The following is a 144179-nucleotide window of genomic DNA, read 5'->3' on the forward strand; positions in this document are numbered from 1 at the left end:
AACGCTGTGTGCAAAAATCCCAGTGGGATGCAAGTCAAATAACAACAACAACCACAAGACAACTAAGATTAAAGCCATCAGTCTAACTCCGTGCTACAATAAACAAAAACATGGCCAAAACAAAAAAAACTTTTCGAAATCACCAAAATAAAAGCCATAAATCCAATGTAACAGTGATCATAGGGACTGTGACCGAATTTTTAAGAATAAACTACATAAATAAATTATAACACCAAAATCTAGAGCCATATTTTAGGCCACTGAATAGCAGTGGCAGCTAGGGTTGTACAACTCCTCTAGAGCAGTTTTGAGTGAAGATATCATAGGTAGTGATTCAAGTTGCAGTTTATTGGCAATAGCATTCCAGACCCTGGGGGCATCAATAGCAAAGGCCCTTCCTCCAGTTTTTGTACGGCAATAGGGAATGTGAAGCTGGTAAATGAGCGAAGACCTGAGGTCAAATTTGTTCTTTGAAACAGAGAGGAGATCCAGTAGGTAGTCTGCGGAATTTTTTTTCAGAGAGGAGCAAGCACCCACGAACTACCAACATAATTACACGCAGAGATGGCAAGGTAACAATCCAGCGAGAGAGTGGCACACCAATCCGAGGCAACCACAGCGCACAAAGACAGGTAATTATTGGAATTTCAAAATGTGGAAGCCAAGAGCGGAATCATACCAGCACCCCATGCCATGACAAATTCAAGGTTAAACACAATCTGCCCATTCCCCCTTCGATACCCCCACCCGGCTATACCAGGAGGGAGTAGAGAAACAGGAAAGGAAACAAAAAGGACTCAACTCAGATACAAAATGTGGCACAAACACGTGGTGAATCACCCACATGAATTGAGAATGAGCTGCCAGTGAGAGCACTGCCCACTGAATTACTGAAAAATAGTTTTTCATCCAAAGGCCGATGCCTGCATTCCTCAGGGCGTGTCCCTGTAGCACGTTCCTCTGCCCCATCCATCGTACAATCATGCAAATCCGCGAGACAATGGGCGACTTTTCCAATTACCTGGCGATTAGGTTTTACTCCCCCTCCCTGCGGTTTATCATCTCCTGTCGGATGTAGATCGGAGTGCTGAAATGGGGGAAGGGAAGATTCACAATGGATCGGGAATTATGTTGAAACCCAGCACACCCAAAAGCACAAAAGGGGGGAGGACCCAACGGGGCACGGAATCGAATCGACTCCTCGAGTTAAATGTACGGATCAATGAGTGGTGGCCCACTTTACTCCAGTGACCCGGGTGCTGCTGCGGGGTCCACTTTCTGCCCCGCCTCCTTCCCCCCCCCCCCTTCTCTCTCCCCCCTACTGCCGAGGCCTATATAACCTCGTGCCACGGCAGATCTCTCGCCTACTTCAGCAGTTTTTTCTTGCTGTGGTTGTCCCACCTGATGGGAGGGACTTGATCACATCAGCCGCGTCACAGGAAGTAAGATGTGGGGATGGCTGTCATTTTTAAAGGGGTCTGAGTAATTGACCATACACAAGGAATCGGTTATAATCAACTTGGTAATCGAATCGTTCCAGCTTTAGTACTCGCGCATATAATACACTAGCTGTACTACCCAGCTTCTCCTGGGACTTGGATCCACCACGCCCGGCCGCCTTTGTCTCCCCAGTGGCGATGTTTACACACCACAGGAGTTACTCGTTTTGAGGCTGAGTCGACGTAGGGGAGGCCCAGGACCGGTTAAAATAATCGTCACTGGTAGTGGCCGTGAGCGGGAATCGAACTCGGGTTGCCGGATTCGTAGCGCAGCGCGCTAACCACTACACAACAATGCGTTACGCTTCCACATGTGCGGGTCACGTGATAGATTTGACGTCACAGCTCACTTTCCGTACAAAAAATAAATGCATTATTGAGCTCCCCCCCCCCACACACAAAAAGTGTATTTTCATAACTTTTGCATGGTGTAGAGTCTGGAAAGTACCCACATGGTAAATTTCAAGTGTGTTGCATGTCGGGAAGTACGCTAAACATTTTGAACAGACACATATTTACAACTTTTATATATGGAGATAACACAAAATAATCATTACCACATTTGCGTTCGTTTGAGCATTCAGTGTCTCAAACCGACGCTGGTGAACTGCCAGATATTTGCAGGCAAGGATGCTCTCTGTTAGTTACAGGTCCTAGTTCTATGCAAAACTGTGGAATACTTCACAAAAAGTCATCATGAGCTTTGCAGAGCTGAAAACCATTCTGACGTTTGCTCGTGTTGAACCAATGCTGCTGAAATAAAAATCACGGCCAGAAAGGCCGTAGGCTTTCACGACCAATATTATTCATAATAAACGTTTTTGGGTTAGATCGCATTACTCATAAATGTGTCGTTTCCCTCCACTACCCGACACGGCCAATCAGTAAAAAATGTGTCACATTGACAAAAGAGAAATAGATCACTCCTTCAGCCCACCGGTGTGTTGAAGAGTGAATCCACAACATTTACAATTTTTGAGTACGACGTTTCGCTGGTAATTACATCCAGCATCATCGGGCAATTTGCCAGAAAGGTGAAGCCCTCACTTCCTCCCGGTCTTAAAAAACCGGGAGCACCGTCACCATCGCAGCATGACACATGTGTGCCCGTTGAAACGTGCAGCCGTCGATCGCAATAGAACCGATAATAATTATTGTTGGTACAACTTTCTTACTCATGAAAGCTCTGCGAAGTTTCAATATAATAACTGGCTTACATCGTGGATATGAGTAACAAAATTAACACGCAAACGATGATTCCCCTCCTTCACATATCTGTCTTTCCACTTAAAAAATACAAGTATTTGTACACATCCCATTAGCCACACGGCTTTCCTTCTGGGAGTGCACCATTTCAGCAGTATTGGTTGTACATAAACCAAACTCTGGTCCGTTTTTTATATTCATCAGCACGCTCCAGCTCACTTGAAGCAATGCTGGTGAACTGCCAGCTGTTATAGGTTAGGGCCCGCTCTGTGAGATATGGGTTCTCGAAGGTTGTTGTATATGTAGGTTATGAAAATTTGATGAAAATAATGAAAATTTGATTAAATTTGAAATTTAAATAATTTATCTGAATTAATTGGTGTAATTATGTGCATAAACTATGCTAATTCGAGAGATAATCGAAATTAATTTATGCGAGTGGGCATGGTTATGATGCAGGTCGTTATGATAATTAGGTCCAGCTTCGGTGACAAAGGTTGGTTATTAATTGGAACAACGCAATTAATCGTATGCAGTTGTGCAGGTATTGCGAGCGTGAATGAGAGAGAGTAGACTCGACTTGTTATTTAATTCCGTATTTTCAATAAGGATACAATTATCTTCGATTTAACGCTTATTGATTATGTGCTGGATTAGTGATTAGTGTGCTTATGATAGGTAACCGAGATTCAGATCTCATTCGCAGAACAATTCTATGCAGAATCACGGAAAGAATCACACACAACTCTTCTGCTTTAATCAATTTTATTTTCTAGCTAAACTTAAATTTTTGGATAATATGAGAACTCTCAACTTCGGAATTTCAACACAGCATTAACATGGTACACATCACAATTGCGTTGTTTCACTTAGATAATGGCACCTGTGGTTAATTCCCGACGCGTAACGCAATGTTGTTGTTGAGAGAGAGTGATTAAAACATGCAAACTATTCTATATTTAAATTGTTACACAACACGGCATTCGGTCATTGATCATATGCGACCCTTAATGCAGATTCTTGTCACGTTGTTAACAGTAGGACGATTGATTATTATGCAATGCTGTTCATATGGAAAGACACTCAAACCATTATTATTCCTAAAGGCACAAATATGCGTTCATAGATTCGTCTTGTTCATTCATGGATACCAGCAAGATTATGCAATAGAAAAAAAACGAACCACTCAAATACCATGAACTGTGATATGGTTGCTGAGGTGAATGAGAACATGTGGGGGCACCGCGCTACAGACACGCGCGAAACTTTCCGCAATACGCTTTTATGCTTCGTTGCAATAACGAGCAACAATTATTCTTCAAACATTGAGGGCCTTGTGGCTCTATGGCCACAAATCCTTTCATGACTCCGACCACTTCCCACCCTCCCTTTTGCCCACAGCCAGATGAAAGCGACAATATTTATTTTTCAATTATTATTAACGTGGTTGAGATGACTTACACATATACCCAGCTGGAATCTGTTTTTTTACATTTATTGCCATAAACTTCACCTTAATCAGCACTAACTTGACGATTGCCTCTCTTTTGCATTGACTCCGTGACATCACGACCGTTTCCAAGGTCGGCCAACATCAAAGCGAGCAGCTCCCATAGGAAAGTGGGCCAAGTGGCACAGTTTAAGGGGCCTGCGTGGCCCACTTGGGGCAGGCGTCGCCCACTGAGGCTGCCGTGGGCATCCAGGCTGGGCCTAGATACCTGGTTGACAAACTGGATTGTTACATTGGCTTCTCTCTTGTGCATGTGTGCGCCCACTCTCAGGTGTCTGCAGGACACCTTCATGGAAGTGGACGCGAGCACCGTCCCACCCATGGACATGACTGATCGCAAACGGTTTGGGGCGCGTCCGCGCGTCACCAATGATACCACTCATCTCCCCTTCCGTTCTGCCCCTGCCACTCGCTCCCCCCTCTTGCTTCATCACTGTTGCCGCTCCGGCCCTGGCTACGATCTCCAAAAACCATGGTCGCCTACCATCATCGTTTCCGTCGACAAACTGCTGGATGGATTCCACAGGAGGCGTTTGTGCAGCGAGCGGGAGTCCACCTGGGATTACTGGCGATCTCTGCACACGTCCCACCAACCCTTTCCTCAATTGTTGATTGTTTTAACCCCAGTCAGGGGGGAAGAGGACAAGATAAGAAATAATTGTACTTGAAACTTGCGTCCTCAAACACACTAACACCTAGTACCCTGGTTGTTATTTCCCCCCACCCTTATAAACGTGACATAACAGGATGTTGCCATGATGTAATGGTTGGTACACAATATAGAAGTCGCCGGTTCGATTTATCGTGGCCATTTTAATCAATGTGGACTTTTCTTAAATCCCTCCGGCTTCTGTCCACACAACCGGTACGAATGAGTGGATAAACAATTGGGAGAACTCAAACATCCCCAAGAAGTGCCTCATCGTGGATCAAACCATCAAGAAGCTCGCTGGCCCCCCACCACCGCAAGCAGTGGGGGGCCACCGTACACCGAATCCAACCTGGCCATGGCACGAGCAATTGCCTCCACAAATGGAAAACAAAAGCATCACCAAAATGCCATGGCGGGGCACCGCAACGGTGAAAAACGCACAAACGCATCAGGAAGCTCTCTTCACCTGCTGGAGGCCTGCATTACCATTAAGAGGCTATGGTCTTGGATTATTCTTCGTGTTATTTAGGGTCCCTGACTCTGTTCACGACCATTAAAGACCACGATGGTGGGCAGGCCCATGTAACGCTGCATGGCCGGGTGTCAGAGCCATTTCCTCATGTTTACTGTGGGGTGTGATGGGGATGTCCTCTGGCCCCGACACTATTTCAAGTATTCTTGATCGCAGTCTTACGAGATATAATTCCCGGTTGTGGCCAAAATCAGTGATGAATTATATTCTAATCGACAGTATGCCTCCCCTAAGTCGACTTAACCTTAAATTAGTATCAGGTGTGGTTGGTAAACATCACCACTGGAGAGACAAAGGTGGCTGAGTGTGTTTCTGGAAACAAATCCCCACCATGACAAGTTTGCCTCTGAATGCCAGTTTCTTGGCCCAAGCCACTGTATAAAGTCCAGCAAATATGCATCCGACACAAGATCCTAACCTTTTATATAGTCATATTCATAGCCAGTGTAATGTCATCATTTTTTTTACTCAAAATTATTCACCTCAATTTTGGTTCACACGACGAACAAATAATGCTACTCAGCTGATTCGGCGTGAGACCTCTGCTGACTGCATAAGTACGGAAACTTCTCCACTTTCTCTACGACTGCCCCATCACTCATACAAAGATCCCCCTAGACTGACGGTGATGTCACGTCGACCCACGCGGCACAGCAATCTCACGCGGCACAGCAGCCTCACGCAGCAGCCTCACGCGACACAGCAGCCTCACTCGGCACAGCAGCCTCACACAGCAGCCTCACGCAGCAGCCTCACGCGACACAGCAGCCTCACACAGCAGCCTCACACGCGGCGCAGCAGCCTAACGCACAAGCCGCACGTGGCACAGTAGCCTCATGCAGAAGCTGCACGTGGCACAGCAGGCATGAAGGAAGCTGTGGAACAACTCGAGGAGCTGCATGGTCTCGTCTGGCAACCCTGGTCAGCTGGTTCAGAACTGGAGGAGAAGCAGCTGTTGTGAATCCCTGCAACAGCTGTCCCTGTGAGCTGCCCCTCACTACAGAGAGCTCCATGGAGAGCATGGCGATGATCACACCCACTCACCCACCCACCCAATCACCCACCGACCCACTCACCCTGTAACTCACTTACTCACCCTCATAACTTACCCAATCATTTACCCAGTCATCCACCCATCCACTCAATCACACACTCACTCACCCACCCATCCACTCACTCACCAACCTACTCATCCACCAACCCCACACCCACTCACCCACTTATTAACACAGGCATTCATTCACTAACTCACCCACCCACCAACTCACCCACAAACTCACTAACCAACCCAACCACCCACTCATTCACTTAACAAACCACATACTCACTCAAGAACCAACCCACTCACCACCCACTCACCTACTACCAACGCAACCTCTCACTCACTCACCCACCCATTCACTCACTGACGTATCCACTCACTAACTCACTCATCCCAACCACTCCTTCACGCACCCACCAACCGATTAACCACCCACTCACTCACCCTCTCACTTGCCAACACACTCACCCAATCAATCACCCACCCATCCACTCACTCACTCACTAACCTACCCACGCACCGTTTCACCCACTCACTCACCCATCAACTCACTCAACAACCCATCCACTCACTCAAAAACCCATCCATGAACTCAACCATCCACCGAGCCACCAGCACAGACTCACCCAGTCACCGACTCCATCACCCACAGACTAACACACAAATTAACTCAAACACCCACTAACTCACCCACTGAATCACCAATCCACTCAACCACTCACTCAATCTCTAACCCATCCACTCACTCGTGCACTCACCCACCCACTCACCAATCCACTCACTCATTCATTCACCCCACTCAATCAACAACCCATCCACTCTGTCTCACTATTGCATCTTCACTATCGCATCCACTAAGTCGCCTGTCACTAACGAACCCACGCACGTAGTCACCCAGTGAACAACCCACCCACTCACCCATTACCCAGGCTACCACTCCACTACTCCCCCACCCACCTAGTCACTCCTGACCCACCCACAAACCCACTCACCTACCCGCCAACCCACTCACCTACCTGCCAACCCACTCACCTACCCGCCAACCCGCTCACCTACCCCCCAACCCACTCACCTACCCCCCAACCCACTCCCTGCCAACCCACTAACCCACCCGCCAACCCCCTCATCCACCCACCCGCCAACCCACTCACCTACCCGCCAACCCACTCACCTACCCGCCAACCCACTCACCTACCCGCCAACCCGCTCACCTACCCCCCAACCCACTCACCTACCCCCCAACCCACTCCCTGCCAACCCACTAACCCACCCGCCAACCCCCTCATCCACCCACCCGCCAACCCACTCCCCTTCCCGCCAACCCACTAACCCATCCACAAACCCACTCACACACCCACCAACCAATTCACCCACCCACTAACCCACCCAACTACTCACTCACATACCCACCCACTCATTCAGCCACACTCACGCATAAACTCACCGACTCAACCTCCCACACTCACCCACCCATCCACTCCGCCAGTGGGGGGGGGGGGGTGTAATGGCACGTGCCCCCCCCCAATGATCCGACCAAAATCCCTAATTTCGATCGGATCATTGGTGTTTATTAGTAATAAATCGGCATTTTGCAACCCCTACTGCCACTGTGTAGCATATTATTACGTGCCAGGAACTCTATGAGATGATAGGATAAGAGTCTGAGTCCATAATTGGCAATAAGTAACGGCAAAGCAGTTATAAGTGACTCACAGAATTGTGCGAAGTTGCGCATAGTACACAACTTCCCGCAAGGCATTCACCTTTAGTGAGCGCGATGCCGATCACACAACACGTTCGAATCCGACCCTCGATCGATGGCTGCGCCATCGCTGGACACCCGTTGAATAAAAAGCAAGGGACAAGTTCTTACTTACTAACAACTCCTATGATTTTTCATTGCTGGAGGGGTTTCCCCCCTACCTGAAAATCCTGGCTCTGCCATTGCACCCGCCCAATCAAAAACCCATCCTGTCATCCAACCACACCCACAAATCACTCACTCATTCACTCACCCCTCCGCTCACCCACTCGATCTCTAACCCACCCACTAGCTTACCCACTTACTCAATCTCTAACCTGCCCGCCCACCCACAAACTCACCCATCCTGACGCACTCATCAAGCAACCCACTCAATCTTGTACCCACGAGCTCACTCACCCACCCACCCACTTATGCACAGACTCACTCACCCACCCACTCACTCACCCTCCCACTCACTCACCCACAGACTCAATCACCAACCCACCCACCCAATAACTCACCAACTGACCCACCCACAAACTCCCTAACCAACCCAAACACTCATTCACTTCAACCAACCATCCACTCAGCCACCCACCTATTCACCCCCACTCACTCACTCACCCCACTAACTCAATAAGCCACCCACTCACTCACCCACCCACTCATTCAGCTACACACCGACACATTAACTCATCCACTCAACATACCACACTCACACACTCATTCTCCAATCCATCCATCCTCTCATTCAGCCACTGACTCACCGATTCACTCACACCCTCAACCTCCCACACTCATCCACTCACCCACCCTCCCACTAAGTCAACCACATACACCTACTCACCACCCACTCACCCATTACCCATGCAACAACTCACCCGCTTGCCCACCCACTCACTCATCCACCCATCCACTCACTCACTCGGTCAACCACCCATTCACTCACCCACCCATTCCATCCATTCACTAACCCACGAACTGACCGACCCCTTCACTCACCAAACCCTCACTCATCCACACACTCACCCACTCAACCCCCCACATTCACCCACCCACTCACCAACCCACCCTCTCATCCAGCCATTCAATTACTCATCCCCACTCACCCCTTCAACATTGCACACTCATCCAATCACCCACCCACTAACTCAAACACCCTCACACTTACCAATGCACTCACCCACTCACTCACTCATCCATCCACTCAATCACCCACGCACCACATCACTGACCCAACCCATCAACTCACGAACCCACCCATTATTCAAAAACTCACCCAGGCACTGACCTACTCACCCACGACGCACTACACACGTAACTACTCACCCATTCTCCCACCAACTGACTCAATTTCTCACCCAGCCACCCGCCCGCTTGACTGACTTACTCAATCACTCTCCCACTCACTCACCCAGTCATCCACCCATCCAGTCACTCACTCAGCCACACAACTCACTCACTTAATCACTCACCCACCCACTAGCGCTCCTACTAACTCATTCACCCACCCCTAACTCACCTAACCACTCACTCCCTTCAAGCTCCCACACTGCTCGCATCAGCCACCGACTTAATCAACCACAAATATCCACACACTCACCCGTCCACTCACCCACTCAATCACACAACCACCCACTCCGTCACACAACCACCCACTCAATCTCTAACCCACCCACTCACTCACCAACCTCCACACCCACCTACTCATCCACCCACGTATTAACAGGCATTCGTTCACTCTCTCACCCACGAACTCACCTTCTCACCCACCCACAAAGTCACGAACCAACCCAACCACCCACTCACTCACTCAACATCCCATCCACTCACTCAACAATCCACTCACTCAAATACCTACCCACGCACTCACAAACTCACCGTATCATCCAACCACTAACTCACCCATCCCCTCACCCACTCATGCACTAACTCACTATCGCATCCACGAACTCTCCTGCCACGAACTCATCCACCCACATACTCACCCAGTCACTCACCCACTACTGAGGCTACAACTCCACTACACCCACTGCCACCCACTCACTCACCCACCCACCAACCCACTCACCTATTCGCCAACCCACTCACCTACCCGCCAACCCACTCACCTACCCGCCAACCCACTCACCTACCCACCAACCCACTCACCTACCCGCCAACCCACTCACCTACCAGCCAACCCACTCACCTACCCGCCAACCCACTCACCTACCCGCCAACCCACTCACCTACCAGCCAACCCACTCACCTACCAGCCAACCCATTCGCCTACCAGCCAACCCACTCACCTACCAGCCAACCCATTCGCCTACCCGCCAACCCACTCAGCAACCACTCGCGCATAAACTCGCGCATAAACTCACCGACTCAACCTCCCCCACTCACCACCTACCCACTCACTAAACCAACTATTCACTCACCCCACTCACTCACCCATCCATACATTCACTCACCCACCCCCTCACTCACCGAACCCTTCACTCATCCACACACTCACCCAATAACTCACCCACTGAACCTCCCACATTCACCCACCCACTAACCAACCCACCCTCTCATCCAACCATTTAATCACCCATCGACTCATCCCTTCAACCTCGCACAGTCATCCAATCACCCACCCACTAACGCAAACACCCATTCACTCACCCATCCCTCCACTCACCTACTCAATCACATAACCACCAACTCAATCTCTAACCCAAACACTCACCAACTCACCCATCTTCTTATTCACTCAATCTTCTACCCATTAACTCTAATCACTCACCCACCCTCCCATTCACCAACTCACTCACCGACACACTCACACACCAACTCAGCCAGCCACGACCCACTACCCACGTAACCACTCACCCACCCAAGCATTAAATCACCCATCCACTCACCTTTTCAACCTCCCACTCATCCAATCACCCACCCACTAACTCAAACACAAACATCCATTCACTCACCCACCCACCTGCTCACTCACCCACCAACCTGCTCACTCACCCACGCACCAAACCACCCACCCACCCAATCCCTCACCCACCCACCTTTTCACCCAGCCACCCTCTCAAACCCGTACCCACTAACACACCCACTGACCCACCCTCACCCACCCACTCATGAACTCACCCATCCAATTATTAACCCACCCACTAACTCACCCACTAATTCACCAACCCGACCACTCGCCAACACAGCCTAAATATAAATTGTTTGTTTTACCAGGCAAGGCCCACTGAGATATATGGATAATTTTCAGAAGCAACTTCGCCACAAATGATAGCTCAACAGAGTGGCTTATCACGTATACATTCATAGCAGCCAACTCCTCTAAATGCATGTTTCTAAATGTGGAATCGAACCCACAACATCCTGTATACCCGGCGAGGTAGTTAACATCTTGCCACCATGACACTCCATTCTCTGACTCTCCCACCCACGAAACCACACACTCAAACACCGACCCACTAACTCAACCATCCATTAATTCAACCACCGAGCCTTGCACACACTCACTCACCCAGCCACGCACTCGCCAAGCCACGCACTCAATCTCTAATCCACACTCACTCACCAAGCCTCTCACCTACTACCCATCGAACGTCGCACTCACTCATCCACGCACCCACCCACAAAACCGCCCATCTACACACCAAATAAAAATGTAGCTTTTTTTTACTTTACTAGGTAAGGCCCATGCTATATACATCTTTTTCAGAAACAAGCAGAGTACAAATGATTGCTCAATGGAATGGCTTTTCACATAGAACGTTATAGCAGTCAAAGTCTATAAATGCATGTTTCTAAATGTGGAGGGGCAACCTGGAGTACCCAGAGAAAATTCCATGCAACCACGGGGGAGAACGTGCAAACTCTAAATATCCAGGCGAGGTTCTTAAAATTTTGCCACCTTGACATTCCAATCTTTAACTCAACCACCCACTCAAACACCCACCCACCCACACACAAACCACTTGTAGAGTAAAATTGGGACGTGACGTCATGTGTGCCGTCTAGTGCGATGACGTCACGGAACGTGGCGTCATGCGTGCTGGGCGGCTCGATGACGTCATGTCTCCTCTAGTATTTAAGGGGGACCCCGTGACGAAAGCGGGGTCACTGTGGGAACGGGTAGAGTGAGAAGGGTGGAGAGGGAACCAGGGGTAGAGAGGGATCGACGAAGAGTCAGGAGTGAAGCCGGTGGTAGCCGTAGGAGGTGCTGCTCTTCCCGGTCGGTGGGGTTGGCAAGTTCCCCCATCCGACTCGAGGGAAAGAGACTGGAGGTAGCCGGGCTGGACTAGGACTTAGTGTAGGACCCCTAACCCCTGGGAAGTTGTCACACCCTTTGTGTTATTATAATATACTTAATAAACCTTTGGCGAAAGCCCTTACCTTCAAGCCGTCTCCGAGTCGTCGTCGGGAACTCCTCAACACACTAACCAAATCAATCTCTAACCGACTGACTCACCCACACACCCACAAACTAATTCACCAACCCACTTACCAGCCCACCCACTCCCTAACTCAACAACCCACTCACTCAACAATCCACTCACCCACCAGGTCACCTATTCACTCCCTCACACACCCACCCATCCACCAACTCAATGTCTAACTCACACACTCACCCACCCAACCAATCACAAACTCACCCAGCCACTCACCCTGCCACAAAATCAATCTCTAACCCACGCACTCAACATTCCACCTACTCGCTAATCCAAACTGACTAAATTCAACTATTTTTTAAGTTACCAGGTAAGACCCACAGAGCTATATAAAATATTTTTCCAAAGTAACCTGGCCACAAATGAGAGCTTCACTAAGTGGCCTATCACATAGTAATGTATAGCAGCCAAATCCGATAAATGAATGTTTCTAAATGTGGAGTCGAAATCCACGTGACCATAGAGCACATGCAAACCCCAAATATGCAAGCATCAGGGTTGGGATGGAACCTACGAACTCCAAAATACCAGGCGACGTAGCTAACATCTCGCCACAGTGGCGTACAATTCTCGAACTCACCCACTCAACTACTAAAGACACCCACCAACCCACTCACAAACCCGCTCACCCTGCCATGCACTCAATTTCTAATCAACGCACTCACGCACACACCCACTCACTCACTCAACCACTCATCCACGCACCCACCTACACATGCACTCACTAACGCACTCACCCACCCACCCAACCACCCAACCTACCCACCCACTCACCTCACCCACCCACTCACTCAGTGACCAACTCACGCTCCAACCCACCCACTCACACTGTGACCCACTCAATCTCCCAACAACTCACCCAGCCCCTCACCTACTTACTTAACCACCCATTCACTCACCGACCGACGCACTCACCGCCCACTCACCCAACTGTAAACTAAAATTTAACTTTTGATTTAAAGCTTTCGTGACTGCAGTAATTCATATTCTTAGTTTTTTCGGTAAAGTCACGTTGATGATGACCGTTTGAGTTATGGTCGAAACGTCGTGAGAATTTTTTATTGTTTTATATATATTTTGTTATTTTGTTGTTTCTCTTCAACGTGACTTTACCGAAAAAACTAAGAATATAAAATTTAACTATTTTAATTTTCATAATAAAGGTTTTTGGGTTAGATCGCGTTTATTTATAAATGTGTCGTAACCCTCCACCACCCGACACGGCCAATCAGCAAAAAAAAGTGTCACGTTGACAAAAGACAAATAATTCACTATTTGTCTTTTGTCAACGTGACACTTTTTTTGCTGATTGGCCGTGTCGGGTGGTGGAGGGTTACGACACATTTATAAATAAACGCGATCTAACCCAAAAACCTTTATTATGAATAATATTGGTCGCGAAAGCCTACATGTTAAACTATTTTAATTTTACCAGGAAAGGCCCACGGAGCTATATAGATTTTTTCATAAGCGACGCGGCCACAAATGACTGCTCAAATAAGTTAGTGAGTGCGTGTGTAGGTGGGTGCGTGGATGAGTGGTTGAGTGAGTGGGTGTGTGCGTGAGTGCGTTGATTAGAAATTGAGTGCATGGTAGGGTGAGCGGGTTTGTGAGTGGGTTGGTGGGTGGCTTTAGTAGTTGAGTGGGTGAGTTCGAGAACAGCCAAAACCTCGAAATGCATGTTTCTAAATATGGAGAGAAAACCCGGAGGACTCGCAGAAAATTCCATGCAACCACAAGGAGAACATGCACACTCCAAATATACAGGCGTCATAATCGAGATCGAACCCACAACCTCCTGTACAAAAGGCGAGGTAGTTAATATCTCACCACCATGGCGCTCCACTTTCTTGACTCAGTCACCCACTCACCCACCCATTCAGCCACCTACCCACTCAAACACCCACCCACTCAAAAACCCGCACCTTGCCACCAACTCAACCACTTACCGACGCATCCACTTACACACCCACCCATCCACCCACTCAATCTCTAACTCGCACACTCACCAGTCCACCCGCTCACCCAGCTACTTACCTACTCACCCACTCACCCTGCCACCCACTCACCCTGCCGCCCACTCAACCTCTAACCGACCTACCGACCCAACCAGCCACCCACCCCCTAAAATATACTACTTTTTATTTCACCAGGTAAGGCCCATTGAGCTATATAGACCCTTTTCAGAATCGGCCTGGCTACAAATGATAGATAAACGAAGTGGCTTATCACATACATTTATTGCAGCCAAATCCTCAAAAGGCATGTTGATTCTAAATGCAGCGGAAAGGACCCGGAGCAAAATCCACACGACCAGGCGGAGAACATGCGAACTCCAAATATACAGGCGGCAGGATCGCAATCGAATCCACAACCTCATGTATACTAGGCGAGCTAGTGAACATTTCACCACCGTAGCGCCCCACTCTTTGACTCACCCAATCACTCACAAGCTAACTTACCCACTCAACCTCCCACATTAACTTACCCACCCAGCAGTCACTCACCCATTCACTGACTCACCTACTTTCTGACCCCATTCAGTCAACAACTCACCGACCCACCCAACCACTCACTCAGTTACCCACTTGCTCACCCACCCACTCACCCTATGACCCACTTAATCTCTAAATCACTCACTCACTAAACTACACACTCACCCACCAACATACTAACTCAAACACTCACCAACGAACTCACTCACCCAACCAAGAACTGACCCACTCACCCACAAACTCGCGAACCAAAAACACACATACCCAACCCATCACTCACCCAACTCCTCACTCACCGACTTACTCAATCACCCATCCAGACACTCACCCACTGACCGACCCACCAACTCATTAACTCACCCAGGACTCACTCACTCTGCCACCCATTCAATTTCTAACCCACTAGCTCAACCACCCACTAACGCAACCACTGACCCACTCGAACTCATCCACTCAAAAAGCCACCCACTAAAATATCTAAACCACACTCATGCAACCACCCACCCACTCACCCTCACACTTACCAATGCGCTTTCCCACTCACTCACCCATCAACTCACTAACCCACCCATTAATTCAGGAACTCACCGAGCCACTGACCTACTCACCCAAGACGCACTACCCACGGAACCACCCACCCACCAACTGACTCAATTTCTCACCCACTCACTCACCCACCCACGAGTGCTCCCACTAACTAATTAATTCATCTACTCACTCACCCACCCCTCACTCACCTAACCATTCACTGCTTCAAGCTCCCATACTCACCAAATCACCCACCGACTAAATCACCCACAAATATCCACTCACTCACCACCCACTCACCCACTACTCACACAACCACTCACCAACTCATTCACTTGCTCACCCACGCATTCACTCACCCCACTCACTCACCAACCATCCACTCACTCACCCACTCACTGAACCACCCCTTCACTTACCCACCCCCTCCATACTTAACCGCAATAACTCACCCACTGAACCTCTCACATCCATCCACTCACTCACCAACCCAACCTTCCACGGTCATCCAATCTCGTACCCACTAACTCAATCACTCACCAACGCACTCACCGTCTCACTCATCCATTCCCTCATCCATCCACTCACTCACCCATTCACCAAATCAATCACGCACAAATTAACTCACCAATTCAACCAGCCACTGAGCTACTCACCCACGAGCCACGTAACCACTCACCCACCCTCCCTCCCACTGAATCTCTAACCCACCCACTCACACATCAACTAACCCACCCATCATCACCTCACTAACCCACCCATCATCTCACCCACTCACCCAGCCACCCACTCAATCTCGTACCCACCAATTCAATCACTCACCCCCCATCCAAGCATTCAATCACCCATTCACTCACCATTTAAATCTCCCACTCATCCAATTACCCTCCCACTCATCCAATCACCCACCCACTCATCCAATCACCCACCCACTAACTCAAACATAAACATCTATTCACTCACCCAATCCTCCGCTCACCTACTCAATCACATAACCACCAACTCAATATCTAACTCAAACACTCACCAACGAACTCTCAACCTCCCACACTCATGCACTCACCCACCTAACCAGTAACTCAACCACACAAATCCACTAATTCACCCCTTTGCTCAGCCAATCAATCACACAACCACCCACTTAATCTATAACCCATCCACTCACTCAACGACCCATCTTCTCACCCACTCAGACAACCACCCACTCAACCACACACTAACTGATCAATCCACTCATTCACCCACCCACCAACTCACCCAACCCCTCACTCACGCAACCCCTCACCTCCACCCACCCAACCTCCCACTCTCACCCTACTACTCAATCACCCACTCAATTTACAAACTCAATCACCGACTCCATCACCCATCCACCCATACTGACCCACCCCCTAACTCACCCGCACACCCACTCAGCCACCCAATAATTCACCCACTCACTCACCCCAATTATCCAACAACCTACCCACTCAACTCACCCACCCCTTCACTCATTCACACAGCCACTTAACTTCCCACGCTCACCCACCCATACAACCATTAAATTACACATCCACTCACCCCCTCAACCTCCCACAATCATCCACTCACCCACCAACTCATCCACACACACACTCACTAAACCACAAACACTCATTCACCTACCCCTCCGTTCAGCCATTCAATCACACGATGATTGATTAAATCACTAACCCACCCACTCGCTCCCCCACTCACTCCCCCACCCACTTATGCACTCCCCAACCCACTCACGCACTCCCCAACCCACTCATCCTCTCACTTACCCACCCATGCACGCACTCACTGACTCACCGAGCCATTTACACAATTAACAATGCACTTACCAAATCACCCATGCATCCACTCACCCACTCAAACTCCCCCACCCACTCACCATCCGTCTCACTCACCCACTCGACCCCCCTCACTCACCCACTCGACCTCCCACACTCACCCACCTACTCACCAACCCACTCTCTCATCCAACCATTCATTCACACCCTCAACCTCCCACATTCGCCCACTCGGCCACCTACCAACTAACTCAACCACATACACCCGCTCACTCAACATTACCCACTCACCCTCTACCCACGCAATCAATCAATGCCTCCTTCACTCACCCAACCTGTCGCTCACCCAACCCCTCAGCCACCTACCTCCGTCTCAAGCCTCAGTGCAGTCCAAGCTCCAGGAGGGCCTCCTCCTCCTCGAACCCGCCGAGGTTGGGTCCCGTGTACGTGCCCTCGTGGCCCCGCACGCTCACGCGCACACGGGGTCGCGCGTTTGTTCTCGCCACGCGAACCTCGGCCGTTATCTCCCACCCGAGTCCCCGCCCACTGGGGCCCCATTAGGGTCCCCGTCGGGGGGAACAATGAGGTGTCCATCCGCTGTGTCTCCTCCCCTCTCGACCCCGCTAGGACCCCCTGCGCCGCTCACGATATCCCCCCAGGAGGACCCTGTCCCTCCTGATTCCATCTCGCGGGGTCGCCTCTCCGCACTCCCGCGCTTCAGCAGGCTCAGTGCTTGCACCACCATGCGGCGATCCTCTAAACCTGCGGAGGTGGACGAGGGTGGGGGGGATCATCATCGTCAGCAGCAAATGCAGCATCATTATTATTATAAGCAGCTACAGCAAGTCGCAGCATCATAATCATCATCTGAATTACCACCACCAGCAGGAGCACTATCATCACCATCTTCAACTTGCCAAGCCATCATCATTACATCATCACCAGATTAATAGATCTCTACCATCACCATGCGTAGAGACATTATCATTATATTCACTATCTCCTGCATATCCTAATCTCAACATAATTATCGTTAACATTATAACCAACATCATATCGATCAACGCACCGGTGTAAATTGTTCTAGTTGTATTCAATACAAATCAGTTAATATTTGCATCACTCGAACGTGCCACACCACTGCTCCACTCCCCACTGCCCTTCTCCATCCTCCCCTTACTCCTTGGCCCCTTAACCATCTGCCAACTGCCCCCTTGCTGCCCGGGCTCGTGGGTACCCTCAGAGGATTTGTATTCAGCTGTAATATCGAGGCTAGAATACATTTCCGCGTGATAAGCCACTTCGTTGAGTTATCATTTGTGATAGCCAGGTCGCTTCAGAGAAACATCTATATAGCTCAGTGAGCTTTACCGGGTAAAATACAAAATTGTTTAGTTTTTTTGTCTGATGGTAAGGTACCACGCAAACCACCACCATCATGACTGCTGTCAGGCTCCGTAGAGCAGGGTGCGTGTTTGTTGTCATCGTCTACAAGAGCTACACGTGGCAAACCGGGGGTGCTGTCGCATGGCTCGGCGATTGCGCATTTGCAGAATTAATCTGGCAAGGGTCACATGATCAGAAAAGGGGCAGTCCAGCAACATGAACCCTTGCACTGTGCCGCTCCCCACACCTGCAACCAACCAGCGTGGTGAAGTATGGTCAAATACACCGCAACGATCCGCTAGGTTGTGGCGGTCCCCATACAGCAGCGGAATCGTGAAAGGGCCATAGCGTGGTCGCACATCCATCGTCCCACGTGATACCACCTGCGGGGCACGCCTCGCAACGCTCAGGTGAGCGTTACCTGCACTCGCTTCCTGCCGGATAGCTTCAACCACCTGCCAGCCATCGTATCCCGAGGGGAGGTCGGGTCGCTTCATTTGCTCGTCGCTCCACAATTGGAAGTTCCTGGCAAAGGTGCGCGAGGTGGATGAGCTGGAGTCCTGTCTGTGAGCGTGTGGGTTTAGCACGCTGCGCTACAATGAATCCGGCGACCCGAGCTCGATTCCCGCTTACAGCCACCATCACCAGTACGTCCTGGATCTCGAGAGGTCGGTTCAGCCTTAAATTAGTATCTGGTACGATGTGTACACATCGCAACTCGGGAGAAAAAGGTAGCTCAGGGTGGTCCCGGCCACCCACACAGAACATTTGTGAAACCCAGAGATTATGCGTGAAAAACGTGCAGATCATTAGAAAAACAGGCAAATATCTTGCGTGATATCAAATATGGATCATGCGTAAAACACATACCGATCATACGCAAGAAACACACACTCAGGCAATGTATGAAAACACACTCATATGCTGCTGTAGGATACGTTGGTTCAGCAGATGTACAGGGTGATGGATTACAATGTAAAGTTTTTTTAAATGGCGATGAAGAATATTGTCCATTCATTTGCAGTCCAGCCGTACACTCATTCATTCACGTGCTATCTTTTCGTCTATGCATCGGTCAATCCGCAAGTCAATTATGCAAGAGGACTCAGTCCCCCCCTGCCCCGCCCCCCTCTGCAAGTAGTAGCAGCTCCCTGCACCACCCAGCTAACCCCACACTGCATGCCGCGTTCTGCGCGATGCCTCAAGTTCAAGGTCGTGTGGGTAACACATTACCGTGGTGATTATTGGAAATGTAACTCTTTATTTTACCAGGTAAGTGAGCCATATAGCTCTTTTTAAGAAGCGATCTGGTCACAAATGTTAGTTTTAACGGAGTGGCTCATGTTGTGGAAATTTATAGCAGTAAAATACTCTAAACCAGGGGTCTCAAACTCGCGGCCCGCAGGCCAATTGTGGCCCGCGGAACGATATTTTGTGGCCCACTATTTTGCCATCAATTATTTATTTATTTATATTTATTATATTTTTTTTACCATAGCTCAGGCTCGTGACAGCTTCCGGTGTTTGTTGACAAGTTAGCCAACGCGAATTAGCAACGTTAGTCACTTGGTTGAAACGTGATTCCGGAGTGACACCAAGTGGAAGGAAAATATATCCTGTCACCCTGTGCAAGGTACAGAGGACTTAGGAAGTGGGCGGACTCAACAAGTGTAATCAGTGACCTAATAAAGACAACAGAGTGTTGCAATAGGAAAGGTAAAATAATTACATGGATAGCAAATAGCATGAGATGGGTGGCAAGAACAGAAGCCAAATGTTGGTTAGAACCTGAATATTATAAAGAAGTTATAGATTATTATTACAAGAGAAACAAAGAAAAGGAAAAAGGACAGATATGTGCAATCGCAAAAGAAAATAATTTACCAAGAACAATTTAATCAAAAAGAGCAAGAAATTAAAAGATATAAAACATGAGACAATGCACTTGATGTTAAGAATTAAGACAGGTGGAGTAACATGGACACCAGAGTTAGCTCAATGGCATCCAGAGAGATTCGTTAGAGCAGAAAGATATGTAGGATGTGAACAAAAAGAAAATCTAGATCACTTTATTTATGAATGTGAAAGGTATAAACACCTGAGAGAGAACACGATTGATGAATTAAATAATGATAAGAAAAACGAAGTGCTCAAAAAAGCATGAACAATGATAAAGTTTTCAAATACCTCTCAGAATATATAGAAAGGGCATACTAAATAAGATCCCAAATACTCAGGTATTGGGATAAAAACATGTAAATATATCACCCCCACCTTCCCTGAGCTTTCCAGGATGTTCAAGCGGACCATGTGCCTTTTTGGGAGCACATATCTGTGTGAAAAAGCTCTTTTGCACCATGAACTTTAATAAGTCAAAGTACAGGTCCAAACTTACTGATGAGCATTTCAAGCCATACTGAGGGTCTCAATTGCTTCCTCCCTCAAGCCAAATGTGGCTCAGCTGTGTAAGAAGAGGAAGCGCTGCCAGGTCTCTGGAAGCATGGAGTAGGTAAGAGAAGCCTATGTTCTGAAGAACCGTTCATGTTCTGAACTGTTATTAATAAAGATTGAGAAGATTGGATTACTTGCACTTTTTTGTAATACTTGATGCGGCCCAGCCTCACCCAGACTCTACCTCCAGCGGCCCCCAGGTAAGTTGAGTTTGAGACTCCTGCTCTGAACGCATGTTTCTAAATATGGAGGGAAAAACTGGAAGACCTGGAGAACAATCCACGCGACCACGGGAGAGAGAGAGACATGCAAACTCCAAATATACAGGCGTCAGGGTCCGGATCTAACTCACGACCAATTGCATACCAGGTGAAGGAGTTAACATCCCACCACCGCGGCACCCTTATGTACCAGGTTACACAGTCACGGACTCAAATGAAGACACAGTCCCTTCATTTAACAGTCTGTTCGATAAATAAGTGCTGTTAGCGAGCACCTATTAAGGCTAGCATGCCACACGAGGAGGTGGGTGGTCAGTTTTACCCAGGATAGCCCTACTGGCTCTTTTCAGGAGGGTTCTACCACATTTCCCAGCAATGATTACTAGGCACAGTATATTCCAACTGGGTAATTTGCGGGCAATTGTATTTAATTCGGTTAATCTGGTCCATGACGCTGGGATCTTCAACGTCCACTGAATCAGACGGCACATGGTGCCTTTGCGGTGAACACGCCTGTAGCATTAAACAGGGCGGCCGCTGGATTCAAACCGCGAACATCTACGACAAGCGGCACACGTACAACTGCTACAGACACACGCCGAGTGTGTAATCACTCAATATGTGAGTGATTACACGCAATATTGTTGTGTGATTAAACACAACGTTGTTGTGTGTGTAATCACACACAAAAATATTGATGAGACGCAACGACGTTGTGTTGAGTGTAATCACAAACAACAACGTTGTGTTGAGTGTAATCACTCAAAACGACATTGTGTTGAATGTAATCACTCACAACGACGTTGTGTTTAGTGTAATCACTAACAACGACGTTGTGTTTAGTGTAATCACTAACAACGACGTTGTGTTTAGTGTAATCACTAACAACGACGTTGTGTTTAGTGTAATCACTAACAACGACGTTGTGTTGAGTGTAATCACTTACAACAACAACGTTGTGTTGAGTGTAATCACAGGCAACAATGTTGATGACACACAGCGTCCAACAGAGGGCGTCGTAGTCGTGCCATGGGGAGGTGGCGAGTGATGAACGCCACTGCGGCGCCGCAAAGAGATCAGAGCCGTGATATTTATTTATTTGTACACTGGAGGAGGAATCCGATGAGCTACGAAGTTCTTTATCACAAACGTCCAGCGTCTTGGCCGTCACGACAGAACGAGGCCGATAAACGTGGAGGTATAAATGAGGGTGATGCTAAGTCGGTGTGCCGTGCCCTAAGTGAGGTTGCCATGGGCGTGTGTGTTGGCCGTGTCAGGAGCGGGTGAGGAGGACGAGGCAAGGGGTGAGGAGGACGAGGTGAAGGGTAAGAAGAACGAGGTCAGGAGGTGAAGGGTGAGGACGAGATGAGGTGTGAGGAGGACGAGATGAGGTGTGAGGAGGACGAGGAGAGGGGTGAGGAGAACGAGTGAAGAGAACGAGGGGTGAGGAGGACGAGGGGTGAGGAGGACGAGGGGTGAGGAGGACGAGGGGTGAGGAGGATGAGGGGTGAGAAGGACGAGTCGAGGGGTGAGAAGGACGAGGTGAGGGGTGAGGAAGACGAGCTGAGGGGTGAGGAGGACGAGCTGAGGGGTAAAGCGGATGAGCTGAGGGGTGAGGAAGACGAGGTGATGGGTGAGGATGAGGTGAGGGGTGTGGACGAGGTGAAAGGTCAAGCGGACGACGTGATGGGTGAGGACGAGGTGAGGAAGACGAGCTGAGGGGTGAGGAGGACGAGGTGAGGAGGACGAGGGGTGAAGAGGACGAGCAGAGGAGGACGAGGTGAGGGGTGAGGAGGACGAGGTGAGGGTGAGGAGGATGAGCTGAGGGGTAAAGATGACGAGGCAAGGGGTGAGGAGGACGAGGCGAGGACGAGGTGAGGGGTGAGGAGGACGAAGTGAGGGGTGAGTACGAGGCGAGGGGTGAGGAGAACGAGGGGTGAGGAGGACGAGGCGAGGGGTGAGGAGGAGGCGAGGGGTGAGAACGAGGGTTGAGGAGGACGAGGCAATGGGTGAGGAGGACGAGGCGATGGGTGAGGAGGACGAGGTGATGGGTGAGGGGACGAGGTGAGGAGAGCGAGGGGTTAGAGAAGAACGAGGTGAGGGTGAGGAGGATGAGCTAAGGGGTAAAGATGACGAGGGCGAGGACGAGGTGAGGGGTGAGGAGGACGAAGTGAGGGCGAGGTGAGGGGTGAGGAATACGAGCTGAGGGATGAGAAGGACGAGGTGAGGGGTGAGGAGGACGAGGGGTGAGGAGGACGAGGCGAGGGGTGAGGAGGAGGCGAGGGGTGAGAACGAGGGTTGAGGAGGACGAGGCAATGGGTGAGGAGGACGAGGTGATGGGTGAGGAGGACGAGGTGATGGGTGAGGACGAGGTGAGGAAAGCGAGGGGTTAGAGAAGGACGAGGTGAGGGTGAGGAGGATGAGCTAAGGGGTAAAGATGACGAGGCAAGGGGTAAAGATGACGAGGCGAGGACGAGGTGAGGGGTGAGGAGGACGAAGTGAGGGCGAGGTGAGGGGTGAGGAATACGAGCTGAGGGATGAGAAGGACGAGGTGAGGGGTGAGGAGGACGAGGCGACCCGAGCTCGAGTCCCGCTTACAGCCACCATCACCACTGCGTCCTGGATCTCGAGAGGTCGGTTCAGCCTTAAATTAGTATCTGGTACGATGTGTACACATCGCAACTCGGGAGAAAAAGGCAGCTGAGGGTGGTCCCGGCCACCCACACAGAACATTTGTGAAACCCAGAGATTATGCGTGAAACATGTGCAGATCATTAGAAAAACAGGCAAATATCTTGTGTGATATAAAATATGGATCATGCGTAAAACACATACCGATCATACGCAAGAAACACACACTCAGGCACACTCATATGCTGCTGTAGGATACGTTGGTTCAGCAGATGTACAGGGTGATGGATTACAATGTTAAGTTTTTTTTTTAAAATGGCGATGAAGAATATTGTCCATTCATTTGCAGTCCAGCCGTACACTCATTCATTCACGTGCTATCTTTTCGTCTATGCATCGGTCAATCCGCAAGTCAATTATGCAAGAGGACTCAGTCCCCCCCTGCCCCGCCCCCCTCTGCAAGTAGTAGCAGCTCCCTGCACCACCCAGCTAACCCCACACTGCATGCCGCGTTCTGCGCGATGAGTTCAAGGTCGTGTGGGTGACATATTACCGTGGTGATTATTTGAAATGTAACTTTTTATTTTACCAGGTAAGTGAGCCATATAGCTCTTTTTAAGAAGCGATCTGGTCACAAATGTTAGTTTTAACGGAGTGGCTCATGTTGTGGAAATTTATAGCAGTAAAATACTCTAAACCAGGGGTCTCAAACTCGCGGCCAGAAGGCCAATTGTGGCCCGCGGAACGATATTTTGTGGCCCACTATTTGGCATCACTTATTTATTTATTTATTTATTTATTATATTTTTTTACCATAGCTCAGGCTCGTGACAGCTTCCGGTGTTTGTTGACAAGTTAGCCAACGCGAATTAGCAACGTTAGTCACTTGGTTGAAACGTGATTCCGGAGTGACACCAAGTGGAAGGAAAATATATCCTGTCACCCTGTGCAAGGTACAGAGGACTTAGGAAGTGGGCGGACTCAACAAGTGTAATCAGTGACCTAATAAAGACAACAGAGTGTTGCAATAGGAAAGGGAAAATAATTACATGGATAGCAAATAGCATGAGATGGGTGGCAAGAACAGAAGCCAAATGTTGGTTAGAACCTGAATATTATAAAGAAGTTATAGATTATTATTACAAGAGAAACAAAGAAAAGGAAAAAGGACAGATATGTGCAATCGCAAAAGAAAATAATTTACCAAGAACAATTTAATCAAAAAGAGCAAGAAATTAAAAGATATAAAACATGAGACAATGCACTTGATGTTAAGAATTAAGACAGGTGGAGTAACATGGACACCAGAGTTAGCTCAATGGCATCCAGAGAGATTCGTTAGAGCAGAAAGATATGTAGGATGTGAACAAAAAGAAAATCTAGATCACTTTATTTATGAATGTGAAAGGTATAAACACCTGAGAGAGAACACGATTGATGAATTAAATAATGATAAGAAAAACGAAGTGCTCAAAAAAGCATGAACAATGATAAAGTTTTCAAATACCTCTCAGAATATATAGAAAGGGCATACTAAATAAGATCCCAAATACTCAGGTATTGGGATAAAAACATGTAAATATATCACCCCCACCTTCCCTGAGCTTTCCAGGATGTTCAAGCGGACCATGTGCCTTTTTGGGAGCACATATCTGTGTGAAAAAGCTCTTTTGCACCATGAACTTTAATAAGTCAAAGTACAGGTCCAAACTTACTGATGAGCATTTCAAGCCATACTGAGGGTCTCAATTGCTTCCTCCCTCAAGCCAAATGTGGCTCAGCTGTGTAAGAAGAGGAAGCGCTGCCAGGTCTCTGGAAGCATGGAGTAGGTAAGAGAAGCCTATGTTCTGAAGAACCGTTCATGTTCTGAACTGTTATTAATAAAGATTGAGAAGATTGGATTACTTGCACTTTTTTGTAATACTTGATGCGGCCCAGCCTCACCCAGACTCTACCTCCAGCGGCCCCCAGGTAAGTTGAGTTTGAGACTCCTGCTCTGAACGCATGTTTCTAAATATGGAGGGAAAAACTGGAAGACCTGGAGAACAATCCACGCGACCACGGGAGAGAGAGAGACATGTAAACTCCAAATATACAGGCGTCAGGGTCCGGATCGAACTCACGACCAATTGCATACCAGGTGAAGGAGTTAACATCCCACCACCGCGGCACCCTTATGTACCAGGTTACACAGTCACGGACTCAAATGAAGACACAGTCCCTTCATTTAACAGTCTGTTCGATAAATAAGTTCTGTTAGCGAGCACCTATTAAGGCTAGCATGCCACACGAGGGGGTGGGTGGTCAGTTTTACCCAGGATAGCCCTACTGGCTCTTTTCAGGAGGGTTCTACCACATTTCCCAGCAATGATTACTAGGCACAGTATATTCCAACTGGGTAATTTGCGGGCAATTGTATTTAATTCGGTTAATCTGGTCCATGACGCTGGGATCTTCAACGTCCACTGAAGCAGACGGCACATGGTGCCTTTGCGGTGAACACGCCTGTAGCATTAAACAGGGCGGCCGCTGGATTCAAACCGCGAACATCTACGACAAGCGGCACACGTACAACTGCTACAGACACACGCCGAGTGTGTAATCACTCAATATGTGAGTGATTACACGCAATATTGTTGTGTGATTAAACACAACGTTGTTGTGTGTGTAATCACACACAAAAATATTGATGAGACGCAACGACGTTGTGTTGAGTGTAATCACAAACAACAACGTTGTGTTGAGTGTAATCACTCAAAACGACATTGTGTTGAGTGTAATCACTCACAACGACGTTGTGTTGAGTGTAATTACACACAACGACGTTGTGTTTAGTGTAATCACTAACAACGACGTTGTGTTCAGTGTAATCACTAACAACGACGTTGTGTTTAGTGTAATCACTAACAACGACGTTGTGTTGAGTGTAATCACTTACAACAACAACGTTGTGTTGAGTGTAATCACAGGCAACAATGTTGATGACACACAGCGTCCAACAGAGGGCGTCGTAGTCGTGCCATGGGGAGGTGGCGAGTGATGAACGCCACTGCGGCGCCGCAAAGAGATCAGAGCCGTGATATTTATTTGTACACTGGAGGAGGAATCCGATGAGCTACGAAGTTCTTTATCACAAACGTCCAGCGTCTTGGCCGTCACGACAGAACGAGGCCGATAAACGTGGAGGTATAAATGAGGGTGATGCTAAGTCGGTGTGACGTGCCTTAAGTGAGGTTGCCATGGGCGTGTGTGTTGGCCGTGTCAGGAGCGGGTGAGGAGGACGAGGCAAGGGGTGAGGAGGACGAGGTGAAGGGTAAGAAGAACGAGGTCAGGAGGTGAGGGGTGAGGACGAGATGAGGTGTGAGGAGGACGAGATGAGGTGTGAGGAGGACGAGGAGAGGGGTGAGGAGAACGAGTGAAGAGAACGAGGGGTGAGGAGGACGAGGGGTGAGGAGGACGAGGGGTGAGGAGGACGAGGGGTGAGGAGGACGAGGGGTGAGGAGGACGAGGGGTGAGGAGGATGAGGGGTGAGAAGGACGAGTCGAGGGGTGAGAAGGACGAGGTGAGGGGTGAGGAAGACGAGCTGAGGGGTGAGGAGGACGAGCTGAGGGGTAAAGCGGATGAGCTGAGGGGTGAGGAAGACGAGGTGATGGGTGAGGATGAGGTGAGGGGTGTGGACGAGGTGAAAGGTCAAGCGGACGACGTGATGGGTGAGGACGAGGTGAGGAAGACGAGCTGAGGGGTGAGGAGGACGAGGTGAGGAGGACGAGGGGTGAAGAGGACGAGCAGAGGAGGACGAGGTGAGGGGTGAGGAGGACGAGGTGAGGGTGAGGAGGATGAGCTGAGGGGTAAAGATGACGAGGCAAGGGGTGAGGAGGACGAGGCGAGGACGAGGTGAGGGGTGAGGAGGACGAAGTGAGGGGTGAGTACGAGGCGAGGGGTGAGGAGAACGAGGGGTGAGGAGGACGAGGCGAGGGGTGAGGAGGAGGCGAGGGGTGAGAACGAGGGTTGAGGAGGACGAGGCAATGGGTGAGGAGGACGAGGCGATGGGTGAGGAGGACGAGGTGATGGGTGAGGGGACGAGGTGAGGAGAGCGAGGGGTTAGAGAAGGACGAGGTGAGGGTGAGGAGGATGAGCTAAGGGGTAAAGATGACGAGGGCGAGGACGAGGTGAGGGGTGAGGAGGACGAAGTGAGGGCGAGGTGAGGGGTGAGGAATACGAGCTGAGGGATGAGAAGGACGAGGTGAGGGGTGAGGAGGACGAGGGGTGAGGAGGACGAGGCGAGGGGTGAGGAGGAGGCGAGGGGTGAGAACGAGGGTTGAGGAGGACGAGGCAATGGGTGAGGAGGACGAGGTGATGGGTGAGGAGGACGAGGTGATGGGTGAGGACGAGGTGAGGAAAGCGAGGGGTTAGAGAAGGACGAGGTGAGGGTGAGGAGGATGAGCTAAGGGGTAAAGATGACGAGGCAAGGGGTAAAGATGACGAGGCGAGGACGAGGTGAGGGGTGAGGAGGACGAAGTGAGGGCGAGGTGAGGGGTGAGGAATACGAGCTGAGGGATGAGAAGGACGAGGTGAGGGGTGAGGAGGACGAGGCGACCCGAGCTCGAGTCCCGCTTACAGCCACCATCACCACTGCGTCCTGGATCTCGAGAGGTCGGTTCAGCCTTAAATTAGTATCTGGTACGATGTGTACACATCGCAACTCGGGAGAAAAAGGCAGCTGAGGGTGGTCCCGGCCACCCACACAGAACATTTGTGAAACCCAGAGATTATGCGTGAAACATGTGCAGATCATTAGAAAAACAGGCAAATATCTTGTGTGATATAAAATATGGATCATGCGTAAAACACATACCGATCATACGCAAGAAACACACACTCAGGCAATGTATGAAAACACACTCATATGCTGCTGTAGGATACGTTGGTTCAGCAGATGTACAGGGTGATGGATTACAATGTTAAGTTTTTTTTAAATGGCGATGAAGAATATTGTCCATTCATTTGCAGTCCAGCCGTACACTCATTCATTCACGTGCTATCTTTTCGTCTATGCATCGGTCAATCCGCAAGTCAATTATGCAAGAGGACTCAGTCCCCCCCTGCCCCGCCCCCCTCTGCAAGTAGTAGCAGCTCCCTGCACCACCCAGCTAACCCCACACTGCATGCCGCGTTCTGCGCGATGCCTCAAGTTCAAGGTCGTGTGGGTGACACATTACCGTGGTGATTATTTGAAATGTAACTTTTTATTTTACCAGGTAAGTGAGCCATATAGCTCTTTTTAAGAAGCGATCTGGTCACAAATGTTAGTTTTAACGGAGTGGCTCATCTTGTGGAAATTTATAGCAGTAAAATACAGGCCAATTGTGGCCCGCGAAACGATATTTTGTGGCCCACTATTTGACACCTATTATTTATTTATTTTTAAATTATTAATTTTTTTTACCATAGCTCAGGCTCGTGACAGCTTCCGGTGTTTGTTGACAAGTTAGCCAACGCGAATTAGCAACGTTAGTCACTTGGTTGAAACGTGATTCCGGAGTGACACCAAGTGGAAGGAAAATATATCCTGTCACCCAGTGCAAGGTACAGAGGACTTAGGAAGTGGGCGGACTCAACAAGTGTAATCAGTGACCTAATAAAGACAACAGAGTGTTGCAATAGGAAAGGGAAAATAATTACATGGATAGCAAATAGCATGAGATGGGTGGCAAGAACAAAAGAACCTGAATATTATAAAGAAGCTATAGATTATTATTACAAGAGAAACAAAGAAAAGGAAAAAGGACAGATATGTGCATTCGCAAAAGAAAATAATTTACCAAGAACAATTTAATCAAAAAGAGCAAGAAATTAAAAGATATAAAACATGAGACAATGCACTTGATGTTAAGAATTAAGACAGGTGGAGTAACATGGACACCAGAGTTAGCTCAATGGCATCCAGAGAGATTCGGTAGAGCAGAAGGATATGTAGAATGTGAACAAAAAGAAGAAAATCTAGATCACTTTATTTATGAATGTGAAAGGTATAAACACCTGAGAGAGAACACGATTGATGAATTTAATAATGATAAGAAAAACGAAGTGCTCAAAAAAAGCATGAACAATGATAAAGTTTTCAAATACCTCTCAGAATATATAGAAAGGGCATACTAAATAAGATCCCAAATACTCAGGTATTGGGATAAAAACATGTAAATATATCACCCCCACCTTCCCTGAGCTTTCCAGGATGTTCAAGCGGACCATGTGCCTTTTTGGGAGCACATATCTGTGTGAAAAGCTCTTTTGCACCATGAACTTTAATAAGTCAAAGTACAGGTCCAAACTTACTGATGAGCATTTCAAGCCATACTGAGGGTCTCAATTGCTTCCTCCCTCAAGCCAAATGTGGCTCAGCTGTGTAAGAAGAGGAAGCGCTGCCAGGTCTCTGGAAGCATGGAGTAGGTAAGAGAAGCCTATGTTCTGAAGAACCGTTCATGTTCTGAACTGTTATTAATAAAGATTGAGAAGATTGGATCAGTTGCACTTTTTTTTGGAATACTTGATGCGGCCCAGCCTCACCCAGACTCTACCTCCAGCGGCCCCCAGGTAAGTTGAGTTTGAGACTCCTGCTCTAAACGCATGTTTCTAAATATGGAGGGAAAAACTGGAAGACCTGGAGAACAATCCACGCGACCACGGGAGAGAGAGAGACATGCAAACTCCAAATATACAGGCGTCAGGGTCCGGATCGAACCCACAACCTCTTGCATACCAGGTGAAGGAGTTAACATCCCACCACCGCGGCACCCTTATGTACCAGGTTACACAGTCACGGACTCAAATGAAGACACAGTCCCTTCATTTAACAGTCTGTTCGATAAATAAGTTCTGTTAGCGAGCACCTATTAAGGCTAGCATGCCACACGAGGGGGTGGGTGGTCAGTTTTACCCAGGATAGCCCTACTGGCTCTTTTCAGGAGGGTTCTACCACATTTCCCAGCAATGATTACTAGGCACAGTATATTCCAACTGGGTAATTTGCGGGCAATTGTATTTAATTCGGTTAATCTGGTCCATGACGCTGGGATCTTCAACGTCCACTGAAGCAGACGGCACATGGTGTCTTTGCGGTGAACACGCCTGTAGCATTAAACAGGGCGGCCGCTGGATTCAAACCGCGAACATCTACGACAAGCGGCACACGTACAACTGCTACAGACACACGCCGAGTGTGTAATCACTCAATATGTGAGTGATTACACGCAACATTGTTGTGTGATTAAACACAACGTTGTTGTGTGTGTAATCACATACAAAAATATTGATGAGACGCAACGACGTTGTGTTGAGTGTAATCACAAACAACAACGTTGTGTTGAGTGTAATCACTCAAAACGACATTGTGTTGAGTGTAATCACTCACAACGACGTTGTGTTGAGTGTAATTACACACAACGACGTTGTATTGAGTGTAATCACTTACAACAACAACAACGAGGTGTTGAGTGTAATCACAAGCAACAATGTTGATGACACACAGCGTCCAACAGAGGGCGTCGTAGTCGTGCCATGGGGAGGCGGCGAGTGATGAACGCCACTGCGGCGCCGCAAAGAGATCAGAGCCGTGATATTTATTTATTTGTACACTGGAGGAGGAATCCGATGAGCTACGAAGTTCTTTATCACAAACGTCCAGCGTCTTGGCCGTCACGATAGAACGAGGCCGATAAACGTGGAGGTATAAATGAGGGTGATGCTAAGTCGGTGTGCCGTGCCCTAAGTGAGGTTGCCATGGGCGTGTGTGTTGGCCGTGTCAGGAGCGGGTGAGGAGGACGAGGCAAGGGGTGAGGAGGACGAGGTGAAGGGTAAGAAGAACGAGGTCAGGAGGTGAGGTGTGAGGAGGACGAGATGAGGTGTGAGGAGGACGAGGAGAGGGGTGAGGAGAACGAGGAATGAAGAGAACGAGGGGTGAGGAGGACGAGGGGTGAGGAGGACGAGGGGTGAGGAGGACGAGGGGTGAGGAGGACGAGGGGTGAGGAGAGTGAGGGGTGAGGAGGACGAGGGGTGAGGAGGACGAGAGTGAGGAGGACGAGGGGTGAGGAGAGTGAGGGGTGAGGAGTAAGAAGAACGAGCTGTGGGGGTGAGGACGAGGTGAGGGGTGAGAACGAGGTGAGGGTTGAGGACAAGTGAGGTGGACGAGGTGAGGGGTGAGAATGAGGCGAGGGGTCAAGAGGACGAGGTGAGGGGTCAAGCGGACGACGTGAGGGGTAAGGAGGACGAGGTGAGGGGTGAGGAGAATGAGGAGCAGGGTGCGGTGGACGAGCGAGGGGTGGGGAGGACGAGGGGCGAGGAGGACGGGGGGTGAGAAGTAAGAAGAACGAGGTGTGGGGTGAGGAGGACGAGGGGTGAGGAGGACGAGGTGAGGGCTGAGGAGAGCGAGGCGTGAGAGCGAGGGGTGAGGAGAGCGAGGGGTGAGGACAGCGAGGGGTGAGGACAGCGAGGGGTGAGGAGGTGAGGAGCAGGGTGCGGTGGACGAGCGAGGGGTGAGGACGGGGGGTGAGAAGAAAAACGAGGTGTGGGGGTGAGGACGAGGGGTGAGGAGAGCGAGGGGTGAGGAGAGCGAGGGGTGAGGAGAGCGAGGGGTGAGGAGAGTGAGGGGTGAGGAGGACGAGGGGTGAGGAGGACGAGGGGTGAGGAGGACGAGTCGAGGGGTGAGGAGGAAGAGGTGAGGGGTAAGAAGAACGCGGTGTGGGTGAGAAGGACGGGGTGAGGGGTGAGGTGGGCGAGGCGTGAGGATGACGAGGCGCGGGGTGCGGTGGACGAGGTGAGGTGAGGGGTGAGGAAGACGAGCCGAGGGGTGAGGAGAACGAGGGGTGAGGAGGACAATGTGTGAGGAGGACGAGGGGTGAGGAGGGTGAGGTGAGGGGTGAGTAGGACGAGTCGAGTGGTGAGGAGGACAAGATGAGAGGTAAGAAGAACGAGGTGTGGGGTGAGGAGGACGAGGCAAATGGTGAGAACAGCAAGGGGAGGGGAGGACGAGGAGTGAGGACGAGCTAAGGGTGAGGAGGACGAGGCGAGGGAGAGGTGAGGGGTGAGAAGGACGAGGTGAGCGGTGAGGACGACGACGGGTGAGGAGGACGAGCTGAGGTGAGAGGACGAGTCGAGGGGTGAGGAGGACGAGGTAAAAGGTGAGGCGGACGAGGGGTGAGGAGAGCGATGGGTGAGGAAGATGAGGCGAGGGGTGAGGAGGACGAGGGGTGAGGAGGACGAGGTGAGGGGTGAGGAAGACGAGCTGAGGGGTGAGGAGGACGAGGGGTGAGGAGGACGAGCTGAGGGGTAAAGCGGATGAGGTGAGGGGTGAGGAAGACGAGGTGATGGGTGAGGATGAGGTGAGGGGTGTGGACGAGGTGAAAGGTCAAGCGGACGACCTGAGGGGTGAGGACGAGTTGAGGAAGACGAGCTGAGGGGTGAGGAGGACGAGGTGAGGAGGACGAGGGGTGAAGAGGACGAGCTGAGGAGGACGAGGTGACGGGTGAGGAGGACGAGGTGAGGGTGAGGAGGATGAGCTGAGGGGTAAAGATGACGAGGCAAGGGGTGAGGACGAGGCGAGGACGAGGTGAGGGGTGAGGAGGACGAAGTGAGGGGTGAGGAGGATGAAGTGAGGGGTGAGTACGAGGCGAGGGGTGAGGAGAACGAGGGGTGAGGAGGACGAGGCGAGGGGTGAGGTGAAGAGGACGAGCTGAGGAAGACGAGGTGAGGGGTGAAGAGGACGAGGTGAGGGGTGAGGAGGACGAGGTGAGGGGTGAGGAGGACGAGGTGAGGGGTGAGGAGGACGAAGTGAGGGGTGAGGAGAACGAGGGGTGAGGAGAACGAGGGGTGAGGAGGACGAGGCGAGCGGTGAGGAGGAGGCGAGGGGTGGGAACGAGGGTTGAGGAGGACGAGGCGATGGGTGAGGAGGACGAGGTGATGGGTGAGGACGAGGTGAGGAGAGCGAGGGGTTAGAGAAGGACGAGGTGAGGGTGAGGAGGATGAGCTAAGGGGTAAAGATGACGAGGCAAGGGGTGAGGACGAGGCGAGGACGAGGCGAGGACGAGGTGAGGGGTGAGGAGGACGAAGTGAGGGCGAGGTGAGGGGTGAGGAATACGAGCTGAGGGATGAGAAGGACGAGTCGAGTGGTGAGGAGGACAAGATGAGGGGTAAGAAGAACGAGGTGTGGGGTGAGGAGGACGAGGCAAATGGTGAGAACAGCAAGGGGAGGGGAGGACGAGGAGTGAGGACGAGCTAAGGGTGAGGAGGACGAGGCGAGGGAGAGGTGAGGGGTGAGAAGGACGAGGTGAGCGGTGAGGACGACGACGGGTGAGGAGGACGAGCTGAGGTGAGAGGACGAGTCGAGGGGTGAGGAGGACGAGGTAAAAGGTGAGGCGGACGAGGGGTGAGGAGAGCGATGGGTGAGGAAGATGAGGCGAGGGGTGAGGAGGACGAGGGGTGAGGAGGACGAGGTGAGGGGTGAGGAAGACGAGCTGAGGGGTGAGGAGGACGAGGGGTGAGGAGGACGAGCTGAGGGGTAAAGCGGATGAGGTGAGGGGTGAGGAAGACGAGGTGATGGGTGAGGATGAGGTGAGGGGTGTGGACGAGGTGAAAGGTCAAGCGGACGACCTGAGGGGTGAGGACGAGGTGAGGAAGACGAGCTGAGGGGTGAGGAGGACGAGGTGAGGAGGACGAGGGGTGAAGAGGACGAGCTGAGGAGGACGAGGTGACGGGTGAGGAGGACGAGGTGAGGGTGAGGAGGATGAGCTGAGGGGTAAAGATGACGAGGCAAGGGGTGAGGACGAGGCGAGGACGAGGTGAGGGGTGAGGAGGACGAAGTGAGGGGTGAGGAGGATGAAGTGAGGGGTGAGTACGAGGCGAGGGGTGAGGAGAACGAGGGGTGAGGAGGACGAGGCGAGGGGTGAGGTGAAGAGGACGAGCTGAGGAAGACGAGGTGAGGGGTGAAGAGGACGAGGTGAGGGGTGAGGAGGACGAGGTGAGGGGTGAGGAGGACGAGGTGAGGGGTGAGGAGGACGAAGTGAGGGGTGAGGAGAACGAGGGGTGAGGAGAACGAGGGGTGAGGAGGACGAGGCGAGCGGTGAGGAGGAGGCGAGGGGTGAGAACGAGGGTTGAGGAGGACGAGGCGATGGGTGAGGAGGACGAGGTGATGGGTGAGGACGAGGTGAGGAGAGCGAGGGGTTAGAGAAGGACGAGGTGAGGGTGAGGAGGATGAGCTAAGGGGTAAAGATGACGAGGCAAGGGGTGAGGACGAGGCGAGGACGAGGCGAGGACGAGGTGAGGGGTGAGGAGGACGAAGTGAGGGCGAGGTGAGGGGTGAGGAATACGAGCTGAGGGATGAGAAGGACGAGGTGAGGGGTGAGGAGGACGAGGTGAGGGGTGAGAACGAGGGGTGAAGGAGAACGGGGTGAGGAGGACGAGGCGAGATGCGAGGACGGGGTGAGGACGAGGTGAAGGGTGAGGAGGAGGTGATGTTTGATTCGTGACAAAACATGTAATAAAGTTATTAATAACAATCTGAATTATAGTCAATTATTCACGTCTACTACAGAGAGTGCAGGTAGCCGTGTGAGGATGAGGTGAGAACGAGGTGAGGGGTAACGACGAGGTGAGTAGAACGAGAGGCGAGGGGTGAGAACGGGGTGAGGGTTGAGGACGACGGGTGAGGTGGACGAGGTGAGGGGTGAGGATGAGTCGAGAGGTGAGGGGTGAGGATGAGTCGAGGGGTGAGGAGGACGAGGTAAAACGTGAGGCAGACGAGGAGTGAGGAGGACGATGGGTGAGAAAGATGAGGCGAGGGGTGAGGAGGACGAGGGGTGAGGAGGACGAGGGGTGCCGAAGACGAGGGGTGAGGAGGACGATGGGTGAGGAGGACGGGAGTGAGGAGGACGAGGGGTGAGGAGAGTGAGGGGTGAGGAGGACGAGGGGTGAGGAGGACGAGAGTGAGGAGGACGAGAGTGAGGAGGACGAGGGCTGAGGAGAGTGAGGGGTGAGGAGTAAGAAGAACGAGCTGTGGGGGTGAGGACGAGGTGAGGGGTGAGAACGAGGTGAGGGTTGAGGACAAGTGAGGTGGACGAGGTGAGGGGTGAGAATGAGGTGAGGGGTGAGAATGAGGTGAGGGGTCAAGAGGACGAGGTGAGGGGTCAGGCGGACGACGTGAGGGGTAAGGAGGACGAGGTGAGGGGTGAGGAGGATGAGGAGCAGGGTGCGGTGGACGAGCGAGGGGTGAGGAGGATGAGAAGTGAGGAGGACGGGGGGTGAGACGTAAGAAGAACGAGGTGTGTGGGTGAGGAGGACGAGGCGAGGGCTGAGGAGAGCGAGGGGTGAGGACGGGGGGTGAGAAGAAAAACGAGGTGAGGACGAGGGTTGAGGAGAGCGAGGGGTGAGGAGAGCGACGGGTGAGGAGGACGAGGGGTGAGGAGAACGAGGGGTGAGGAGGACGAGAGGTAAGGAGGTGAGGGGTGCGAAGGACGAGTCGAGGGGTGAGGAGGAAGAGGTGAGGGGTAAGAAGAACGCGGTGTGGGTGAGAAGGACGAGGTGAGGGGTGAGGTGGGCGAGGCGTGAGGATGACGAGGCGCGGGGTGCGGTGGACGAGGTGAGGTGAGGGGTGAGGAAGACGAGCTGAGGGGTGAGGAGAACGAGGGGTGAGGAGAACGAGCGGTGAGGAGGACGATGTGTGAGGAGGACGATGGGTGAGGAGGACGAGGGGTGACGAGGGGTGAGGAGGGTGAGGTGAGGGGTGAGTAGGACGAGTCGAGTGGTGAGGAGGACAAGATGAGGGGTAAGAAGAACGAGGTGTGGGGTGAGGAGGACGAGGCAAATGGTGAGGACAGCGAGGGGAGGGGAGGACGAGGAGTGAGGACGAGCTAAGGGTGAGGAGGACGAGGCGAGGGAGAGGTGAGGGGTGAGAAGGACGAGGTGAGCGGTAAGGACGACGACGGGTGAGGAGGACGAGCTGAGGTGAGAGGACGAGTCGAGGGGTGAGGAGGACGAGGGGTGAGGAGGACGATGGGTGAGGAAGATGAGGCGAGGGGTGAGGAAGATGAGGCGAGGGGTGAGGAGGACGAGGGGTGAGGAGGATGAGGGGTGAGAAGGACGAGTCGAGGGGTGAGGAGGACGAGGTGAGGGGGGAGGAAGACGAAGTGATGGGTGAGGATGAGGTGAGGGGTGTGGACGAGGTGAAAGGTCAAGCGGACGACGTGAGGGTTGAGAGGACGAGCTGAGGAGGACGAGGTGAGGGGTGAGGAGGACGAGGTGAGGAGGATGAGCTGAGGGGTAAAGATGACGAGGCAAGGGGTGAGGAGGACGAGGCGAGGACGAGGTGAGGGGTGAGGAGGACGAAGTGAGGGGTGAGGAGAACGAGGGGTGAGAACGAGGGTTGAGGAGAACGAGGCGATGGGTGAGGAGGACGAGGTGATGGGTGAGGACGAGGTGAGGAGAGCGAGGGGTTAGAGAAGGACGAGGTGAGGGTGAGGAGGATGAGCTAAGGGGTAAAGATGACGAGGCAAGGGGTGAGGACGAGGCGAGGACGAGGTGAGGGGTGAGGAGGACGAAGTGAGGGGTGAGGAGAACGAGGGGTGAGAACGAGGGTTGAGGAGAACGAGGCGATGGGTGAGGAGGACGAGGTGATGGGTGAGGACGAGGTGAGGAGAGCGAGGGGTTAGAGAAGGACGAGGTGAGGGTGAGGAGGATGAGCTAAGGGGTAAAGATGACGAGGCAAGGGGTGAGGACGAGGCGAGGACGAGGTGAGGGGTGAGGAGGACGAAGTGAGGGCGAGGTGAGGGGTGAGGAATACGAGCTGAGGGATGAGAAGGACGAGGTGAAGGGTGAGGAGGACGAGGCGAGGGGTGAGAACGAGGGGTGAAGGTGAACGGGGTGAGGAGGACGAGGCGAGATGCGAGGACGGGGTGAGGACGAGGTGAAGGGTGAGGAGGAGGTGATGTTTGATTCGTGACAAAACATGTAATAAAGTTATTAATAACAATCTGAATTATAGTCAATTATTCACGTCTACTACATAGAGTGCAGGTAGCCGTGTGAGGATGAGGTGAGAACGAGGTGAGGGGTAAGGACGAGGTGAGTAGAACGATAGGCGAGGGGTGAGAACGAGGTGAGGGTTGAGGACGACGGGTGAGGATGAGGCGAGGGGTGAGGATGAGGCGAGCGGTGAGGACGAGGTGAGTAGAACGGGGGTGAGGACGAGGCGAGGGGTGAGGAGAACGAGGTGAGAAGATGAGGGGTGAGGAGGGCGAGGGGTGAGGAGGGCGAGGGGTGAGGAGGGCGAGGGGTGAGGAGGGCGAGGGGTGAGGAGGGCGAGGGGTGAGGAGGGCGAGGGGTGAGGAGGGCGAGGGGTGAGGAGGGCGAGGGGTGAGGAGGGCGAGGGGTGAGGAGGGCGAGTGGTGAGGAGGGCGAGGGGTGAGGAGGGCGAGGGGTGAGGAGGGCGAGGGGTGAGGAGGGCGAGGGGTGAGGAGGGCGAGGGGTGAGGAGGGCGAGGGGTGAGGAGGGCGAGGGGTGAGGAGGGCGAGGGGTGAGGAGGTCGAGGGGTGAGGAGGGCGAGGGGTGAGGAGGGCGAGGGGTGAGGAGGGCGAGGGGTGAGGAGGGCGAGGGGTGAGGAGGGCGAGGGGTGAGGAGGGCGAGGGGTGAGGAGGGCGAGGGGTGAGGAGGGCGAGGGGTGAGGAGGACGAGGGCTGAGGAGAGTGAGGGGTGAGGAGTAAGAAGAACGAGTTGTGGGGGTGAGGACGAGGTGAGGGGTGAGAACGAGGTGAGGGTTGAGGACAAGTGAGGTGGACGAGGTGAGGGGTGAGAATGAGGTGAGGGGTGAGAATGAGGTGAGGGGTCAAGAGGACGAGGTGAGGGGTCAAGCGGACGACGTGAGGGGTAAGGAGGACGAGGTGAGGGGTGAGGAGGATGAGGAGCAGGGTGCGGTGGACGAGCGAGGGGTGAAGAGGATGAGAAGTGAGGAGGACGGGGGGTGAGACGTAAGAAGAACGAGGTGTGTGGGTGAGGAGGACGAGGCGAGGGCTGAGGAGAGCGAGGGGTGAGGACGGGGGGTGAGAAGAAAAACGAGGTGAGGACGAGGGTTGAGGAGAGCGAGGGGTGAGGAAGACGAGGGGTGAGGAGAGCGAGGGGTGAGGAGGACGAGGGGTGAGGAGAACGAGGGGTGAGGAGGACGAGAGGTAAGGAGGTGAGGGGTGCGAAGGACGAGTCGAGGGGTGAGGAGGAAGAGGTGAGGGGTAAGAAGAACGCGGTGTGGGTGAGAAGGACGAGGTGAGGGGTGAGGTGGGCGAGGTGTGAGGATGACGAGGCGCGGGGTGCGGTGGACGAGGTGAGGTGAGTGGTGAGGAAGACGAGCTGAGGGGTGAGGAGAACGAGGGGTGAGGAGAACGAGCGGTGAGGAGGACGATGTGTGAGGAGGACGATGGGTGAGGAGGACGAGGGGTGACGAGGGGTGAGGAGGGTGAGGTGAGGGGTGAGTAGGACGAGTCGAGTGGTGAGGAGGACAAGATGAGGGGTAAGAAGAACGAGGTGTGGGGTGAGGAGGACGAGGCAAATGGTGAGGACTGCGAGGGGAGGGGAGGACGAGGAGTGAGGACGAGCTAAGGGTGAGGAGGACGAGGCGAGGGAGAGGTGAGGGGTGAGAAGGACGAGGTGAGCGGTGAGGACGACGACGGGTGAGGAGGACGAGCTGAGGTGAGAGGACGAGCTGAGGTGAGAGGACGAGACGAGGGGTGAGGAGGACGAGGGGTGAGGAGGACGATGGGTGAGGAAGATGAGGCGAGGGGTGAGGAAGATGAGGCGAGGGGTGAGGAGGACGAGGGGTGAGGAGGATGAGGGGTGAGAAGGACGAGTCGAGGGGTGAGGAGGACGAGGTGAGGGGGGAGGAAGACGAAGTGATGGGTGAGGATGAGGTGAGGGGTGTGGACGAGGTGAAAGGTCAAGCGGACGACGTGAGGGTTGAGAGGACGAGCTGAGGAGGACGAGGTGAGGGGTGAGGAGGACGAGGTGAGGAGGATGAGCTGAGGGGTAAAGATGACGAGGCAAGGGGTGAGGAGGACGAGGCGAGGACGAGGTGAGGGGTGAGGAGGACGAAGTGAGGGGTGAGGAGAACGAGGGGTGAGAACGAGGGTTGAGGAGAACGAGGCGATGGGTGAGGAGGACGAGGTGATGGGTGAGGACGAGGTGAGGAGAGCGAGGGGTTAGAGAAGGACGAGGTGAGGGTGAGGAGGATGAGCTAAGGGGTAAAGATGACGAGGCAAGGGGTGAGGACGAGGCGAGGACGAGGTGAGGGGTGAGGAGGACGAAGTGAGGGGTGAGGAGAACGAGGGGTGAGAACGAGGGTTGAGGAGAACGAGGCGATGGGTGAGGAGGACGAGGTGATGGGTGAGGACGAGGTGAGGAGAGCGAGGGGTTAGAGAAGGACGAGGTGAGGGTGAGGAGGATGAGCTAAGGGGTAAAGATGACGAGGCAAGGGGTGAGGACGAGGCGAGGACGAGGTGAGGGGTGAGGAGGACGAAGTGAGGGCGAGGTGAGGGGTGAGTAATACGAGCTGAGGGATGAGAAGGACGAGGTGAAGGGTGAGGAGGACGAGGCGAGGGGTGAGAACGAGGGGTGAAGGTGAACGGGGTGAGGAGGACGAGGCGAGATGCGAGGACGGGGTGAGGACGAGGTGAAGGGTGAGGAGGAGGTGATGTTTGATTCGTGACAAAACATGTAATAAAGTTATTAATAACAATCTGAATGATAGTCAATTATTCACGTCTACTACATAGAGTGCAGGTAGCCGTGTGAGGATGAGGTGAGAACGAGGTGAGGGGTAAGGACGAGGTGAGTAGAACGAGAGGCGAGGGGTGAGAACGAGGTGAGGGTTGAGGACGACGGGTGAGGTGGACGAGGTGAGGGGTGAGGATGAGGCGAGGCGAGCGGTGAGGACGAGGCGAGAAGATGAGGGGTGAGGAGAACGAGGGGTGAGGAGGGCGAGGGGTGAGGAGGGCGAGGGGTGAGGAGGGCGAGGGGTGAGGAGGGCGAGGGGTGAGGAGGGCGAGGGGTGAGGAGGGCGAGGCGTGAGGAGGGCGAGGGGTGAGGAGGGCGAGGGGTGAGGAGGGCGAGGGGTGAGGAGGGCGAGGGGTGAGGAGGGCGAGGGGTGAGGAGGACGAGGGGTGAGGAGGACGAGGGGTGAGGAGGACGAGGGGTGAGGAGGACGAGGCTAGGGGTGAGGAGGACGAGGCTAGAGGTGAGGAGGACGAGGCTAGGGGTGAGGAGGACGAGGCTAGGGGTGAGGAGGACCAGGCTAGGGGTGAGGAGGACGAGGCTAGGGGTGAGGAGGACGAGGTGAGGTCGGTAAGGGAGGTGTCCGTCTCCGGAGTGTTGCATGATATTTGTTGCTATGCTCGATGTTTGGTTGGTGACATAACATTCAATAAAGTTCTAAATAACATCCTGAAAGATAATAAATTACTCGTGTCTGCTGCATAGAGGCCAGGTACCCGCGTTTGCCTTCTGCGTGTGCGTGTAGATAAATCAGAATCTGTATTTTACATGAGTTTTGACGTTCTCATTCACACACGTCCAGAAGGGTCGGGTTAGCCAGTTGCATCAACAACAAAATGCAATTAAAGATACTCGAGTAAGGATTGAGAAAATGTAGTCAAGTCACGAATAAATGTCATGTAAAATCAAACTGTGCAAGCTCATACCTTCTTGTAGATTTGTCAACATCAAATCCAAGCTTGGGCAAGATGGCAAAACACCAACAAAGTACCATACCAAGACAGTGGCCTCGATTAAATTGCATTCAAACATTGAACTCTCGACACGTGGGTGAAGAGGTTCCGAGTTTCAAATCGCAGACGCAAAAGCCGCGTCGAGAACTTTGAGCACTGGCTGATACGGAGGCAGCTTCCTCTGCCCCCATAGGGTGCCTGGGGGCACGTGATCTGGCTCCGCCCATGGTAGGCGGGGCCAATTGCGTCACTTCCTGCGCACTCACCTCCGACCCCAATGGCGTTACGTCACTCCGGCAGGGCGAGCGAGCTGAGCGGCTGCGTTTGTCTCTTGCGCCCCCAACAGGAGCCATGAAGTTCTTCAAGAGACGGCAGCAGATGCAAGCGACGCTGGAGACTCCAAATTCGTCAACAGTGGAGGTGAGTGGCGCCACCTCTTGCGTTGGAGTTATACGAAGCAACAAATAGAGTACTGCGATCACATCGAGAAAAAATATTATTTTTTAAAATATTTAAATTTTACTTTAAATTGAGCGCTTGGTGCGTGGGTAACGAGGTTCATAGTTTAAGATCACAGATTGAGAGTTTCATCAAGGATTTTAGTCGGAGAAAGCTTTCTCTGGGCAGTTGGTCCTTGTTTGCGTTGCCAAGGTGATAGCATCTCGTGTCAACTGCCATTTCCCAGCAGCTGTGCCTGGGGGTCACGTGACGTTTGGTGACGCAATAAGGCCCGAGCCATTGGCTCCGCCCTTTTTGGGTAAAGCCAGTGACGTAATCCCTGCTATTGATGACGTCATCACTGTATTCGATGCGTTCTTCACTGAAATTGACGTCGTCACTGTAATTGATGACGTCATCACTAATCGATGTCATCGCTGTAGTCGATGGCGTAATCGCTGCATCTGATGACGGCATCGCTGCATTTGATTACGTCAGTGCTGCGGGCTCCTTATCGCTGCGTGGTGGCCTGTAATTCGGGCAAAGCCAGCGATCTGAGCACCTGTGTTTCTTTATCTGCGTCGGCAAGAATATACATGATATTCTTCAACAGACCACAGTTGAGAAAGCAACACATGAGACAATGAATGTGTCAACAGAGTAGGTGCGTAGTGCCACCTCTTGGGGGCCGTCCATAAATGACGTCACGCACTTGGGGGGTTGGCAGACATTTGTGACGATATGTGACGGGGGGGGGGGGTTTTGAGAAATGTGATGTCACATCAAAATGCGCAATTTTAAATAAAAATAGACAACACGTTCTACTTAATTAAATACTTTTTAATAAATGTTCTACAACATCAGAGTGCAGCACCACATTAATACGCACTACAATGGCAATAGTTTAATATGTTTTCTTGTTCATGTTTTTTGTTTGTTGCGGATGCACCCGATTCAAGGGCTGAATGGCTCACAGGGCTATACCAAATGAATGGAACTGTGAACTAAAGCGATTTGAAGCATGTTTTTTTTTTGGGGGGGGGGGGTCTGACTTTTTGTGACACCGTGTGACAAAGGGGGAGGGGTCCAAAATCGCATGACGTCATTTATGGACGGCCCCTTGTGTTTTGATGTCAGAGGAGTTGGTCTCGGTAAGAGAGGTAGGGGACAGACAAATCTAGGCTGGAGTGGAGGCCACCACTCTGCCACTTACCAGCTAAAATGCAAACGTGTATGGAATGATAAAAAAAAAGCTTTGCCCCAACACCAGATTGACACCTTTTACAAGGCAGCAAGTCCGCATGAACCACAAATACCTGCTAACACCAGTGGCGAGGGATATCTGAGCCAGTGTTGGGACTCCCCTATGTCGACTTAGGCTGAAATGAATACAGGCAGTCTCGCTTAGCGCTCAAGATGCCTATGTGGAGAAGTGAGCATTCAGGAAATCAGCGCGAAAAGGGTTATACCATTATATATGGGGATGACTTCTCGACAGCGTTATCTCTTATGAACAATAAATGAGGGCTTCATTGGAGTATCAGCGCTATTTTATAAGAGTAATAAAACAGATGGTAAACATTCCATCAAACGATTTTTTTTTAATAATAGCATCAGGAAGTATTATGTACTGTACTCACCAGTGTAACCGCCATATGCTCACTCACCTCGACCGGCCTTATCACTGGCATGTTGACATTCCCAGACATTTTGGGGCTAAGGCAGAGAGACCAAGGAGGAGCAAACACGTCGGCGGACGAGTTTGTCTTTTAAAAATTGGCGAGCGCTGTGTGGCTCAGAGCGTATTGTGATAAAACTGAATATCAAATTAACCTTATGGCGGGACCCCGAGGTCCCGAATAAACGTAAGTCATTGGCTGAGCGAATGTAAATGAAGATGATGTGGGTGCGTTTCCTAGGCCAGCGCTGCTGCGCATTCTACCACTCTGTTTAGGCTGTGCGGGGAATCGTGGTGTTGCCTTTGCTTGGGTGTGTGGGTGTCAGCCCATCTGTCCTATGTGTGTATACCTGTGTATTAGGCACCTCACTTGCCATGTGCCATGGTGCTGTCTCCACCATCCGATGGCGAATGGCATGTCACGATGCGATTGAAGGCAGGATTTACGCTGGGAGGAGCTAACGTGCCCGTGCCATGTGCCCTTGCTCCCGTCGCAGTTGGAAATGCCGGAAAAGGAAATGCACCACCTGTCCCGGGAGGTGTCGACCCTGCGGGACAATCTGAGCAGGGCAAGAGCGCAGTTCGCCACCCTGCGTGGCTCACTGAGCCAGACAGAGAAGAGTCTCCTCGAGATGCTGCACCAACTCAAGAAAAACCATGCTGAGGAGGTACTGTGGCCACCACCAACCCCCCTGTCCCCTTGTTACACGGAGCACGGCTAAAGTGAAACTTCGTTTGTCAAGATTTCGCCGATCTTACATTTACATGCAAATTTCATCAAGCCCTGCCCACTGACCCTTGAGCTACACCCATCTCAAACCTTTTTAACTCCCTACCTTAGCAGCGCTCCCGCCATATATTTTTTCCTGCCTCGGCAGCTCTCCTGCCATATCCTTCACTTGATGACGATTGCTTGTGTTGCGATCGAAACGTCGTGATATTGTTATTATTTTATTATTTTTGTATCTACATGGCCTTACCGAAAGACCCAAATAATGTGTTCACGTTGTGAAGCTGCGTGGCACACAAGCAGAGATAACAAAACCTCAACATATTCGTCAATAACGCTGCAATGGATATTGCTTTGACTTCTCTGATGTGATGAAGGCCCATTGCCTGAAACATCACCTTTTAGAAGCTCTGTCCTATTAAGTGCATCATTATTGATTCATGCGTTGAGTTTTTATTCAGAGTTACGATCTGAACGTCAAGGAAATGGCACATTAAATGAGTGCATTCTGGGAGGTAGCTAGGTGCCCCAGGGGTCAGACATGCTGTGCCAGCATGGCTGAGATGCCAGGATTGAATGTGGATTACAGCTGCCCAACCACAGTGATTAAACCGGATTCTCAAGCATAGTGGTCTCAGCCTAGTTGCAAATGAGTGCACAAAAAACCCATCGAATTATATTTTGGTTCCGTAATAAATTTTGCTAAATTCACTGTAGCGAGTGGTCCATGGTTTTATTCCCAATAATGTTGAAAACGAAAGATAAAAGCAGATCAAACTAAATTTTTGTATCATAGCATCTCCCCACATAATGTGCATGTATTATGTTTTATTGATTAATACATCTGTACGGTGCTGACCAGCATGGGGAAGTATAGTCAAACACATTCCCATGACCGACATGGTGTGAGGAGGCGTTGTGAGTTATTTGTTTTGAATATTGACTCAATTTGAAGATGAACATTTGGGTGCAACGAGTTTCTTCATTATCTTATGATGAAGAACGTTGCCATGTTGTATGCACGCTTACCAATCGTTGATTGATGTATACAATGTATCATGGTTCTATTTTTTGACTTTCTATTATCATTCTAAATATTTTAAACGTGATTGTGGTATGTTCAATAAGACCACAGGTGTTTACCTTGCATATTTTTGTAGTTCTTGATTTGTTTACAATAGAATCTCAATTTCTTATTTTCATCTTGAAAAGCATTCACTGCACGTGTGCGTCCGTCTGCATGCGAGGCGCCTGTATGTGCGTCTCTGTACTCAATGCCCGTGTCTCCGCATTCTTATCTTGTCTCCCTCTGCATGTTCTGCCTTTGGCTATGTACATCTCTCTCCACATGCACTGTCTTTCCATAATGTGTCCAAATTTGTATGACTTGCTTGTGTCTTTGTGTGTATGTCTCTGCATCTGTAATTTATTTTCTTGTGCCTCCTGCCCATGTCTATAGTCTCTTATCTCTCTGTACAACTACATGCTCCGTGTGTCTGTATGTCTGTACCTGTCCTCATCTGCACGCTGCATGTGTCTGTGATGAAGGGCTGTCCACCTATGCATGCACGTGCCTGTGACACTGTGCCCTTCTGCCCGTGAGCAGCTAATGGCACACTCGCAGGCCATCAACAGCCTGCAGGTGGAGTTGGAGGCAGTGCGGTGGGGCGAGCGCGAGGAGCAGCTGAGGCGTGAGCACGATGCGACTCTGCATCTGGCATACATAGAGCTGGCCGAATATCGTGCATCACATATGCACGACGATTCAGAGTACGACGCTCACGTTGTGCACATCACGGTCCTCCAGAAGGTGAGGCCTCCACTCTCGCAACAGCCACCCCCCTTCTTGCAACAGCAATGTGTCCTGCCCAAGCCCACTTATTTTCTCAATATTTTGGATGAATGCTAAACAATTTATTAATATATTCAAATTACATGTTGTAATTACGTGTAATTTAGATGCTGCCCGTCTCCGCCCGCAGGCGCTGAAGGAGCGTGACGAGCTGCTGCGGCGCTCAGAGGCAGACCTGGTGGCGGCGCGGGAAGAGGCGCGAGAGCGCGGGACTGAAACCGAGCGGCTGGGCACCGAGGCCGCGGAGCTGAGAGCGAACATGCGCGACCTCTTTACCAACCAAGAGGTGCAGCAGACCGAGGTGGACAACCTGCGGCATGAAGTACTGGAGCTGCAGCAACGACTGCAGGAGGCTAACGCTTGCTGCGAGGAGACCGGTGGGTAGGGGCCTGTGCTCCAAAATCTTTCTGAATCCACGGACCCATTGAACACTAATTTTTGTCGAGCACTGTGCACCAATAACTTCTTTTTATGAGTTAAAACGAGTAATTCCTCGTTTTTACTTCATTTCCCACGTGGACCACTTCTGCTGTCTAACATAGGACTGCACTGGGTTTACTAACTGCTCTCTCACTAGGCCCTTCCTGTGCATATATTATTATTCTGGACCCTGTGTTTGCATGCAAGCTGGTGAATAGGTCTGAGGGACCTCAGACCTATTCTGTCTGCTACTACTCCCGCTGCTGGTACTCTTCCTCCTGAGCTGCTGCTCCTTCTCTGTCTGCTGCCACTGGTGGCTGTACTGTCTTCATCGCCATGGTTTTGTGTCCCTTCCGACAGGCAATTCTCTGGAGCAACAGACGGACTTTCTCAAGGCCGAACTGGGAGTCTCCAGGGCAGAGGAGGCCGCGAGGGCACAGGAGGTGGTGCAGCTGCAGCACACACTTCAGCACACGGATGCTGAGATGGAGTGCATGCACGGCCAGATCGCCGGGCTGCAGCACCAGGTAACCAGAGCCTTATGCGGCAGCCCCCGCACCTCCATGTGTGTGCATGAGGCCTGTCCTCATCGCCTGAGCAGTGCACCATCGCATGTTAGAGAATGTTTTTTTAGGTAAAGTCACGTAGAAATAAGAAATAATAAAATTAATAATAAACCACCAAAGAATAATTCCTGCAGTCACGAAAGCTCCAAATTCAAGTTTCATTTCGATTTAAAGCTTTCGTGACTGCAATGATTCATCTTCTTTGGTTCTTTCGGTAAAGTCACGTAGAATGAGAATAAAATAATAAATTGATAAAATAAAATAACACAATAATATTCTCACGACGTTTCGGCCACAACAACCTGATGAAGGCCGCTTGTGTTGTGGCCGAAACGTCGTGAGAATATTATTGTGTTATTTTATTTTATCAATTTATTATTTTATTCTCATTCTACGTGACTTTACCGAAAGAACCAAAGAAGATGGTTCAAGTTTCATGTTAGAGAATGGTTTGCAGAAGCATAAATCACATAACTACTTCTGAGAAATATTTAAGTGCCCTCTGGTACCCACACAATAGGAGGAAATACTTTGATATCTGCCCTGCTATGGAGAGTAATGAGTAATGTTCATCACAAAACAGTCTGATCTTTGGTTTTCAGAGCTGGAACTTAGCTCGATTTAGTGTAAAGCCGACATTGTTTTCATGGGCTTTTCTGTGAAGTCATTGATGATCAGGCTGACATCATTAACTCACTGCACATGTGAACCTGGCTTAATCACAGGTGGCTGAAACCTGAAGTGGTTATATAAGTAATATGGATGCAGCCAGGAAGGCAGACAGCCAGAATGGTTTTTTTTTCGAATGTAGTATGATAATGCATTTCTATATGGCAAAAGGTATAATTGTGACCACAGGATCGGTCCTACCCTCATGGCTCTTAATTTTGTCTGCAGATAGGTGAATGTTGGATGAGGTAATTACACTAGACAAGGCAATCCCTGACTAGGCCTTTAACTAATTCACTCCCTCTCATAATTTGTCATGATTCAGAGTTGCGAATGTATTTTCTCACATTTTAATACTTTCAGTTAGAATGAATACAATTTAATTATGAAGTCAGCTGCAGTTTACAGGACTTTTTCTAAAATGTGATTGGCTTGCATTTGTTAGAGAAACAATATAGGCTTGCAGACACACAGCTATATGCACACCACAGAGTTTAAATGACTTAAGTGGTAATTATTTATCTGTTTGCAAGCCAGGCTTAATTACAGCTGGGTCTTTTCCAACCCAGAAAATATTTCCACATTCTGCACACCATATTCAGTATACTTCCCCAGACATGAATCCAACATTGTGGAACGTGTGCGTGCCTGTAGCTGAAGGAGTCGGAGGGGCACGTCCAGGCACTTGGGATGGAGAAGGCGCAGCAGCAGGACGCGCATCGGAAAGAGGCCTGCGAGCTGGCGACAGGGCTGGAGGAGGTCCGGCTCACCCTTACCGATGCTTTTAAGCAGTTCGAGCGCAACTCCAAGAAGGTATCGGCTCGCAAGGGCACGCGTGGTGAAGCCGCGATTGGCACTGAAGAGGGGCGCCACGGTGGCGAGATGTTAACTACTTCGCCTGTATGCAGGAGGTTGTGGGTTTGATCCCAACCCCGACACCTGTATATTTGGAGTTTGCATGTTCTCCCTGTGGTCACGTGGATCTTTTCCGGGTCCTCCGGTTCTTCCTCCACATTTAGAAACGTGCGTTTAGATTCTATAGCTGCAATACATTTCCACATGATAAGCCACTTCGTTGAACTTTCATTTGTGGGCAGGTCGCTTCTGAAAAAGAGCTATATAGTTCAGTAGGCCTTAGCTGGTAAAATAAAGATAATTAAAGTTTGAGTTTTAAGACATTTGTGGCAGCGTTCACAAGAGGAGGAGACCCTTGTGCGGCGAAATATTTATGATGATATACAACGTATTAATTTACTGTGATGAGCCTTCTGCACTCTGAACCAAGCTGTCCGAGTTTGATTACCAACCATGGCTAGCATTGGTGGCCAGTGAAATCTGACCCAGTCTTGGGTGTACCACTTCGTGTGATGAAGTATGATCAATTAATTCCCATGACCGGTATGGCTCAGGGAAACTTTCATCCAGCAGTATCACAAAAACACATTCAGCGGTGGACGGATCATGGCTGTTCATGATGATGATGGTGATGATTACGATGGTAAAACGAACGTTGCCTGTATTAAGGCTCAGGAGGACGAGGACACAATCACTCGGCTGAGGGAGGAGCTCAAGGCGAGCAAGGAGGAGCTCGCAGCGAGTGAGGCGGAGCGCGCCAGTGCCCAGCCGGAGCTCTCCACCCCCCAACAGGGACTGTCGGCGCTGCAGGATCAGCTGACCACGTCCCAAGCTGAGAATGAGGACACTCTGCGTCAGGTAATGCTCCCAGCCTCGTTCCCACGGCCGCTGAGAACCCAGGCTCTCCTGGCCCCGGAACGGCCCAGGTCTGACCGTGACACAGCACTTGAGTCGTCAGGCTGTGTAGGGTCTGACCATCTGCTCCCCTCTGCTACGTGCATGTCCATGCCCTCCCTGTCCTGGTTTGGGAAGCGATTTTAATCTGACCTTTTACTGCAGATTTTGGGTTACTTAATCCATATATGTGGGCTTTTATAGGCGTAATCATGGGTTGTGTGCATGATGGTCTGACAAGATTGGGTGCATCCTGGGTGATTTGGTCAAACATGGGGTATGGACATCTGTGAAAAATATTTTCACAGCTCATCAGACTCCTCCAATATGAATAAAGATTCTGGTTCTAAATGTGTCTGTTGTTGCATCTGTATGTTCTACAATAACCGCACACAGTCGTTAAAATGCTTTTCTCTGTCCCTCTGCCTGTGGCCCAAGCAGCTGTTCGAGAGGAGCCAGGAGCTGGGATCCCTGCATGCGGGGATTCTTTGGTATCAGCGTATGCTGGCCGAGCTGCACACAGAGCTGGAGCAGTACCGCGAAAACGCACAGATCGGACGCTCACAGCTGCAGCATTTGGACATGCTGCGCCAGCAGAGCGAGGCGGAGGTGAGTACACTGCATTCGCACGTCGCAGACAAAGACTCCCCGTATAGCCTTAATAGACTGTTGGGGAAAGTACTGTTAGTGAGCAGCACCTATGAAGGCCGGCATGGCACACAAGGGGGTGATTGGCCAGCACCATGCCTCGCTGCCTTTGTCTCTCCAGTGGTGGTGTTTACACATCGCACCAGGTACTCATTTGAGGCTGGGTCGATCTAGGGGACGCCCAGGACCGGTTCACATAATCGTCACTGGTGTTGGCCATGAACGGGAATCGAACTCGGGTCGCCGCTTTCGAAGGCTAATCGCTACACTACCGCTCCCCACACATTCACTTTCATACACATAGACACGTGCGCGTGCACACACACACTTATAGGCAAACACTTGCTCCAAGCGCCATCCTGAATTATTACATGTCGCGGAGGATTGCTCCACTGAACAAAATAGTGACGCGGTTCAATTTTCAAGTGCAAGTTCGCGTTTAAAGTCAATGTTATAAAATATATATTTGATGGAAGCAGGTTCGTAAGTGCAGGTGTTTGTAAGTTGAGGACTGCCTATATATACACTTATTTTTCACACAGATGTGTATATGCGCACTGGGTTACTGAGCATCCTCTGTTTAGGGACTGTACCACATTACAATCCACCATCCCACCTCTAGTAAAAGTACCTACTACTACTAGAACATCTGCTCCCCTCTGCTACGTGCATCTCCATCCCCTCCCTATTTTTGGTTGGGAGGCAATTATAATCGGACATTTTAAAGTAGCTTTTGGGTTAATTAATCCATATATCTGGGCTTTTATAGGTGTTATCTTGGGTTGTATGGATGGTGGTCACCCATCCAAGTACCATAAAAGTTCAACCCTGCTTTTCTTCCAAGATCTTATAATATTGGGTGCATTCCGGGTCATTTGGTCATAGGTGGTGTGGTGTATGGACATCTGTGAAAATGAGTTTCATAGCTTATCAGATTCCTTCATTTAAAATAAAGATACTGGTTCTGTATGTGTTTGTTGGATTTGTATGTTCTTTAACAACTGCACGCAGTCGTTAAAATGCTTAGCCATGTCCTTCTGCTGCCGTTTGTCCGTGGCCCATGCAGCTCATCGAAAAGAATGAGCACCTGGGATCCCTGCAGGCGGGGATTTTGGGTTACCAGCGTGTGGTGGCAGAGCTGCACGCTGAGCTGGCGCCATGCCAAGAAAACCTGCAGAGCATTCACTTTCAGCTCCAGGATCTGCAAGTGCTGCACCAGCAGAGTGAGGCGAAGGTGAGCAAGTGCTGTTAGCGAGCACCTATGAAGTCCGGCATGGCACAAACGCAGATATATACAGTAATACCATTATTTACGCCGTCCCGTTGTACGTACTTTCACTATTAACGTACTCAAGTCATTGATAGCCAATCGCATGTTATGTACTGTGGTACCTTGCCATAGCGTACTTGAGATTTACGAACTTTACTATAAAGACCCAAATAGTTTACGCTGGATGGCGACAGTAAGGCACCAGATGACGCCCAAGCGTTTGCATCTCTGACTACAGTAGTCACTTTCATGTGTACATGTGTAGTGACTAACTCAGAGACAGTAAGACTTTTAGGCGCTTCTTTTATTTAACGAGCACCATTGGGATAATACAGACACCCTACGTGGGTACACACTATTACCGTTGCTGGCCTATACAAAACACTAACCATCTAACACTGACAGCACTGAACGGAGACAGCGAACACCTATCTAGCAGCGTAATATCGAGTGAAGACGGCAGCGACGATGGCGACAAGACGACAGCGACGAGACGACAACGACGATGACGAGATGGTGACGACGACTATCTAATATATACGAACAGCACGACGAGGATCCCACTTCCAGCAACAGCCACAAGGTCCCTCACAGGGGCCCTTCTTATACTCTCAGCGTGGCCTCGCTCCGCCACGGCCACGCCCCCTCTCTGGAACCTACTAGCGGAAAGGTCACAGAGGGGCCTCCCCTCTGTGACCTTTCCCCTAGATGTCCCCCTCTCGTGTCTATCGTGGCCTGCTGACGTGGGTACTACCATACACCGCAGTTACCCTTTTTTACCAGCAGCCAGCGCTATGCCACTACACATACTCTATCAATATTTTTTCCCCACATACCGGATTTATGGTGAATATTTTTCAAGTGTAAACTAATTTTACATGATAAACAACTAATAATACACACAGTATAATAGACAAATATATCAATAATATGGCAGTCCTCGACTTACGAACGCATTTAGTTCCTGAGGCCCATTCATAAGTCGGAACGGTTCGTAAGTCGGAATACAATAATGTGCGATATTTAAATTCCCATATTGTCAGTGTTATAAAATGTGTTAAGGTTCAACAAAAGAGTTAAACTCGTAAATAAGAAATCATGTACATTTGCATTAACACTAAAAATATAGTGTATCGTAAGTAATACATAAAATGTAGTAAAAATATATTTTTTTCACTCACCGCTTTTAAATCACAAGCGTGCTCACCGCTACACTTCCGATCCGCACAAAGATCCACCGTGTAGCTGTAATAGGCTGTTGGGGCACGTGCTGTTAGCGATAGCCTATGAAAGCCAGCACGGCATGCGAGGGGTTGTGTGCCAGCACCACACCCAGCTGCATTTGTGTCCCGAGTGGTGATGTTTATAAAGCGCGCTAGGTGCTCATTTGAGGCCGAGTTGACCTACGGGAGGCCCAGGAATGGTTCAGATAATCGTCACTGGTGTTGGCCGTGAGTTGGAATTGAACTTGGGTCGGTGGGTTTGTAGCGCAGCGCGTGAACTGCAACACTACCGCTCCCCACACAATCACTTTCACATATACGCACATGTGCGCGTGCACGAGGCTGACTCATGACATCTTGTGGAGGATCGCAGCACTGAACAAAATAGTTCTGTGGTTCAGTTTGGAAGTGCAAGTTCGCGTTTTAAAGTCAATGGTATCCAAAAATTAATACATTTCATAGAAACAGATTCGGAACTCGGGTATCCGTAAGTCGGGTCTCCGTAAGTATGGTGTTCCTAAGTCGAGGACTGTATGTATACACTTATTTTTCACACTGATGGTTGTACAGAATGGATGCGCACTAGGTTACTGAGCATTCTCTGTTTAAGGACTGTACCACGTTACGATCCACCATCCCACCTCTAGTAGAAGTACCTACGACTACTAGACCATCTGCTCCCCTCTGCTACATGCATCTCCATCCCCTCCCTCTTTTTGGTTGGGAAGCGATCTTAATCTATTATTTTAATCCAGATTTTGAGTTAATTAATTCCTAAAAAATGTTTAACATAAAACTTCGTGACTGCAGGAATTCATATTCTTGATTCTTTCGGTAAAGTCACGTACTTTTTTTTAATAATATAAAAAAACCCCACGACGTTTCGATTGCAACACAAGCGGTCTTCATCATGCTTTTATAGGTGTTATCTTGGTTTGTATTGATGGTGGTTGCCCATCCAAGCATTTGAAGTTCAACCATGCTTTTCTTCCAAGATCTGAGATGATTGGATGCATTTCGGTTCATTCGGTCAAAGGTGGTCTATGGACATCTGTGTAAAAGAGCTTCGTAGGTCATTACATTACTCAATTATAAATAAAGATCCTGGTTGTGTGTGTTATTATACCTGTATGTTCTGCAATAACTTCACGCAGTCGTTAAAATGCTTTCCTGTGTCCCTCTGCCGCCATTTGCCCGTGGCCCACGCAGCTCATTGACAGGAATTGGAAACTGGAATCTCTGCAGGCAGAGATTCAGTGGTATCAACGTGTAGTGGCGGAGCTGCACGCTGAGCTGGCGCCCTACCGCGACAACGAGCAGAGTGCACACTCGGAGCAGCAGCATCTGCAGAGCGAGGTGGAGGTGAGTGCACAGCACTCGCGCATCGCACACACACACACACGTATATAATTTGCGTTTAACGTAAATAATAGATTCATGCACACACGATTCAGTGTATTATGATAATGATGAGCTGGTCTAACCATCACGTTAAGCCGTCATGGTCCCCGTTTACAAATACAGACAATTTCATTATTGCTGGACACAGTGATAACGATGAGAATGATTTAGCACCTTTCTGTACACCGGGGCATCTCAGAGCGCTTTACATCACATCTCATCTCAACACGTGTGAAAGGGCACGCCCAATGACAGATGTCCTGTGGGCACAAGGTGACTCAGCACCTGGTGTGCAATTGGCATTTGTCTGCCAGTAGGGGGTGCTGATTGTTGTGTGTAATCCCAGTTGAGCTGGTAGAAGTACTGAGTTGTGTGTAGTGTCTAATGGGTCAGTATGTCCACAGCTTGTCACGGTTGAGGAGGAAGAGGACATCTCTGGCTGCTCACTGGAGCCCGGCATTCAAGAAGCCTCCCAAGACCTGCCCCCCCAGGCCTCGAACACCCTCTGAGCATCTCACAGCCCCCCACACTTCCAGCACCACCCACCCCCACCAGCACCTCCCCTTCTTTACAAGGCATCGCGTTTTAATAATAAATATTTGTATCTAATACTATCGCCTCGTCTCAATTCTTTTGAGTGTTTGGGACACGCGAGTGGCTCACATTTATAATGCTAAGGGCTGTCTACATCCACAGTGTGGCTGTTGCGGAGCTTCTAGAAACCAAATGTGAGGCAGAGTTCTGTGTCCCTTGGGTAATGCCAGCCCTCCAAGGGGTTTGCACTGAGTTTGAGTTGGGGGCGACAAGCACAAGGTTGTGGAGGTGGTGATGGTGGTGGAAATTTAGGAGGATGGCAAGGAGGAGATGCCCATCAATAAACTAGTTGGCCACGGTGAAGCCAGCAACCATAGTCGTTCCTACGTCCCCTGATGTGAGCGGCAGTGCTGGAGGGCAGTTCCACGGTCTCAGACGGACGTGGATACTCATTACCATAATCGCACAGTTATCTTACCTTGGGCAAAGTATTTCAACCAAGAGATTCAGATAGAAATCATCTGTGTGAATAATGTAATTTCTAAAGCAATAATTACCTTCTATATTATATCCCATATAAATATATAAAATTAAGATGATGCTGAAATTGTGATGTTTGCCTAATATGTGAAACTGCCCTACATGTAGTGCCAAACACTGACGCTCTGAAACATATTTCTGCAGCAAATCTGTAGCCCTATCCCTAACTCCAAGCCTGAATAGACTATGGAATATATGAAAACTCAATGTCCAATTCACAAATTCGGAGGCATCATCACAGCGATGCACCAACTCTACTTCTTACACAATGATCTGGCTCAACCACCTCAATCCAATATAGTTGTTGCTCTACATAAACGTCGACCATACGAAGAACATGACTCCAACCCCTGTTCGTCCCCTTGTGCTAATTCATTGCTCAAGACAATGCGTTTCCATGTAGTTCTCCCCTCTTCGGGTTTTGAGAGATCCTTCTTCCCATGATGTGTCCCCAGGTTGTGTACGTCACAGATGGCAACTCTTATCCTCGTACATGGACGGTCACGTTGCGTCCCTTGTCTCCTCCCATCACCCATCACTTGCCATCCCTCCCCCCCACCCCAATGTAATCACTCAAAACCAACTGTGATTGACTGCAGCAGTGTTTTTAACATACACCAGTCGTGTTACGGCTATTGGTGTTGTTATCGTTTATTGTAATAAACGCATTGCCTCCAAGAGAAGTCTCGCTCTACGTTCATACCCACAACACAGGCGCAAAATACATTACAGAAGTTATGTTAAGCAGCGGCAAAGTTTGAGTGATAGCTCATCTGACACTAACTCCTCTCACAACGACCAACTTTCCGAATACTCATTCAGTAGTAAGACTCTTAAATTGACGGAGAAAGCTCTCGTCAGAATCCCCTATTTTGATCCACACAATAGGAACAGAGACATACACTCATATCACAACAGTAGAAGTGGAGGCAATGATTAGAGGTCTGAGGAAGTTGGACGAGAAAACAAGTGCTGTAAAGAAGGTTACATGAATATTCTATACCATGGGTAAAGTCGCTACCATACAAGGTTAGGAACTATTTAAAAAAAACTCAGCCTAACAGTGATTACGAAGTTTGGAGAATATTCAACACTGAGGGGTTTAATGCTGCCAAATGTATGACCCAGTGCGTAAACGAGGAGTGTATTACGCAGGTGATGTTGATCAATACCACGAAGGTGACAAAATGTTCAAGATTGTTTTTTTTAATCCTTGAGTTCAGAGATTACAGAAATTGTGGGAATGGTTTTGGACCCAGAGACGGCCTCCTTACACCACATACAGAATAGGGTTCACACGGCATGGCTATATATATAATTCGGACAAAACACAGGGAGAGAGATAATGCACCCCGCCATCTAGAGGGAAGTAAAAATCACGTGAGCAGCTACAGCACCTCACATCAAGCCCCACAATACAGAGAGGAGCAAGCACCCACGAACTACCAACATAATTACACACAGAGATGGCAAGGTAGCAATCCAGCGAGAGAGTGGCACACCAATCCGAGGCAACCACAGCACACAAAGACAGGTAATTATTGGAATCTCAAGGTGTGGAAGCCAAGAGCGGAATCATACCAGCACCCCATGCCACGACAAACTCAAGGTTAAACACAATCTGCCCATTCCCCCTTCGATACCCCCACCCGGCTATACCAGGAGGGAGTAGAGAAACAGGAAAGGAAACAAAAATGGACTCAACTCAGATACAAAATGTGGCACAAACACGTGGTGAATCACCCACATTAATTGAGAATGAGCTGCCAGTGAGAGCACTGCCCACTGAATTACTGAAAAATAAAAGTTTTTCATCCAAAGGCCGATGCCTGCATTCCTCAGGGCGTGTCCCTGTAGCACGTTCCTCTGCCCCATCCATCGTACAATCATGCAAATCCGCGAGACAATGGGCGACTTTTCCAATTACCTGGCGATTAGGTTTTACTCCCCCTCCCTGCGGTTTATCATCTCCTGTCGGATGTAGATCGGAGTGCTGAAATGGGGGAAAGGAAGATTCACAATGGATCGGGAATTATGTTGAAACCCAGCACACCCAAAAGCACAAAAGTGGGGAGGACCCAACGGGGCACGGAATCGAATCGACTCATCGAGTTAAATGTACGGATCAATGAGTGGTGGCCCACTTTACTCCAGTGACCTGGGTGCTGCTACGGGGTCCACTTTCTGCCCCGCCTCCTTTCCCCCCCCCTCTCTCCCCCCTACTGTCGATTCCTATATAACCTCGTGCCACGGCAGATCTCTCGCCTACTTCAGCAGTTTTTTCTTGCTGTGGTTGTCCCACCTGATGGGAGGGACTTGATCACATCAGCCGCGTCACAGGAAGTAAGATGTGGGGATGGCTGTCATTTTTAAAGGGGTCTGAGTAATTGACCATACACAAGGAATCGGTTATAATCGACTTGGTAATCGAATCGTTCCAGCTTTAGTATTCGCGCATATAATACACTAGCTATTCTAGATTTAAAGCTTTCGTGACTGCTAGGATCCATACTCTTTGGTTCTATTGGGTAAAGTCACGTAGGTGAAAATAAAATAACAAAAAATCACGACGTTTCGGCCACAACACAAGCGGCCTTCATCAGGTGAAGGGACGATACTGTCTGGAGGACAGCGCTGGAGTGGAAGAAGCCACGCTTAGATCACGACCTTTAAGCTGTGTGAGAAGAAAAACACCAAGCGCCTTGACAATGGAATTAGCATATAATTTAGCATTGAAATGGCTAATTGAAATAGCTAAGTTAAAGTATACACATCCGCAGAGGTACCCCTTGACAAATGAATTAGCATAGAAGTTAGCATTGAAATATCTGAGTGATTAGCTTGTAACTGGTCACAGAAATATCTATGTTAAAGTTAGAGCATATACATTCACCGAGGCACCTAGTACTCATCAAACAGGAGAATTTAGCGAAACACAACCACGCTCAGACAGCGGACCTTTAAACTGTGTGCGAGCAAACAAGGTGTTCTGACAAAAAAAATAGCATAAAAATTAGCATTTGATTGGCGGATTTTAGGAAAGAGGTGGTGTACGTGCCGGTGGACTTGCCGTTTGGCGTGGGGGGGGGGGGGGGGAAAGGGGTGAGGGGGAGTTTACCTATTGATGGTGTGAAAAGGGAATTTATAAGAGCTGCGAAAGTTTGGGGTACCACTACTTGAAAAATATACTGTACCATTGAAATTAGTTTAATGTTTAGTTCGATTTAGAACATCTTTCCAATGGTTGCTCAATTTGAAACCATCCTCTCGGTTGAAATTGTGTCTGTGTTTGTAGATCTGAATTGCTTCATGAACAAATCTCTGATAAAAGCCCGTGGGTTTGCAAAGAACCTTGGTATCGGAGAAAATTATATCGTGATCCCCCACAGCGTTGTAACAGTGATCAGCCACGGCAGAATAATTAGTTTTGCCGTGTTTAAAATCTGATTTGTGCTCGCGAATTCGGTCAGAGACATGTCGCTTTGTCTCACCGATATAGCAATCACCGCAGGTACAACTCAATTTGTAAACCCGGGGTACTGTAAATCAGGAATGACATCCTTCACGGATGGGATCAGATCACGAATTTTGTGTACTGTATTGAACCGGACCTGGATCTTGTTTGTTTAGAATTTTGGAAATCTTTTTAGTAACGCCTGCTATATATGGAAGTGTGATGGTTTTGACCGGAGTATCAAGTGGTTGTTTCTGTATGGAGGGAGAGACAGCTTGGCGGATGGTACGGTCAGAGTAACCATTCCTTTTGAGGGCCAGGTGTACATGTTTAATTCACTGGTCAGGTGGTGTTGGTCCGAAATGCAATGAGCCCTATAATATAAAGTTTTGATGCGAGAATTATTTTGGGCTGGGTGGTGGTGGGAATCAGGTTTCAAGTAGGAATCTGTGTGGGTGGGTTTCCTGTAGACAGAATGCCCCAATGAGCCATCAGGTCTCCTCTCAAACAGAACATCTAAGAATGGTAGCTTGCCATCTTTCTCCACTTCCATGGTGAATTTGATGGTGGGATGTCTGGAATTGATGTGGTGTAGGAAAAGGTTCAGCGCTGGGAGGCCATGTGGCCAAATGACGAAAGTGTCATCCACATATCTCTTCCACAGGGAAGGTCTGAGGGTGGAAGTCTGGATGGTGTCTGATTCAAATTTCTCCATGAAAATATTGGCTATCACTGGTGATAAGGGGGATCCCATGGGGGTACCCTCATTTTGTTTGTAGAAGGAGCCATTCCAAGTAAAGTAGGTATTGTTGAGGCAGTGCCTAACCAGTGTAGGTGTGTCGGGGTCTAGTCCATGTTGGCATCTTTTGACTATAGACTAGCCCGTTTTCTGTCAGATACCTTGCTGCCTTTCACTGGCAAGACCGCCTCAGCAGTACTTAACTCAGCCCAATTGGTCTCTATGGTCAAAGACGTTGTACTGTCCCCTGACAATATCCTTGTCAGCTTCGATGTGGTCTCTTTGTTCACCAAGGTCCCAGTACCTGATACCATTGAAATAATTGAAAATAGAACCAAAGAGTATGAATACACTAGCTGTACTACCCAGCTTCTCCTGGGACTTGGATCCACAACGACCGGCCGCCTTTGTCTCCCCAGTGGCGATGTTTACACACCACAGCAGTTACTCGTTTTGAGGCTGAATCGACGTAGGGGAGGCCCAGGACCGGTTAAACTAATCGTCACTGGTAGTGGCTGTGAGCGGGAATCGAACTCGGGTCGCCGGATTCGCAGCGCAGCGCGCTAACCACTACACGACAATGCGTTACGCTTCCACATGTGCGGGTCACGTGACAGATTTGACGTCACAGCTCACTTGCCGTACAAAAAATAAATGCATTATTGAGCTCCCCCCCCCACACACAAAAAAGTGTATTTTCATAACTTTTGCATGGTGTACAGTCTGGAAAGTACCCACATGGCAAATTTCAAGTTTGTTGCATGTCGGGAAGTACGCTAAACATTTTGAACAGACACACATATTCACAACTTTTATATATATGGAGATAACACGAAATAATAATTACCACATTTGCGTTCGTTTGAGCATTCAGTGTCTCAAACCGACGCTGGTGAACTGCCAGATATTTGCAGGCAAGGATGCTCTCTGTTAGTTACAGGTCCTAGTTCTATGCAAAACTGTGGAATACTTCACAAAAAGTCATCATGAGCTTTGCAGAGCTGAAAACCATTCTGACGTTTGCTCGTGTTGAACCAATGCTGCTGAAATAAAAATCACGGCCAGAAAGGCCGTAGGCTTTCACGACCAATATTATTCATAATAAACGTTTTTGGGTTAGATCGCATTATTCATAAATGTGTCGTAACCCTCCACTACCCGACACGGCCAATCAGTAAAAAATGTGTCACATTGACAAAAGAGAAATAGTTCACTCCTTCAGCCCACCGGTGTGTTGAAGAGTGAATCCACAACATTTACAATTTTTGAGTACGACGTTTCGCTGGTAATTACATCCAGCATCATCGGGCAATTTGCCAGAAAGGTGAAGCCCTCACTTCCTCCCGGTCTTAAAAAACCGGGAGCACCGTCACCATCGCAGCATGACACGTGTGCCCGTTGAAACGTGCAGCCCTCGATCGCAATAGAACCGATAATAATTATTGTTGGTACAACTTTCTTACTCATGAAAGCTCTGCGAAGTTTCAATATAATAATTGGCTTACATCGTGGATATGAGTAACAAAATTAACACGCAAACTATGATTCCCCTCCTTCACATATCTGTCTTTCCACTTAAAAAATACAAGTATTTGTACACATCCCATTAGCAACACGGCTTTCCTTCTGGGAGTGCATCATTTCAGCAGTATTGGTTGTACACAAACCAAGCTCTGGTCCGGTTTTTATATTCATCAGCACGCTCCAGCTCACTTGAAGCAATGCTGGTGAACTGCCAGCTGTTATAGGTTAGGGCCCGCTCTGTGAGATATGGGTGCTCGAAGGTTGTTGTATATGTAGGTTATGAAAATTTGATGAAAATAATGAAAATTTGATTAAATTTGAAATTTGCATAATTTATTCGAATTAATTGGTGTAATTATGTGCATAAACTATGCTAATTCGAGAGATAATCGTATTAATTTATGCGAGTGGGCGTGGTTATGATGATGCAGTTCGTTATGATAATTAGGCCCAGCCTCGGTGACGAAGGTTGGTTATTAATTGGAACAACGCAATTAATCGTATGCAGCTGTGCAGGTATTGTGAGCGTGAATGAGAGAGAGTCGACTCGACTTGTTATTTAATTCCGTATTTTCAATAAGGATACAATTATCTTCGATTTAACGCTTATTGATTATGTGCTGGATTAGTGATTAGTGTGCTTATGATAGGTCCCCAAGATTCAGATCTCATTCGCAGAACAATTCTATGCAGAATCACGGAAAGAATCACACACAACTCTTCTGTTTTAATCAATTTTATTTTTTAGCTAAACTTAAATTTTTGGATAATATGAGAACTCTCAACTTCGGAATTTCAACACAGCATTAACATGGTACACATCACGATTGCGTTGTTTCACTTCGATAACGGCACCTGTGGTTAATTCCCGACACGTAACGCAATGTTGTTGTTGTTGAGAGAGATTAAAACATGCAAACTATTCTATCAAAACCTTAACCTTATAATATGTAATTCGTATTTAAATTGTTACACAACACGGCATTCGGTCATTGATCATATGCGACCCTTAATGCAGATTCTTGTCACGTTGTTAACAGTAGGACGATTGATTATTATGCAACGCTGTTCATATGGAAAGACACTCAAACCATTATTATTCCTAAAGGCACAAATATGCGTTCATAGGTTCGTCTTGTTCATTCATGGATACCAGAAAGATTATGCAATAGAAAAAAACGAACCACTCAAATACCATGAACTGTGATATGGTCGCTGAGGTGAATGAGAACATGTGGGGGCACCGCGCTACAGACACATGCGCGACACTTTCCGCAATACGCTTTTATGCTTCGTTGCAATAACGAGCAACAATTATTCTTCAAACATTGAGGGCCTTGTGGCTCTATGGCCACAAATCCTTTCATTACTCCGACCACTTCCCACCCTCCCTTTTGCCCACAGCCAGATGAAAGCGACAATATTTATTTTTCAATTATTATTAACGTGGTTGAGATGACTTGCACATATACCCAGCTGGAATCTGTTTTTTTACATTTATTGCCATAAACTTCACCTTAATCAGCACTAACTTGACGATTGCCTCTCTTTTGCATTGACTCCGTGACATCACGACCGTTTCCAAGGTCGGCCAACATCAAAGCGAGCAGCTCCCATAGGAAAGTGGGCCAAGTGGCACAGTTTAAGGGGCCTGCGTGGCCCACTTGGGGCAGGCGTCGCCCACTGAGGCTGCCGTGGGCATCCAGGCTGGGCCTAGATACCTGGTTGACAAACTGGATTGTTACATTGGCTTCTCTCTTGTGCATGTGTGCGCCCACTCTCAGGTGTCTGCAGGACACCTTCATGGAAGTGGACGCGAGCACTGTCCCTCCCATGGACATGACTGATCGCAAACGGTTTGGGGCGCGTTCGCGCGTCACCAATGATACCGCTCATCTCCCCTTCCATTCTGCCCCCGCCACTCGCTCCCCCCCCTTCCTTCATCACTGTTGCCGCTCCGGCCCCGGCTACGATCTCCAAAAACCATGGTCGCCTACCATCATCGTTTCCGTCGACAAACTGCTGGATGGATTCCACAGGAGGCGTTTGTGCAGCGAGCGGGAGTCCACCTGGGATTACTGGCGATCTCTACACACGTCCCACCAACCCTTTCCTCAATTGTTGATTGTTTTAACCCCAGTCGGGGGGGAAGAGGACAAGATAAGAAATAATTGTATTTGAAACTTGCGTCCTCAAACACACTAACACCTAGTACCCTGGTTGTTATTTCCCCCCACCCTTATAAACGTGACATAACAGGATGTTGCCATGATGTAATGGTTGGTACACAATATAGAAGTCGCCGGTTCGATTTATCGTGGCCATTTTAATCAATGTGGACTTTTCTTAAATCCCTCCGGCTTCTGTCCACACAACCGGTACGAATGAGTGGATAAACAATTGGGAGAACTCAAACATCCCCAAGAAGTGCCTCATCGTGGATCAAACCATCAAGAAGCTCGCTGGCCCCCCACCACCGCAAGCAGTGGGGGGCCACCGTACACCGGATCCAACCTGGCCATGGCACGAGCAATTGCCTCCACAAATGGAAAACAAAAGCATCACCAAAATGCCACGGCGGGGCACCGCAACGGTGAAAAACGCACAAACGCATCAGGAAGCTCTCTTCACCTGCTGGAGGCCTGCATTACCATTAAGAGGCTATGGTCTTGGATTATTCTTCGTGTTATTTAGGGTCCCTGACTCTGTTCACGACCATTAAAGACCATGATGGTGGGCAGGCCCACGTAACGCTGCATGGCCGGGTGTCAGAGCCATTTCCTCATGTTTACTGTGGGGTGTGATGGGGATGTCCTCTGGCCCCGACACTATTTCAAGTATTCTTGATCGCAGTCTTACGAGATATAATTCCCGGTTGTGGCCAAAATCAGTGATGAATTATATTCTATTTTGCAAACATGATGCCTTGAATAAAGGTGTCAGTTTTTTGTGCCAGTTAAAAGGGTAAAACCTATTCCTATACCAATTATATTCTAATCGACCCTATGCCTCCCCTAAGTCGACTTAACCTTAAATTAGTATCAGGTGTGGTTGGTAAACATCACCACTGGAGAGACAAAGGTGGCTGAGTGTGTTTCTGGAAACAAATCCCCACCATGACAAGTTTGCCTCTGAATGCCAGTTTCTTGGCCCAAGCCACTGTATAAAGTCCAGCAAATATGCATCCGACACAAAATCCTAACCTTTTATATAGTCATATTCATAGCCAGTGTAATGTCATCATTTTTTTTTACTCAAAATTATTCACCTCAATTTTGGTTCACACGACGAACAAATAATGCTACTCAGCTGATTCGGCGTGAGACCTCTGCTGACTGCATAAGTACAGAAACTTCTCCACTTTCTCTACGACTGCCCCATCACTCATACAAAGATCCCCCTAGAGTGACGGTGATGTCACGTCGACCCACGCGGCACAGCAATCTCACGCGGCACAGCAGCCTCACGCAGCAGCCTCACGCGACACAGCAGCCTCACTCGGCACAGCAGCCTCACACAGCAGCCTCACGCAGCAGCCTCACGCGACACAGCAGCCTCACACAGCAGCCTCACACGGCAGAGCAGCCTCACGCAGAAACCTCACGCGGCACAGCAACCTCACACGGCACAGCAGCCTCACGCAGCAGCCTCACACGACACAGCAGCCTCACACAGCAGCCTCACACAGGAGCCTCACGCAGCAGCCTCACACGCGGCGCAGCAGCCTAATGCACAAGCCGCACGTGGCACAGTAGCCTCATGCACAAGCCGCACGTGGCACAGCAGGCATGAAGGAAGCTGTGGAACAACTCGAGGAGCTGCTTGGCCTCGTCTGGCAACCCTGGTCAGCTGGTTCAGAACTGAAGGAGGAGAAGCAGCTGTTGTGAATCCCTGAAACAGCTGTCCCTGTGAGCTGCCCCTCACTACAGAGAGCTCCATGGAGAGCATGGCAATGATCACACCCACTCACCCACCCACCCAATCACCCACCGACCCACTCACCCTGTAACTCACTTACTCACCCTCATAACTTACCCAATCATTTACCCAGTCATCCACCCATCCACTCACTCACCCACCCATCCACTCACTAACTCACTCACCAACCCACTCATCCACCAACCCCACACCCACTCACCCACTTATTAACACAGGCATTCATTCACTAACTCAACCACTAACTCACCCACCCACCAACTCACCCACAAACTCATTAACCAACCCAACCACCCACTCATTCACTTAACAAACCACCTACTCACTCAAGAACCAACCCACTCACCACCCACTCACCTACTACCAACGCAACCTCTCACCCACTCACCCACCCATTCACTCACTGACGTATCCACTCACTAACTCACTCATCCCAACCACTCCTTCACGCACCCACCAACCGATTAACCACCCACTCACCCTCTCACTTGCCAACACACTCACCCAATCAATCACCCACCCATCCACTCACTCACTCACTAACCTACCCACGCACCGTTTCACCCACTCACTCACCCATCAACTCACTCAACAACCCATCCACTCACTCAAAAACCCATCCATGAACTCAACCATCCACCGAGCCACCAGCACAGACTCACCCAGTCACCGACTCCATCACCCACAGACTAACACACAAATTAACTCAAACACCCACTAACTCACCCACTAAATCACCAATCCACTCAACCACTCACTCAATCTCTAACCCATCCACTCACTCGTGCACTCACCCACCCACTCACAAATCCACTCACTAACTCACCCACTCACTCATTCACCCCACTCAATCAACAACCCATCCACTCTGACTCACTATCGCATCTTCACTATCGCATCCACTAAGTCGCCTGTCACTAACGAACCCACGCACGTAGTCACCCAGTGAACAACCCACCCACTCACCCATTACCCAGGCTACCACTCCACTACTCCCCCACCCACCTAGTCACTCCTGACCCACCCACAAACCCACTCACCTACCCGCCAACCCACTCACCTACCCGCCAACCCACTCACCTACCCGCCAACCCACTCACCTACCCGCCAACCCACTCACCTACCCGCCAACCCACTCACCTACCCGCCAACCCACTCACCTACCCCCCAACCCACTCACCTACCCCCCAACCCACTCACCTACCCCCCAACCCACTAACCCACTCCCTGCCAACCCACCAACCCACCCGCCAACCCCCTCACCCACCCGCCAACCCACTCCCCTTCCCGCCAACCCACTAACCTATCCACAAACCCACTCACACACCCACCAACCAATTCACGCACCCACTAACCCACCCAACTACTCACTCACATACCCACCCACTCATTCAGCCACACTCACGCATAAACTCACCGACTCAACCTCCCACACTCACCCACCCATCCACTCCACCAGTGGGGGGGGGGGGGGTGTGATGGCACGTGGCCCCCCCAATGATCCGACCAAAATCCCTAATTTCGATCGGATCATTGGGGTTTATTAGTAATAAATCGGCATTTTGCGACCCCTACTGCCACTGTGTAGCATATTATTACGTGCCAGGAACTCTATGAGATGATAGGATAATAGTCTGAGTCCATAATTGGCAATAAGTAACGGCAAAGCAGTTATAAGTGACTCACAGAATTGTGCGAAGTTGCGCATAGTACACAACTTCCCTCAAGGCATTCACCTTTAGTGAGCGCGATGCCGATCACACAACACGTTCGAATCCGACCCTCGATCGATGGCTGCGCCATCGCTGGACACGCGTCGAATAAAAAGCAAGGGACAAGTTCTTACTTACTAACAACTCCTATGGTTTTTCATTGCTGGAGGGGTTTCCCCCCTACCTGAAAATCCTGGCTCTGCCATTGCACCCGCCCAATCACAAACCCATCCTGTCATCCAACCACACCCACAAATCACTCACTCATTCACTCATCCCTCCGCTCACCCACTCATTCTCTAACCCACCCACTAGCTTACCCACTTACTCAATCTCTAACCTGCCCGCCCACCCACAAACTCACCCATCCTGACGCACTCATCAAGCAACCCACTCAATCTTGTACCCACGAGCTCACTCACCCACCCACCCACTCACCCACCCACACACTTATGCACAGACTCACCCACCCACCCACCCACTCACTCACCCTCCCACTCACTCACCCACAGACTCAATCACCAACCCACCCACCCAATAACTCACCAACTGACCCACCCACAAACTCCCTAACCAACCCAAACACTCATTCACTCAACGAACCATCCACTCAGCCACCCACCTATTCACCCCCACTCACTAACTCACCCCACTAACTCAATAAGCCACCCACTCACTCACCCACCCACTCATTCAGTTACACACCAACACATTAACTCATCCACTCAACATACCACACTCACACACTCATTCACCAATCCATCCATCCTCTCATTCAGCCACTGACTCACCCATTCACTCACACCTTCAACCTCCCACACTCATCCACTCACCCACCCTCCCACTAAGTCAACCACATACACCTACTCACCACCCACTCACCCATTACCCATGCAACAACTCACCCGCTTGCCCACCCACTCACTCATCCACCCATCCACTCACTCACTCGGTCAACCACCCATTCACTCACCCACCCATTCCATCCATTCACTCACCCACGAACTGACCGACCCCTTCACTCACCAAACCCCTCACTCACCCAAAACCTCACTCATCCACACACTCACCCACTCAACCCCCCACATTCACCCACCCACTCACCAACCCACCCTCTCATCCAGCCATTCAATTACCCATCCCCACTCACCCCTTCAACATTGCACACTCATCCAATCACCCACCCACTAACTCAAACACCCTCACACTTACCAATGCACTCACCTACTCACTCACTCATCCATCCACTCAATCACCCACACACCACATCACTGACCCAACCCATCAACTCACGAACCCACCCATTATTCAGAAACTCACCCAGGCACTGACCTACTCACCCACGACGCACTACACACGTAACTACTCACCCATTCTCCCACCAATTGACTCAATTTCTCACCCACCCACCCACCCGCTTGACTCACTTACTCAATCACTCTCCCACTCACTCACCCAGTCATCCACCCATCCAGTCACTCACTCAGCCACTCAACTCACTAACTTAATCACTCACCCACCCACTAACGCTCCTACTAACTCATTCACCCACCCCTCACTCACCTAACCACTCACTCCCTTCAAGCTCCCACACTGCTCACATCAGCCACCGACTTAATCAACCACAAATATCCACACACTCACCCGTCCACTCACCCACTCAATCACACAACCACCCACTCCATCACACAACCACCCACTCAATCTCTAATCCACCCACTCACTTACCAACCCCCACACCCACCTACTCATCCACCCACGTATTAACAGGCATTCGTTCACTTTCTCACCCACGAACTCACCTTCTCACCCACCCACAAAGTCACGAACCAACCCAACCACCCACTCACTCAACATCCCATCCACTCACTCAACATCCCATCCACTCACTCAACAATCCACTCACTCAAATACCTACCCACGCACTCACAAACTCACCGCATCATCCAACCACTAACTCACCCATCCCCTCACCCACTCATGCACTAACTCACTATCGCATCCACTAACTCTCCTGCCACGAACTCATCCACCCACATACTCACCCAGTCACTCACCCACTACTGAGGCTACAACTCCACTACACCCACTGCCACTCACTCACTCACCCACCCACCAACCCACTCACCTATTCGCCAATCCACTCACCTACCCGCAAACCCACTCTCCTACCCGCCAACCCAACACCTACCCGCCAACCCAACACCTACCCGCCAACCCACTCATCTACCCGCCAACCCACTCACCTACCCGCCAACCCACTCACCTACCCGCCAACCCACTCACCTACCCGCCAACCCACTCACCTACCCGCCAACCCACTCATCTACCCGCCAACCCACTCATCTACCCGCCAACCCACTCACCTACCAGCCAACCCATTCGCCTACCAGCCAACCCACTCACCTACCAGCCAAACCACTCAGCAACCACTCGCGCATAAACTCGCGCATAAACTCACAGATTCAACCTCCCACACTCACCACCTACCCACTCACTCAACCAACTATTCACTCACCCCATTCACTCACCCATCCATACATTCACTCACCCACCCCCTTACTCACCGAACCCTTCACTCATCCACACACTCACCCAATAACTCACCCACTGAACCTCCCACATTCACCCACCCACTAACCAACCCACCCTCTCAACCAACCATTTAATCACCCATCGACTCATCCCTTCAACCTCGCACAGTCATACAATCACCCACCCACTAACTCAAACACCCATTCACTCACCCATCCCTCCACTCACCTACTCAATCACATAACCACCAACTCAATCTCTAACCCAAACACTCACCAACTCACCCATCTTCTTATTCACTCAATCTTGTACCCATTAACTCTAATCACTCACCCACCCTCCCATTCACCAATTCACTCACCGACACACTCACACACCAACTCAGCTAGCCACGACCCACTACCCACGTAACCACTCACCCACCCAAGCATTAAATCACCCATCCACTCACCTTTTCAACCTCCCACTCATCCAATCACCCACCCACTGACTCAAACACAAACATCCATTCACTCACCCACCCACCTGCTCACTCACCCACCCACCTGCTCACTCACCAACGCACCAAACCACCCACCCAATCACTCACCCACCCACCTTTTCACCCAGCCACCCTCTCAAACCCGTACCCACTAACACACCCACTGACCCACCCTCACCCACCCACTCATGAACTCACCCATCCAATTATTAACCCACCCACTAACCCACTAACTCACCCACTAATTCACCAACCCGACCACTCACCAACACAGCCTAAATATAAATTGTTTGTTTTACCAGGCAAGGCCCACTGAGATATATGGATGATTTTCAGAAGCAACTTCGCCACAAATGATAGCTCAACAGAGTGGCTTATCACGTATACATTTATAGCAGCCAACTCCTCTAAATGCATGTTTCTAAATGTGGAATCGAACCCACAACATCCTGTATACCCCGCGAGGTAGGTAACATCTTGCCACCATGACACTCCATTCTCTGACTCTTCCACCCACGAAACCACACACTCAAACACCGACCCACTAACTCAACCATCCATTAATTCAACCACCGAGCCTTGCACACTCACTCACCCAGCCACGCGCTCGCCAAGCCACGCACTCAATCTCTAATCCACACTCACTCACCAAGCCTCTCACCTACTACCCATCGAACGTCGCACTCACTCATCCACGCACCCACCCACAAAACCGCCCATCTACACACCAAATAAAAATGTAGCTTTTTTTACTTTACTAGGTAAGGCCCATGCTATATACATCTTTTTCAGAAACAAGCAGAGTACAAATGATTGCTCAATGGAATGGCTTTTCACATAGAACGTTATAGCAGTCAAAGTCTATAAATGCATGTTTCTAAATGTGGAGGGGCAACCTGGAGTACCCAGAGAAAATTCCATGCAACCACGGGGGAGAACGTGCAAACTCTAAATATACAGGCGAGGTTCTTAAAATTTTGCAACCTTGACATTCCACTCTTTAACTCAACCACCCACTCAAACACCCACCCCCCCACACACAAACCACTTGTAGAGTAAAATGGGGACGTGACGTCATGTGTGCCGTCTAGTGCGATGACGTCACGGAACGTGGCATCATCGCACTAGATTGCACACATGACATCACGTCTCCTCTAGTATTTAAGGGGGACCCCGTGACGAAAGCGGGGTCACTGTGGGAACGGGTAGAGTGAGAAGGGTGGAGAGGGAACCAGGGGTAGAGAGGGATCGACGAAGAGTCAGGAGTGAAGCCGGTGGTAGCTGTAGGAGGTGCTGCTCTTCCCGGTCGGTGGGGTTGGCAAGTTCCCCCATCCGACTCGAGGGAGAGAGACCGGAGCTAGCCGGGCTGGACCAGGACCTAGTGTAGGACCCCTAACCCCTGGGAAGTTGTCACACCCTTTGTGTTATTGTAATATACTTAATAAACCTTTGGCGAAAGCCCTTACCTTCAAGCCGTCTCCGAGTCGTCGTCGGGAACTCCTCAACACACTAATCAAATCAATCTCTAACTGACTGACTCACCCACACACTCACAAACTAACTCACCAACCCACCCACTACCTAACTCAACAACCCACTCACTCAACAATCCACTCACCCACCAGGTCACCTATTCACTCCCTCACACACCCACCCATCCACCAACTCAATGTCTAACTCACACACTCACCCACCCAACCAATCACAAACTCACCCAGCCACTCACCCTGCCACAAAATCAATCTCTAACCCAGGCACTCAACATTCCACCTACTCACTAATCCAAACTGACTAAATTCAACTATTTTTTAAGTTACCAGGTAAGACCCACAGAGCTATATAAAATATTTTTCCAAAGTAACCTGGCCACAAATGAGAGCTTCACTAAGTGGCCTATCACATAGTAATGTATAGCAGCCAAATCCGATAAATGAATGTTTCTAAATGTGGAGTCGAAATCCACGTGACCATAGAGCACATGCAAACCCCAAATATACAAGCATCAGGGTTGGGATGGAACCTACGAACTCCAAAATACCAGGCGACGTAGCTAACATCTCGCCACAGTGGCGTACAATTCTCGAACTCACCCACTCAACTACTAAAGCCACCCACCAACCCACTCATAAACCCGCTCACCCTGCCATGCACTCAATTTCTAATCAACCCACTCACGCACACACCCACTCACTCACTCAACCACTCATCCACGCACCCACCTACACATGCACTCACTAACTCACTCACCCACTCACCTCACCCACCCACTCACTCAGTGACCAACTCACGCTCCAACCCACCCACTCACACTGTGACCCACTCAATCTCCCAACAACTCACCCAGCCCCTCACCTACTTACTTGACCACCCATTCACTCATCGAACCGACGCACTCACCGCCCACTCACCCAACTGTAAACTAAAATTTAACTATTTTAATTTTACCAGGAAAGGCCCACGGAGCTATATAGATTTTTTTCATAAGCGACGCGGCCACAAATGACTGCTCAAATAAGTCAGTGAGTGCGTGTGTAGGTGGGTGCGTGGATGAGTGGTTGAGCGAGTGAGTGGGTGTGTGCGTGAGTGCGTTGATTAAAAATTGAGTGCATGGTAGGGTGAGCGGGTTTGTGAGTGGGTTGGTGGGTGGCTTTAGTAGTTGAGTGGGTGAGTTCCAGAACAGCCAAAACCTCGAAATGCATGTTTCTAAATATGGAGAGAAAACCCGGAGGACTCGGAGAAAAATCCATGCAACCACAAGAACATGCACACTCCAAATATACAGGCGTCATAATCGAGATCGAACCCACAACCTCCTGTACAGGTAGTTAATATCTCACCACCATGGCGCTCCACTTTCTTGACTCAGTCACCCACTCACCCACCCATTCAGCCACCTACCCACTCAGAAACACCCACCCACTCAAAAACCCGCACCTTGCCACCAACTCAACCACTTACCGACGCATCCACTTACACACCAACCCATCCACCCACTCAATCTCTAACTCGCACACTCATCAGTCCACCCGCTCACCCAGCTACTTACCTACTCACCCACTCACCCTGCCACCCACTCACCCTGCCGCCCACTCAACCTCTAACCGACCTACCGACCCAAACAGCCACCCACCCCCTAAACTAAACTACTTTTTATTTCACCAGGTAAGGCTCATTGAGCTATATAGACCCTTTTCAGAATCGGCCTGGCTACAAATGATAGATAAACGAAGTGGCTTATCACATACATTTATTGCAGCCAAATCCTCAAAAGGCATGTTGATTATAAATGCAGCGGAAAGGACCCGGAGCAAAATCCACACGACCAGGGGGAGAACATGCAAACTCCAAATATACAGGCGGCAGGATCGCAATCGAATCCACAACCTCATGTATACTAGGCGAGCTAGTGAACATTTCACCACCGTAGCGCCCCACTCTTTGACTCACCCAATCACTCACAAGCTAACTTACCCACTCAACCTCCCACATTAACTTACCCACCCAGCAGTCACTCACCCATTCACTCACTCACCTACTTTCTGACCCCATTCAGTCAACAACTCACCGACCCACCCAACCGCTCACTTAGTTAACCACTTGCTCACCCACCCACTCACCCTATGACCCACTTCATCTCTAAATCACTCACTCACTAAACTACACACTCACCCACCAACATACTAACTCAAACACTCACCAACGAACTCACTCACCCAACCACGAACTGACCCACTCACTCACCCACAAACTCGCGAACCAAAAACACACATACCCAACCCATCACTCACCCAACCCCTCACTCACCGACTTACTCAATCACCCATCCAGACACTCACCCACTGACCGGCCCACCAACTCATTAACTCACCCAGGACTCACTCACTCTGCCACCCATTCAATTTCTAACCCACCCACACACCTACTCCCTCAGCCACTCACCTCTTCACACACTCACCCACTACCCACGTAATTATTCACCCACCCACTAACGCAACCACCCACTAACGCAACCACTGACCCACTCGAACTCATCCACTCAAAAAGCCACCCACTAAAATATCTAAACCACACTCATGCAACCACCCACCCACTCACCCTCACACTTACCAATGCACTTTCCCACTCACTCACCCATCAACTCACTAACCCACCCATTAATTCAGGAACTCACCGAGCCACTGACCTACTCACCCAAGACGCACTACCCACGGAACCACCCACCCACCAACTGACTCAATTTCTCACCCACTCACTCACCCACCCACTAGTGCTCCCACTAACTAATTCATTCATCTACTCACTTACCCACCCCTCACTCACCTAACCATTCACTGCTTCAAGCTCCCATACTGACCAAATCACCCACCGACTAAATAACCCACAAATATCCACTCACTCACCACCCACTCACCCACTACTCACAACCACTCACCAACTCATTCACTTGCTCACCCACGCATTCACTCACCCCACTCACTCACCAACCATCCACTCACTCACCCACTCACTGAACCACCCCTTCACTTACCCACCCCCTCCATACTTAACCGCAATAACTCACCCACTCAACCTCTCACATCCATCCACTCACTCACCAACCCAACCTTCCACGGTCATCCAATCTCGTACCCACTAACTCAATCACTCACCAACGCACTCACCATCTCACTCATCCATTCCCTCATCCATCCACTCACTCACCCATTCACCAAATCAATCACGCACAAATTAACTCACCAATTCAACCAGCCACTGAGCTACTCACCCACGAGCCACGTAACCACTCACCCACCCTCCCTCCCACTGAATCTCTAACCTACCCACTCACACATCAACTAACCCACCCATCATCATCTCACTAACCCACCCATCATCTCACCCACTCACCCAGCCACCCACTCAATCTCGCACCCACCAATTCAATCACTCACCCCCCATCCAAGCATTCAATCACCCATTCACTCACCATTTAAATCTCCCACTCATCCAATTACCCTCCCACTCATCCAATCACCCACCCACTCATCCAATCACCCACCCACTAACTCAAACATAAACATCTATTCACTCACCCAATCCTCCGCTCACCTACTCAATCACATAACCACCAACTCAATATCTAACTCAAACACTCACCAACGAACTCTCAACCTCCCACACTCATGCACTCACCCACCTAACCAGTAACTCAACCACACAAATCCACTAATTCACCCCTTTGCTCAGCCAATCAATCACACAACCACCCACTCAATCTATAACCCATCCACTCACTCAACGACCCATCTTCTCACCCACTCAGCCAACCACTCACTCAACCACACACTAACTGATCAATCCACTCATTCACTCACCCACCAACTCACCCAACCCCTCACTCATGCAACCCCTCACCTCTACCCACCCAACCTCCCACTCTCACCCTACTACTCAATCACCCACTCAATTTACAAACTCAATCACCGACTCCATCACCCATCCACCCATACTGACCCACCCCCTAACTCACCCGCACACCCACTCAGCCACCCAATAATTCACCCACTCAACTCACCCACCCCTTCACTCATTCACACTTACCCACTTAACTTCCCATGCCCACCCACCCATACAACCATTAAATTACACATCCACTCACCCCCTCAACCTCCCACAATCATCCACTCACCCACCCACTAACTCATCCACACACACACTCACTAAACCACAAACACTCATTCACCTACCCCTCCGTTCAGCCATTCAATCACACGATGATTGATTAAATCACTAACCCGCCCACTCGCTCCCCCACTCACTCCCCCACCCACTTACGCACTCCCCAACCCACTCACGCACTCCCCAACCCACTCACGCACTCCCCAACCCACTCATCCTCTCACTTACCCACCCATGCACGCACTCACTGACTCACCGAGCCATTTACACAATTAACAATGCACTTACCAAATCACCCATGCATCCACTCACCCACTCAAACTCCCCCACCCACTCACCATCCGTCTCACTCACCCACTCGACCCCCCTCACTCACCCACTCGACCTCCCACACTCACCCACCTACTCACCAACCCACTCTCTCATCCAACCATTCATTCACCCCCTCAACCTCCCACATTCACCCACTCGGCCACCTACCAACTAACTCAACCACATACACCCGCTCACTCAACATTACCCACTCACCCTCTACCCACGCAATCAATCAATGCCTCCTTCACTCACCCAACCTGTCGCTCACCCAACCCCTCAGCCACCTACCTCCGTCTCAAGCCTCGTGCAGTCCAAGCTCCAGGAGGGCCTCCTCGAACCCGCCGAGGTTGGGTCCCGTGTACGTGCCCTCGTGGCCCCGCACGCTCACGCGCACACGGGGTCGCGCGTTTGTTCTCGCCACGCGAACCTCGGCCGTTATCTCCCACCCGAGTCCCCGCCCACTGCGACCCCATTAGGGTCCCCGTCGGGGGGAACAATGAGGTGTCCATCCGCTGTGTCTCCTCCCCTCTCGACCCCGCTAGGACCCCCTGCGCCGCTCACGATATCCCCCCAGGAGGACCCTGTCCCTCCTGTTTCCATCTCGCGGGGTCGCCTCTCCGCACTCCCGCGCTTCAGCAGGCTCAGTGCTTGCACCACCATGCGGCGCTCCTCAGAACCTGCGTGGGTGGACGAGGGTGGGGGGGATCATCATCGTCAGCAGCAGATGCAGCATCATTATTATTATAAGCAGCTACAGCAAGTCGCAGCATCATAATCATCATCTGAATAACCACCACCACCAGCAGGAGCACTATCATCACCATCTTCAACTTGCCAAGCCATCATCATTACATCATCACCAGATTAATAGTTCTCTACCATCACCATGCGTAGAGACATTATCATTATAATCACTATCTCCTGCATATCCTAATCTCAACATAATTATCGTTAACATTATAATCAAGATCATATCGATCAACGCACCGGTGTAAATTGTTCTAGTTGTATTCAATACAAATCAGTTAATATTTGCATCACTCGAACGTGCCACACCACTGCTCCACTCCCCACTGCCCTTCTCCATCCTCCCCCTTGCTCCTTGGCCCCTTACCATCTGCCAACTGCCCCCTTGCTGCCCGGGCTCGTGGGTACCCTCTGAGGATTTGTATTCAGCTGTAATATCGAGGCTAGAATACATTTCCGCGTGATAAGCCACTTCGTTGAGTTATCATTTGTGATAGGCAGGTCGCTTCAGAGAAACATCTATATAGCTCAGTGAGCTTTACCGGGTAAAATACAAAATTGTTTAGTTTTTTTGTCTGATGGTAAGGTACCACGCAAACCACCACCATCATGACTGCTGTCAGGCTCCGTAGAGCAGGGTGCGTGTTTGTTGTCATCGTCTACAAGAGCTACACGTGGCAAACCGGGGGTGCTGTCGCATGGCTCGGCGATTGCGCATTTGCAGAATTAATCTGGCAAGGGTCACATGATCAGAAAAGGGGCAGTCCAGCAACATGAACCCTTGCACTGTGCCGCTCCCCACACCTGCAACCAACCAGCGTGGTGAAGTATGGTCAAATACACCGCAACGATCCGCTAGGTTGTGGCGGTCCCCATACAGCAGCGGAATCGTGAAAGGGCCATAGCGTGGTCGCACATCCATCGTCCCACGTGATACCACCTGCGGGGCACGCCTCGCAACGCTCAGGTGAGCGTTACCTGCACTCGCTTCCTGCCGGATAGCTTCAACCACCTGCCAGCCATCGTATCCCGAGGGGAGGTCGGGTCGCTTCATTTGCTCGTCGCTCCACAATTGGAAGTTCCTGGCAAAGGTGCGCGAGGTGGATGAGCTGGAGTCCTGTCTGTGAGCGTGTGGGTTTAGCACGCTGCGCTACAATGAATCCGGCGACCCGAGCTCGATTCCCGCTTACAGCCACCATCACCAGTGCGTCCTGGATCTTGAGAGGTCGGTTCAGCCTTAAATTAGTATCTGGTATGATGTGTACACATCGCAACTCGGGAGAAAAAGGCAGCTGAGGGTGGTCCCAGCCACCCACACAGAAAATGTGTGAAACCCAGAGATTATGAGTGAAACACGTGCAGATCATTAGAAAAACAGGCAAATATCTTGTGATATCAAATAAGGATCATGCGTAAAACACATACCGATCATCTTCTTTGGTTCTTTCGGTAAAGTCACGTAGAATGAGAATAAAATAATAAATTGATAAAATAAAATAACACAATAATATTCTCACGACGTTTCGGCCACAACACAAGCGGCCTTCATCAGGTGAAGGGACGAGACTGTCTGGTAGGACAGCGCTGGAGTGAAAGAGCCACGTTCAGATCACGACCTTTAAACTGTGTGAGAGGAAACAAAGCGCCCTCAACTTTAGCAACACGGATAGCTACGGGCCCCGTTCAGACGGACGAGTTCATCCATGGTCGGAACAGAGGAGGGGGAGAGAGACAGCTGTTCCGACCATGGATGAACTCGTCCGTCTGAACGAGGCCCGTAGCTATCCGTGTTGCTAAAGTTGAGGGCGCTTTGTTTCCTCTCACACAGCTTAAAGGTCGTGATCTGAACGTGGCTCTTTCACTCCAGCGCTGTCCTACCAGACAGTCTCGTCCCTTCACCTGATGAAGGCCGCTTGTGTTGTGGCCGAAACGTCGTGAGAATATTATTGTGTTATTTTATCAATTTATTATTTTTTTCTCATTCTACGTGACTTTACCGAAAGAACCAAAGAAGATGAATCATTGCAGTCACGAAAGCTTTAAATCAAAACATACCGATCACACGCAAGAAACACACACTCAGGCAATGTATGAAAACACACTCATATGCTTCTGTAGGATACGTTGGTTCAGCAGATGGACAGGGTGATGGATTACAATGTTAAGTTTTTTTTTAAAATGGCGATGAAGAATATTGTCCATTCATTTGCAGTCCAGCCGTACACTCATTCATTCACGTGCTATCTTTTCGTCTATGCATCGGTCAATCCGCAAGTCAATTATGCAAGAGGACTCAGTCCCCCCCTGCCCCGCCCCCCTCTGCAAGTAGTAGCAGCTCCCTGCACCACCCAGCTAACCCCACACTGCATGCCGCGTTCTGCGCGATGCCTCAAGTTCAAGGTCGTGTGGGTGACACATTACCGTGGTGATTATTTGAAATGTAACTTTTTGTTTTACCAGGTAAGTGAGCCATATAGCTCTTTGTAAGAAGCGATCTGGTCACAAATGTTAGTTTTAACGGAGTGGCTCATCTTGTGGAAATTTATAGCAGTAAAATACTCTAAACCAGGGGTCTCAAACTCGCGGCCCGCAGGCCAATTGTGGCCCGCGGAACGATATTTTGTGGCCCACTATTTGGCATCAATGTTTTATTTATTTTTTAATTATTATATTTTTTTTACCATAGCTCAGGCTCGTGACAGCTTCCGGTGTTTGTTGACAAGTTAGCCAACGCGAATTAGCAACGTTAGTCACTTGGTTGAAACGTGATTCCGGAGTGACACCAAGTGGAAGGAAAATATATCCTGTCACCCTGTGCAAGGTACAGAGGACTTAGGAAGTGGGCGGACTCAACAAGTGTAATCAGTGACCTAATAAAGACAACAGAGTGTTGCAATAGGAAAGGGAAAATAATTACATGGATAGCAAATAGCATGAGATGGGTGGCAAGAACAGAAGCCAAATGTTGGTTAGAACCTGAATATTATAAAGAAGTTATAGATTATTATTACAAGAGAAACAAAGAAAAGGAAAAAGGACAGATATGTGCAATCGCAAAAGAAAATAATTTACCAAAAACAATTTAATCAAAAAGAGCAAGAAATTAAAAGATATAAAACATGAGACAATGCACTTGATGTTAAGAATTAAGACAGGTGGAGTAACATGGACACCAGAGTTAGCTCAATGGCATCCAGAGAGATTCGGTAGAGCAGAAGGATATGTAGGATGTGAACAAAAAGAAGAAAATCTAGATCACTTTATTTATGAATGTGAAAGGTATAAACACCTGAGAGAGAACACGATTGATGAATTTAATAATGATGAGAAAAACGAAGTGCTCAAAAAAAGCATGAACAATGATAAAGTTTTCAAATACCTCTCAGAATATATAGAAAGGGCATACTAAATAAGATCCCAAATACTCAGGTATTGGGATAAAAACATGTAAATATATCACCCCCACCTTCCCTGAGCTTTCCAGGATGTTCAAGCGGACCATGTGCCTTTTTGGGAGCACATATCTGTGTGAAAAGCTCTTTTGCACCATGAACTTTAATAAGTCAAAGTACAGGTCCAAACTTACTGATGAGCATTTCAAGCCATACTGAGGGTCTCAATTGCTTCCTCCCTCAAGCCAAATGTGGCTCAGCTGTGTAAGAAGAGGAAGCGCTGCCAGGTCTCTGGAAGCATGGAGTAGGTAAGAGAAGCCTATGTTCTGAAGAACCGTTCATGTTCTGAACTGTTATTAATAAAGATTGAGAAGATTGGATTACTTGCACTTTTTTGTAATACTTGATGCGGCCCAGCCTCACCCAGATGCTTACTTGAAACCGGATTCCCACCACCATCCATCCCAGAAGAACTGCCTCATCAAGACTCTATACCATAGAGCCCAATGCATTTCCGACCAGGAACACATTACCAGTGAACTCAAACACGTACACCAGGCTCTCAGGGCTAATGGCTACTCCGACTACACAATCCGCAAAGCCATCACTCCAGTCATGAAGAAGGATCCTCTTGTGGAGCCACTCAAAACCATCACCTTACCCTACATTGCAGGGGTCACTAAAAAGATCTCCAAAATCCTGAATAAACACAAGATCCAGGTCCGATTCAACACAGTACACAAAATCCGTGATTTAGTTCCATCTGTAAAAGATGCTCTTCCAGACATACAGTACCCGGGCGTTTATAAACTAAAGTGCCTCTGTGGTAGTAGCTACATTGGAGAAACCAAAAGACATATCTCGGACCGCATCCGCGAACATAAAGCAGACTTGAAACACGGCAAGACGAACTCCTCTGCCGTGGCAGATCACTGTTACAATTCAGTGGGCTCACATGACATTGACTTCTCCAAGACGGAGGCTCTTTGCAAACCAACTGGCTACCATGAGAGATTCGTTCATGAGGCCATTCACATATACAAGCACAGAGACAATTTCAACCGAGAAGATGGATTCAGGCTTAGTAACCACTGGAAAGATGTGTTAAATCATTTCTGTTCTTAATTAATTGTAATTTTACGATGACCTTCAGACCGCAGCTCTTTCGCCAGCATTGCCTCTTAATACCTCTCACACCACGGTTAATGGTATGGCTTACAACATGGAGTATACTAGGGCTTCGCAGCTGTCTCTCTCCCCCTCCTCTGTTCCGACCATGGACGAACTCATCCGTCTGAACGGGGCCCGTAGCTATCCGTGGTACGGAAATTTGAGGGTAAGAATCCACCCATTTTTTCGCCATATAGCATTGTGATATATAACGACTTATGGTTGGTAGCTTAGCTGATTGGAGAATATAGAGTTTATTGATAACATGAAGGTAATTTATATTTTAGTTTTTATTGGTTCACTATATAGTACTGTGAATAGCTCAAAGCTAAATTCGCCTAGTTATTTCAATGCTAAATTCTCCTGTTTTGATTTGTACTAAGTGCCTCGGTGAATGTGTATGCTCTGACTTCAACGTAACTATTTCTGTAGCAGCTACAAGCGAATGCCTTAATTTAGCTATTTCAATGCTAAATTCTATGCTAATTCCTTTTAACAATGGGTGCCTCTGCGGAGGTGTATGCTTCAACTTTTAACATAGCTATTTCTGTGACCAGTCACAAGCTAATCATTCAGCCTTTTCAATGCTAAATTTTATGCTAATTCCTTCGTCAAGGCTCTTTGTTCCTCTCACACAGCTTAAAAGCCGTGATCTGAACGTGGCTCTCTCACTCCAGCGCTGTCCTACCAGACAGTCTCGCTCCCTTCACCTGATGAAGGCCGCTTGTGTTGTGGCCGAAACGTCGTGAGAATATTATTGTGTTATTTTATTTTATCAATGTATTATTTTATTCTCATTCTACGTGACTTTACCGAAAGAACCAAAGAAGATGAATCATTGCAGTCACGAAAGCTTTAAATCGAAATTTAAGATTGGATCAGTTGCACTTTTTTTTGGAATACTTGATGCGGCCCAGCCTCACACAGACTCTACCTCCAGCGGCCCCCAGGTAAGTTGAGTTTGAGACTCCTGCTCTGAACGCATGTTTCTAAATATGGAGGGAAAAAGTGGAAGACCTGGAGAACAATCCACGCGACCACGGGAGAGAGAGAGACATGCAAACTCCAAATATACAGGCGTCAGGGTCCAGATCGACCACACGGCCTCTTGCATACCAGGTGAAGGAGTTAACATCCCACCACCGCGGCACCCTTATGTACCAGGTTACACAGTCACGGACTCAAATGAAGACACAGTCCCTTCATTTAACAGTCTGTTCGATAAATAAGTGCTGTTAGCGAGCACCTATTAAGGCTAGCATGCCACACGAGGGGGTGGGTGGTCAGTTTTACCCAGAATAGCCCAACTGGCTCTTTTCAGGAGGGTTCTACCACATTTCCCAGCAATGATTACTAGGCACAGTATATTCCAACTGGGTAATTTGCGGGCATTTGTATTTAATTCAGTTAATCTGGTCCATGACGCTGGGATCTTCAACGTCCACTGAAGCAGACGGCACATGGTGTCTTTGCGGTGAACACGCCTGTAGCATTAAACAGGGCGGCCGCTGGATTCAAACCGCGAACATCTACGACAAGCGGCACACGTACAACTGCTACAGACACACGCCGAGTGTGTAATCACTCAATATGTGAGTGATTACACGCAACATTGTTGCGTGATTAAACACAACGTTGTTGTGTGTGTAATCACACACAAAAATATTGATGAGACGCAACGACGTTGTGTTGAGTGTAATCACAAACAACAACGTTGTGTAGAGTGTAACCACTCAAAACGACATTGTGTTGAGTGTAATCACTCACAACGACGTTGTGTTGAGTGTAATCACTCACAACGACGTTGTGTTGAGTGTAATTACACACAACGACGTTGTGTGTAATCACTCACAACAACGTTGTGTTGAGTGTAATCACAGGCAACAATGTTGATGACACACAGCGTCCAACAGAGGGCGTCGTAGTCGTGCCATGGGGAGGCGGCGAGTGATGAACGCCACTGCGGCGCCGCAAAGAGATCAGAGCCGTGATATTTATTTATTTGTACACTGGAGGAGGAATCCGATGAGCTACGAAGTTCTTTATCACAAACGTCCAGCGTCTTGGCCGTCACGATAGAACGAGGCCGATAAACGTGGAGGTATAAATGAGGGTGATGCTAAGTCGGTGTGACGTGCCCTAAGTGAGGTTGCCATGGGCGTGTGTGTTGGCCGTGTCAGGAGCGGGTGAGGAGGACGAGGCAAGGGGTGAGGAGAGTGAGGGGTGAGGAGGACGAGGGGTGAGGAGGACGAGAGTGAGGAGGACGAGGGGTGAGGAGAGTGAGGGGTGAGGAGTAATAAGAACGAGCTGTGGGGGTGAGGACGAGGTGAGGGGTGAGAACGAGGTGAGGGTTGAGGACAAGTGAGGTGGACGAGGTGAGGGGTGAGAATGAGGTGAGGGGTCGAGGACGAGGTGAGGGGTCAAGAGGACGACGTGAGGGGTAAGGAGGACGAGGTGAGGGGTGAGGAGAATGAGGAGCAGGGTGCGGTGGACGAGCGAGGGGTGAGGAGGACGAGGGGTGAGGAGAGTGAGGGGTGAGGAGTAAGAAGAACGAGGTGTGGGGTGAGGAGGACGAGGGGTGAGGAGGACGAGGTGAGGGCTGAAGAGAGCGAGGCGTGAGAGCGAGGGGTGAGGAGAGCGAGGGGTGAGGACAGCGAGGGGTGAGGAGGACGAGGGGTGAGGAGGTGAGGAGCAGGGTGCGGTGGACGAGCGAGGGGTGAGGACGGGGGGTGAGAAGAAAAACGAGGTGTGGGGGTGAGGACGAGGGTTGAGGAGAGCGAAAGGTGAAGAGAGCGAGGGGTGAAGAGAGCGAGGGGTGAGGAGAGCGAGGGGTGAGGAGAGCGAAAGGTGAGGAGAGCGAGGGGTGAGGAGGCCGAGGGGTGAGGAGGCCGAGGGGTGAGGAGAGCGAGGGGTGAGGAGGACGAGAGGTGAGGAGGACGAGGGGTGAAAAGGACGAGTCGAGGGGTGAGGAAGAAGAGGTGAGGGGTAAGAAGAACGCGGTGTGGGTGAGAAGGACGAGGTGAGGGGTGAGGTGGGCGAGGCGTGAGGATGACGAGGCGTGGGGTGCGGTGGACGAGGTGAGGTGAGGGGTGAGGAAGACGAGCTGAGGGGTGAGGAGAACGAGGGGTGAGGAGAACGAGCGGTGAGGACGACAATGTGTGAGGAGGACGAGGGGTGAGGAAGACGAGGGGTGAGGAGGACGAGGGGTGAGGAGGGTGAGGTGAGGGGTGAGTAGGACGAGTCGAGTGGTGAGGACAAGATGAGGGGTAAGAAGAACGAGGTGTGGGGTGAGGAGGACGAGGCAAATGGTGAGAACAGCAAGGGGAGGGGAGGACGAGGAGTGAGGACGAGCTAAGGGTGAGGAGGACGAGGCGAGGAAGAGGTGAGGGGTGAGAAGGACGAGGTGAGCGGTGAGGACGACGACGGGTGAGGAGGACGAGCTGAGGTGAGAGGACGAGTCGAGGGGTGAGGAGGACGAGGTAAAAGGTGAGGCGGACGAGGGGTGAGGAGAGCGATGGGTGAGGAAGATGAGGCGAGGGGTGAGGAGGACGAGGGGTGAGGGGTGAGGAGGACGAGGGGTGAGGAGGACGAGGTGAGGGGTGAGGAAGACGAGCTGAGGGGTGAGGAGGACGAGGGGTGAGGAGGACGAGCTGAGGGGTAGAGAGGATGAGGTGAGGGGTGAGGAAGACGAGGTGATGGGTGAGGATGAGGTGAGGGGTGTGGACGAGGTGAAAGGTCAAGTGGACGACCTGAGGGGTGAGGACGAGGTGAGGAAGACGAGCTGAGGGGTGAGGAGGACGAGGTGAGGAGGACGAGGGGTGAAGAGGACGAGCTGAGGAGGACGAGGTGAGGGGTGAGGAGGACGAGGTGAGGGTGAGGAGGATGAGCTGAGGGGTAAAGATGACGAGGCAAGGGGTGAGGAGGACGAGGCGAGGACGAGGTGAGGGGTGAGGAGGGCGAAGTGAGGGGTGAGGAGGATGAAGTGAGGGGTGAGTACGAGGCGAGGGGTGAGGAGAACGAGGGGTGAGGAGGACGAGGCGAGGGGTGAGGTGAAGAGGACGAGCTGAGGAGGACGAGGTGAGGGGTGAGGAGGACGAGGTGAGGGGTAAGGAGGACGAGGTGAGGGGTGAGGAAGACGAAGTGAGGGGTGAGGAGAACGAGGGGTGAGGAGAACGAGGGGTGAGGAGGACGAGGCGAGCGGTGAGGAGGAGGCGAGGGGTGAGAACGAGGGTTGAGGAGGATGAGGCGATGGGTGAGGAGTACGAGGTGATGGGTGAGGACGAGGTGAGGAGAGCGAGGGGTTAGAGAAGGACGAGGTGAGGGTGAGGAGGATGAGCTAAGGGGTAAAGATGACGAGGCAAGGGGTGAGGACAAGGCGAGGACGAGGTGAGGGGTGAGGACGAAGTGAGGGTAAGGTGAGGGGTGAGGAACACGAGCTGAGGGATGAGAAGAACGAGGTGAGGGGTGAGGAGGACGAGGTGAGGGGTGAGAACGAGGGGTGAAGGAGAACGGGGTGAGGAGGACGAGGCGAGATGCGAGGACGGGGTGAGGACGAGGTGAAGGGTGAGGAGGAGGTGATGTTTGATTCGTGACAAAACATGTAATAAAGTTATTAATAACAATCTGAATTATAGTCAATTATTCACGTCTACTACATAGAGTGCAGGTAGCCGTGTGAGGATGAGGTGAGAACGAGGTGAGGGGTAACGACGAGGTGAGTAGAACGAGAGGCGAGAACGAGGTGAGGGTTGAGGACGACGGGTGAGGTGGACGAGGTGAGGGGTGAGGATGAGTCGAGGGGTGAGGATGAGTCGAGGGGTGAGGAGGACGATGGGTGAGAAAGATGAGGTGACGCGTGAGGAGGATGAGGGGTGAGGAGGACGAGGGGTGAGGAGGATGAGGGGTGAGAAGGACGAGTCGAGGGGTGAGGAGGATGAGGTGAGCGGTGAGGACGACGACGGGTGAGGAGGACGAGCTGAGGTGAGAGGACGAGTCGAGGGGTGAGGAGGACGAGGTAAAAGGTGAGTCAGACGAGGGGTGAGGAGGACGATGGGTGAGAAAGATGAGGCGAGGGGTGAGGAGGACGAGGGGTGAGGAGGATGAGGGGTGAGAAGGACGAGTCGAGGGGTGAGGAGGACGAGGTGAGGGGTGAGGAAGACGAGCTGAGGGGTGAGGAGGACGAGCTGAGGGGTAAAGCGGATGAGGTGAGGGGTGAGGAAGACGAGGTGATGGGTGAGGATGAGGTGAGGGGTGTGGACGAGGTGAAAGGTCAAGCGGACGACGTGAGGGGTGAGGACGAGGTGAGGAAGACGAGGTGAGGGGTGAGGAGGACACGGTGAGGAGGACGAGGGGTGAAGAGGACGAGCTGAGGAGGACGAGGTGAGGGGTGAGGAGGACGAGGTGAGGGTGAGGAGGATGAGCTGAGGGGTAAAGATGACGAGGCAAGGGGTGAGGAGGACGAGGCGAGGACGAGGTGAGGGGTGAGGAGGACGAGGCGAGGGGTGACGAGGCGAGGGGTGAGAACGAGGGTTGAGGAGGACGAGGCGATGGGTGAGGAGGACGAGGCGATGGGTGAGGAGGACGAGGTGATCGGTGAGGACGAGGTGAGGAGAGCGAGGGGTTAGAGAAGGACGAGGTGAGGGTGAGGAGGATGAGCTAAGGGGTAAAGATGACGAGGCGAGGACGAGGTGAGGGGTGAGGAGGACGAAGTGAGGGCGAGGTGAGGGGTGAGGAATACGAGCTGAGGGATGAGAAGGACGAGGTCAGGGGTGAGGAGGACGAGGGGTGAGGAGAACGAGGCGAGGGGTGAGGAGGAGGCGAGGGGTGAGAACGAGGGTTGAGGAGGACGAGGCGATGGGTGAGGAGGACGAGGTGATGGGTGAGGACGAGGTGAGGAGAGCGAGGGGTTAGAGAAGGACGAGGTGAGGGTGAGGAGGATGAGCTAAGGGGTAAAGATGACGAGGCAAGGGGTGAGGGACGAGGCGAGGACGAGGTGAGGGGTGAGGAGGACGAAGTGAGGGCGAGGTGAGGGGTGAGGAATACGAGCTGAGGGATGAGAAGGACGAGGTGAGGGGTGAGGAGGACGAGGCGACCCGAGCTCGATTCCAGCTTACAGCCACCATCACCACTGCGTCCTGGATCTCGAGAGGTCGGTTCAGCCTTAAATTAGTATCTGGTACGATGTGTACACATCGCAACTCGGGAGAAAAAGGCAGCTGAGGGTGGTCCCGGCCACCCACACAGAACATTTGTGAAACCCAGAGATTATGCGTGAAACACGTGCAGATCATTAGAAAAACAGGCAAATATCTTGCGTGATATCAAATATGGATCATGCGTAAAACACATACCGATCATACGCAAGAAACACACACTCAGGCAATGTATGAAAACACACTCATATGCTGCTGTAGGATACGTTGGTTCAGCAGATGTACAGGGTGATGGATTACAATGTTAAGTTTTTTTAAAATGGCGATGAAGAATATTGTCCATTCATTTGCAGTCCAGCCGTACACTCATTCATTCACGTGCTATCTTTTCGTCTATGCATCGGTCAATCCGCAAGTCAATTATGCAAGAGGACTCAGTCCCCCCCTGCCCCGCCCCCCTCTGCAAGTAGTAGCAGCTCCCTGCACCACCCAGCTAACCCCACACTGCATGCCGCGTTCTGCGCGATGCCTCAAGTTCAAGGTCGTGTGGGTGACACATTACCGTGGTGATTATTTGAAATGTAACTTTTTATTTTACCAGGTAAGCGAGCCATATAGCTCTTTTTAAGAAGCGATCTGGTCACAAATGTTAGTTTTAACGGAGTGGCTCATCTTGTGGAAATTTATAGCAGTAAAATACTCTAAACCAGGGGTCTCAAACTCGCGGCCCGCAGGCAAATTGTGGCCCGCGGAACGATATTTTGTGGCCCCCTATTTGGCATCAATTATATTTTTTATTATTATGTTTTTTTACCATAGCTCAGGCTCGTGACAGCTTCCGGTGTTTGTTGACAAGTTAGCCAACGCGAATTAGCAACGTTAGTCACTAGGTTGAAACGTGATTCCGGAGTGACACCAAGTGGAAGGAAAATATATCCTGTCACCCAGTGCAAGGTACAGAGGACTTAGGAAGTGGGCGGACTCAACAAGTGTAATCAGTCATCTAATAAAGACAACAGAGTGTTGCAATAGGAAAGGGAAAATAATTACATGGATAGCAAATAGCCTGAGATGGGTGGCAAGAACAAAAGCCAAATGGTGGTTAGAACCTGAATATTATAAAGAAGTTATAGATTTTATTACAAGAGAAACAAAGAAAAGGAAAAAGGACAGATATGTGCAATCACAAAAGAAAAGAATTTACCAAGAACAATTTAATCAAAAAGAGCAAGAAATAAAAAGATATAAAACATGAGACAATGCACTTGATGTTAAGAATTAAGACAGGTGGAGTAACATGGACACCAGAGTTAGCTCAATGGCATCCAGACAGATTCGGTAGAGCAGAAGGATATGTAGGATGTGAACAAAAAGAAGAAAATCTAGATCACTTTATTTATGAATGTGAAAGGTATAAACACCTGAGAGAGAACACGATTGATGAATTTAATAATGATAAGAAAAACGAAGTGCTCAAAAAAAGCATGAACAATGATAAAGTTTTCAAATACCTCTCAGAATATATAGAAAGGGCATACTAAATAAGATCCCAAATACTCAGGTATTGGGATAAAAACATGTAAATATATCACCCCCACCTTCCCTGAGCTTTCCAGGATGTTCAAGCGGACCATGTGCCTTTTTGGGAGCACATATCTGTGTGAAAAGCTCTTTTGCACCATGAACTTTAATAAGTCAAAGTACAGGTCCAAACTTACTGATGAGCATTTCAAGCCATACTGAGGGTCTCAATTGCTTCCTCCCTCAAGCCAAATGTGGCTCAGCTGTGTAAGAAGAGGAAGCGCTGCCAGGTCTCTGGAAGCATGGAGTAGGTAAGAGAAGCCTATGTTCTGAAGAACCGTTCATGTTTTGAACTGTTATTAATAAAGATTGAGAAGATTGGATCAGTTGCACTTTTTTTGGGAATACTTGATGCGGCCCAGCCTCACCCAGACTCTACCTCCAGCGGCCCCCAGGTAAGTTGAGTTTGAGACTCCTGCTCTGAACGCATGTTTCTAAATATGGAGGGAAAAACTGGAAGACCATGAGAACAATCCACACGACCACGGGAGAGAGAGAGACATGCAAACTCCAAATATACAGGCGTCAGGGTCCAGATCGACTACACGACCTCTTGCATACCAGGTGAAGGAGTTAACATCCCACCACCGCGGCACCCTTATGTACCAGGTTACACAGTCACGGACTCAAATGAAGACACAGTCCCTTCATTTAACAGTCTGTTCGATAAATAAGTGCTGTTAGCGAGCACCTATTAAGGCTAGCATGCCACACGAGGGGGTGGGTGGTCAGTTTTACCCAGGATAGCCCTACTGGCTCTTTTCAGGAGGGTTCTACCACATTTCCCAGCAATGATTACTAGGTACAGTATATTCCAACTGGGTAATTTGCGGGCAATTGTATTTAATTCGGTTAATCTGGTCCATGACGCTGGGATCTTCAACGTCCACTGAAGCAGACGGCACATGGTGTCTTTGCGGTGAACACGCCTGTAGCATTAAACAGGGCGGCCGCTGGATTCAAACCGCGAACATCTACGACAAGCGGCACACGTACAACTGCTACAGACACACGCCGAGTGTGTAATCACTCAATATGTGAGTGATTACACGCAACATTGTTGCGTGATTAAACACAACGTTGTTGTGTGCGTCATCACACACAAAAATATTGATAAGACGCAACGACGTTGTGTTGAGTGTAATCACAAACAACAACGTTGTGTTGAGTGTAATCACTCACAACGACGTTGTGTTTAGTGTAATCACACACGACGTTGTGTTTAGTGTAATCACACACAACGACGTTGTGTTTTGTGTAATCACTAACAACGACGGTGTGTTTAGTATAATCACTAACAACGACGTTGTGTTTAGTGTAATCACTAACAACGACGTTGTGTTGAGTGTAATCACTTACAACAACAACGTTGTGTTGAGTGTAATCACAGGCAACAATGTTGATGACACACAGCGTCCAACAGAGGGCGTCGTAGTCGTGCCATGGGGAGGCGGCGAGTGATGAACGCCACTGCGGCGCCGCAAAGAGATCAGAGCCGTTATATTTATTTATTTGTACACTGGAGGAGGAATCCGATGAGCTACGAAGTTCTTTATCACAAACGTCCAGCGTCTTGGCCGTCACGATAGAACGAGGCCGATAAACGTGGAGGTATAAATGAGGGTGATGCTAAGTCGGTGTGCCGTGCCCTAAGTGAGGTTGCCATGGGCGTGTGTGTTGGCCGTGTCAGGAGCGGGTGAGGAGGATGAGGCAAGGGGTGAGGAGGACGAGGTGAAGGGTAAGAAGAACGAGGTCAGGAGGTGAGGGGTGAGGAGGACGAGATGAGGGGTGAGGAGGACGAGATGAGGTGTGAGGAGGACGAGGGGTGAGGAGGACGAGGGGTGAGGAGGACGAGGGGTGCCGAAGACGAGGGGTGAGGAGGACGAGGATTGAGGAAGACGAGGGGTGAGGAGTACGAGGGGTGAGGAGAACGAGGGGTGAGGAGAACGAGGGGTGAGGAGGACGAGGGGTGAGGAGGACGAGGGGTGAGGAGGACGAGGGGTGAGGAGGACGAGGTGAGGGGTGAGGAGGACGAGCTGAGGGGTGAGGAGGACGAGGGGTGAGGAGGACGAGCTGAGGGGTAAAGCGGATGAGGTGAGGGGTGAGGAAGACGAGGTGATGGGTGAGGATGAGGTGAGGGGTGTGGACGAGGTGAAAGGTCAAGCGGACGACCTGAGGGGTGAGGACGAGGTGAGGAAGACGAGCTGAGGGGTGAGGAGGACGAGGTGAGGAGGACGAGGTGACGGGTGAGGAGGACGAGGTGAGGGTGAGGAGGATGAGCTGAGGGGTAAAGATGACGAGGCAAGGGGTGAGGACGAGGCGAGGACGAGGTGAGGGGTGAGGAGGACGAAGTGAGGGGTGAGGAGGATGAAGTGAGGGGTGAGTACGAGGCGAGGGGTGAGGAGAACGAGGGGTGAGGAGGACGAGGCGAGGGGTGAGGTGAAGAGGACGAGCTGAGGAAGACGAGGTGAGGGGTGAAGAGGACGAGGTGAGGGGTGAGGAGGACGAGGTGAGGGTTGAGGAGGACGAGGTGAGGGGTGAGGAGGACGAAGTGAGGGGTGAGGAGAACGAGGGGTGAGGAGAACGAGGGGTGAGGAGGACGAGGCGAGCGGTGAGGAGGAGGCGAGGGGTGAGAACGAGGGTTGAGGAGGACGAGGCGATGGGTGAGGAGGACGAGGTGATGGGTGAGGACGAGGTGAGGAGAGCGAGGGGTTAGAGAAGGACGAGGTGAGGGTGAGGAGGATGAGCTAAGGGGTAAAGATGACGAGGCAAGGGGTGAGGACGAGGCGAGGACGAGGCGAGGACGAGGTGAGGGGTGAGGAGGACGAAGTGAGGGCGAGGTGAGGGGTGAGGAATACGAGCTGAGGGATGAGAAGGACGAGGTGAGGGGTGAGGAGGACGAGGTGAGGGGTGAGAACGAGGGGTGAAGGAGAACGGGGTGAGGAGGACGAGGCGAGATGCGAGGACGGGGTGAGGACGAGGTGAAGGGTGAGGAGGAGGTGATGTTTGATTCGTGACAAAACATGTAATAAAGTTATTAATAACAATCTGAATTATAGTCAATTATTCACGTCTACTACAGAGAGTGCAGGTAGCCGTGTGAGGATGAGGTGAGAACGAGGTGAGGGGTAACGACGAAGTGAGTAGAACGAGAGGCGAGGGGTGAGAACGGGGTGAGGGTTGAGGACGACGGGTGAGGTGGACGAGGTGAGGGGTGAGGATGAGTCGAGAGGTGAGGGGTGAGGATGAGTCGAGGGGTGAGGAGGACGAGGTAAAACGTGAGGCAGACGAGGAGTGAGGAGGATGATGGGTGAGAAAGATGAGGCGAGGGGTGAGGAGGACGAGGGGTGAGGAAGACGAGGGGTGAGGAAGACGAGAGTGAGGAGGATGAGAGTGAGGAGGACGAGGGCTGAGGAGAGTGAGGGGTGAGGAGTAAGAAGAACGAGCTGTGGGGGTGAGGACGAGGTGAGGGGTGAGAACGAGGTGAGGGTTGAGGACAAGTGAGGTGGACGAGGTGAGGGGTGAGAATGAGGTGAGGGGTGAGAATGAGGTGAGGGGTCAAGAGGACGAGGTGAGGGGTCAAGCGGATGACGTGAGGGGTAAGGAGGACGAGGTGAGGGGTGAGGAGGATGAGGAGCAGGGTGCGGTGGACGAGCGAGGGGTGAGGAGGATGAGAAGTGAGGAGGACGGGGGGTGAGACGTAAGAAGAACGAGGTGTGTGGGTGAGGAGGACGAGGCGAGGGCTGAGGAGAGCGAGGGGTGAGGACGGGGGGTGAGAAGAAAAACGAGGTGAGGACGAGGGTTGAGGAGAGCGAGGGGTGAGGAAAACGAGGGGTGAGGAGAGCGAGGGGTGAGGAGGACGAGGGGTGAGGAGAACGAGGGGTGAGGAGGACGAGAGGTAAGGAGGTGAGGGGTGCGAAGGACGAGTCGAGGGGTGAGGAGGAAGAGGTGAGGGGTAAGAAGAACACGGTGTGGGTGAGAAGGACGAGGTGAGGGGTGAGGTGGGCGAGGCGTGAGGATGACGAGGCGCGGGGTGCGGTGGACGAGGTGAGGTGAGGGGTGAGGAAGACGAGCTGAGGGGTGAGGAGAACGAGGGGTGAGGAGAACGAGCGGTGAGGAGGACGATGTGTGAGGAGGACGATGGGTGAGGAGGACGAGGGGTGACGAGGGGTGAGGAGGGTGAGGTGAGGGGTGAGTAGGACGAGTCGAGTGGTGAGGAGGACAAGATGAGGGGTAAGAAGAACGAGGTGTGGGGTGAGGAGGACGAGGCAAATGGTGAGGACAGCGAGGGGAGGGGAGGACGAGGAGTGAGGACGAGCTAAGGGTGAGGAGGACGAGGCGAGGGAGAGGTGAGGGGTGAGAAGGACGAGGTGAGCGGTGAGGACGACGACGGGTGAGGAGGACGAGCTGAGGTGAGAGGACGAGTCGAGGGGTGAGGAGGACGAGGGGTGAGGAGGACGATGGGTGAGGAAGATGAGGGGTGAGAAGGACGAGTCGAGGGGTGAGGAGGACGAGGTGAGGGGGGAGGAAGACGAAGTGATGGGTGAGGATGAGGTGAGGGGTGTGGACGAGGTGAAAGGTCAAGCGGACGACGTGAGGGTTGAGAGGACGAGCTGAGGAGGACGAGGTGAGGGGTGAGGAGGACGAGGTGAGGAGGATGAGCTGAGGGGTAAAGATGACGAGGCAAGGGGTGAGGAGGACGAGGCGAGGACGAGGTGAGGGGTGAGGAGGACGAAGTGAGGGGTGAGGAGAACGAGGGGTGAGAACGAGGGTTGAGGAGAACGAGGCGATGGGTGAGGAGGACGAGGTGATGGGTGAGAACGAGGGGTGAAGGTGAACGGGGTGAGGAGGACGAGGTGAGGAGGATGAGCTAAGGGGTAAAGATGACGAGGCAAGGGGTGAGGACGAGGCGAGGACGAGGTGAGGGGTGAGGAGGACGAAGTGAGGGCGAGGTGAGGGGTGAGGAATACGAGCTGAGGGATGAGAAGGACGAGGTGAAGGGTGAGGAGGACGAGGCGAGGGGTGAGAACGAGGGGTGAAGGTGAACGGGGTGAGGAGGACGAGGCGAGATGCGAGGACGGGGTGAGGACGAGGTGAAGGGTGAGGAGGAGGTGATGTTTGATTCGTGACAAAACATGTAATAAAGTTATTAATAACAATCTGAATTATAGTCAATTATTCACGTCTACTACATAGAGTGCAGGTAGCCGTGTGAGGATGAGGTGAGAACGAGGTGAGGGGTAAGGACGAGGTGAGTAGAACGAGAGGCGAGGGGTGAGAACGAGGTGAGGGTTGAGGACGACGGGTGAGGTGGACGAGGTGAGGGGTGAGGATGAGGCGAGGGGTGAGGATGAGGCAAGCGGTGAGGACGAGGTGAGTAGAACGGGGGTGAGGACGAGGCGAGGGGTGAGGAGAACGAGGTGAGAAGATGAGGGGTGAGGAGGGCGAGGGGTGAGGAGGGCGAGGGGTGAGGAGGGCGAGGGGTGAGGAGGGCGAGGGGTGAGGAGGGCGAGGGGTGAGGAGGGCGAGGGGTGAGGAGGGCGAGGGGTGAGGAGGGCGAGGGGTGAGGAGGGCGAGGGGTGAGGAGGGCGAGGGGTGAGGAGGGCGAGGGGTGAGGAGGGCGAGGGGTGAGGAGGGCGAGGGGTGAGGAGGGCGAGGGATGAGGAGGGCGAGGGGTGAGGAGGGCGAGGGGTGAGGAGGGCGAGGGGTGAGGAGGACGAGAGTGAGGAGGACGAGGGCTGAGGAGAGTGAGGGGTGAGGAGTAAGAAGAACGAGTTGTGGGGGTGAGGACGAGGTGAGGGGTGAGAACGAGGTGAGGGTTGAGGACAAGTGAGGTGGACGAGGTGAGGGGTGAGAATGAGGTGAGGGGTGAGAATGAGGTGAGGGGTCAAGAGGACGAGGTGAGGGGTCAAGCGGACGACGTGAGGGGTAAGGAGGACGAGGTGAGGGGTGAGGAGGATGAGGAGCAGGGTGCGGTGGACGAGCGAGGGGTGAGGAGGATGAGAAGTGAGGAGGACGGGGGGTGAGACGTAAGAAGAACGAGGTGTGTGGGTGAGGAGGACGAGGCGAGGGCTGAGGAGAGCGAGGGGTGAGGACGGGGGGTGAGAAGAAAAACGAAGTGAGGACGAGGGTTGAGGAGAGCGAGGGGTGAGGAAGACGAGGGGTGAGGAGAGCGAGGGGTGAGGAGGACGAGGGGTGAGGAGAACGAGGGGTGAGGAGGACGAGAGGTAAGGAGGTGAGGGGTGCGAAGGACGAGTCGAGGGGTGAGGAGGAAGAGGTGAGGGGTAAGAAGAACGCGGTGTGGGTGAGAAGGACGAGGTGAGGGGTGAGGTGGGCGAGGCGTGAGGATGACGAGGCGCGGGGTGCGGTGGACGAGGTGAGGTGAGGGGTGAGGAAGACGAGCTGAGGGGTGAGGAGAACGAGGGGTGAGGAGAACGAGCGGTGAGGAGGACGATGTGTGAGGAGGACGATGGGTGAGGAGGACGAGGGGTGACGAGGGGTGAGGAGGGTGAGGTGAGGGGTGAGTAGGACGAGTCGAGTGGTGAGGAGGACAAGATGAGGGGTAAGAAGAACGAGGTGTGGGGTGAGGAGGACGAGGCAAATGGTGAGGACAGCGAGGGGAGGGGAGGACGAGGAGTGAGGACGAGCTAAGGGTGAGGAGGACGAGGCGAGGGAGAGGTGAGGGGTGAGAAGGACGAGGTGAGCGGTGAGGACGACGACGGGTGAGGAGGACGAGCTGAGGTGAGAGGACGAGCTGAGGTGAGAGGACGAGTCGAGGGGTGAGGAGGACGAGGGGTGAGGAGGACGATGGGTGAGGAAGATGAGGCGAGGGGTGAGGAAGATGAGGCGAGGGGTGAGGAGGACGAGGGGTGAGGAGGATGAGGGGTGAGAAGGACGAGTCGAGGGGTGAGGAGGACGAGGTGAGGGGGGAGGAAGACGAAGTGATGGGTGAGGATGAGGTGAGGGGTGTGGACGAGGTGAAAGGTCAAGCGGACGACGTGAGGGTTGAGAGGACGAGCTGAGGAGGACGAGGTGAGGGGTGAGGAGGACGAGGTGAGGGTGAGGAGGATGAGCTAAGGGGTAAAGATGACGAGGCAAGGGGTGAGGACGAGGCGAGGACGAGGTGAGGGGTGAGGAGGACGAAGTGAGGGGTGAGGAGAACGAGGGGTGAGAACGAGGGTTGAGGAGAACGAGGCGATGGGTGAGGAGGACGAGGTGATGGGTGAGGACGAGGTGAGGAGAGCGAGGGGTTAGAGAAGGACGAGGTGAGGGTGAGGAGGATGAGCTAAGGGGTAAAGATGACGAGGCAAGGGGTGAGGACGAGGTGAGGGGTGAGGAGGACGAAGTGAGGGCGAGGTGAGGGGTGAGGAATACGAGCTGAGGGATGAGAAGGACGAGGTGAAGGGTGAGGAGGACGAGGGGTGAGAACGAGGGGTGAAGGTGAACGGGGTGAGGAGGACGAGGCGAGATGCGAGGACGGGGTGAGGACGAGGTGAAGGGTGAGGAGGAGGTGATGTTTGATTCGTGACAAAACATGTAATAAAGTTATTAATAACAATCTGAATTATAGTCAATTATTCACGTCTACTACATAGAGTGCAGGTAGCCGTGTGAGGATGAGGTGAGAACGAGGTGAGGGGTAAGGACGAGGTGAGTAGAACGAGAGGCGAGGGGTGAGAACGAGGTGAGGGTTGAGGACGACGGGTGAGGTGGACGAGGTGAGGGGTGAGGATGAGGCGAGGCGAGCGGTGAGGACGAGGCGAGAAGATGAGGGGTGAGGAGAACGAGGGGTGAGGAGGGCGAGGGGTGAGGAGGGCGAGGGGTGAGGAGGGCGAGGGGTGAGGAGGGCGATGGGTGAGGAGGGCGAGGGGTGAGGAGGGCGAGGGGTGAGGAGGGCGAGGGGTGAGGAGGGCGAGGGGTGAGGAGGGCGAGGGGTGAGGAGGGCGAGGGGTGAGGAGGGCGAGGGGTGAGGAGGGCGAGGGGTGAGGAGGGCGAGGGGTGAGGAGGGCGAGGGATGAGGAGGGCGAGGGGTGAGGAGGGCGAGGGGTGAGGAGGACGAGAGTGAGGAGGACGAGGGCTGAGGCGAGTGAGGGGTGAGGAGTAGGAAGAACGAGTTGTGGGGGTGAGGACGAGGTGAGGGGTGAGAACGAGGTGAGGGTTGAGGACAAGTGAGGTGGACGAGGTGAGGGGTGAGAATGAGGTGAGGGGTGAGAATGAGGTGAGGGGTCAAGAGGACGAGGTGAGGGGTCAAGCGGACGACGTGAGGGGTAAGGAGGACGAGGTGAGGGGTGAGGAGGATGAGGAGCAGGGTGCGGTGGACGAGCGAGGGGTGAGGAGGATGAGAAGTGAGGAGGACGGGGGGTGAGACGTAAGAAGAACGAGGTGTGTGGGTGAGGAGGACGAGGCGAGGGCTGAGGAGAGCGAGGGGTGAGGACGGGGGGTGAGAAGAAAAACGAAGTGAGGACGAGGGTTGAGGAGAGCGAGGGGTGAGGAAGACGAGGGGTGAGGAGAGCGAGGGGTGAGGAGGACGAGGGGTGAGGAGAACGAGGGGTGAGGAGGACGAGAGGTAAGGAGGTGAGGGGTGCGAAGGACGAGTCGAGGGGTGAGGAGGAAGAGGTGAGGGGTAAGAAGAACGCGGTGTGGGTGAGAAGGACGAGGTGAGGGGTGAGGTGGGCGAGGCGTGAGGATGACGAGGCGCGGGGTGCGGTGGACGAGGTGAGGTGAGGGGTGAGGAAGACGAGCTGAGGGGTGAGGAGAACGAGGGGTGAGGAGAACGAGCGGTGAGGAGGACGATGTGTGAGGAGGACGATGGGTGAGGAGGACGAGGGGTGACGAGGGGTGAGGAGGGTGAGGTGAGGGGTGAGTAGGACGAGTCGAGTGGTGAGGAGGACAAGATGAGGGGTAAGAAGAACGAGGTGTGGGGTGAGGAGGACGAGGCAAATGGTGAGGACAGCGAGGGGAGGGGAGGACGAGGAGTGAGGACGAGCTAAGGGTGAGGAGGACGAGGCGAGGGAGAGGTGAGGGGTGAGAAGGACGAGGTGAGCGGTGAGGACGACGACGGGTGAGGAGGACGAGCTGAGGTGAGAGGACGAGCTGAGGTGAGAGGACGAGTCGAGGGGTGAGGAGGACGAGGGGTGAGGAGGACGATGGGTGAGGAAGATGAGGCGAGGGGTGAGGAAGATGAGGCGAGGGGTGAGGAGGACGAGGGGTGAGGAGGATGAGGGGTGAGAAGGACGAGTCGAGGGGTGAGGAGGACGAGGTGAGGGGGGAGGAAGACGAAGTGATGGGTGAGGATGAGGTGAGGGGTGTGGACGAGGTGAAAGGTCAAGCGGACGACGTGAGGGTTGAGAGGACGAGCTGAGGAGGACGAGGTGAGGGGTGAGGAGGACGAGGTGAGGGTGAGGAGGATGAGCTAAGGGGTAAAGATGACGAGGCAAGGGGTGAGGACGAGGCGAGGACGAGGTGAGGGGTGAGGAGGACGAAGTGAGGGGTGAGGAGAACGAGGGGTGAGAACGAGGGTTGAGGAGAACGAGGCGATGGGTGAGGAGGACGAGGTGATGGGTGAGGACGAGGTGAGGAGAGCGAGGGGTTAGAGAAGGACGAGGTGAGGGTGAGGAGGATGAGCTAAGGGGTAAAGATGACGAGGCAAGGGGTGAGGACGAGGTGAGGGGTGAGGAGGACGAAGTGAGGGCGAGGTGAGGGGTGAGGAATACGAGCTGAGGGATGAGAAGGACGAGGTGAAGGGTGAGGAGGACGAGGGGTGAGAACGAGGGGTGAAGGTGAACGGGGTGAGGAGGACGAGGCGAGATGCGAGGACGGGGTGAGGACGAGGTGAAGGGTGAGGAGGAGGTGATGTTTGATTCGTGACAAAACATGTAATAAAGTTATTAATAACAATCTGAATTATAGTCAATTATTCACGTCTACTACATAGAGTGCAGGTAGCCGTGTGAGGATGAGGTGAGAACGAGGTGAGGGGTAAGGACGAGGTGAGTAGAACGAGAGGCGAGGGGTGAGAACGAGGTGAGGGTTGAGGACGACGGGTGAGGTGGACGAGGTGAGGGGTGAGGATGAGGCGAGGCGAGGCGAGCGGTGAGGACGAGGCGAGAAGATGAGGGGTGAGGAGAACGAGGGGTGAGGAGGGCGAGGGGTGAGGAGGGCGAGGGGTGAGGAGGGCGAGGGGTGAGGAGGGCGAGGGGTGAGGAGGGCGAGGGGTGAGGAGGGCGAGGGGTGAGGAGGGCGAGGGGTGAGGAGGGCGAGGGGTGAGGAGGGCGAGGGGTGAGGAGGGCGAGGGGTGAGGAGGGCGAGGGGTGAGGAGGGCGAGGGGTGAGGAGGGCGAGGCGTGAGGAGGGCGAGGGGTGAGGAGGGCGAGGGGTGAGGAGGGCGAGGGGTGAGGAGGGCGAGGGGTGAGGAGGGCGAGGGGTGAGGAGGGCGAGGGGTGAGGAGGGCGAGGGGTGAGGAGGGCGAGGGGTGAGGAGGGCGAGGGGTGAGGAGGGCGAGGGGTGAGGAGGGCGAGGGGTGAGGAGGGCGAGGGGTGAGGAGGGCGAGGGGTGAGGAGGGCGAGGGGTGAGGAGGGCGAGGGGTGAGGAGGGCGAGGGGTGAGGAGGACGAGTCGAGGGGTGCGGAGGAAGAGGTGAGGGGTAAGAAGAACGCGGTGTGGGTGAGAAGGACGAGGTGAGGGGTGAGGAGAACAAGGGGTGAGGAGAACGAGCGGTGAGGAGGACAATGGGTGAGGAGGACAATGGGTGAGGACAATGGGCGAGGAGGGTGAGGTGAGGTGAGGGGTGAGAAGGACGAGTCGAGTGGTGAGGAGGACAAGATGAGGGGTAAGAAGAACGAGGTGTGGAGTGAGGAGGACGAGGCAAATGGTGAGGACAGCGAGGGGAGGGGAGGACGAGGAGTGAGGACGAGCTAAAGGTGAGGAGGACGAGGTGAGCGGTGAGGGCGACGACGGGTGAGGAGGACGAGCTGAGGTGAGGACGAGTCGAGGGGTGAGGAGGACGAGGGGTGAGAAGGACGAGGGGTGAGGAGGACGAGGGGTGAGGAGGACGAGGGGTGAGGAGGACGAGGGGTGAGGAGAGTGAGGGGTGAGGAGTAAGAAGAACGAGCTGTGGGGGTGAGGAGGACGAGGTGAGGGGTGAGAACGAGGTGAGGGTTGAGGACAAGTGAGGTGGACGAGGTGAGGGGTGAGAACGAGGTGAGGGGTCAAGAGGACGAGGTGAGGGGTCAAGCGGACGACGTGAGGGGTAAGGAGGACGAGGTGAGGGGTGAGGAGGATGAGGAGCAGGGTGCGGTGGACGAGCGAGGGGTGAGGAGAACGAGAAGTGAGGAGGACGGGGGGTGAGAAGTAAGAAGAACGAGGTGTGGGGGTGAGGAGGACGAGGGGTGAGGAGGACGAGGCGAGGGCTGAGGAGAGCGAGGCGTGAGGAGAGCGAGCGGTGAGGAGAGTGAGGGGTGAGGAGGACGAGGGGTGAGGAGGACGAGAGGTGAGGAGGACGAGGGGTGAGGAGGTGAGGAGCAGGGTGCGGTGGACGAGCGAGGGGTGAGGACGGGGGGTGAGAAGAACAACGAGGTGTGGGGGTGAGGACGAGGGTTGAGGAGAGCGAGGGGTGAAGAGAGCGAGGGGTGAGGACGAGGGGTGAGGAGGACGAGGGGTGAGGAGGTGAAGGGTGCGGAGGACGAGCTGAGGGGTGAGGAGAACGAGGGGTGAGGAGAACGAGCGGTGAGGAGGACAATGTGTGAGGAGGACAATGTGTGAGGAGGACAATTGTTGAGGAGGACGAGGGGTGAGGAGGACGAGGGGTGAGGAGGACGAGGGGTGAGGAGGGTGAGGTGAGGGGTGAGTAGGACGAGTCGAGTGGTAAGGAAGACAAGATGAGGGGTAAGAAGAACGAGGTGTGGGGTGAGGAGGACGAGGCAAATGGTGAGGACAGCGAGGGGAGGGGAGGACGAGGAGGACGAGCTAAGGGTGAGGAGGACGAGGCAAATGGTGAGGACAGCAAGGGGAGGGGAGGACGAGGAGTGAGGACGAGCTAAGGGTGAGGAGGACGAGGCGAGGGAGAGGTGAGGGGTGAGGAGGACGAGGTGAGCGGTGAGGACGGCGACGGGTGAGGAGGACGAGCTGAGGTGAGAGGTGAGGACGAGTCGAGGGGTGAGGAGGACGATGGGTGAGGAAGATGAGGCGTGAGGGGTGAGGAGGACGAGGGGTGAGGGGTGAGGAGGACGAGAAGTGAGGAGGACGGGGGGTGAGAAGTAAGAAGAACGAGGTGTGGGGGTGAGGAGGACGAGGCGAGGGCTGAGGAGAGCGAGGGGTGAGGAGGACGAGGGGTGAGGAAGACGAGGGGTGAGGAGGACGAGGGATGAGGAGGTGAGGAGCAGGGTGCGGTGGACGAGCGAGGGGTGAGGACGGGGGGTGAGAAGAAAAACGAGGTGAGGACGAGGGTTGAGGAGAGCGAGGGGTGAGGAAGACGAGGGGTGAGGAAGACGAGGGGTGAGGAGAGCGAGGGGTGAGGAGGACGAGGGTTGAGGAGAGCGAGGGGTGAGGAGGTCGAGGGGTGAGGAAGACGAGGGGTGAGGAAGACGAGGGGTGAGGAGAGCGAGGGGTGAGGAAGACGAGGGGTGAGGAAGACGAGGGGTGAGGAAGACGAGGGGTGAGGAAGACGAGGGGTGAGGAAGACCAGGGGTGAGGAGAGCGAGGGGTGAGGAGGTCGAGGGGTGAGGAGGACGAGTCGAGGGGTGAGGAGGAAGAGGTGAGGGGTAAGAAGAACGCGGTGTGGGTGAGAAGGACGAGGTGAGGGGTGAGTAGGACCAGTCGAGTGGTGAGGAGGACAAGATGAGGGGTAAGAAGAACGAGGTGTGGGGTGAGGAGGACGAGGCAAATGGTGAGGACAGCGAGGGGAGGGGAGGACGAGGAGTGAGGACGAGCTAAGGGTGAGGAGGACGAGGCGAGGGAGAGGTGAGGGGTGAGGACGACGACGGGTGAGGAGGACGAGCTGAGGTGAGAGGTGAGGACGAGTCGAGGGGTGAGGAGGACGAGGTGAAAGGTGAGGCGGACGAGGGGTGAGGAGGACGATGGGTGAGGAAGATGAGGCGAGGGGTGAGGAGGACGAGGGGTGAGGAGGACGAGGTGAGGGGTGAGGAGGACGAGGTGAGGGGTGAGGAAGACGAGGGGTGAGGAGGACGAGCTGAGGGGTGAGGAGGACGAGGGGTGAGGAGGACGAGCTGAGGGGTAAAGCGGATGAGGTGAGGGGTGAGGAAGACGAGGTGATGGGTGAGGATGAGGTGAGGGGTGTGGACGAGGTGAAAGGTCAAGCGGACGACCTGAGGGGTGAGGACGAGGTGAGGAAGACGAGCTGAGGGGTGAGGAGGACGAGGTGAGGAGGACGAGGGGTGAAGAGGACGAGCTGAGGAGGACGAGGTGACGGGTGAGGAGGACGAGGTGAGGGTGAGGAGGATGAGCTGAGGGGTAAAGATGACGAGGCAAGGGGTGAGGACGAGGCGAGGACGAGGTGAGGGGTGAGGAGGACGAAGTGAGGGGTGAGGAGGATGAAGTGAGGGGTGAGAACGAGGCGAGGGGTGAGGAGAACGAGGGGTGAGGAGGACGAGGCGAGGGGTGAGGTGAAGAGGACGAGCTGAGGAAGACGAGGTGAGGGGTGAAGAGGACGAGGTGAGGGGTGAGGAGGACGAGGTGAGGAGGACGAAGTGAGGGGTGAGGAGAACGAGGGGTGAGGAGAACGAGGGGTGAGGAGGACGAGGCGAGCGGTGAGGAGGAGGCGAGGGGTGAGAACGAGGGTTGAGGAGGACGAGGCGATGGGTGAGGAGGACGAGGTGATGGGTGAGGACGAGGTGAGGAGAGCGAGGGGTTAGAGAAGGACGAGGTGAGGGTGAGGAGGATGAGCTAAGGGGTAAAGATGACGAGGCAAGGGGTGAGGACGAGGCGAGGACGAGGTGAGGGGTGAGGAGGACGAAGTGAAGGCGAGGTGAGGGGTGAGGAATACGAGCTGAGGGATGAGAAGGACGAGGTGAAGGGTGAGGAGGACGAGGCGAGGGGTGAGAACGAGGGGTGAAGGTGAACGGGGTGAGGAGGACGAGGCGAGATGCGAGGACGGGGTGAGGACGAGGTGAAGGGTGAGGAGGAGGTGATGTTTGATTCGTGACAAAACATGTAATAAAGTTCATATTCTTAGTTTTTTCGGTAAAGTCACGTTGAATAGAAACAACAAAATAACAAAATATATATAAAACAATAAAAAATTCTCACGACGTTTCGACCATAACTCAAATGATGACCGTTTGAGTTATGGTCGAAACGTCGTGAGAATTTTTTATTGTTTTATATATATTTTGTTATTTTGTTGTTTCTCTTCAACGTGACTTTACCGAAAAAACTAAGAATATGAATTACTGCAGTCACGAAAGCTTTAAATCAAAATGTAATAAAGTTATTAATAACAATCTGAATTATAGTCAATTATTCACGTCTACTACATAGAGTGCAGGTAGCCGTGTGAGGATGAGGTGAGAACGAGGTGAGGGGTAAGGACGAGGTGAGTAGAACGAGAGGCGAGGGGTGAGAACGAGGTGAGGGTTGAGGACGACGGGTGAGGTGGACGAGGTGAGGGGTGAGGATGAGGCGAGGGGTGAGGATGAGGCGAGCGGTGAGGACGAGGTGAGTAGAACGGGGGTGAGGACGAGGCGAGGGGTGAGGAGAACGAGGTGAGAAGATGAGGGGTGAGGAGGGCGAGGGGTGAGGAGGGCGAGGGGTGAGGAGGGCGAGGGGTGAGGAGGGCGAGGGGTGAGGAGGGCGAGGGGTGAGGAGGGCGAGGGGTGAGGAGGGCGAGGGGTGAGGAGGGCGAGGGGTGAGGAGGACGAGAGTGAGGAGGACGAGGGCTGAGGAGAGTGAGGGGTGAGGAGGGCGAGGGGTGAGGAGGGCGAGAGTGAGGAGGACGAGGGCTGAGGAGAGTGAGGGGTGAGGAGTAAGAAGAACGAGTTGTGGGGGTGAGGACGAGGTGAGGGGTGAGAACGAGGTGAGGGTTGAGGACAAGTGAGGTGGACGAGGTGAGGGGTGAGAATGAGGTGAGGGGTGAGAATGAGGTGAGGGGTCAAGAGGACGAGGTGAGGGGTCAAGCGGACGACGTGAGGGGTAAGGAGGACGAGGTGAGGGGTGAGGAGGATGAGGAGCAGGGTGCGGTGGACGAGCGAGGGGTGAGGAGGATGAGAAGTGAGGAGGACAGGGGGTGAGACGTAAGAAGAACGAGGTGTGTGGGTGAGGAGGACGAGGCGAGGGCTGAGGAGAGCGAGGGGTGAGGACGGGGGGTGAGAAGAAAAACGAGGTGAGGACGAGGGTTGAGGAGAGCGAGGGGTGAGGAAGACGAGGGGTGAGGAGAGCGAGGGGTGAGGAGGACGAGGGGTGAGGAGAACGAGGGGTGAGGAGGACGAGAGGTAAGGAGGTGAGGGGTGCGAAGGACGAGTCGAGGGGTGAGGAGGAAGAGGTGAGGGGTAAGAAGAACGCGGTGTGGGTGAGAAGGACGAGGTGAGGGGTGAGGTGGGCGAGGCGTGAGGATGACGAGGCGCGGGGTGCGGTGGACGAGCTGAGGTGAGGGGTGAGGAAGACGAGCTGAGGGGTGAGGAGAACGAGGGGTGAGGAGAACGAGCGGTGAGGAGGACAATGTGTGAGGAGGACGATGGGTGAGGAGGACGAGGGGTGACGAGGGGTGAGGAGGGTGAGGTGAGGGGTGAGTAGGACGAGTCGAGTGGTGAGGAGGACAAGATGAGTGGTAAGAAGAACGAGGTGTGGGGTGAGGAGGACGAGGCAAATGGTGAGGACAGCGAGGGGAGGGGAGGACGAGGAGTGAGGACGAGCTAAGGGTGAGGAGGACGAGGCGAGGGAGAGGTGAGGGGTGAGAAGGACGAGGTGAGCGGTGAGGACGACGACGGGTGAGGAGGACGAGCTGAGGTGAGAGGACGAGCTGAGGTGAGAGGACGAGTCGAGGGGTGAGGAGGACGAGGGGTGAGGAGGACGATGGGTGAGGAAGATAAGGCGAGGGGTGAGGAAGATGAGGCGAGGGGTGAGGAGGACGAGGGGTGAGGAGGATGAGGGGTGAGAAGGACGAGTCGAGGGGTGAGGAGGACGAGGTGAGGGGGGAGGAAGACGAAGTGATGGGTGAGGATGAGGTGAGGGGTGTGGACGAGGTGAAAGGTCAAGCGGACGACGTGAGGGTTGAGAGGACGAGCTGAGGAGGACGAGGTGAGGGGTGAGGAGGACGAGGTGAGGGTGAGGAGGATGAGCTAAGGGGTAAAGATGACGAGGCAAGGGGTGAGGACGAGGCGAGGACGAGGTGAGGGGTGAGGAGGACGAAGTGAGGGCGAGGTCAGGGGTGAGGAATACGAGCTGAGGGATGAGAAGGACGAGGTGAAGGGTGAGGAGGACGAGGCGAGGGGTGAGAACGAGGGGTGAAGGTGAACGGGGTGAGGAGGACGAGGCGAGATGCGAGGACGGGGTGAGGACGAGGTGAAGGGTGAGGAGGAGGTGATGTTTGATTCGTGACAAAACATGTAATAAAGTTATTAATAACAATCTGAATTATAGTCAATTATTCACGTCTACTACATAGAGTGCAGGTAGCCGTGTGAGGATGAGGTGAGAACGAGGTGAGGGGTAAGGACGAGGTGAGTAGAACGAGAGGCGAGGGGTGAGAACGAGGTGAGGGTTGAGGACGACGGGTGAGGTGGACGAGGTGAGGGGTGAGGATGAGGCGAGGCGAGCGGTGAGGGGTGAGGAGAACGAGGGGTGAGGAGGGCGAGGGGTGAGGAGGGCGAGGGGTGAGGAGGGCGAGGCGTGAGGAGGGCGAGGGGTGAGGAGGGCGAGGGGTGAGGAGGGCGAGGGGTGAGGAGGGCGACGGGTGAGGAGGGCGACGGGTGAGGAGGGCGACGGGTGAGGAGGGCGAGGGGTAAGAGGGCGAGGGGTAAGAGGGCGAGGGGTAAGAGGGCGAGGGGTGAGGAGGGCGAGGGGTGAGGAGGGCGAGGGGTGAGGAGGGCGAGGGGTGAGGAGGGCGAGGGGTGAGGAGGACGAGGGGTGAGGAGGACGAGGGGTGAGGAGGACGAGGGGTGAGGAGGACGAGGGGTGAGGAGGACGAGGGGTGAGGAGGACGAGGCTAGGGGTGAGGAGGACGAGGCTAGGGGTGAGGAGGACGAGGCTAGGGGTGAGGAGGACGAGGCTAGGGGTGAGGAGGACGAGGCTAGGGGTGAGGAGGACGAGGTGAGGTCGGTAAGGGAGGTGTCCGTCTCCGGAGTGTTGCATGATATTTGTTGCTATGCTCGATGTTTGGTTGGTGACATAACATTCAATAAAGTTCTAAATAACATCCTGAAAGATAATAAATTACTCGTGTCTGCTGCATAGAGGCCAGGTACCCGCGTTTGCCTTCTGCGTGTGCGTGTAGATAAATCAGAATCTGTATTTTACATGAGTTTTGACGTTCTCATTCACACACGTCCAGAAGGGTCGGGTTAGCCAGTTGCATCAACAACAAAATGCAATTAAAGATACTCGAGTAAGGATTGAGAAAATGTAGTCAAGTCACGAATAAATGTCATGTAAAATCAAACTGTGCAAGCTCATACCTTCTTGTAGATTTGTCAACATCAAATCCAAGCTTGGGCAAGATGGCAAAACACCAACAGTCAAAGTACCATACCAAGACAGTGGCCTCGATTAAATTGCATTCAAACATTGAACTCTCGACACGTGCGTGAAGAGGTTCCGAGTTTCAAATCGCAGACGCAAAAGCCGCGTCGAGAACTTTGAGCACTGGCTGACACGGAGGCAGCTTCCTCTGCCCCCATAGGGTGCCTGGGGGCACGTGATCTGGCTCCGCCCATGGTAGGCGGGGCCAAGTGCGTCACTTCCTGCGCACTCACCTCCGACCCCGATGGCGTTACGTCACTCCGGCAGGGAGAGCGAGCTGAGCGGCTGCGTTTGTCTCTTGCGCCCCCAACAGGAGCCATGAAGTTCTTCAAGAGACGGCAGCAGATGCAAGCGACGCTGGAGACTCCAAATTCGTCAACAGTGGAGGTGAGTGGCGCCACCTCTTGCGTTGGAGTTATACGAAGTAACAAATAGAGTACTGCGATCACATCGAGAAAAAATATTATTTTTTAAAATATTTAAATTTTACTTTAAATTGAGCGCTTGATGCGTGGGTAACGAGGTTCATAGTTTAAGATCACAGATTGAGAGTTTCATCAAGGATTTTAGTCGGAGAAAGCTTTCTCTGGGCAGTTGGTCCTTGTTTGCGTTGCCAAGGTGATAGCATCTCGTGTCAACTGCCATTTCCCAGCTGGTGTGCCTGGGGGTCACGTGACGTTTGGTGACGCAATAAGGCCCGAGCCATTGGCTCCGCCCTTTTTGGGTAAAGCCAGTGACGTAATCACTGCCACAGATGACGTCATCACTGTATTCGATGCCTTCTTCACTGAAATTGACGTCTCACTGTAATTGATGACGTCATCACTAATCGATGTCATCGCTGTAGTCGATGGCGTAATCGCTGCATCTGATGACGGCATCGCTGCATTTGATTACGTCAGCGCTGCGGGCTCCTTATCGCTGCGTGGTGGCCTGTAATTCGGGCAAAGCCAGCGATCTGAGCACCTGTGTTTCTTTATCTGCGTCGGCAAGAATATACATGATATTCTTCAACAGACCACAGTTGAGAAAGCAACACATGAGACAATGAATGTGTCAACAGAGTAGGTGCGTAGTGCCACCTCTTGGGGGCCGTCCATAAATGACGTCACGCACTTGGGGGGTTGGCAGACATTTGTGACGATGTGTGACGGGGGGGGGGGGTTTGAGAAATGTGATGTCACATCAAAATGCGCAATTTTAAATAAAAATAGACAACACGTTCTACTTAATTAAATATTTTTTAATAAATGTTCTACAACATCAGAGTGCAGCACCACATTAATACGCACAATGGCAATAGTTTAATATGTTTGCTTGTTCATGTTTTTTGTTTGTTGCGGGTGCACCCGATTCAAGGGCTGAATGGCTCACAGGGCTATACCAAATAAATGGAACTGTGAACTAAAGCGATTTGAAGCATGTTTTTTTTTTGGGGGGTGGGGGGGGTCTGACTTTTTGTGACACCGTGTGACAAAGGGGGAGGGGTCCAAAATCGCATGACGTCATTTATGGACGGCCCCTTGTGTTTTGATGTCAGAGGAGTTGTACTCGGTAAGAGAGGTAGGGGACAGACAAATCTAGGCTGGAGTGGAGGCCACCACTCTGCCACTTACCAGCTAAAATGCAAACGTGTATGGAATGATAAAAAAAAGCTTTGCCCCAACACCAGATTGACACCTTTTACAAGGCAGCAAGTCCGCATGAACCACAAATACCTGCTAACACCAGTGGCGAGGGATATCTGAGCCAGTGTTGGGACTCCCCTATGTCGACTTAGGCTGAAATGAATACAGGCAGTCTCGCTTAGCGCTCAAGATGCCTATGTGGAGAAGTGAGCATTCAGGAAATCAGCGCGAAAAGGGTTATACCATTATATATGGGGATGACTTCTCGACAGCGTTATCTCTTATGAACAATAAATGAGGGCTTCATTGGAGTATCAGCGCTATTTTATAAGAGTAATAAAACAGATGGTAAACATTCCATCAAACGAATTTTTTTTTTAATAATAGCATCAGGAAGTATTATGTACTGTACTCACCAGTGTAACCGCCATATGCTCACTCACCTCGACCGGCCTTATCACTGGCATGTTGACATTCCCAGACATTTTGGGGCTAAGGCAGAGAGACCAAGGAGGAGCAAACACGTCGGCGGACGAGTTTGTCTTTTAAAAATTGGCGAGCGCTGTGTGGCTCAGAGCGTACTGTGATAAAACTGAATATCAAATTAACCTTATGGCGGGACCCCGAGGTCCCGAATAAACGTAAGTCATTGGCTGAGCGAATGTAAATGAAGATGATGTGGGTGCGTTTCCTAGGCCAGCGCTGCTGCGCATTCTACCACTCTGTTTAGGCTGTGCGGGGAATCGTGGTGTTGCCTTTGCTTGGGTGTGTGGGTGTCAGCCCATCTGTCCTATGTGTGTATACCTGTGTATTAGGCACCTCACTTGCCATGTGCCATGGTGTTGTCTCCACCATCCGATGGCGAATGGCATGTCACGATGCGATTGAAGGCAGGATTTACGCTGGGAGGAGCTAACGTGCCCGTGCAATGTGCCCTTGCTCCCGTCGCAGTTGGAAATGCCGGAAAAGGAAATGCACCACCTGTCCCGGGAGGTGTCGACCCTGCGGGACAATCTGAGCAGGGCAAGAGCGCAGTTCGCCACCCTGCGTGGCTCACTGAGCCAGACAGAGAAGAGTCTCCTCGAGATGCTGCACCAACTCAAGAAAAACCATGCTGAGGAGGTACTGTGGCCACCACCAACCCCCCTGTCCCCTTGTTACACGGAGCACGGCTAAAGTGAAACTTCGTTTGTCAAGATTTCGCCGATCTTACATTTACATGCAAATTTCATCAAGCCCTGCCCACTGACCCTTGAGCTACACCCATCTCAAACCTTTTTAACTCCCTACCTTAGCAGCGCTCCCGCCATATATTTTTTCCTGCCTCGGCAGCTCTCCTGCCATATCCTTCACTTGATGACGATTGCTTGTGTTGCGATCGAAACGTCGTGATATTGTTATTATTATTTTATTATTTTTGTATCTACATGGCCTTACCGAAAGACCCAAATAATGTGTTCACGTTGTGAAGCTGCGTGGCACACAAGCAGAGATAACAAAACCTCAACATATTCGTCAATAACGCTGCAATGGATATTGCTTTGACTTCTCTGATGTGATGAAGGCCCATTGCCTGAAACATCACCTTTTAGAAGCTCTGCCCTATTAAGTGCATCATTATTGATTCATGCGTTGAGTTTTTATTCAGAGTTACGATCTGAACGTCAAGGAAATGGCACATTAAATGAGTGCATTCTGGGAGGTAGCTAGGTGCCCCAGGGGTCAGACATGCTGTGCCAGCATGGCTGAGATGCCAGGATTGAATGTGGATTACAGCTGCCCAACCACAGTGATTAAACCGGATTCTCAAGCATAGTGGTCTCAGCCTAGTTGCAAATGAGTGCACAAAAAACCCATCGAATTATATTTTGGTTCCGTAATAAATTTTGCTAAATTCACTGTAGCGAGTGGTCCATGGTTTTATTCCCAATAATGTTGAAAACGAAAGATAAAAGCAGATCAAACTAAATTTTTGTATCATAGCATCTCCCCACATAATGTGCATGTATTATGTTTTATTGATTAATACATCTGTACGGTGCTGACCAGCATGGGGAAGTATAGTCAAACACATTCCCATGACCGACATGGTGTGAGGAGGCGTTGTGAGTTATTTGTTTTGAATATTGACTCAATTTGAAGATGAACATTTGGGTGCAACGAGTTTCTTCATTATCTTATGATGAAGAACGTTGCCATGTTGTATGCACGCTTACCAATCGTTGATTGATGTATACAATGTATCATGGTTCTATTTTTTGACTTTCTATTATCATTCTAAATATTTTAAACGTGATTGTGGTATGTTCAATAAGACCACAGGTGTTTACCTTGCATATTTTTGTAGTTCTTGATTTGTTTACAATAGAATCTCAATTTCTTATTTTCATCTTGAAAAGCATTCACTGCACGTGTGCGTCCGTCTGCATGCGAGGCGCCTGTATGTGCGTCTCTGTACTCAATGCCCGTGTCTCCGCATTCTTATCTTGTCTCCCTCTGCATGTTCTGCCTTTGGCTATGTACATCTCTCTCCACATGCACTGTCTTTCCATAATGTGTCCAAATTTGTATGACTTGCTTGTGTCTGTGTGTATGTCTCTGCATCTGTAATTTATTTTCTTGTGCCTCCTGCCCATGTCTATAGTCTCTTATCTCTCTGTACAACTACATGCTCCGTGTGTCTGTATGTCTGTACCTGTCCTCATCTGCACGCTGCATGTGTCTGTGATGAAGGGCTGCCCACCTATGCATGCACGTGCCTGTGACACTGTGCCCTTCTGCCCGTGAGCAGCTAATGGCACACTCGCAGGCCATCAACAGCCTGCAGGTGGAGTTGGAGGCAGTGCGGTGGGGCGAGCGCGAGGAGCAGCTGAGGCGTGAGCACGATGCGACTCTGCATCTGGCATACATAGAGCTGGCCGAATATCGTGCATCACATATGCACGACGATTCAGAGTACGACGCTCACGTTGTGCACATCACGGTCCTCCAGAAGGTGAGGCCTCCACTCTCGCAACAGCCACCCCCCTTCTTGCAACAGCAATGCGTCCTGCCCAAGCCCACTTATTTTCTCAATATTTTGGATGAATGCTAAACAATTTATTAATATATTCAAATTACATGTTGTAATTACGTGTAATTTAGATGCTGCCCGTCTCCGCCCGCAGGCGCTGAAGGAGCGTGACGAGCTGCTGCGGCGCTCAGAGGCAGACCTGGTGGCGGCGCGGGAAGAGGCGCGAGAGCGCGGGACTGAAACCGAGCGGCTGGGCACCGAGGCCGCGGAGCTGAGAGCGAACATGCGCGACCTCTTTACCAACCAAGAGGTGCAGCAGACCGAGGTGGACAACCTGCGGCATGAAGTACTGGAGCTGCAGCAACGACTGCAGGAGGCTAACGCTTGCTGCGAGGAGACCGGTGGGTAGGGGCCTGTGCTCCAAAATCTTTCTGAATCCACGGACCCATTGAACACTAATTTTTGTCGAGCACTGTGCACCAATAACTTCTTTTTACGAGTTAAAACGAGTAATTCCTCGTTTTTACTTCATTTCCCACGTGGACCACTTCCGCTGTCTAACATAGGACTGCACTGGGTTTACTAACTGCTCTCTCACTAGGCCCTTCCTGTGCATATATTATTATTCTGGACCCTGTGTTTGCATGCAAGCTGGTGAATAGGTCTGAGGGACCTCAGACCTATTCTGTCTGCTACTACTCCCGCTGCTGGTACTCTTCCTCCTGAGCTGCTGCTCCTTCTCTGTCTGCTGCCACTGGTGGCTGTACTGTCTTCATCGGCATGGTTTTGTGTCCCTTCCGACAGGCAATTCTCTGGAGCAACAGACGGACTTTCTCAAGGCCGAGCTGGGAGTCTCCAGGGCAGAGGAGGCCGCGAGGGCACAGGAGGTGGTGCAGCTGCAGCACACACTTCAGCACACGGATGCTGAGATGGAGTGCATGCACGGCCAGATCGCCGGGCTGCAGCACCAGGTAACCAGAGCCTTATGCGACAGCCCCCCCACCTCCATGTGTGTGCATGAGGCCTGTCCTCATCGCCTGAGCAGTGCACCATCGCATGTTCGAGAATGTTTTTTTAGGTAAAGTCACGTAGAAATAAGAAATAATAAAATTAATAATAAAAACCAAAGAATAATTCCTGCAGTCACGAAAGCTCCAAATTCAAGTTTCATGTTAGAGAATGGTTTGCAGAAGCATAAATCACATAACTACTTCTGAGAAATATTTAAGTGCCCTCTGGTACCCACCCAATAGGAGGAAATACTTTGATATCTGCCCTGCTATGGAAAGTAATGAGTAATGTTCATCACAAAACAGTCGGATCTTTGGTTTTCAGAGCTGGAACTTCGCTCGATTTAGTGTAAAGCCGACATTGTTTTCATGGGCTTTTCTGTGAAGTCATTGATGATCAGGCTGAGATCATTAACTCACTGCACATGTGAACCTGGCTTAATCACAGGTGGCTGAAACCTGAAGTGGTTATATAAGTAATATGGATGCAGCCAGGAAGGCAGACAGCCAGAATGTTTTTTTCGAATGTAGTATGATAATGCATTTCTATATGGCAAAAGGTATAATTGTGACCACAGGATCGGTCCTCCCCTCATGGCTCTTAATTTTGTCTGCAGATATGTGAATGTTGGATGAGGTAATTACACTAGACAAGGCAATTCCTGACTAGGCCTTTAACTAATTCACTACCTCTCATAATTTGTCATGATTCAGAGTTGCGAATGTATTTTCTCACATTTTAATACTTTCAGTTAGAATAAATACAATTTAATTATAAAGTCAGCTGCAGTTTACAGGACTTTTTCTAAAATGTGATTGGCTTGCATTTGTTAGAGAAACAATATAGGCTTGCAGACACACAGCTATATGCACACCACAGAGTTTAAATGACTTAAGTGGTAATTATTTATCTGTTTGCAAGCCGGGCTTAATTACAGCTGGGTCTTTTCCAACCCAGAAAAGATTTCCACATTCTGCACCCCATATTCAGTATACTTCCCCAGACATGAATCCAGCATTGTGGAACGTGTGCGTGCCTGTAGCTGAAGGAGTCGGAGGGGCACGTCCAGGCACTTGGGATGGAGAAGGCGCAGCAGCAGGACGCGCATCGGAAAGAGGCCTGCGAGCTGGCGACAGGGCTGCAGGAGGTCCGGCTCACCCTCACCGATGCTTTTAAGCAGTTCGAGCGCAACTCCAAGAAGGTATCGGCTCGCAAGGGCACGCGTGGTGAAGCCGCGATTGGCACTGAAGAGGGGCGCCACGGTGGCGAGATGTTAACTACCTCGCCTGTATGCAGGAGGTTGTGGGTTTGATCCCAACCCCGACACCTGTATATTTGGAGTTTGCATGTTCTCCCTGTGGTCACGTGGATTTTTTCCGGGTCCTCCGGTTCTTCCTCCACATTTAGAAACGTGCGTTTAGATTCTATAGCTGCAATACATTTCCACATGATAAGCCACTTCGTTGAACTTTCATTTGTGGGCAGGTCGCTTCTGAAAAAGAGCTATATAGTTCAGTAGGCCTTAGCTGGTAAAATAAAGATAATTCAAGTTTGAGTTTTAAGACATTTGTGGCAGCGTTCACAAGAGGAGGAGACCCTTGTGCGGCTAAATATTTATGATGATATACAACGTATTAATTTACTGTGATGAGCCTTCTGCACTCTGAACCAAGCTGTCCGAGTTTGATTACCAACCATGGCTAGCATTGGTGGGCAGTGAAATCTGACCCAGTCTTGGGTGTACCACTTCGTGCTGACCAGTGTGATGAAGTATGATCAATTAATTCCCATGACCGGTATGGCTCAGGGAAACTTTCATCCAGCAGTATCACAAAAACACATTCAGCGGTGGACGGATCATGGCTGTTCATGATGATGATGGTGATGATTACGATGGTAAAACGAACGTTGCCTGTATTAAGGCTCAGGAGGACGAGGACACAATCACTCGGCTGAGGGAGGAGCTCAAGGCGAGCAAGGAGGAGCTCGCAGCGAGTGAGGCGGAGCGCGCCAGTGCCCAGCCGGAGCTCTCCACCCCCCAACAGGGACTGTCGGCGCTGCAGGATCAGCTGACCACGTCCCAAGCTGAGAATGAGGACACTCTGCGTCAGGTAATGCTCCCAGCCTCGTTCCCACGGCCGCTGAGAACCCAGGCTCTCCTGGCCCCGGAACGGCCCAGGTCTGACCGTGACACAGCACTTGAGTCGTCAGGCTGTGTAGGGTCTGACCATCTGCTCCCCTCTGCTACGTGCATGTCCATGCCCTCCCTGTCCTGGTTTGGGAAGCGATTTTAATCTGACCTTTTAATGCAGATTTTGGGTTACTTAATCCATATATGTGGGCTTTTATAGGCGTAATCATGGGTTGTGTGCATGATGGTCTGACAAGATTGGGTGCATCCTGGGTGATTTGGTCAAACATGGTGTATGGACATCTGTGAAAAATATTTCACAGCTCATCAGACTCCTCCAATATGAATAAAGATTCTGGTTCTAAATGTGTCTGTTGTTGCATCTGTATGTTCTACAATAACCGCACACAGTCGTTAAAATGCTTTTCTCTGTCCCTCTGCCTGTGGCCCAAGCAGCTGTTCGAAAGGAGCCAGGAGCTGGGATTCCTGCATGCGGGGATTCTTTGGTATCAGCGTATGCTGGCCGAGCTGCACACAGAGCTGGAGCAGTACCGCGAAAACGCACAGATCGGACGCTCACAGCTGCAGCATTTGGACATGCTGCGCCAGCAGAGCGAGGCGGAGGTGAGTACACTGCATTCGCACGTCGCAGACAAAGACTCCCCGTATAGCCTTAATAGACTGTTGGGGAAAGTACTGTTAGTGAGCAGCACCTATGAAGGCCGGCATGGCACACAAGGGGGTGATTGGCCAGCACCATGCCTCGCTGCCTTTGTCTCTCCAGTGGTGGTGTTTACACATCGCACCAGGTACTCATTTGAGGCTGGGTCGATCTAGGGGACGCCCAGGACCGGTTCACATAATCGTCACTGGTGTTGGCCATGAACGGGAATCGAACTCGGGTCGCCGCTTTCGAAGGCTAATCGCTACACTACTGCTCCCCACACATTCACTTTCATACACATAGACACGTGCGCGTGCATACACACACACTTATAGGCATACACTTGCTCCAAGCGCCATCCTGAATTATTACATGTCGCGGAGGATTGCTCCACTGAACAAAATAGTGACGCGGTTCAATTTTCAAGTGCGAGTTCGCGTTTAAAGTCAATGTTATAAAATATATATTTGATGGAAGCAGGTTCGTAAGTGCAGGTGTTTGTAAGTTGAGGACTGCCTATATATACACTTATTTTTCACACAGATGTGTATATGCGCACTGGGTTACTGAGTATCCTCTGTTTAGGGACTGTACCACATTACAATCCACCATCCCACCTCTAGTAAAGTACCTACTACTACTAGAACATCTGCTCCCCTCTGCTACGTGCATCTCCATCCCCTCCCTATTTTTGGTTGGGAGGCAATTATAATCGGACATTTTAAAGTAGCTTTTGGGTTAATTAATCCATATATCTGGGCTTTTATAGGTGTTATCTTGGGTTGTATGGATGGTGGTCACCCATCCAAGTACCATAAAAGTTCAACCCTGCTTTTCTTCCAAGATCTTATAATATTGGGTGCATTCCGGGTCATTTGGTCATAGGTGGTGTGGTGTATGGACATCTGTGAAAAAGAGTTTCATAGCTTATCAGATTCCTTCATTTAAAATAAAGATACTGGTTCTGTATGTGTTTGTTGGATTTGTATGTTCTTTAACAACTGCACGCAGTCGTTAAAATGCTTAGCCATGTCCTTCTGCTGCCGTTTGTCCGTGGCCCATGCAGCTCATCGAAAAGAATGAGCACCTGGGATCCCTGCAGGCGGGGATTTTGGGTTACCAGCGTGTGGTGGCAGAGCTGCACGCTGAGCTGGCGCCATGCCAAGAAAACCTGCAGAGCATTCACTTTCAGCTCCAGGATCTGCAAGTGCTGCACCAGCAGAGTGAGGCGAAGGTGAGCAAGTGCTGTTAGCGAGCACCTATGAAGTCCGGCATGGCACAAACGCAGATATATACAGTAATACCATTATTTACGCCGTCCCGTTGTACGTACTTTCACTATTAACGTACTCAAGTCATTGATAGCCAATTGCATGTTATGTACTGTGGTACCTTGCCATAGCGTACTTGAGATTTACGAACTTTACTATAAAGACCCAAATAGTTTACGCTGGATGGCGACAGTAAGGCACCAGATGACGCCCAAGCGTTTGCATCTCTGACTACAGTAGTCACTTTCATGTGTACATGTGTAGTGACTAACTCAGAGACAGTAAGACTTTTAGGCGCTTCTTTTATTTAACGAGCACCATTGGGATAATACAGACACCCTACGTGGGTACACACTATTACCGTTGCTGGCCTATACAAAACACTAACCATCTAACACTGACAGCACTGAACGGAGACAGCGAACACCTATCTAGCAGCGTAATATCGAGTGAAGACGGCAGCGACGATGGCGACAAGACGACAGCGACGAGACGACAACGACGATGACGAGATGGTGACGACGACTATCTTATATATACGAACAGCACGACGAGGATCCCACTTCCAGCAACAGCCACAAGGTCCCTCACAGGGGCCCTTCTTATACTCTCAGCGTGGCCTCGCTCCGCCACGGCCACGCCCCCTCTCTGGAACCTACTAGCGGGTTCCCGATGGCCCCCCCTCTGTGACCTTTCCCCTAGATGTCCCCCTCTCGTGTCTATCGTGGCCTGCTGACGTGGGTACTACCATACACCGCAGTTACCCTTTTTTACCAGCAGCCAGCGCTATGCCACTACACATACTCTATCAATATTTTTTACCCACATACCGGATTTATGGTGAATATTTTTCAAGTGTAAACTAATTTTACATGATAAACAACTAATAATACACATAGTATAATAGACAAATGTATCAATAATATGGCAGTCCTCGACTTACGAACGCATTTAGTTCCTGAGGCCCATTCATAAGTCGGAACGGTTCGTAAGTCGGAATACAATAATGTGCGATATTTAAATTCCCATATTGTCAGTGTTATAAAATGTGTTAAGGTTCAACAAAAGAGTCAAGCATTGTTAAACTCGTAAATAAGAAATCATGTACATTTGCATTAACACTAAAATTATAGTGTATCGTAAGTAATACATAAAATGTAGTAAAAATATTTTTTATTTTCACTCACCGCTTTCAAATCACAAGCGTGCTCACCGCTACACTTCCGATCCGCACAAAGATCCACCGTGTAGCTTTAATAGGCTGTTGGGGCACGTGCTGTTAGCGATAGCCTATGAAAGCCAGCACGGCATGCGAGGGGTTGTGTGCCAGCACCACACCCAGCTGCATTTGTGTCCCGAGTGGTGATGTTTATACAGCGCGCTAGGTGCTCATTTGAGGCCGAGTTGACCTATGGGAGGCCCAGGAATGGTTCAGATAATCGTCACTGGTGTTGGCCGTGAGTTGGAATTGAACTTGGGTCGGTGGGTTTGTAGCGCAGCGCGTGAACTGCAACACTACCGCTCCCCACACAATCACTTTCACATATACGCACATGTGCGCGTGCACGAGGCTGACTCATGACATCTCGTGGAGGATCGCAGCACTGAACAAAATAGTTCTGTGGTTCAGTTTGGAAGTGCAAGTTCGCGTTTTAAAGTCAATGGTAACCAAAAATTAATACATTTCATAGAAACAGATTCGGAAGTCGGGTATCCGTAAGTCGGGTCTCCGTAAGTATGGTGTTCCTAAGTCGAGGACTGTATGTATACACTTGTTTTTCACACTGATGGTTGTACAGAATGGATGCGCACTAGGTTACTGAGCATTCTCTGTTTAAGGACTGTACCACGTTACGATCCACCATCCCACCTCTAGTAGAAGTACCTACGACTACTAGACCATCTGCTCCCCTCTGCTACATGCATCTCCATCCCCTCCCTCTTTTTGGTTGGGAAGCGATCTTAATCTATTATTTTAATCCAGATTTTGAGTTAATTAATTCCTAAAAAATGTTTAACATAAAACTTTCGTGACTGCAGGAATTCATATTCTTGATTCTTTCGGTAAAGTCACGTACTTTTTTTTAATAATATAAAAAACCCACGACGTTTCGATTGCAACACAAGCGGTCTTCATCATGCTTTTATAGGTGTTATCTTGGTTTGTATTGATGGTGGTTGCCCATCCAAGCATTTGAAGTTCAACCATGCTTTTCTTCCAAGATCTGAGATGATTGGATGCATTTCGGTTTATTTGGTCAAAGGTGGTCTATGGACATCTGTGTAAAAGAGCTTCGTAGGTCATTACATTACTCAATTATAAATAAAGATCCTGGTTGTGTGTGTTATTATACCTGTATGTTCTGCAATAACCTCACGCAGTCGTTAAAATGCTTTCCTGTGTCCCTCTGCCGCCATTTGCCCGTGGCCCACGCAGCTCATTGACAGGAATTGGCAATTGGAATCTCTGCAGGCAGAGATTCACTGGTATCAACGTGTAGTGGCGGAGCTGCACGCTGAGCTGGTGCCCTACCGCGACAACGAGCAGAGAAGAAAACACTCGGAGCAGCAGCATCTGCAGAGCGAGGTGGAGGTGAGTGCACAGCACTCGCGCATCGCACACACACACACACGTATATAATTTGCGTTTAACGTAAATAATAGATTCATGCACACACGATTCAGTGTATTATGATAATGATGAGCTGGTCTAACCATCACGTTAAGCCGTCATGGTCCCCGTTTACAAATACAGACAATTTCATTATTGCTGGACACAGTGATAACGATGAGAATGATTTAGCACCTTTCTGTACACCGGGGCATCTCAGAGCGCTTTACATCACATCTCATCTCAACACGTGTGAAAGGGCACGCCCAATGACAGATGTCCTGTGGGCACAAGGTGACTCAGCACCTGGCGTGCAATTGGCATTTGTCTGCCAGTAGGGGGTGCTGATTGTTGTGTGTAATCCCAGTTGAGCTGGTAGAAGTACTGAGTTGTGTGTAGTGTCTAATGGGTCAGTATGTCCACAGCTTGTCACGGTTGAGGAGGAAGAGGACATCTCTGGCTGCTCACTGGAGCCCGGCATTCAAGAAGCCTCCCAAGACCTGCCCCCCCAGGCCTCGAACACCCTCTGAGCATCTCACAGCCCCCCACACTTCCAGCACCACCCACCCCCACCAGCACCTCCCCTTCCTTACAAGGCGTCGCGTTTTAATAATAAATATTTGTATCTAATACTATCGCCTCGTCTCAATTCTTTTGAGTGTTTGGCACACGCGAGTGGCTCACATTTATAATGCTAAGGGCTGTCTACATCCACAGTGTGGCTGTTGCGGAGCTTCTAGAAACCAAATGTGAGGCAGAGTTCTGTGTCCCTTGGGTAATGCCAGCCCTCAAAGGGGTTTGCACTGAGTTTGAGTTGGGGGCGACAAGCACAAGGTTGTGGAGGTGGTGATGGTGGTGGAAATTTAGGAGGATGGCAAGGAGGAGATGCCCATCAATAAACTAGTTGGCCACGGTGAAGCCAGCAACCATAGTCGTTCCTACGTCCCCTGATGTGAGCGGCAGTGCTGGAGGGCAGTTCCACGGTCTCAGACGGACGTGGATACTCATTACCATAATCGCACAGTTATCTTACCTTGGGCAAAGTATTTCAACCAAGAGATTCAGATAGAAATCATCTGTGTGAATAATGTAATTTCTAAAGCAATAATTACCTTCTATATTATATCCCATAAAAATATATAAAATTAAGATGATGCTGAAATTGTGATGTTTGCCTAATATGTGGAACTGCCCTACATGTAGTGCCAAACACTGACGCTCTGAAAAATATTTCTGCAGCAAATCTGTAGCCCTATCCCTAACTCCAAGCCTGAATAGACTATGGAATATATGAAAACTCAATGTCCAATTCACAAATTCGGAGGCATCATCACAGCGATGCACCAACTCTACTTCTTACACAATGATCTGGCTCAACCACCTCAATCCAATATAGTTGTTGCTCTACATAAACGTCGACCATACGAAGAACATGACTCCAACCCCTGTTCGTCCCCTTGTGCTAATTCATTGCTCAAGACAATGCGTTTCCATGTAGTTCTCCCCTCTTCGGGTTTTGAGAGATCCTTCTTCCCATGATGTGTCCCCAGGTTGTGTACGTCACAGATGGCAACTCTTATCCTCGTACATGGACGGTCACGTTGCGTCCCTTGTCTCCTCCCATCACCCATCACTTGCCATCCCTCCCCCCCCACCCCAATGTAATCACTCAAAACCAACTGTGATTGACTGCAGCAGTGTTTTTAACAGACACCAGTCGTGTTACGGCTATTGGTGTTGTTATCGTTTATTGTAATAAACGCATTGCCTCCAGGAGAAGTCTCGCTCTACGTTCATACCCACAACACAGGCGCAAAATACATTACAGAAGTTATGTTAAGCAGCGGCAAAGTTTGAGTGATAGCTCATCTGACACTGACTCCTCTCACAACGACCAACTTTCCGAATACTCATTCAGTAGTAAGACTCTTAAATTGACGGAGAAAGCTCTCGTCAGAATCCCCTATTTTGATCCACACAATAGGAACAGAGACATACACTCATATCACAACAGTAGAAGTGGAGGCAATGATTAGAGGTCTGAGGAAGTTGGACGAGAAAACAAGTGCTGTAAAGAAGGTTACATGAATATTCTATACCATGGGTAAAGTCGCTACCATACAAGGTTAGGAACTATTTTAAAAAAAACTCAGCCTAACAGTGATTACGAAGTTTGGAGAATATTCAACACTGAGGGGTTTAATGCTGCCAAATTTATGTCCCAGTGCGTAAACGAGGAGTGTATTACGCAGGTGATGTTGATCAATACCACGAAGGTGACAAAATGTTCAAGATTGTTTTTTTTAATCCTTGAGTTCAGAGATTACAGAAATTGTGGGAATGGTTTTGGACCCAGAGACGGCCTCCTTACACCACATACAGAATAGGGTTCACACGGCATGGCTATATATATAATTCGGACAAAACACAGGGAGAGAGATAATGCACCCCGCCATCTAGAGGGAAGTAAAAATCACGTGAGCAGCTACAGCACCTCACATCAAGCCCCACAATACAGAGAGGAGCAAGCACCCACGAACTACCAACATAATTACACGCAGAGATGGCAAGGTAGCAATCCAGCGAGAGAGTGGCACACCAATCCGAGGCAACCACAGCACACAAAGACAGGTAATTATTGGAATCTCAAGGTGTGGAAGCCAAGAGCGGAATCATACCAGCACCCCATGCCACGACAAACTCAAGGTTAAACACAATCTGCCCATTCCCCCTTCGATACCCCCACCCGGCTATACCAGGAGGGAGTAGAGAAACAGGAAAGGAAACAAAAACGGACTCAACTCAGATACAAAATGTGGCACAAACACGTGGTGAATCACCCACATTAATTGAGAATGAGCTGCCAGTGAGAGCACTGCCCACTGAATTACTGAAAAATAAAAGTTTTTCATCCAAAGGCCGATGCCTGCATTCCTCAGGGCGTGTCCCTGTAGCACGTTCCTCTGCCCCATCCATCGTACAATCATGCAAATCCGCGAGACAATGGGCGACTTTTCCAATTACCTGGCGATTAGGTTTTACTCCCCCTCCCTGCGGTTTATCATCTCCTGTCGGATGTAGATCGGAGTGCTGAAATGGGGGAAGGGAAGATTCACAATGGATCGGGAATTATGTTGAAACCCAGCACACCCAAAAGCACAAAAGGGGGGAGGACCCAACGGGGCACGGAATCGAATCGACTCCTCGAGTTAAATGTACGGATCAATGAGTGGTGGCCCACTTTACTCCAGTGACCCGGGTGCTGCTGCGGGGTCCACTTTCTGCCCCGCCTCCTTCCCCCCCCCCCCCTTCTCTCTCCCCCCTACTGCCGAGGCCTATATAACCTCGTGCCACGGCAGATCTCTCGCCTACTTCAGCAGTTTTTTCTTGCTGTGGTTGTCCCACCTGATGGGAGGGACTTGATCACATCAGCCGCGTCACAGGAAGTAAGATGTGGGGATGGCTGTCATTTTTAAAGGGGTCTGAGTAATTGACCATACACAAGGAATCGGTTATAATCAACTTGGTAATCGAATCGTTCCAGCTTTAGTACTCGCGCATATAATACACTAGCTGTACTACCCAGCTTCTCCTGGGACTTGGATCCACCACGCCCGGCCGCCTTTGTCTCCCCAGTGGCGATGTTTACACACCACAGGAGTTACTCGTTTTGAGGCTGAGTCGACGTAGGGGAGGCCCAGGACCGGTTAAAATAATCGTCACTGGTAGTGGCCGTGAGCGGGAATCGAACTCGGGTTGCCGGATTCGTAGCGCAGCGCGCTAACCACTACACGACAATGCGTTACGCTTCCACATGTGCGGGTCACGTGATAGATTTGACGTCACAGCTCACTTTCCGTACAAAAAATAAATGCATTATTGAGCTCCCCCCCCCCACACACAAAAAGTGTATTTTCATAACTTTTGCATGGTGTAGAGTCTGGAAAGTACCCACATGGTAAATTTCAAGTTTGTTGCATGTCGGGAAGTACGCTAAACATTTTGAACAGACACATATTTACAACTTTTATATATGGAGATAACACAAAATAATCATTACCACATTTGCGTTCGTTTGAGCATTCAGTGTCTCAAACCGACGCTGGTGAACTGCCAGATATTTGCAGGCAAGGATGCTCTCTGTTAGTTACAGGTCCTAGTTCTATGCAAAACTGTGGAATACTTCACAAAAAGTCATCATGAGCTTTGCAGAGCTGAAAACCATTCTGACGTTTGCTCGTGTTGAACCAATGCTGCTGAAATAAAAATCACGGCCAGAAAGGCCGTAGGCTTTCACGACCAATATTATTCATAATAAACGTTTTTGGGTTAGATCGCATTACTCATAAATGTGTCGTTTCCCTCCACTACCCGACACGGCCAATCAGTAAAAAATGTGTCACATTGACAAAAGAGAAATAGATCACTCCTTCAGCCCACCGGTGTGTTGAAGAGTGAATCCACAACATTTACAATTTTTGAGTACGACGTTTCGCTGGTAATTACATCCAGCATCATCGGGCAATTTGCCAGAAAGGTGAAGCCCTCACTTCCTCCCGGTCTTAAAAAACCGGGAGCACCGTCACCATCGCAGCATGACACATGTGTGCCCGTTGAAACGTGCAGCCGTCGATCGCAATAGAACCGATAATAATTATTGTTGGTACAACTTTCTTACTCATGAAAGCTCTGCGAAGTTTCAATATAATAACTGGCTTACATCGTGGATATGAGTAACAAAATTAACACGCAAACGATGATTCCCCTCCTTCACATATCTGTCTTTCCACTTAAAAAATACAAGTATTTGTACACATCCCATTAGCCACACGGCTTTCCTTCTGGGAGTGCACCATTTCAGCAGTATTGGTTGTACATAAACCAAACTCTGGTCCGTTTTTTATATTCATCAGCACGCTCCAGCTCACTTGAAGCAATGCTGGTGAACTGCCAGCTGTTATAGGTTAGGGCCCGCTCTGTGAGATATGGGTTCTCGAAGGTTGTTGTATATGTAGGTTATGAAAATTTGATGAAAATAATGAAAATTTGATTAAATTTGAAATTTAAATAATTTATCTGAATTAATTGGTGTAATTATGTGCATAAACTATGCTAATTCGAGAGATAATCGAAATTAATTTATGCGAGTGGGCGTGGTTATGATGCAGGTCGTTATGATAATTAGGTCCAGCTTCGGTGACAAAGGTTGGTTATTAATTGGAACAACGCAATTAATCGTATGCAGTTGTGCAGGTATTGCGAGCGTGAATGAGAGAGAGTAGACTCGACTTGTTATTTAATTCCGTATTTTCAATAAGGATACAATTATCTTCGATTTAACGCTTATTGATTATGTGCTGGATTAGTGATTAGTGTGCTTATGATAGGTAACCGAGATTCAGATCTCATTCGCAGAACAATTCTATGCAGAATCACGGAAAGAATCACACACAACTCTTCTGCTTTAATCAATTTTATTTTCTAGCTAAACTTAAATTTTTGGATAATATGAGAACTCTCAACTTCGGAATTTCAACACAGCATTAACATGGTACACATCACAATTGCGTTGTTTCACTTAGATAATGGCACCTGTGGTTAATTCCCGACGCGTAACGCAATGTTGTTGTTGAGAGAGAGTGATTAAAACATGCAAACTATTCTATATTTAAATTGTTACACAACACGGCATTCGGTCATTGATCATATGCGACCCTTAATGCAGATTCTTGTCACGTTGTTAACAGTAGGACGATTGATTATTATGCAATGCTGTTCATATGGAAAGACACTCAAACCATTATTATTCCTAAAGGCACAAATATGCGTTCATAGATTCGTCTTGTTCATTCATGGATACCAGCAAGATTATGCAATAGAAAAAAAACGAACCACTCAAATACCATGAACTGTGATATGGTTGCTGAGGTGAATGAGAACATGTGGGGGCACCGCGCTACAGACACATGCGCGAAACTTTCCGCAATACGCTTTTATGCTTCGTTGCAATAACGAGCAACAATTATTCTTCAAACATTGAGGGCCTTGTGGCTCTATGGCCACAAATCCTTTCATGACTCCGACCACTTCCCACCCTCCCTTTTGCCCACAGCCAGATGAAAGCGACAATATTTATTTTTCAATTATTATTAACGTGGTTGAGATGACTTACACATATACCCAGCTGGAATCTGTTTTTTTACATTTATTGCCATAAACTTCACCTTAATCAGCACTAACTTGACGATTGCCTCTCTTTTGCATTGACTCCGTGACATCACGACCGTTTCCAAGGTCGGCCAACATCAAAGCGAGCAGCTCCCATAGGAAAGTGGGCCAAGTGGCACAGTTTAAGGGGCCTGCGTGGCCCACTTGGGGCAGGCGTCGCCCACTGAGGCTGCCGTGGGCATCCAGGCTGGGCCTAGATACCTGGTTGACAAACTGGATTGTTACATTGGCTTCTCTCTTGTGCATGTGTGCGCCCACTCTCAGGTGTCTGCAGGACACCTTCATGGAAGTGGACGCGAGCACCGTCCCACCCATGGACATGACTGATCGCAAACGGTTTGGGGCGCGTCCGCGCGTCACCAATGATACCACTCATCTCCCCTTCCGTTCTGCCCCTGCCACTCGCTCCCCCCTCTTGCTTCATCACTGTTGCCGCTCCGGCCCTGGCTACGATCTCCAAAAACCATGGTCGCCTACCATCATCGTTTCCGTCGACAAACTGCTGGATGGATTCCACAGGAGGCGTTTGTGCAGCGAGCGGGAGTCCACCTGGGATTACTGGCGATCTCTGCACACGTCCCACCAACCCTTTCCTCAATTGTTGATTGTTTTAACCCCAGTCAGGGGGGAAGAGGACAAGATAAGAAATAATAATTGTACTTGAAACTTGCGTCCTCAAACACCTAGTACCCTGGTTGTTATTTCCCCCCACCCTTATAAACGTGACATAACAGGATGTTGCCATGATGTAATGGTTGGTACACAATATAGAAGTCGCCGGTTCGATTTATCGTGGCCATTTTAATCAATGTGGACTTTTCTTAAATCCCTCCGGCTTCTGTCCACACAACCGGTACGAATGAGTGGATAAACAATTGGGAGAACTCAAACATCCCCAAGAAGTGCCTCATCGTGGATCAAACCATCAAGAAGCTCGCTGGCCCCCCACCACCGCAAGCAGTGGGGGGCCACCGTACACCGAATCCAACCTGGCCATGGCACGAGCAATTGCCTCCACAAATGGAAAACAAAAGCATCACCAAAATGCCATGGCGGGGCACCGCAACGGTGAAAAACGCACAAACGCATCAGGAAGCTCTCTTCACCTGCTGGAGGCCTGCATTACCATTAAGAGGCTATGGTCTTGGATTATTCTTCGTGTTATTTAGGGTCCCTGACTCTGTTCACGACCATTAAAGACCATGATGGTGGGCAGGCCCATGTAACGCTGCATGGCCGGGTGTCAGAGCCATTTCCTCATGTTTACTGTGGGGTGTGATGGGGATGTCCTCTGGCCCCGACACTATTTCAAGTATTCTTGATCGCAGTCTTACGAGATATAATTCCCGGTTGTGGCCAAAATCAGTGATGAATTATATTCTAATCGACAGTATGCCTCCCCTAAGTCGACTTAACCTTAAATTAGTATCAGGTGTGGTTGGTAAACATCACCACTGGAGAGACAAAGGTGGCTGAGTGTGTTTCTGGAAACAAATCCCCACCATGACAAGTTTGCCTCTGAATGCCAGTTTCTTGGCCCAAGCCACTGTATAAAGTCCAGCAAATATGCATCCGACACAAGATCCTAACCTTTTATATAGTCATATTCATAGCCAGTGTAATGTCATCATTTTTTTTACTCAAAATTATTCACCTCAATTTTGGTTCACACGACGAACAAATAATGCTACTCAGCTGATTCGGCGTGAGACCTCTGCTGACTGCATAAGTACGGAAACTTCTCCACTTTCTCTACGACTGCCCCATCACTCATACAAAGATCCCCCTAGACTGACGGTGATGTCACGTCGACCCACGCGGCACAGCAATCTCACGCGGCACAGCAGCCTCACGCAGCAGCCTCACGCGACACAGCAGCCTCACTCGGCACAGCAGCCTCACACAGCAGCCTCACGCAGCAGCCTCACGCGACACAGCAGCCTCACACAGCAGCCTCACACGCGGCGCAGCAGCCTAACGCACAAGCCGCACGTGGCACAGTAGCCTCATGCAGAAGCTGCACGTGGCACAGCAGGCATGAAGGAAGCTGTGGAACAACTCGAGGAGCTGCATGGTCTCGTCTGGCAACCCTGGTCAGCTGGTTCAGAACTGGAGGAGAAGCAGCTGTTGTGAATCCCTGCAACAGCTGTCCCTGTGAGCTGCCCCTCACTACAGAGAGCTCCATGGAGAGCATGGCGATGATCACACCCACTCACCCACCCACCCAATCACCCACCGACCCACTCACCCTGTAACTCACTTACTCACCCTCATAACTTACCCAATCATTTACCCAGTCATCCACCCATCCACTCAATCACACACTCACTCACCCACCCATCCACTCACTCACCAACCTACTCATCCACCAACCCCACACCCACTCACCCACTTATTAACACAGGCATTCATTCACTAACTCACCCACCCACCAACTCACCCACAAACTCACTAACCAACCCAACCACCCACTCATTCACTTAACAAACCACATACTCACTCAAGAACCAACCCACTCACCACCCACTCACCTACTACCAACGCAACCTCTCACTCACTCACCCACCCATTCACTCACTGACGTATCCACTCACTAACTCACTCATCCCAACCACTCCTTCACGCACCCACCAACCGATTAACCACCCACTCACTCACCCTCTCACTTGCCAACACACTCACCCAATCAATCACCCACCCATCCACTCACTCACTCACTAACCTACCCACGCACCGTTTCACCCACTCACTCACCCATCAACTCACTCAACAACCCATCCACTCACTCAAAAACCCATCCATGAACTCAACCATCCACCGAGCCACCAGCACAGACTCACCCAGTCACCGACTCCATCACCCACAGACTAACACACAAATTAACTCAAACACCCACTAACTCACCCACTGAATCACCAATCCACTCAACCACTCACTCAATCTCTAACCCATCCACTCACTCGTGCACTCACCCACCCACTCACCAATCCACTCACTCATTCATTCACCCCACTCAATCAACAACCCATCCACTCTGTCTCACTATTGCATCTTCACTATCGCATCCACTAAGTCGCCTGTCACTAACGAACCCACGCACGTAGTCACCCAGTGAACAACCCACCCACTCACCCATTACCCAGGCTACCACTCCACTACTCCCCTACCCACCTAGTCACTCCTGACCCACCCACAAACCCACTCACCTACCCGCCAACCCACTCACCTACCTGCCAACCCACTCACCTACCCGCCAACCCGCTCACCTACCCCCCAACCCACTCACCTACCCCCCAACCCACTCCCTGCCAACCCACTAACCCACCCGCCAACCCCCTCATCCACCCACCCGCCAACCCACTCACCTACCCGCCAACCCACTCACCTACCCGCCAACCCACTCACCTACCCGCCAACCCGCTCACCTACCCCCCAACCCACTCACCTACCCCCCAACCCACTCCCTGCCAACCCACTAACCCACCCGCCAACCCCCTCATCCACCCACCCGCCAACCCACTCCCCTTCCCGCCAACCCACTAACCCATCCACAAACCCACTCACACACCCACCAACCAATTCACCCACCCACTAACCCACCCAACTACTCACTCACATACCCACCCACTCATTCAGCCACACTCACGCATAAACTCACCGACTCAACCTCCCACACTCACCCACCCATCCACTCCGCCAGTGGGGGGGGGGGGGGGGGTGTAATGGCACGTGCCCCCCCCCAATGATCCGACCAAAATCCCTAATTTCGATCGGATCATTGGTGTTTATTAGTAATAAATCGGCATTTTGCAACCCCTACTGCCACTGTGTAGCATATTATTACGTGCCAGGAACTCTATGAGATGATAGGATAAGAGTCTGAGTCCATAATTGGCAATAAGTAACGGCAAAGCAGTTATAAGTGACTCACAGAATTGTGCGAAGTTGCGCATAGTACACAACTTCCCGCAAGGCATTCACCTTTAGTGAGCGCGATGCCGATCACACAACACGTTCGAATCCGACCCTCGATCGATGGCTGCGCCATCGCTGGACACCCGTTGAATAAAAAGCAAGGGACAAGTTCTTACTTACTAACAACTCCTATGATTTTTCATTGCTGGAGGGGTTTCCCCCCTACCTGAAAATCCTGGCTCTGCCATTGCACCCGCCCAATCAAAAACCCATCCTGTCATCCAACCACACCCACAAATCACTCACTCATTCACTCACCCCTCCGCTCACCCACTCGATCTCTAACCCACCCACTAGCTTACCCACTTACTCAATCTCTAACCTGCCCGCCCACCCACAAACTCACCCATCCTGACGCACTCATCAAGCAACCCACTCAATCTTGTACCCACGAGCTCACTCACCCACCCACCCACTTATGCACAGACTCACTCACCCACTCACTCACTCACCCTCCCACTCACTCACCCACAGACTCAATCACCAACCCACCCACCCAATAACTCACCAACTGACCCACCCACAAACTCCCTAACCAACCCAAACACTCATTCACTTCAACCAACCATCCACTCAGCCACCCACCTATTCACCCCCACTCACTCACTCACCCCACTAACTCAATAAGCCACCCACTCACTCACCCACCCACTCATTCAGCTACACACCGACACATTAACTCATCCACTCAACATACCACACTCACACACTCATTCTCCAATCCATCCATCCTCTCATTCAGCCACTGACTCACCGATTCACTCACACCCTCAACCTCCCACACTCATCCACTCACCCACCCTCCCACTAAGTCAACCACATACACCTACTCACCACCCACTCACCCATTACCCATGCAACAACTCACCCGCTTGCCCACCCACTCACTCATCCACCCATCCACTCACTCACTCGGTCAACCACCCATTCACTCACCCACCCATTCCATCCATTCACTAACCCACGAACTGACCGACCCCTTCACTCACCAAACCCCTCACTCACCCAAACCCTCACTCATCCACACACTCACCCACTCAACCCCCCACATTCACCCACCCACTCACCAACCCACCCTCTCATCCAGCCATTCAATTACTCATCCCCACTCACCCCTTCAACATTGCACACTCATCCAATCACCCACCCACTAACTCAAACACCCTCACACTTACCAATGCACTCACCCACTCACTCACTCATCCATCCACTCAATCACCCACGCACCACATCACTGACCCAACCCATCAACTCACGAACCCACCCATTATTCAAAAACTCACCCAGGCACTGACCTACTCACCCACGACGCACTACACACGTAACTACTCACCCATTCTCCCACCAACTGACTCAATTTCTCATCCAGCCACCCGCCCGCTTGACTGACTTACTCAATCACTCTCCCACTCACTCACCCAGTCATCCACCCATCCAGTCACTCACTCAGCCACACAACTCACTCACTTAATCACTCACCCACCCACTAGCGCTCCTACTAACTCATTCACCCACCCCTAACTCACCTAACCACTCACTCCCTTCAAGCTCCCACACTGCTCGCATCAGCCACCGACTTAATCAACCACAAATATCCACACACTCACCCGTCCACTCACCCACTCAATCACACAACCACCCACTCCGTCACACAACCACCCACTCAATCTCTAACCCACCCACTCACTCACCAACCTCCACACCCACCTACTCATCCACCCACGTATTAACAGGCATTCGTTCACTCTCTCACCCACGAACTCACCTTCTCACCCACCCACAAAGTCACGAACCAACCCAACCACCCACTCACTCACTCAACATCCCATCCACTCACTCAACAATCCACTCACTCAAATACCTACCCACGCACTCACAAACTCACCGTATCATCCAACCACTAACTCACCCATCCCCTCACCCACTCATGCACTAACTCACTATCGCATCCACGAACTCTCCTGCCACGAACTCATCCACCCACATACTCACCCAGTCACTCACCCACTACTGAGGCTACAACTCCACTACACCCACTGCCACCCACTCACTCACCCACCCACCAACCCACTCACCTATTCGCCAACCCACTCACCTACCCGCCAACCCACTCACCTACCCGCCAACCCACTCACCTACCCACCAACCCACTCACCTACCCGCCAACCCACTCACCTACCAGCCAACCCACTCACCTACCCGCCAACCCACTCACCTACCCGCCAACCCACTCACCTACCAGCCAACCCACTCACCTACCAGCCAACCCATTCGCCTACCAGCCAACCCACTCACCTACCAGCCAACCCATTCGCCTACCCGCCAACCCACTCAGCAACCACTCGCGCATAAACTCGCGCATAAACTCACCGACTCAACCTCCCCCACTCACCACCTACCCACTCACTAAACCAACTATTCACTCACCCCACTCACTCACCCATCCATACATTCACTCACCCACCCCCTCACTCACCGAACCCTTCACTCATCCACACACTCACCCAATAACTCACCCACTGAACCTCCCACATTCACCCACCCACTAACCAACCCACCCTCTCATCCAACCATTTAATCACCCATCGACTCATCCCTTCAACCTCGCACAGTCATCCAATCACCCACCCACTAACGCAAACACCCATTCACTCACCCATCCCTCCACTCACCTACTCAATCACATAACCACCAACTCAATCTCTAACCCAAACACTCACCAACTCACCCATCTTCTTATTCACTCAATCTTCTACCCATTAACTCTAATCACTCACCCACCCTCCCATTCACCAACTCACTCACCGACACACTCACACACCAACTCAGCCAGCCACGACCCACTACCCACGTAACCACTCACCCACCCAAGCATTAAATCACCCATCCACTCACCTTTTCAACCTCCCACTCATCCAATCACCCACCCACTAACTCAAACACAAACATCCATTCACTCACCCACCCACCTGCTCACTCACCCACCAACCTGCTCACTCACCCACGCACCAAACCACCCACCCACCCAATCCCTCACCCACCCACCTTTTCACCCAGCCACCCTCTCAAACCCGTACCCACTAACACACCCACTGACCCACCCTCACCCACCCACTCATGAACTCACCCATCCAATTATTAACCCACCCACTAACTCACCCACTAATTCACCAACCCGACCACTCGCCAACACAGCCTAAATATAAATTGTTTGTTTTACCAGGCAAGGCCCACTGAGATATATGGATAATTTTCAGAAGCAACTTCGCCACAAATGATAGCTCAACAGAGTGGCTTATCACGTATACATTCATAGCAGCCAACTCCTCTAAATGCATGTTTCTAAATGTGGAATCGAACCCACAACATCCTGTATACCCGGCGAGGTAGTTAACATCTTGCCACCATGACACTCCATTCTCTGACTCTCCCACCCACGAAACCACACACTCAAACACCGACCCACTAACTCAACCATCCATTAATTCAACCACCGAGCCTTGCACACACTCACTCACCCAGCCACGCACTCGCCAAGCCACGCACTCAATCTCTAATCCACACTCACTCACCAAGCCTCTCACCTACTACCCATCGAACGTCGCACTCACTCATCCACGCACCCACCCACAAAACCGCCCATCTACACACCAAATAAAAATGTAGCTTTTTTTTACTTTACTAGGTAAGGCCCATGCTATATACATCTTTTTCAGAAACAAGCAGAGTACAAATGATTGCTCAATGGAATGGCTTTTCACATAGAACGTTATAGCAGTCAAAGTCTATAAATGCATGTTTCTAAATGTGGAGGGGCAACCTGGAGTACCCAGAGAAAATTCCATGCAACCACGGGGGAGAACGTGCAAACTCTAAATATCCAGGCGAGGTTCTTAAAATTTTGCCACCTTGACATTCCAATCTTTAACTCAACCACCCACTCAAACACCCACCCACCCACACACAAACCACTTGTAGAGTAAAATTGGGACGTGACGTCATGTGTGCCGTCTAGTGCGATGACGTCACGGAACGTGGCGTCATGCGTGCTGGGCGGCTCGATGACGTCATGTCTCCTCTAGTATTTAAGGGGGACCCCGTGACGAAAGCGGGGTCACTGTGGGAACGGGTAGAGTGAGAAGGGTGGAGAGGGAACCAGGGGTAGAGAGGGATCGACGAAGAGTCAGGAGTGAAGCCGGTGGTAGCCGTAGGAGGTGCTGCTCTTCCCGGTCGGTGGGGTTGGCAAGTTCCCCCATCCGACTCGAGGGAAAGAGACTGGAGGTAGCCGGGCTGGACTAGGACTTAGTGTAGGACCCCTAACCCCTGGGAAGTTGTCACACCCTTTGTGTTATTATAATATACTTAATAAACCTTTGGCGAAAGCCCTTACCTTCAAGCCGTCTCCGAGTCGTCGTCGGGAACTCCTCAACACACTAACCAAATCAATCTCTAACCGACTGACTCACCCACACACCCACAAACTAATTCACCAACCCACTTACCAGCCCACCCACTCCCTAACTCAACAACCCACTCACTCAACAATCCACTCACCCACCAGGTCACCTATTCACTCCCTCACACACCCACCCATCCACCAACTCAATGTCTAACTCACACACTCACCCACCCAACCAATCACAAACTCACCCAGCCACTCACCCTGCCACAAAATCAATCTCTAACCCACGCACTCAACATTCCACCTACTCGCTAATCCAAACTGACTAAATTCAACTATTTTTTAAGTTACCAGGTAAGACCCACAGAGCTATATAAAATATTTTTCCAAAGTAACCTGGCCACAAATGAGAGCTTCACTAAGTGGCCTATCACATAGTAATGTATAGCAGCCAAATCCGATAAATGAATGTTTCTAAATGTGGAGTCGAAATCCACGTGACCATAGAGCACATGCAAACCCCAAATATGCAAGCATCAGGGTTGGGATGGAACCTACGAACTCCAAAATACCAGGCGACGTAGCTAACATCTCGCCACAGTGGCGTACAATTCTCGAACTCACCCACTCAACTACTAAAGACACCCACCAACCCACTCACAAACCCGCTCACCCTGCCATGCACTCAATTTCTAATCAACGCACTCACGCACACACCCACTCACTCACTCAACCACTCATCCACGCACCCACCTACACATGCACTCACTAACGCACTCACCCACCCACCCAACCACCCAACCTACCCACCCACTCACCTCACCCACCCACTCACTCAGTGACCAACTCACGCTCCAACCCACCCACTCACACTGTGACCCACTCAATCTCCCAACAACTCACCTAGCCCCTCACCTACTTACTTAACCACCCATTCACTCACCGACCGACGCACTCACCGCCCACTCACCCAACTGTAAACTAAAGTTTAACTATTTTAATTTTCATAATAAAGGTTTTTGGGTTAGATCGCGTTTATTTATAAATGTGTCGTAACCCTCCACCACCCGACACGGCCAATCAGCAAAAAAAAGTGTCACGTTGACAAAAGACAAATAATTCACTATTTGTCTTTTGTCAACGTGACACTTTTTTTGCTGATTGGCCGTGTCGGGTGGTGGAGGGTTACGACACATTTATAAATAAACGCGATCTAACCCAAAAACCTTTATTATGAATAATATTGGTCGCGAAAGCCTACATGTTAAACTATTTTAATTTTACCAGGAAAGGCCCACGGAGCTATATAGATTTTTTCATAAGCGACGCGGCCACAAATGACTGCTCAAATAAGTTAGTGAGTGCGTGTGTAGGTGGGTGCGTGGATGAGTGGTTGAGTGAGTGGGTGTGTGCGTGAGTGCGTTGATTAGAAATTGAGTGCATGGTAGGGTGAGCGGGTTTGTGAGTGGGTTGGTGGGTGGCTTTAGTAGTTGAGTGGGTGAGTTCGAGAACAGCCAAAACCTCGAAATGCATGTTTCTAAATATGGAGAGAAAACCCGGAGGACTCGCAGAAAATTCCATGCAACCACAAGGAGAACATGCACACTCCAAATATACAGGCGTCATAATCGAGATCGAACCCACAACCTCCTGTACAAAAGGCGAGGTAGTTAATATCTCACCACCATGGCGCTCCACTTTCTTGACTCAGTCACCCACTCACCCACCCATTCAGCCACCTACCCACTCAAACACCCACCCACTCAAAAACCCGCACCTTGCCACCAACTCAACCACTTACCGACGCATCCACTTACACACCCACCCATCCACCCACTCAATCTCTAACTCGCACACTCACCAGTCCACCCGCTCACCCAGCTACTTACCTACTCACCCACTCACCCTGCCACCCACTCACCCTGCCGCCCACTCAACCTCTAACCGAGCTACCGACCCAACCAGCCACCCACCCCCTAAAATATACTACTTTTTATTTCACCAGGTAAGGCCCATTGAGCTATATAGACCCTTTTCAGAATCGGCCTGGCTACAAATGATAGATAAACGAAGTGGCTTATCACATACATTTATTGCAGCCAAATCCTCAAAAGGCATGTTGATTCTAAATGCAGCGGAAAGGACCCGGAGCAAAATCCACACGACCAGGCGGAGAACATGCGAACTCCAAATATACAGGCGGCAGGATCGCAATCGAATCCACAACCTCATGTATACTAGGCGAGCTAGTGAACATTTCACCACCGTAGCGCCCCACTCTTTGACTCACCCAATCACTCACAAGCTAACTTACCCACTCAACCTCCCACATTAACTTACCCACCCAGCAGTCACTCACCCATTCACTGACTCACCTACTTTCTGACCCCATTCAGTCAACAACTCACCGACCCACCCAACCACTCACTCAGTTACCCACTTGCTCACCCACCCACTCACCCTATGACCCACTTAATCTCTAAATCACTCACTCACTAAACTACACACTCACCCACCAACATACTAACTCAAACACTCACCAACGAACTCACTCACCCAACCAAGAACTGACCGACTCACCCACAAACTCGCGAACCAAAAACACACATACCCAACCCATCACTCACCCAACTCCTCACTCACCGACTTACTCAATCACCCATCCAGACACTCACCCACTGACCGACCCACCAACTCATTAACTCACCCAGGACTCACTCACTCTGCCACCCATTCAATTTCTAACCCACTAGCTCAACCACCCACTAACGCAACCACTGACCCACTCGAACTCATCCACTCAAAAAGCCACCCACTAAAATATCTAAACCACACTCATGCAACCACCCACCCACTCACCCTCACACTTACCAATGCGCTTTCCCACTCACTCACCCATCAACTCACTAACCCACCCATTAATTCAGGAACTCACCGAGCCACTGACCTACTCACCCAAGACGCACTACCCACGGAACCACCCACCCACCAACTGACTCAATTTCTCACCCACTCACTCACCCACCCACGAGTGCTCCCACTAACTAATTAATTCATCTACTCACTCACCCACCCCTCACTCACCTAACCATTCACTGCTTCAAGCTCCCATACTCACCAAATCACCCACCGACTAAATCACCCACAAATATCCACTCACTCACCACCCACTCACCCACTACTCACACAACCACTCACCAACTCATTCACTTGCTCACCCACGCATTCACTCACCCCACTCACTCACCAACCATCCACTCACTCACCCACTCACTGAACCACCCCTTCACTTACCCACCCCCTCCATACTTAACCGCAATAACTCACCCACTGAACCTCTCACATCCATCCACTCACTCACCAACCCAACCTTCCACGGTCATCCAATCTCGTACCCACTAACTCAATCACTCACCAACGCACTCACCGTCTCACTCATCCATTCCCTCATCCATCCACTCACTCACCCATTCACCAAATCAATCACGCACAAATTAACTCACCAATTCAACCAGCCACTGAGCTACTCACCCACGAGCCACGTAACCACTCACCCACCCTCCCTCCCACTGACTCTCTAACCCACCCACTCACACATCAACTAACCCACCCATCATCACCTCACTAACCCACCCATCATCTCACCCACTCACCCAGCCACCCACTCAATCTCGTACCCACCAATTCAATCACTCACCCCCCATCCAAGCATTCAATCACCCATTCACTCACCATTTAAATCTCCCACTCATCCAATTACCCTCCCACTCATCCAATCACCCACCCACTCATCCAATCACCCACCCACTAACTCAAACATAAACATCTATTCACTCACCCAATCCTCCGCTCACCTACTCAATCACATAACCACCAACTCAATATCTAACTCAAACACTCACCAACGAACTCTCAACCTCCCACACTCATGCACTCACCCACCTAACCAGTAACTCAACCACACAAATCCACTAATTCACCCCTTTGCTCAGCCAATCAATCACACAACCACCCACTTAATCTATAACCCATCCACTCACTCAACGACCCATCTTCTCACCCACTCAGACAACCACCCACTCAACCACACACTAACTGATCAATCCACTCATTCACCCACCCACCAACTCACCCAACCCCTCACTCACGCAACCCCTCACCTCCACCCACCCAACCTCCCACTCTCACCCTACTACTCAATCACCCACTCAATTTACAAACTCAATCACCGACTCCATCACCCATCCACCCATACTGACCCACCCCCTAACTCACCCGCACACCCACTCAGCCACCCAATAATTCACCCACTCACTCACCCCAATTATCCAACAACCTACCCACTCAACTCACCCACCCCTTCACTCATTCACACAGCCACTTAACTTCCCACGCTCACCCACCCATACAACCATTAAATTACACATCCACTCACCCCCTCAACCTCCCACAATCATCCACTCACCCACCAACTCATCCACACACACACTCACTAAACCACAAACACTCATTCACCTACCCCTCCGTTCAGCCATTCAATCACACGATGATTGATTAAATCACTAACCCACCCACTCGCTCCCCCACTCACTCCCCCACCCACTTATGCACTCCCCAACCCACTCACGCACTCCCCAACCCACTCATCCTCTCACTTACCCACCCATGCACGCACTCACTGACTCACCGAGCCATTTACACAATTAACAATGCACTTACCAAATCACCCATGCATCCACTCACCCACTCAAACTCCCCCACCCACTCACCATCCGTCTCACTCACCCACTCGACCCCCCTCACTCACCCACTCGACCTCCCACACTCACCCACCTACTCACCAACCCACTCTCTCATCCAACCATTCATTCACACCCTCAACCTCCCACATTCGCCCACTCGGCCACCTACCAACTAACTCAACCACATACACCCGCTCACTCAACATTACCCACTCACCCTCTACCCACGCAATCAATCAATGCCTCCTTCACTCACCCAACCTGTCGCTCACCCAACCCCTCAGCCACCTACCTCCGTCTCAAGCCTCAGTGCAGTCCAAGCTCCAGGAGGGCCTCCTCCTCCTCGAACCCGCCGAGGTTGGGTCCCGTGTACGTGCCCTCGTGGCCCCGCACGCTCACGCGCACACGGGGTCGCGCGTTTGTTCTCGCCACGCGAACCTCGGCCGTTATCTCCCACCCGAGTCCCCGCCCACTGGGGCCCCATTAGGGTCCCCGTCGGGGGGAACAATGAGGTGTCCATCCGCTGTGTCTCCTCCCCTCTCGACCCCGCTAGGACCCCCTGCGCCGCTCACGATATCCCCCCAGGAGGACCCTGTCCCTCCTGTTTCCATCTCGCGGGGTCGCCTCTCCGCACTCCCGCGCTTCAGCAGGCTCAGTGCTTGCACCACCATGCGGTGATCCTCAGAACCTGCGGGGGTGGACGAGGGTGGGGGGGATCATCATCGTCAGCAGCAGATGCAGCATCATTATTATTATAAGCAGCTACAGCAAGTCGCAGCATCATAATCATCATCTGAATTACCACCACCACTAGCAGGAGCACTATCATCACCATCTTCAACTTGCCAAGCCATCATCATTACATCATCACCAGATTAATAGTTCTCTACCATCACCATGCGTAGAGACATTATCATTATAATCACTATCTCCTGCATATCCTAATCTCAACATAATTATCGTTAACATTATAATCAAGATCATATCGATCAACGCACCGGTGTAAATTGTTCTAGTTGTATTCAATACAAATCAGTTAATATTTGCATCACTCGAACGTGCCACACCACTGCTCCACTCCCCGCTGCCCTTCTCCATCCTCCCCCTTGCTCCTTGGCCCCTTACCATCTGCCAACTGCCCCCTTGCTGCCCGGGCTCGTGGGTACCCTCTGAGGATTTGTATTCAGCTGTAATATCGAGGCTAGAATACATTTCCGCGTGATAAGCCACTTCGTTGAGTTATCATTTGTGATAGGCAGGTCGCTTCAGAGAAACATCTATATAGCTCAGTGAGCTTTACCGGGTAAAATACAAAATTGTTTAGTTTTTTTGTCTGATGGTAAGGTACCACGCAAACCACCACCATCATGACTGCTGTCAGGCTCCGTAGAGCAGGGTGCGTGTTTGTTGTCATCGTCTACAAGAGCTACACGTGGCAAACCGGGGGTGCTGTCGCATGGCTCGGCGATTGCGCATTTGCAGAATTAATCTGGCAAGGGTCACATGATCAGAAAAGGGGCAGTCCAGCAACATGAACCCTTGCACTGTGCCGCTCCCCACACCTGCAACCAACCAGCGTGGTGAAGTATGGTCAAATACACCGCAACGATCCGCTAGGTTGTGGCGGTCCCCATACAGCAGCGGAATCGTGAAAGGGCCATAGCGTGGTCGCACATCCATCGTCCCACGTGATACCACCTGCGGGGCACGCCTCGCAACGCTCAGGTGAGCGTTACCTGCACTCGCTTCCTGCCGGATAGCTTCAACCACCTGCCAGCCATCGTATCCCGAGGGGAGGTCGGGTCGCTTCATTTGCTCGTCGCTCCACAATTGGAAGTTCCTGGCAAAGGTGCGCGAGGTGGATGAGCTGGAGTCCTGTCTGTGAGCGTGTGGGTTTAGCACGCTGCGCTACAATGAATCCGGCGACCCGAGCTCGATTCCCGCTTACAGCCACCATCACCAGTACGTCCTGGATCTCGAGAGGTCGGTTCAGCCTTAAATTAGTATCTGGTACGATGTGTACACATCGCAACTCGGGAGAAAAAGGTAGCTCAGGGTGGTCCCGGCCACCCACACAGAACATTTGTGAAACCCAGAGATTATGCGTGAAAAACGTGCAGATCATTAGAAAAACAGGCAAATATCTTGCGTGATATCAAATATGGATCATGCGTAAAACACATACCGATCATACGCAAGAAACACACACTCAGGCAATGTATGAAAACACACTCATATGCTGCTGTAGGATACGTTGGTTCAGCAGATGTACAGGGTGATGGATTACAATGTAAAGTTTTTTTAAATGGCGATGAAGAATATTGTCCATTCATTTGCAGTCCAGCCGTACACTCATTCATTCACGTGCTATCTTTTCGTCTATGCATCGGTCAATCCGCAAGTCAATTATGCAAGAGGACTCAGTCCCCCCCTGCCCCGCCCCCCTCTGCAAGTAGTAGCAGCTCCCTGCACCACCCAGCTAACCCCACACTGCATGCCGCGTTCTGCGCGATGCCTCAAGTTCAAGGTCGTGTGGGTAACACATTACCGTGGTGATTATTGGAAATGTAACTTTTTATTTTACCAGGTAAGTGAGCCATATAGCTCTTTTTAAGAAGCGATCTGGTCACAAATGTTAGTTTTAACGGAGTGGCTCATGTTGTGGAAATTTATAGCAGTAAAATACTCTAAACCAGGGGTCTCAAACTCGCGGCCCGCAGGCCAATTGTGGCCCGCGGAACGATATTTTGTGGCCCACTATTTTGCCATCAATTATTTATTTATTTATATTTATTATATTTTTTTTACCATAGCTCAGGCTCGTGACAGCTTCCGGTGTTTGTTGACAAGTTAGCCAACGCGAATTAGCAACGTTAGTCACTTGGTTGAAACGTGATTCCGGAGTGACACCAAGTGGAAGGAAAATATATCCTGTCACCCTGTGCAAGGTACAGAGGACTTAGGAAGTGGGCGGACTCAACAAGTGTAATCAGTGACCTAATAAAGACAACAGAGTGTTGCAATAGGAAAGGTAAAATAATTACATGGATAGCAAATAGCATGAGATGGGTGGCAAGAACAGAAGCCAAATGTTGGTTAGAACCTGAATATTATAAAGAAGTTATAGATTATTATTACAAGAGAAACAAAGAAAAGGAAAAAGGACAGATATGTGCAATCGCAAAAGAAAATAATTTACCAAGAACAATTTAATCAAAAAGAGCAAGAAATTAAAAGATATAAAACATGAGACAATGCACTTGATGTTAAGAATTAAGACAGGTGGAGTAACATGGACACCAGAGTTAGCTCAATGGCATCCAGAGAGATTCGTTAGAGCAGAAAGATATGTAGGATGTGAACAAAAAGAAAATCTAGATCACTTTATTTATGAATGTGAAAGGTATAAACACCTGAGAGAGAACACGATTGATGAATTAAATAATGATAAGAAAAACGAAGTGCTCAAAAAAGCATGAACAATGATAAAGTTTTCAAATACCTCTCAGAATATATAGAAAGGGCATACTAAATAAGATCCCAAATACTCAGGTATTGGGATAAAAACATGTAAATATATCACCCCCACCTTCCCTGAGCTTTCCAGGATGTTCAAGCGGACCATGTGCCTTTTTGGGAGCACATATCTGTGTGAAAAAGCTCTTTTGCACCATGAACTTTAATAAGTCAAAGTACAGGTCCAAACTTACTGATGAGCATTTCAAGCCATACTGAGGGTCTCAATTGCTTCCTCCCTCAAGCCAAATGTGGCTCAGCTGTGTAAGAAGAGGAAGCGCTGCCAGGTCTCTGGAAGCATGGAGTAGGTAAGAGAAGCCTATGTTCTGAAGAACCGTTCATGTTCTGAACTGTTATTAATAAAGATTGAGAAGATTGGATTACTTGCACTTTTTTGTAATACTTGATGCGGCCCAGCCTCACCCAGACTCTACCTCCAGCGGCCCCCAGGTAAGTTGAGTTTGAGACTCCTGCTCTGAACGCATGTTTCTAAATATGGAGGGAAAAACTGGAAGACCTGGAGAACAATCCACGCGACCACGGGAGAGAGAGAGACATGCAAACTCCAAATATACAGGCGTCAGGGTCCAGATCTAACTCACGACCAATTGCATACCAGGTGAAGGAGTTAACATCCCACCACCGCGGCACCCTTATGTACCAGGTTACACAGTCACGGACTCAAATGAAGACACAGTCCCTTCATTTAACAGTCTGTTCGATAAATAAGTGCTGTTAGCGAGCACCTATTAAGGCTAGCATGCCACACGAGGGGGTGGGTGGTCAGTTTTACCCAGGATAGCCCTACTGGCTCTTTTCAGGAGGGTTCTACCACATTTCCCAGCAATGATTACTAGGCACAGTATATTCCAACTGGGTAATTTGCGGGCAATTGTATTTAATTCGGTTAATCTGGTCCATGACGCTGGGATCTTCAACGTCCACTGAATCAGACGGCACATGGTGCCTTTGCGGTGAACACGCCTGTAGCATTAAACAGGGCGGCCGCTGGATTCAAACCGCGAACATCTACGACAAGCGGCACACGTACAACTGCTACAGACACACGCCGAGTGTGTAATCACTCAATATGTGAGTGATTACACGCAATATTGTTGTGTGATTAAACACAACGTTGTTGTGTGTGTAATCACACACAAAAATATTGATGAGACGCAACGACGTTGTGTTGAGTGTAATCACAAACAACAACGTTGTGTTGAGTGTAATCACTCAAAACGACATTGTGTTGAATGTAATCACTCACAACGACGTTGTGTTTAGTGTAATCACTAACAACGACGTTGTGTTTAGTGTAATCACTAACAACGACGTTGTGTTTAGTGTAATCACTAACAACGACGTTGTGTTGAGTGTAATCACTTACAACAGCGACGTTGTGTTGAGTGTAATCACAGGCAACAATGTTGATGACACACAGCGTCCAACAGAGGGCGTCGTAGTCGTGCCATGGGGAGGCGGCGAGTGATGAACGCCACTGCGGCGCCGCAAAGAGATCAGAGCCGTGATATTTATTTATTTGTACACTGGAGGAGGAATCCGATGAGCTACGAAGTTCTTTATCACAAACGTCCAGCGTCTTGGCCGTCACGATAGAACGAGGCCGATAAACGTGGAGGTATAAATGAGGGTGATGCTAAGTCGGTGTGCCGTGCCCTAAGTGAGGTTGCCATGGGCGTGTGTGTTGGCCGTGTCAGGAGCGGGTGAGGAGGACGAGGCAAGGGGTGAGGAGGACGAGGTGAAGGGTAAGAAGAACGAGGTCAGGAGGTGAGGGGTGAGGACGAGATGAGGTGTGAGGAGGACGAGGAGAGGGGTGAGGAAAACGAGGAATGAAGAGAACGAGGGGTGAGGAGGACGAGGGGTGAGGAGGACGAGGGGTGAGGAGGACGAGGGGTGAGGAAGACGAGGGGTGAGGAAGACGAGGGGTGAGGAGGACGAGGGGTGAGGAGAGTGAGGGGTGAGGAGTAAGAAGAACGAGCTGTGGGGGTGAGGACGAGGTGAGGGGTGAGAACGAGGTGAGGGTTGAGGACAAGTGAGATGGACGAGGTGAGGGGTGAGAATGAGGCGAGGGGTCGAGAGGACGAGGTGAGGGGTCAAGCGGACGACGTGAGGGGTAAGGAGGACGAGGTGAGGGGTGAGGAGAATGAGGAGCAGGGTGCGGTGGACGAGCGAGGGGTGAGGAGGACGAGGGGCGAGGAGGACGGGGGGTGAGAAGTAAGAAGAACGAGGTGTGGGGTGAGGAGGACGAGGGGTGAGGAGGACGAGGTGAGGGCTGAGGAGA

The 144179-nt window shown here is 50.9% G+C and overlaps 4 long non-coding RNA genes across 4 annotated transcripts in view; 1 reads left to right on the top strand and 3 right to left on the bottom strand.

Moving 5' to 3' along the window:
• Positions 1 to 17439: 17439 nt before the first annotated feature.
• On the bottom strand, positions 17440 to 42606 carry LOC142922675 (uncharacterized). The gene is made up of 3 exons (XR_012940224.1): positions 41859 to 42606; positions 19251 to 19354; positions 17440 to 18205 (listed from the first exon to the last, which is right to left on the bottom strand). It is a non-coding gene; the product is annotated as an uncharacterized LOC142922675 (long non-coding RNA).
• Positions 42607 to 53716: 11110 nt separating this feature from the next.
• LOC142922676 (uncharacterized) lies at positions 53717 to 55138 on the top strand. Its single transcript, XR_012940225.1, has 2 exons — positions 53717 to 54490; positions 54934 to 55138. It is a non-coding gene; the product is annotated as an uncharacterized LOC142922676 (long non-coding RNA).
• A 6902-nt stretch (positions 55139 to 62040) lies between these two features.
• LOC142922677 (uncharacterized) lies at positions 62041 to 76632 on the bottom strand. Its single transcript, XR_012940226.1, has 2 exons — positions 76246 to 76632; positions 62041 to 65180 (listed from the first exon to the last, which is right to left on the bottom strand). It is a non-coding gene; the product is annotated as an uncharacterized LOC142922677 (long non-coding RNA).
• A 61651-nt stretch (positions 76633 to 138283) lies between these two features.
• Positions 138284 to 144179, bottom strand: part of LOC142922674 (uncharacterized) — a 13749-nt gene continuing 7853 nt past the window's right edge. Inside the window, exons 2-3 of the long non-coding RNA XR_012940223.1 lie at positions 140098 to 140201; positions 138284 to 139049 (exon numbers count right to left, since the gene is read on the bottom strand). This is a non-coding gene — a long non-coding RNA (uncharacterized LOC142922674). The remainder of the gene's footprint in view (positions 139050 to 140097; positions 140202 to 144179) is intronic.

Source organism: Petromyzon marinus, unplaced genomic scaffold (assembly GCF_048934315.1).
Source record: "Petromyzon marinus isolate PM22_M1 ecotype Great Lakes invasive population unplaced genomic scaffold, UKy_Petmar_22M1.pri1.0 PM_Scaffold_14, whole genome shotgun sequence".
Classification (NCBI taxonomy): Eukaryota; Metazoa; Chordata; class Hyperoartia; order Petromyzontiformes; family Petromyzontidae; genus Petromyzon; species Petromyzon marinus.